Source organism: Spinacia oleracea, chromosome 4, assembly GCF_020520425.1.
Source record: "Spinacia oleracea cultivar Varoflay chromosome 4, BTI_SOV_V1, whole genome shotgun sequence".
NCBI classification, from domain to species: domain Eukaryota; kingdom Viridiplantae; phylum Streptophyta; class Magnoliopsida; order Caryophyllales; family Amaranthaceae; genus Spinacia; species Spinacia oleracea.
The window spans coordinates 169,219,483-169,363,220 of NC_079490.1; the positions used below are offsets into that span (position 1 = coordinate 169,219,483).

Genomic DNA, 143,738 nt, shown 5'->3' on the forward strand with positions numbered 1-143,738 from the left:
ACTATTTTCATGACTAACTTGTTGATATAATAATCAGTTTCCTTAATTAATTAAATCAAATTATTTCATTCGTTCTGTAAATTTCGCATCATTTTGTTTTGTACATTGTTCACACTATAACTTTGGTCACCTTTTGTGTTCATACATTATAAAATTGTAGCAATTTGGGGTCATATTAGATTCGTATCGATATATTTTCTAAATATAATTTTTTATAATTTTTACTTATACACAATTTAAGATATTAAGAGACAAAGTAATGTATTAGAGGAGTAAAAGTCAACCATGATGCGATATTTAAGGAACAAATGAAGTATTAAGTTAGGGAGAGTAGAATGAACTATTCTATAGGGGACACCAAAAGTTCTATTACTAAATTGACCTCATGAGATATTCCCCTTCCCCATGTACTTTATTTCTTTTTACATGTATTGTATTCTACTTTTTCATACAAATTCATCATTAGTGTATTATATTTCAATTTTTCACACACTATATTGCACTTTTCTTAAAATCCTTTTTTTTAGTCAAACAACTGTAATTTTGGGAAGGAGGGAATGTGATTTAAATTAACACAATAAGATACATAATTGATTGTTTTTTTTATTACAAAAACACCATTTGTCATTCCTAATTATGTATTTCTATTTTAGTAAAAGTTTGTCAATATATTTTGGAGATTAGATAGTAGTTTTGTTATAACTTATTGAGTACAATATATTATAGAAAGTATGGTCAAAATTACCACAAGATATGATATGTTTTATGATAGAAATTTATTTGTCATTATTTGTTTCTTCATATGAGTATATTGTTGTTTTGGCCTAAATCCCGTCAATAGAATTTTGATTTTGTGTTGAATCTGTATTTTAAACTAAAAATGGTACTACTTATAATGTTCACTGTATTCGTCAAAATATTGTTTCAAATTTAAGACAATTGTGTAAATTTTTCTGGTTAGTGTTTCTCATGGGTTGATGGTATGACTGGTCACATATAAAACTTGAGGGACATACATATAACAAAACAAAAAGAAATTTTACCATTCAAGTTATTTGTGGATCAATTGCCCACAAGATACAAGCACATTAACAAATAATTAAATAGTCTTGAGTGTATCATACACAAAGTACAATATGTTATTCAGTTATGCATAAACACCATTTGAGATAGGAGTTTGGTGTTTGTGGTCGTTGGTGGTGTAAGAGCTGTCAAAAATTGACCCGGCCCGAAATTCGACCTGAATTGACCGAATTCGTAACCGATCATGACCCGAAATTTTGGTAAAACAAGTAACCCGAAGCCCAATCTGTATTCGACCCGAAGAAACCGATAACCGGTTTTAACCCGACGTTGTTGACCTGAACCCGAACCCGACACCCGACCGAAACATAACCGATAATCGAACTGACCCGACTGAATAATGATCCGAACCCGATTCGATACCTGACAATAACCTTAACCCAATTTTTTTTCCACATAACCTGTTATGACTTGACCTGTGGAGTAAATATTTTACGCTTGAATATTTTAAGATGACTAAATCAGATATTGACTCGAACTTAACCCGTGTCCTAGAGTGAATCCGGCCTGAATTTTAATCGATCCAAAAATTATCCGATCTCAACTTGAGCCCAAACCCGAGATTAACTGCTACAAACCCGATTAAAATCCGACTATATAAGACCCAAACCTGAAATTGAACCCCACCTGAACATGACTCGACCCGAACCCGACTTGTACCTGAAATGGGAAAAACCCGACATGACCAGACCGAAACCAATTCGACCTGCACCCAAGTCATAAAGTGACCCGATACGACCCAAGACCCGAGATGACCGACCCAAACCCGACCCGATGACCTGTTTTGAATCTTTTGAAAGCTCTACTAGTTTCGACATTTCCATATTAAATTGACTACTTTGTACTTCTGGTAAATAAAACCGGGCGGAAAATAAATGAATAAAAAAAATAAAAAATAAAGAGAAAAAAGTCTCAAAGACTTGTAAATATCAAAATTGGCTTGTAGATATCAAACCATACCAAAAAAACCCGAATGGCAACTAAATTGTGCAGTTTGACACCAACACTTTGTTTCTCTACCACCACTTCCATCAACACCAGAACCACTTCATCATGTTTACCAAACACAAAATCAAAAACAACAATCAAAATCTACCCTTTTCAATTTCAACAAATAGGCAAAACTCCATTAATTCCTGCTGTTCGAGCTTCTTCTGGGCCCAATTCCTCTGAACCCGATTTTCAGGTAAATGCTCTTGATTTTTGTTAATTGTTTTCCAGAAATATGTGCAGTGGTAATTAAATTTAGGTACTAAATGAATGATGAGTGTATTGAGTCTTGATTTTGGTGTCATATGATATCTAACACACAATTTTAAGCAGATGAAGCTAATTGTTCAATTTTTTTTTTCTGGGATTTTTGGGAGCTGTGGCATTTTCTATCCCCTGCCAAAGAATTTAAGTGTTAGTTAGCTATTGGCATTCATATGACTATATGAGGAATGGAAGAAGAACAAATCTTAAATTCTTAATTATTGGCTTCTTGCATATGAGTTTGAACCTACTTACTCTACCATTCGTTTACGCATAAATGTCAAGATTATGCACATGAATTTGTAAGGTGTTACTAACACCGTGTTAGTTATTGTTATTTAGAACTGACAAATAATATGATCGATATTTTAAAGTGGCAAGTGTTTTTTTTTCTTTTCCCCCTTTTGTTGTGAATGAGCAATATTATAATTTACGAAAATGATAAAGGTGGCAACATGCGACCTTTAAGATGTGTCACAGTGATGACATGGCATGTTTACATGTCATGATTTAAATTGGAAACTGAAATATTTAACTTATATATAACCAATTATACATGTACAAAAAAGGTGGGAAAATCTTAATATTCTAATTTGTTTCCTTTTTTATATCGACTACCTTATTTACATATTTTCATAGTAAAAATATTGCATTGGTAGTAAAAATATTCGGATGACGCATAGCCTACGTGGCGCCTATATGTACCAATTAAACTGCGACACATAAGATTGCGACAACTAAATGTTGTCGCAACTTGCGACCTTTATCATCACCCTATAATTTATAAAGGAGGGTAGTATGATTCAAATCTGACATATATCGTACAAAATTTTTAACTACTCCCTCCGTCCCGGAATACTCGATCCGGTTTGATCGGCACAGAGTTTAAGGAACTTGAATTGACTTATTTAATTTAATAGGTAGTAGTTGATAGTGGTGTATTATTTTAATGTAGTTAGTGGGAGGTGGGTTAAGAGGTGGGGTTGGAGGAGAGTAGGGGGTTGAATTTTTAATTATTTTTTGTATGGAGTAGGGGTAGGGGGTAGGTAGGTCAATAGAGGTGGAGTGAGAAATAATATAATATTGTTAGAATATTTCCATTTTTAGAAACAGGTCAAGTATTAAGGGACGGCCCGATAAGGAAAACAAGTCAAGTATTCCGGGACGGAGGGAGTATTAGGCCAATACCTTGTTGGTGAAGGTGGCCGTGACCCTATTGTGTTTATAAACACGTAACGGTTAGCCGCATCTTCGTCCTCGAGTATAGAAGTCCCACGCATACTTTGTGATTAGTAATACCATACACTAAGGGCTTGTTTAGTTGACTTGAGAATTTAATTTCCATAGGAAGTTGTAATTCTACAAACTTTTATATAAAGCGGTCTTATTCAAAAGACCACATTTGTGTCGTATAAGTTAATTAATAGAACCTTAAGCAATAGAACAAATTAGTTAAGCACTTAAACCAAATAGTTAAGCAATTGAACTAATTGGTTAAGCATTATAACTAATTAGTTGAGCAATGAAACCAATTAGTTAAGCAATATAACAAATTAATTAATCAATCAAAGTGGTCTTTTCGGTAAGACTGCCTTACACGAAAGTTGTCGTTGTAATTCCAGGGAAATTAGTTCCCTTGTTAAATTCATGTGAATTTCTCTAAGTTGTTTGGTTGACAACATGAGAATTAGATATTCCCATGAAATTTGATTGACCAAGGGGAGACTAGTTAATTCACTTCACATGTTTTCGTAGGAATTCAAACTTCTCATTAATTCCAACTTCTTTTTTTTTTTTACTTTTTTTTGTCAATCAAACAACTAGCCAATTTATAAATTCCCATGAATTTTCACTCCAAACAACCCCTAAATAACCGTGCATTTTAATTTCTATGGTAGACTATATGTTGTTCCTTCCCCCTTTTACTGCTTGATTATAGGATTATCTTGCTTCTCAACACGATGTGTTTATCTATTGGGGTTGTTTATGGAGGAGTTAATAATATGTTGTTAACAATGCAGGAAGACTTGACCTACTTGTTGAAGATAACTGCTGGTTCTATTTTGGGTGCAGCCTTGATTAAGTACGGCAGTGCCATTATCCCCGATATCACCAGACCCAACATAACTCAGGCTCTGCTCATGATTTCATCTCCTGTAGTAATAGCTGTTTTGCTTTTATTCAACGGAAGTCGTAAAGAATGATCCCTCGTTGTGTTTAGTGTTAACATCATGTTGCATCAATAGACTTTTTAAATTTTTTATTTCTAGCAAAATTGTGTAATTTGATCAGCGCTCATTACAATGGTTTAAACGCAAACTGCAAATCTCAATTATAATTTCCGAAAACTAGAAGATTCTACTCCCTTCGTCTCTTATTATTCTTTACGTTTGGTATTTTTCATACGTTTTAAAGACTAATTAGTTTTTATGCTCGCAAGCCTTGCGGCCCACGACAGGCGCACAGCCCACGCTGCTGTGCTGCGCTCGCGCGCCCTTGGCTGGGCCTGGCCTTGCGCTGGGCCTGGTCCAGGCGTGCGTTGGTGCGTGCGGCTCGCTGGGCGATGGCCTGGCTTCGTGCTGGGCCTTCGTCTAGCGGGCCTCGTCCGATGCTAATTCGTACAATACGCTTCCGATTAAATTCCCGATTCCGGAATTCATTTCCGATACGAACAATATTTAATATTTCCGATTCCGGAATTAATTTCCGTTTCGAACAAATATTTAATATTTCCGTTTCGGGAATTATTTTCCGATTCCGATAATATTTTCGATTCTGACAATATTTCCGTTTCCGGCAATATTTCCGATTCCGGCAATATTTCCATTTCCGATAATATTTTCCGATACGTACCATGTTTCCGTTTCCGGCAACATCTATGACTTGGATAATATTTATATTTCCGATACGATCCATATTTCCGTTTCCGGCAATATCATCGGTTTCCGGAGTATTCATTTTTTGCTTGTGACGATCTCAGCTCCCATTGAAACCAAGATCCGTCGATTCCGAATATCCATAGATAGATTCTACTCCTCTTTTTGTTCTTTACGTTTGGTGTATTGTCACGCGTTTTAACGACTAACTAGTTTTTAGGCCCGGACGATGCCCCGAGTTACTGCTGTTGGAAATCCTAGTGAGAAAACAAAAGAAAATGAGTGGGAAAATGTGGGAATATGAAAAGTCCCACATGGGAAAAACACAAACCATATTCAATGTTTATATTTGGGGGTTTGAGGGAAACATTTGTTTAAGAAAGCATGTGAGTGGCATGGGTGGTCACAACGCGCGCGCCGGGCCGGGCTCGGGCGAGGGCCGTGGTACTTGGTACTTGGTACTTGGCGAATGCGGTTCGTGGGCCGGGTTATTCTTTTTGGTCAAGGGCGGTTTGATGAAGTCAGAAAACTTAATCAACCCACTAACTTTACTCCCGTAACTTCTCCACTAGCCGTTTTTTGCTGTTGCAGTTTCCCAAAGCCTCATTATAAATTCATCGTTTATTTACACAAAATATATAGAAACTTACAATCAATCTCTCTCTCAAATTCCTCTCTTTCTGGGCAAATATTCTCGTCTCCAATCGGGGATTGTGAGTGCACATAATTCTCGGTGTCGTGTAAACCCTGAAGGGCAACCGCAAGCGTTCTACTGCATCGAAGGTAGCGCGGAATTGTCTTTTAGAGCAGTGGTCCGGCCACGGCACGACAATCGTTTCAGTTCGTATTACGCAACATCCAGTTAAGTCGTTCCAATTACTTATTTAGCTAACAACTGCATTAATAACTTCAATTTAAGTTATATTTCTTTTTTGGCAATGATAACATGAAACATGTAATAGCTTATTTTTCTCAAAATTCTGATATTGTGAAAGTGAAAAAAATTAATGTCCCAAAGAAAAAGTGTGAGAGATTAACTTACCCTATTAATTTAATTGGTTAAAATAATAATTGGATACAAATTTTGATAGAATATTAAAATATTTATGTGATAATATAAAAGGAAATGTAGAGAACATTTTAGAACACCAAAAAAGAAAAACGTAAAGAACAAAAAGAGACGGAGGGAGTAATTTTTTGTCTCATTTTTCAAAAATAATATGACTAGAATATGTATAGCTAATATTAAGATCATTATACAACTTACTATGTGTATAACAATACAACTTCAGAAATCTCAAAATAGACAATGATGCCGAACATGCCTTTCTTTTAATGGTTCTAGGAAAAACTAGTCTCTTCATGTAATTTTTTTTTTGACTTTCAACAGAAGCGTACACACACCAATCTATCAGCCAATGTGTACTTCCCTGAATCATGTCATCTGTTTAAAAAGGTCTACAATTATTCTACATTTGCGCATTGCATTACAGATTTACAGTTTGGTAAAAAAAAGAAAAGGCACAATTAGGTATCTAGCCATTTACAAACTGGGCAAAAGAATCAAAAAATTGCCTCAAGTGCAGCCTTCTCTGGTCAAACCAATTCTGGTTTATTTTCTCAGCTGCTATCTTCAAATGCATTTCAAAATACATACTCAACAACAGAAGAATTCTAAATCGAAGCTGAGATCGCAACTATAAGTTATCCCTCAACCATTTTAGAGCACCGTTTGCCACAGACCTGCGACAACCATTCATCTACTTAGATGTGTGAATGATGCATAACAATCTATGTAATCTACAAACATATTAAAGTAGATTATTATTAATATGCAACGTATAATTTTATCTGAACATGACAGAGTGCTTATGAGAAACTGTCATTCAATCACACAAAACCTTTAAAATGAGCAGCTCTTAAAAAAATCTAGAGTGAATATGTAAGATATCCAAATGGGATCTACAAGGCATAGCAATATCAATATGCGCTCCTAGTTAAATTCAAATAAATTGGGTAGACAAGCCATGCCAAAAAATAATTCTCATCATTTTTGTCTAGCCCATCTAAACTAGAGCTATGTTGTAGGCTTGTAGCTTAAATTAAACTGATACTCCCTCTGTATTTTAAAAAGAGATACACTTTCCTTAAACGGCCGTATTTTAAAAAGAGATACACTTTACTTTTTTGACATGTTTTGATCCCCACTTCCAATTATATTAATATTTTTCTCTTTCTTGTGGTCCCTACACTTACTCACATTATCATTTTACTATAATAAATAATTCACCCACTACCCCACTTTCATCTTATTTTAATAAATTTAACTCACTTTCCTAAAACTATGTGCCGGTCAAAGTGTATCTCTTTCTAAAATACGGAGGGAGTACTTGTTTATAGCAATACGGAAGTGGTTCCTTTCAGTTCCGCATCCTAAATAGATAAGTGAAACTTGAGTTCTGAAAATAACAATAATAATAGCATATATTCGTAATTTTGATCTATGCTGATTGCTGGAAGTGTCCAGCTCATCAAGGCTACATTGTGCGGGATTCAAACCTATTGGTGTAAGGTATTCTTGATCCCTGATCCCTAAGAAAGTTTTGAAGCTTATACAAGCTGCTTGTAGAAATTTCTTATGCACAGGCTCTACCGGAGCTACCAAAAGGGGTTTGATAGCTTGGGAAACTGTTTGTTTGCGCAAGTCTGCTGGTGGCATGAACATTAGTGATATCTCCTTATGGAACCAAGCTGCAGTTTGCAAATTGTAGTGGAACGTACACCAGAAGGATAGCTTCTGGATCAAATGGCTCCTCCAAATCAGACTTATTGGGTGGTTAAAAAGGTTTCTGTTAGCTACTTAGTTATATAGCTAGTATCTCCCATGGTCAGGATTTTATTATGAATGATCACCTTTCTATAAGAAAGTATACCATGCTATGAGAAGTTATCATGAGCAGGTGGCCTGGAAGAAGTTGGTATGCAACAATTTAGGGTCCCCTAAATGTGTGTTTATTAGTTGGCTTGCGCTACATGGTAGGAAATTGCAAGCTCACTCTTCCATATCCTTCCTTTTCTTTCCATTTCTTCTCCCTCACTCCACTTCCTTCTTTCCCTTTCCTCCTTTCAGTTATCCTTCCGGTTACTTCGGTTTATTCAGGTGATGGGTCTGTTGGGTCATTTGGGTAGGGTATCTAGTCAAAATCAGGTCTATTGTAAACTTGTCTATTACTTCCTCCATTTCTTATTAGTTAGACACGTTTTGACTTTGACACTATTCACACAGTTACTTTGACTTCTTTTTGTCATTTATACTTTAGAAAAAACATAGTGATGTAGAGCCTTGTTAGATTCGTGGTTAATGATATTTTCTAAATATATTTTTATAATTTTTGCTTAATCATAATTGAAGATATTAATGTTTGAAATCATGCACTGGCAAAACATGCCTAAATAAATGTGTTAACTAATATGAAATGGAGGAAGTATGTAATATAGATCTATTTAGTCAGATAAATTTATTTTCTGGTAGAGTCAATTTCGGATAGGGTAAAAAAGTACTAGTGAGTCAGTGACATTCAGGTCGGGTCGGTTTCCCACTAATTTGTTGTGCATTTCTTTAGACCGATTGGTCCCAGTTCAACTGGAAAACATTCCAGAAAGCATTTAAATATCTTGAGAATATCTGCACAACACATCAGTCTTCTACTCTTCTTACATCAACGATATCCAATTAATTAAGCAAATTGTAGCCCTTCCTATCCCCTTTAGTTCATCTTTCGTCAATAATGAAATCTAACAGAAACTACCTACGAGGCTATGAGGAGCAGCCAAAGGTTTAAATTGCAATTTTTAAATGAGATCAACGGAAATACATATGTTATATTTATGTAGGTAAGAATGTAAGATGCATCATTAGACCAACTTTCAATAATGACATGACAAACATAAAAGATCACAATGATAAAAAGATGGAAGTCTGAAGGCACAAGTAGATTTACCCAGCAAAATCTTTTAATTTCTTCAAGGGATCATTCTGATCTTCTGATTCCTTGCTTTCCTCCGTATCTGTACTTGCCTGAGTCTCCGTCGCTTCAACTTAACAAAAGGACATATAATCATCTTCTCATGATAAAAAAAATGGCAACCAAAATACTCACCCCTGGGCCTTGGCAGAGGCCACTTAATATTCTGCAGCTCTTATAGAAAAAATACTCACCAGCTGGTCGAGGTTGCGGACGAGGACGTGAACGGCTACTTTTTGTGGTACTCAGCACAGCAAGGTCGTCAAGCAATTCACGTTCTCGAACACTGAAAAATGCAATGCATATAAGTAAAAGCCCCTTCCTACTTCTAAGACACAAAGGATTTAAGAAATTTGGATCACATGACCAGGTAGATAGGATAAGCCCAACATCAAAAATTAGCAAGTGGTATATCCCAACATCAAATCTTCTAGTAAACTACTACATAATAACAGAAGTGGAGACCCAAAATAAAGAGTTCTATTTTATATACACTATGGAACCATATCTAAGAGCAAAGAAAACGATATTCAACAGAGAGCGCTTTTCTTCCAAAAAAAAAACCCCGAAGCACGGAAGGAGTAAAAAGTTGATCACCAGCTAAAATAAATTGCTAAAATCACGGAAAAGTAATTTGAAAAATAAGAAAGGCAACTTTAGATTCACTAATTTAAAGTTATACATCAGTACATCTGCAATAAAAATCAAAATCTAACAAATATATATATATATATATATATATATATATATATATATATATATATATATATATATATATATATATATATATATATATATATATATATATATATATATATATATATATATATATATATATATATATAAAAAAAAAATGGATCTAGTTAAACGTTCCTTCAGCAAAACTACAATCACATTTTGGGTCTATTTTGTTCTCATGCGGCTTTCACCTTCAAATCATAAACTCAAAAAAAGTCTTCTTCATTACTATCCAACAGACAACCAAGTAGTCAACCATGACTCATCCTGCTTGCAAATATCAAAAATTGCAGGAAGCATTAAAATGAAACCAGGATGGTGTCTCCCATGCACAAAAGGAGTACTAAGGTTAAGAAAACTCAATCTGTCGTATAACAATTAAAATACATTTAACACTTGATTTTATAGGCCCAAAAAGGGTATGTGACCTCTTGATGAGAGCAAGCTCAAACCCCAAAATCTGCTAGTTTCTTTCTTTCAAAATGCACCACCAAAATAGATTCATCTTCCACACTTTAGCAACCCAACCTTTCCCCATCCTTCCTTTCCAAGCCACAAATACATCTTTTTCATAAAAAAGTTGCACACAAGTAAAAAGCCTGACAGATATATTTGGGTTCAGGTAAGAATTTCTATTCAATTAATTTTATTGGGGGTTAGATCCCGTACAGCCTCTCAATATAAAATTCAAACCTTGTGCAAAAAGTACTTCCCTAAGCAGACCAGATTTTTGCAGCTTGAGAAAGCTTTCACGGTTTCACCTCTGCTATGAGTAATGCAGCCTCATCCATAACCATTCCTAACAAATACAGGAATGAAACAGGAAGTAGGGTGGCCTTACTAAGAGTCTAAGACTTTAAATGGAAGACTTGTAAAGAAGGGATTTTAAGATAAATCAGGTAAGAACTAATGGACAATTATCTCATGTGGTCAGTAATGAGCTCTAAAGAAATTATAATCACTTCTGGTCTTAGTTAACTATCTTTAAGTGTAGATATCGTATGACTATTTATTAATGAATTAATTTTATCTTCAAAAGGGAAAAAACTATCTTAGAGTACACCATTTTTCCTCAGTTGAGGATTCAGTAATAAATCACAAAAAATTCCATTGGGGACTTCAACTTGTTAATAGCTACATCTATTCTTCACTTCACAAACATCCTAATAACAAATTTCAACTTGGAACATAAAATGATGCAAGAAGTTCTGAAGGAAAAGGAAAATTATTAAAACTAAACAGCATAGCTAGAAGGTATCTGACCCCCATTATAAATTTTAATCTCTAACATACAAAATAAAAAGACATCCAAAAATAATGCAAATTTTTTGCTCACCTAATGCGCTTTGGTATAGTAACTTTTACAGTAAATAAGTGATCGCCACGTATGGAGGGTTTGTTCAGTTTCGGTACACCCTTCTTTGCAAGAACGAGGATGTCTCCTGGTTGAGTACCTGGTGGAACCTCCAAATCAATGGTCCCTTCGACCGTCTTTACCTGCAAAAGAAAAGGAAAAGTCCACTAAAAATGTAGAACTCACATCTGGAAATGTTAATACCTCCTGTACACATCAATATGCGATTATGAGCAGGATATTTGTTTGTCTTATATGCTTGAAGCTGAAACCTATTATTCTAATTCATCAAAGACTGAAAGACTTAAGAAAAAACTGCTCAGAACGAGATTCAGATGAATATATCATCTGCAAACCACCTCGGTAATGCTTCAAAGTATCAATGTAAAACGATTTTTTTAAAATAGAAACAATTCACTTAAGATTTTATCCACGGGCTCGGTGGGCATAGTGGTTGACATTCTTAACAATGATTTCGGGAAAAGACAAGGGCATAAGGTGTCAAGTAAAAAGGGCTGGAGACCACCAGTTTACATTTCACAACTTCAAACAGTAGATAGTCTTTGTGCAAAGTGATGCTTTGAAAAGTAGGCTTAATCTCAAGGCTGCCATTAGCACTAATCACTGGTATGGGTAATAAATGAATCCCATCACTAAGACACACCAGAACCAAGAATATTGATAATATAATTGGCAGTGTAAGATTACAACTGTACATTATGTTTAATCTTGTCTTGAAGATTCTAAATGCCCGTCCTAGGATTTTCAATACACTACAAGAATAACTGTTTAGTCATTGCAGCATTTACATTTTGTCGTCGCCGATAAGCCCATAGCCAAAAGATTTAGTAACGACTTTTGTTGTTGCAAAAATCTTCATTTAGCAACAACAATTAAAGACACCAAAAAAAATCCGTTGTGTAACATCTTGTTTCTATATAAGATAGAACTCATATAAGGTTGTTTCGTTATGACATAGGTCATTACCGTTGAGCACTTCTTGCTTTGCGACAACATATGTTGTTGTGGTTGATTCATTTTTTTCAACGACCTTATCGTTGCTAATATTTTATGCTAGTGTTGCAATACAAATATTTTTCTTTCTTCTTTTTCATTTATTTCTCCAGGCTATTTGTGTTTACACTTACAAGATTTACAAAACATATATGTTTGTGAGCTATCCCAGTGGGATGCAAAAGGCTACCAAGATCACAGCACCACCAAGGCACCAACCAAATTGAAGAAAACTTAAGAAAAATAAACATGATGGAGAATTTGCAAGGAACAGACAAGGTACGTAGGACAGGAATTACAGGATACATCTATTGAGTGATTACACTAACTTTTTAAAGGAGGTTAGTAGAGAGCTCAAGTCCATAGTTACACAATTACCATCACCCAGAAATTTCAGAAAAAGATGCCCCGGCTATGTACTACATGGAGAATTATTATGTTTCAGTTGAATTTGACCTTTATCTAAGCACCATGACTCACACAGAAACCAAGAAGATAGGGTAATGGGTCAAAATAACATAATTATAGCACACACCCTTAGAAGGATACCAAGCAATTCTTCTTCGCAGCATAAACACACAAAACTACTTATGAATCAAGTTAGAATGTGATTCAATCAGCGTGGTTCCATATCTATTACGGCAAGGAAATGGAAACTTAGGTTTACCTTCACAACAGTCCCCAATATGGCATCTACGTAACTGATTGAAATTGTTGAACGAAGATTTATACCATCTCTTTGAATATCTGGTATCTCTTCAATATCAAGGTAAACAAAAAGATCTCCTGGAGGGCCTCTGACAGTCGAGTAAACTTGTTTCAACATAAAGGGGATAAAAATCAAAGTGAACAGTTACAGTACATGATAATATTGACATACCCCTTTGGCGCAGCATCACCCTCCCCAGCAACCCGAAGAACACTACCACTGCTGACCCCAGGAGGAACTTTGATTTTGATGTCCTTTTTAACGCGAACTCGTCCCTCACCAGCACATTTGCGACAATATTCAGCGATAACTTCACCATTGCCACCACACTTTGGACATACAGAGACCTAACAAAACCAAAGAATAAGGTCATATCGAACCCATTTTACAATGTCGTATCGTCAGATCAAATGTACACATACGCCCAAATTAGTGTCATAATGGCACCTTATTCCCTCTACAGTTCTAACAGGAAGAACAAACAAACGAAATAGCTAAAATATTTAGCAAAACATTAACAAACAACTCTGAGTCTATAACAGATCGGTGATGACAGACGAAACTGTTTTTTGAGAAAAATAAATTTGGAATCCATATACCAAAAGCTAAGCCATCAAAAGCTTGTCAATTCCTTCCCTTCTATGTGCATCGCCAAATTGTAATGAGGAGCGAGTTCCACACTTCAACAAATCATTTATCCTAGAACCACCTCTTTTGTGCCACCAGCACATCTTTAACATTGCTAATGTGAACCCAGCCCCATAACAGCTGAACTCAAAGCCAAGGAAACTGACTCATATATTCTCATAAAAGTGCAGGGAAGTAAAAAAAAAAGAGGGGGGGGGTGTACTCCGGGAAGGAATGTTATTAAAAACGAGATCCGTTTAACAAATAAAATTTAAGCAACTTTCAGCATTTCTTGGAGTTTCCAGTATAATTGGAAGACAAGGAGACAGCATTTTTAGCTAAAAGTAGAGTTGCCTCTGATATTTGGAAAATGGTACATTATGAACCTGATTCAAAACAAAAAACCTAAATCGAGTGAGATACGGTATCGTCTAACCTGTGAGAACAAACCAAAAGGTGTCTGCTCAGTTCGCATCACTTGACCCCTCCCTCCACAAGTTGAGCATATTCTCATCTTAGAGCCAGCTTTTGCTCCACTGCCAGCACAAGCCTCACATGTTTCCAAATGTGAAAGCTCAAACTCTTTCTCCACCCCAAATATAGCCTCAGAAAATCCTAAAGTCATGTCGTAGCTGAAACACTTTAAAACCATGAGTCAAATTCATCATTAATAAGAAAACCACAAAGGAATTTTATGCATCATATTAAAACTTAAGCAAGACAATTCACCAAATTGAACAAGCTTCGACATTAAGAGTTTGGAACATCAAGAACTAAGCTAAGCAAGAGAAAGGGACCGGAAAATCAATAAACAGAAAAATCAAAATGATTTTTATAATAGCTTTAAAACATGGTACTAGACTCACCGTATATCTTCACCTTTTGTGACGGTGGCCTGACGACGTGCTCCAAATGCAGAATCCATTCCAGGGAAGCCACCCATACTTGATCCAAAGAAAGTCTCAAAAAGATCAAACGGATTGGTCTTTTCGGGAGAGGAGGGTTAAGGGGGTAGAGTAGTAGACAGCACACATCAGAAATTAGTGGTAGTGCAGAAAGGAAAATATAAAGAGCAAAGTTAGAAATTTTCAATACCGTATAAGCACCAGCTCCTCCTCCCACTGCACTTTTCAGTCCATCTTCACCATACTGATCATACAAAGCCCTCTTTTTGTCATCTGATAACACCTGGCAGTATTGTACTTCAGCGTTCAAAAGGTAACATGAACGTTCTGGAAGTTCCACAGAAAAAAATAAAAAAAAGTAAAAGAGTCCACAATACTAAATCTTCACAAGCATGTCTAGCATTAGATCCCACAGGAGGACAACATCACCAAAAAAAAAAAAACATGATCTTTTTGAACAACTCAATTACTTTTAATCTTAAACATTGAACCACCAGCAGTAACAGGTTAACTAGATGTTGCTGGATAGACTTAACGCAAAATACAGGACCAGGTGACAACAGTTGCATTGTTATCAGTCTTGCCTTCTCTTCCTATTTTGTGCAAGTCCTGAGCAAGAATTTCTATTTTGTTTCATAAAATATGGTTCACAATAACCGACTCAAACTATTTGTTTCTTTGAGTCTATAAAAGTATCACCCTTTCTTACTCAATCATGGCTAATTATCACATAAAAGTTACTTTATATTGCTTATAATTTTAGTTTGCTGACAAATTGGAGCGTGCTTTCAATTAGGAAAAGAATTAGAGGCTTAAAGGAAAGAGAAAGGCTGTAAGCTACATGTAATACACACAAGATTTCTGATAAAAACTTAGAAAGTCAGAAACCATGCTTGAAAGGGGAGAGTCAACTAAAACCATGCATCTACGCTACGGCTGGTTGACTACTGAAACTCATCCGCTGTACCTGGAACGGACCTGAGAGGCTGAAACTACAGAGATTCTTCATAAACAATAATAGGAAAAATCAACAATGTTATAATGGTCTCATCAACATGCCACCTAAACAAATTGAAAGGGTTTATTTTGACACAAATAAAAATCAAAATGACAATCTCCAGTGCATTCATTTCACAATAAAAACAAACATTTTTTTTACAGGATGATACAAGCAACTGAAACAAATATTTCTTAAGGTCAAAGCAACGTCAAACAAAGAGGATTCCCCTTCAAAATACCAAGATACTATTATCCAGTCCTGAATCTTGAAGCAATGGCACATAGTATTTCCTTGCTATTGTCTGAAGCAAAGATATCATAGAAGGATTTGAACGTAATTTAAGAACATTAAGTGAATCAAGATACTATATGCTCAGTCTTTCCTTGCAAAACAATGACCCATCACTGCTTCTCTACTACATGCATTGCCCTTCTTTTTGGGTAGTTATTACATGCATTACCTTGACATTTATAAATGTTTGGAACTGAACCAAACATACCCAAGCCCCACCAAGTTCTAAGCTAGCCAAAAAATCATGTTCCTTTACCATATGCCAAACTCAATCACTTTCCAGGGAATCTTGATTGATCATAAATTTACTTTGGATGGCAATCCATAAATAAATGACCAATTTACCAAGCCTACAATACGTAAAGCTGTAAAAGAGCATAAAACTACAGTTTGTGTTTTAAGAATTGATAACATACAACAACAACTAGCCTAACTTTTGACATACCTCATAAGCAGAACTAATCTCCTTGAACTTATCTGTTGCTCCTGGTGCCTTGTTAACATCCGGATGATACTTAAATAGAAAGATAAACCCCAGATCAGGAGCTAACATATGATACGAATTAGAGAATGCATATGTACATAGAGAGAGATCGATTCTCCTCAAAGACTTAGAATAATTGAGTATAAAAACTCCTAACAAAATCATCAGAAGATATGAAACCTCCTTGTCAAGAATATTGTATATTAGCTCCAATCTGTTCTGTTGATGTAAAGATTTTCGAAAATAGTCAAATGCTTCCCCATTATCCAAAGCAAATAGATCAGATTTATGTCATTATTAAAGTTCATCTTCATCTCATAAATGATTGATCAGTCAAGTATTTACCAGACATAGGAAATAAAAAGAAAAAAGGTGCAAGTACACTTCAAGGTCATTAATCTGTGCTCAAAGTCTACATCTCTACGCACTCTTCCATTTTCAGCAATGAAAAGCGAATTCAAATACACAAAGATGTGTACTGTGTACATAATAACTATTGCTAGTCTACTCCACAGTCCTAGGAATTTAAGTTCTAGTAATTGCTAGAGATACAGATAAGTCCTCATGCTCGACATTTTCGTATCCAATCGAAAGTAATCAATGAATCAGCTACTGTCCGAAGTCCAAACATGCTATAATTCTATTAACTTAATAAGCAACAGTCATAAGTATCAATGGACTTAAAAGATAAGCAGTTCTTGACTTCTTTCATATGGATAATAAACACAGGCAGCGATAAAACCTGATCATCCACATAAACCTCAATTCAAATTATTCAATAATTCAACAAAATGCAATCACCATTAAAGCATTAACTTTCAAAATCAAACAGAAAACTACCTGCCGAGCTAATTTCCGATAAGCCGCTTTAATTTCCTTAATAGAAGCAGACCTAGAAACTCCGAGAGTCGCATAATAATCTGACGAAGCAGCTCTTACTATAAACCTCCGTTTCCTCTTACTAAATTGAGCATTATTCCGATAAGCCGGAGACGAAAGAGCGATAAAATTGCAATTCGACCGGAAACTGAGGCTACTGCTGCCACCACCACCGCCTCCGACACCTCCATTGATGAAAGAAGAGCAGCTAATCGACGGCGACTGAGAGCGGTCGGCGGAGGCAGTGATAGTGAGAGAAGGTGGGAGGAGATAGAAAAGTGTGGTCGCCATTTTTTTTTTCTTTTTCCTTTTTTTCTTTTTAATTTACTTTTTGGTTTTGGGATTGTTTTTTTTTTTTTTTGGGTTAAATTATTAAAGGAGAAGAGATTGTGTTGGTTTGTTCATGTCTTTGCTTTTTGAAGGATGTAAAATGAAGATGATGGAGGAGGAGTTGAGGAGGTACGGAAGTACCCAGAAAACTGAGCATGTGTGGGGAAAATTGAGCCGCTAATTTAAGAATGTGCCTTATTCAACCAAATCAGTTTGGTTGTGTTGTTTTGCAAAAAGTTATTAAAAAAAAAAAAAGAGAAAAAAAAAAGGGTTTGGTTGTCTTTTGGTTCTATTCAAATTGACATAGGATATGTTCGGCAAAATAGTTGTGACCTCGAGGAGAGTTGTTAGACGTTCTTATAGAGATTAGCTAAGCTAAGTTAAATAGCTAATTACAACTTCGTATATGAGTATTAGATAAGTAGCTATTGAGTTGCTAGATGTTTTAAAAAGTGAAAATTTAACGTCCCTCAAAAAAATAAAAAAAAATTAACTTATTTAAAAATTTATAAGAAATTTTCAAAGCTCATTATTGATGCGTTCTATTCCCTGATTTACTTGAGTACTCTTTATTCTCCTAAACTTAACTTATCTTCATTCCTGAATTTAACCAAACTAAAACGAACTTAGTTTTCTTGAAATAAGGTGGAAAAAAGCATATAGCCTAAAGCACAGATTAGTAACTACAACACTAATCCTACAATAACCACTACGCAAAACATCGAGTAATCTAATTACTTTGTTCAATTTATTACTACGTACGTTAAATAGATATTTGCGAAATATAAAACAAGTTTCAATTTTTTAGACCAGCAATAATAATATAAAACTTTTATAAGCAAGCTTTTTAAACATATTGTTCCTACGCGTGCATATTTCCTTTTAGGAAAATCCTTGCAATTGTATATTTTCTTCAGGAAAAATCATACAATACGTGCATACAAGATTAGTCGGTTATATGAAAAAACAAACATTAAACTAGTTTATGTGAATTAAAACCACTTAAAACTACTCCATTATTGTTGACTGGGCTAAATGGTATCAACAACTGGTATCCTTGAATACTGATTTCATTAGGTTACTCGATGATCTCTTTACTCGTATCCGCTATTACTTCTACTACTCCTCGAACGTTACGGCTCCGTTTGATAAGGTGTAAAACGTTTCCATGCAAAATATTTTCCACTTTTCAATCATTGTACATTGTTTGGTTTGACAAGGAATGAAAAACAATTTTCCATAACTCCCTCAAAGATGGAAAAAACTTTTCCACTTATAAGGGAAGGAAAACTATTTTCTACCTTTCTTCCCATTCCCTTCTTCCCCTCAATCTTCCTCATCTTCTCCCATTTTCTTTTAAGAAAACAAACAAAAGAAAACTAATTTGAAATTTTATTTTCCTTCGGAAAATATTTTCTATGCAAAAACATTTTGCACTGAAAACATCAAATCAAACGGAGTCTAACCATGCTCAAATAAATACGCAACACTACGACAAGAGATGGTACACACAAGTACACAACACACATCTTTTCATTCGGCCACAAAAAGATTGAACACACTCTATCAATATTTGTTTGATTCATAACATCATCTGTTGTAAGCTCCAAATAAATTGAAAAGCTTGACCACAGATTTTGAAGAATAATACCAAGTATAAAAGAGACATAACTTTGGCCTTTCAAATATCAGCTTGAGGCTTCTAAATTTCTAAACAAGGCCCTATATAGGTAAACTGACTGAGCATTTAAGCCTATTTCATGCTACAAATATTACATTTTTAACTAAAAAGCATCTCGATGAAAATGTCCGGGAATAGAACTGCTTTGTTGAGCTTGCTTGAGATGCATACTCAGTGTGTAATTAGTAATCTGTAAGCAAATGAAAAACACAGGTTGTTAGCACAGAAATTCTGGATAATGGTCTTAAAAAAACATTGACAAAATCTTATCGATTGAAAAAGAGAGATAGATCTTCCAACCTCGAGTCTCCTTAACTGCTCCTGATACTGAGGAAGTAGCTGCTTCAGTTGCTGCACTTCTTGGCTCTTGTCATCAAACTCCTTCTGACGCTCATGCTGAATCTGAATACCGCGTTTAAGGATACCGTTATCATGCATAAGCGCCTGCATTTGCTGCTTCAACATGATGTTTTCCTACAATAGAGGAACAGTCATATGTAAGGCCACAACACTTTTGTCAATATAAGAGAGCTTAAACAGCAGAATTCATACATCTAGACCTGATCAAATTGCAGGTCAGGCCGGGCCATGATTTAAAAATTCTTTCCGCTATGTCAGGCCAAACCAACTTTGGGACGAAAAGTTCTGCCCGAAACCCGCTATTTCGGGCCAAAATAGCGGTCTTTCTAGCCATTTTCTGGACGGGTCAAATTTATAACTAAAAATGCAATTTTGAGTTGTAAAAAAACCCATCCAAAAAATTAAAAATTTGAGCCGGGCTCATGATGATCAGGTCTGCATCTATCAAGTATATCAACAACTAAATATTACAGTAGGCTTTAAGGCATACAAGAAGCAGACTTGATATATCCAACAAATGAACAACTATATTACCTTCTGATAATTCTCTGTAGCCTCAGCAGTTGCATTTTCCCTTATTGATTTCTCTAAAACTTCCAACACCTTAGAAACACGGGCCCGTAATTCATCTACAGTCTTCGCACCCACCACCTCACCAACAAATAGTTCCACCCACTGAGCACCATCTGTTGGGAGCGTGTTCTGGGCAGAAGAATTTGCTGTAGGAACTGATTGTTGCTCGGCAGAATAACCACCTGCAAAAGAGAAGAAAAGTTATACATGCTCCCTCTGGCCAGATAACATAACTTCAGTGCCATACAAAAAGAATGGATAAAAACAAACCTTGTTCCACACGTGCTACTACGTGATTCACAGAAGCGGACTTTTCCTCCGATGAACCTAAGCATAACTCATGCAGCCTCTTAACTGCAGCATCTATGTCATCACCACATTCTTCCAGGGTTTTTTCTAGAAGCTGCTTACAGAATAAGGCAGACATAAGAGAATATCATTTGAATAAAATGGTAAGCAACAAAATTCACATTCTATGTAAAAATTATTAACTCTTGGGAAATAACCACAACTGTCCAAAAGGAGTGCTCTTTCACTAATATACTACTCCCTCTGTCCCAAAAATACAGCATTTTGCACAGCAAGTGAACACATAATACAAGTACGGTATATGGCCATCCTATGTAACCTATCCAAAAGGAGTGCTCTTCCACTAATATACTACTCCCTCTGTCCCAAAAGTATTGGATGTGTCTAACTTCTTCGAATGATTTGAACTTTCATGTATTACTCATAAAGACACCCTTACAAGAATTCCAAAGAAAGACCACTTCGGTTACACAAAGATGTAAAAATATTAAGAATGAAGGACCCCAAATCAAATGCGGCTTATAACAAAGTATTCAGCAGTGGAGGAAGTATATCTTTTGAATTTCATAAGAGGCACCAAACAGTGGAGCCTAAAAACATTAACGTCTAAGAACGGAACAATGATATTTTTGAATCAGAATTCTGAACAGTCTCACAATTTAAAACCAACCACAAATCACGACCTTTCTTGGACAGTAAAAAATAGACATCGCAATCACATCTTTTGTCCGAAAATCTTCCTACTTGATTGAATTAATACAAAGCGCTATTCAGATATGAATCAATTGTATCGGGAGAATCAACATTTATATCAATTGAACACCTCCGTTTTGTTCTAGCTATCAAATACCTAGACTTGTTTTCCATCGGTCATCCAAATTACCGCAAGATAGTAATCAATGCTATAAATTAATCTACACCTTCAAATAAAGAACCTCAATTACTATAAAGATGCCAAAAAGTCATCCGAATCCCAACTTCAAATGTCGATTAATCTCATTACTTCCAATATCAAATCATCAAAATTCAAATCCTGCTTATACAACTATAAAAACTCCTAAAAATCAAATTTTCGATTAATTGAAAGTATGAAATTGAGATTAAAGAATTATACAATTAATTACCTGGTGGTCCATAAGAGGGAAGGCTTCCCTGAGCTTATCAACAAGGGAGCTCCTCGGCGGCGGAGACGGTGGCGAATATGGCGAGAATCGAATCGGTGAAGAAGAAGAACAACGATGCTTCTTGGAAACAGGTGTGATGGAAGTTTGTTCTTCAAAATAAGATCTCTTTCCACACACAATTGCAGACATCTTAGAAACTTGTCGTTTCTTTCAAATCTCAGAGAATCCTCTGAGTCTCAAAATGATCCCAGAGTATAAATCAAATCCCCAACTTTTCCGATCAAGACGATGTCTAAATAAAGTAACTGGAAAATTCAACGAAATTTGACGAATCGAATTCGAACAAATTAAGAAATGTAAATTAGGGTTTTGGATTTGGGGTTTCTGAAATTGGGGATTTTGATTTTTTTATTTATTTCCCCTGGGATGTGAGGAGAGAGAAAGACAGGGAGGAATTTCTGGTTCCGTGTTTTGGAGGTGGTGTGAGGGCTTTATATAATGCGGTGAAAGCGTGGCTGGCTTGGCGAAGCGGCTAGTCCAAATTCCAAACGGGTACTTGTGCCTTAAGATTTTCTTTCTTTTCTTTACTTCTTTTTTATACTACTCCATATGAGAATTATTCTTTTTAATGTTATGGTTTCCATTCATGAAATTTGAATAATAAGATAATAATTTAATGGAACTGGGGCTGTTGTAGTTGTAGTACGAGGTTTGAGCGTATCTAATACTATATACTAAAAGAGATACCAGGAATGACACGTGTCAATTTCTGGTGTAATTTTTTCCTGCCAAAAATCATTTTCCTAAAAAAATATATCTACTTTATTCTATTTTTATTTTCTTTCCTTTTGTATAAATGTTTATAAATAGAAAAAATTATAGGATTATTAAATATGACATTATTAGACAATTTTGGTAATATTTAGTCAGATCGCCATATCAATAATAGAAAACATTCTTACTCAATATTTTGTTCATATTAAGCATATCAAATATTTAATTTGGTCAAATCATCATATTAAACATATAAAATATATAATACGTAATAGAAAGGAAATTGCATATTGTTATATAATAAAATGAGCACGTTCGAGATTTATTAGTTACGCAATAGATTTAAGGGATAAATATTTCAGTTAAAAAAGATGATTAATTAATAATTTTAAATAACCGTGCGTGCACGGGACCTAATCTAGTGTTACATTATTCTTCTTCTTTTTCATATAATTTGCTCACTTTGTATTTCATCCGAAATGATGATTTCAGGTAGTCCACCCGGGTTTTCTTTCCTAATTAAAAAAAATCTTTTTTAATATTTTCTAAATTGGATATTAGGATAACTCATAAATAAGAATATCAAATATGTATCAAACATTTTTAGAAGAAAATATTTTGGATTTTATTCTTGATACGATGACATTACTTCTGCAATGATAGTGAGTGTTATACAATGCTAATTAATTAATTACTCTAATTCCTTCAAAAAAAATTACTTAAGCCATTGAATATAATTTAAATATAGGTTAAGATTTTTGGAAATTTTAAGGAAAATATATGGATTATTTCGCGAAATTGAATTTTAATTGTGAAGTTCTTTAGGGGTGGAGCAAATTTGGAAAATGATTATGGATATTGGTCACCTTAAGACTCAGCGGAAAGTTTTATTTTAAATATGTAAATCATAATTTAAGGTCGTATTTTGTTGTTTCCAAAAATACTCCTAAATTCTTACAGCAGGAAGCCAATGTGAGTGTTAGTTTCACAAAGTAGAAATTAGTTTTGCGTTTTTGTAATTTTTGCGCGTCTTCCGATATCATACAATTGGTGTTATGATTAAATTAAAAAATCCCTAATAACCTCTGAGAGAGAACAAAAACGGGGAAAAATGTTGTAACACTTTTGTATGCATTTTTATAGTTCTATGCAAGTTACAAATTACAATATATTCCCTCTGTTTTGAAATAATGAGGACAATTTACCTTTTCACGTTTGTCAATGTAAATGTTTGAAAAATAATATTTCTAATTTTTATTCGTGAAAATTATAAAAAGTTGATATTCTGAAATAGTGAAAGTACATATCGAGACGAATCAAATAAATCATCACACCACTATATTTTTTCTTACTCATAAATCATAAATGATAGTCAACTTAAAATTTGTGAATAGTGTTAAAAGTCAAAGTGTACCTATTATTTCGAAACGGATGGAGTATTCTGCAATTCCCAAAAGTTTTAATCAATGGAGATATGAGTTATTTTTTTCCTGGGTCTTGTTATGGTGTAACGAGATAAAAACGATATTGGTGCAATATACACCTCATGCTTGAGTTCCTTAACCTAAGCATTTAACTTTTATATGGCTATGGTGGATATTGTTGCTCATTTGTTGAAAGTAGTGGCACAACCAAGGTGTAGAGAAGACATAAAGCCCATCCTTAGAAATGCAGCCCAATATGCAAGCAAACTGCATTTATTAGAATCAGTGACAAAGCAGTCACATGATCCCAGATTTGTTCTTTTATGTAGTACTATGTTGTTTGTCATTTTACTAGAAAATTTCTAGGTAGTTGCATTAATGATTAGATGTCATTTCTTAGTGCAAAATGGAGGCTCTGCAACCCTAAAAATATTCAAATTGATTATGAATAAGCAATGTACTACACCTCAAATATTCATTAAGAAATTAAGAGACATATATAGTTGAAAAGAATTGCGATTAACGGGTTGCTTTTATTCTTAAACTTTAATGGAAGCGTGTTAATCATCATCATTTGGTTAAGTACTTTGCATTATTCACTCGCTTTTACAAATGGAGGCTCCACTATATAAGCTATGTACTACACCTCAAATATTCATTCAGAAATTGAGAGGAATATATAGTTGAAAAGAATTGTGATTTACTGATTGTTTTTGTTCTTAAACTTGAATAAAGCGTGTTAATCATCATCATCATTTGGTTAAGTACTTTGCATTACTCCACTCATCCACATTTCAAAACTTGTGTTGTAGTTAATGAATTCGATAACAAAATTTAGGCAAAGACTATCCTATATTGTTGTCTATTTGTTTCTGCTCATTTTACTTATATTGCGAGGAACAAGTTTAAGTAAGTTAAGATAAGATCATGTAAGTTCAAATAAGATTTAATTGTAAAAAAAATAATTTAGTTGAAATAAGATGAACAAATACCTCACATAATTATCCTAAACGAGCTGCACTTGTGGGCAAAAAATTTTAAACGTCGAAGTTGATCAACTCAACCCGGTTATGACACTAATAAAAAAAATCCAAATTGACAATGTAACAGGAAAAACGTACCAACCCCAAATCAGACTTACTTCAAGTCTTCAACCCAAAATTCACTCACAAATAACTATTTCTTTTTTGGTAATACAAGAGCAAGCAAATTGGTTTAATCTTAATCTACTTGTTCTATTATGAAATGTTATGATTTTAACAAATAAGTAACAACTATGTTATCGTCACTAATCAACCAGTAAAAATACACACACATGATTGTAGAGCCGATAAACATGAGCTGACAATATCACATAGATTTTTTTTTGATTAGGATTAAGGCTGCGTTCTATTCACCTGATTTCCACTTATTTTTTATGAACTTATCTGAACTTATTAGAACTTATCAAAACTTATTTTAGTTATCAATTGTACTTGGCCAACCCTTATTTTTCCTGAACTTATCTTATCTGAACTTATCCAAACTTAACTGAACTTATTTTTCCTGAAATAAGGTGAACAAAACAGGGTCTAACTCGACTCCGATTTAAAAAATGACTTTGAACGTGTTTCAGCGCATGTTCGGAGAACGTAAACCAAGCCACCCCCTTAAATGGACCACTTTTATGAGCTAAAACTCTAAAACCTCGATCCGCCCCGACTTTGAAAACTTCCATCCGATATCTAGGACTGTCAAAAACTGACCCGATCCAATCGATTTCTGACAATCGAAGTGACCCGAAAAAAGTCACACATCCAATCCGCATATGCACAATGACTCCACACAACTACATTATTCGATTATAACCGAACTGATTACATCCAATCCGTATCCGACGATGATCCGATTTGACAACTACACGATATCCAACTAGCCTATTCAAATCCTATATCCGACCCCCATCGGACATAGATTAGGCCCAACCCATGAGAAAACCTCCCATTTGCCCCGAAGCACAGAAGTCGGTTTCTTCCTCATTCTACATTTGCCAATACATTTCTACCGCCTTCACTCTCCCTATATTTCATCACTCTCCTTCACTCACCTCTCCCTTCCTTCATTTCTCTCCCCCGAGAAAAAAGAAAAAAGAAAAAGAAAAAGAAAAAGGGAAAAAATTTCCTTCGCCATTTTCCCAATAAACCCTATCTCCATCAAAATCATTACCAAATATCACTTCTCTCTCTAATACTCTCCCAACCTCTCTCATTCTCCCTCGATTTCTCTCTCCTAGGGTTTCAAAATTTCGCATCAGCTGAGGGTTTAGGGTTTTTGCTTCCGCGATGTGGAACGGGAACAATCCCATGGCGCCACCGCCGGCGCCGGGGACTTCGATTCCTCCGCCGCCGGCTATGCAACCGTCTTACACTGTGCTGCAGCCGCCACCACAGCAGCCGCAGCAGGAGGAATCTCCGGCGGAAGCTGAGGCAAGGTTAGAGGAGAAAGCAAGGAAGTGGATGCAGCTTAATTCGAAGCGGTATGGTGATAAGAGGAAGTTTGGGTTTGTTGAGACGCAGAAGGAGGATATGCCTCCTGAGCATGTTCGGAAGATTATTCGGTGAGTGGTTGATTTAGTTTTTTCTTTTGTAATTCTAGTTAGTTCAATCATTTGTATGTTGCTTTGGTTTTTGTTAGGTTGATTTAGTGGAATTGCGCGTTATGTTTGGTTGTATGATTATATGGTTCTACTAAGGAAGGAAATGGTAGTTGTTGGATTCGGGGAGTGTTGAGATCTTGTGCCGCAACTGAGTCGAGTTGAGTTTAGCTGAGTTGTGAAGTGTTCATTTAAGCTATATGAGACGAGTTCAGCCAAGCTCTAAATTTCGTTGTTACAGTTCCAAGCTGATATCGGGCTTTAAACATTTGTTGAGTATGCTTTAATTGGAAGGTATTTTTGAAAAATAATGGCAAAATTGATATTGGGTATCAAACATGTACTGAACTTTCTAATGCAAAATCTGCGATCAAGCTATCCGTGAATATCATGTAGGTGGAACGCTGCATTTTAAGAGCTCAGTAACGACTGAGGTTGAAACGTCTTGTTTAAATTTCTCCATTTTTAAAAAACCAGTTTTGAGTTTTGACTCAGTGTCTAATAGTTTGTTCAGCAATATTGTCTCACCTGGGGAGGGACAAATTTACTAGGTGCAGGTAAAGAATGGGAAAATGGTTTTCAGCTTTGTGTGTTGTTTGTTGTCGTTTGAGATTTCATGCCGATGAATGTATGGAATTTTGGAGTTATGTTTAAACGTTATTGAATCTAGTTAAGCCAAGGGAAGATATATGTTAATTGGTCTTTATACAAATAAAGAAGTTAACCATTAAACTTCAAAGCATGCAGAGTCTGCATTGATATTGTGGTATGTCTGATTGATTTAGCAGAATATGCTAGCCATAGTCGCCAGAGGCTATAAAGTATCCAGGGACATTTTTGAAAATTAATTATTGACAATTGTTTATGTTTTCTGGGGGTTTTGTTGCTGAGGTATGTGTTATACACGAGGGAAACGGTAAATATTGAGATTGAAGGTATTACTATGCCTGCTGTTTAGTAAATGCCAGTAATGGTTATTTTTTCTTTATGTTAAAATGGAAGTTATGTGTGGAGATTGGGCTTTGAAGTTAATTTGTGGAGTATCATTATACTGATGCAAGATGTTCAAAATGGTTGGTTTTTTCAGGTTGTATGTATGTGATTTACCCTATATTTTTGTTTTTATTACGTGCTCAAATTGTGTTTTTTTCCCCTGTCACAGTGATCACGGTGACATGTCTTCTAAGAAATTCCGCCATGATAAACGTGTGTATCTCGGGGCTTTGAAGTTTGTTCCTCATGCTGTCTACAAGCTTCTTGAAAATATGCCAATGCCTTGGGAGCAGGTAATTTTTTAATAAAATTTACCAACCTTTTTGTAGCTTCTTCAAAATTTCATTACAGAGAAGTACGAACAATAGTTGGTCGATTAATGTTTAGAATTTATATAGCACTAGCTATTAGTTTGTGCGCATGAATATCAGGACGAGTGCCCAGAGATTGTATTTCATATGATTGGAGCTTCTCTCAATGTAAAAATATGTTTACTAATTTTTGGGGTCTGTTTGACATAGACTCTCTATTGGATGTTTTTAGGTTCGGGATGTCAAAGTTCTCTATCACATCACTGGAGCAATCACATTTGTTAATGAAATACCGTGGGTTGTTGAACCTATCTATTTGGCTCAATGGGGTACAATGTGGATTATGATGAGAAGAGAAAAGAGAGATCGTCGGCATTTTAAAAGAATGAGATTTCCCCCTTTTGACGATGAGGAGCCTCCATTGGATTATGCTGACAATGTTTTGGATGTGGATCCACTCGAACCAATTCAACTAGAATTGGATGAAGAAGAAGATTCTGCTGTGTGCACATGGTTCTATGATCACAAACCTCTCGTGAAAACAAAACTTATCAATGGGCCAAGTTATAGAAGATGGCATCTTTCCCTGCCAATTATGGCAACTCTCTATAGGTTTGCTGGGCAATTGCTCTCTGATATGGTCGACAGGAACTACTTCTATTTGTTTGACATGGAATCATTTTTCACAGCAAAAGCACTGAACATGTGCATACCTGGTATGTTAAAGTTTACCTTCTTTTTAGTTTTTTGTTTTCGTAGTTTCTTTGGTTTTAGAAGTTGTAGGTGTCTGTGATTTTTGGCTGTGTTGGACTTTTACATGATCCCATAAGGCAAAGTTATGGTGAATTGGTTCGATAAGGGTTCTAGTGGTTTTGATTTCAGTCTATTGAGGTTTATCATGTGCATTAACCAACGATATATCAAATGAGAATTAGTAAGGTTAGATGATGATTTGTTGTTTTGTTTATTTTAGGGGGGGTGGGGGGTGGTGGTGGTGGTCACTTGCCTAAACTGAAGTCCTTGTTTTTTGCGTTAAAGATCCATACGTAGACTTTGAAAAATCCATTTTTTCCCACCTCGACCACATACAACGTGTTTAATGTCTTACTTGGACTCATGTTGTAATGCTAGCATGTCCTTCATTTCATACAAAACTAGATATTTTCTCATTATGGCCACCATTTTCCTAGATTGGTGCCTGCTGAATTTCTGCTTTTACTTTTGACCCAGAAATGTTGATATTTGATGTTGTAATTGTGATGAGTTTGCGACACATATGCAGGAGGCCCAAAGTTTGAGCCTTTGTACCGTGACATGGAGAAAGGTGACGAGGACTGGAATGAGTTCAATGACATCAACAAGCTTATTATCCGTTCACCATTAAGAACTGAGTACAGAATTGCATTTCCACATCTGTACAATAACAGACCAAGGAAAGTGAGGCTGTGTGTATACCACACTCCGATGGTGATGTATATAAAAAGCGAAGATCCTGATCTTCCAGCGTTTTATTACGATCCATTGATTCATCCCATTACCTCGTCTCATAAAGACCGGCGTGATAAAAAAGCATATGAAGAGGATGATGATGATTTTGAGCTGCCTGAAGTCGTTGAGCCATTGCTCGGTGACACTCAGTTGTACACTGACACGACGGCAGCTGGAATCTCTCTGCTGTGTGCTCCACGACCGTTCAACATGAGGTCTGGTCGCACTCGACGTGCAGAAGATATACCACTGGTTTCAGAGTGGTACAAGGAGCATTGGTATGAGAACCTTCACATCTATTATTTTCGTTCTAGTTTTCCTGCAGAGTTTTGCTTTCCTATGTCCTTCCACTGTAATGAATGCTCATTCCTGCTCAATTTGTCTTCTGCAGCCCACCATCATATCCTGTTAAGGTTCGTGTCAGCTATCAGAAGTTGTTGAAATGTTTTGTGCTGAACGAGCTGCATCACAGGCCACCAAAAGCTCAGAAAAAGAAGCATCTTTTCAGATCCCTTGCGGCTACAAAGTTTTTCCAGAGTACTGAACTAGATTGGGTTGAAGTAGGCCTCCAGGTTTGCAGGCAAGGGTACAACATGCTTAACCTGCTTATCCATCGGAAAAATCTGAACTATTTGCATCTTGATTATAATTTCAACTTGAAGCCTGTAAAGACACTTACTACCAAGGAACGTAAGAAGTCGAGATTTGGTAACGCATTTCACTTGTGTCGAGAAATTCTCCGTTTGACAAAACTTGTGGTTGATGCCAATGTCCAGTTCCGTTTGGGTAATGTGGATGCCTTCCAACTTGCTGATGGCTTGCAGTATATCTTTTCACATGTTGGACAGTTAACGGGAATGTATCGTTATAAATATAGGCTCATGAGACAGATCAGAATGTGCAAGGATCTGAAGCACTTAATTTATTACCGCTTCAATACTGGGCCGGTTGGTAAGGGACCTGGATGTGGCTTCTGGGCACCAATGTGGAGAGTCTGGCTTTTCTTCCTTCGTGGTATAGTGCCATTGCTGGAGAGGTGGTTGGGTAACCTACTTGCTAGACAGTTCGAAGGTCGGCATTCTAAAGGAGTGGCAAAGACTGTAACCAAGCAGCGTGTTGAAAGTCACTTTGACTTGGAGCTTCGAGCTGCTGTAATGCATGATGTCCTTGATGCTATGCCAGAGGGTATTAAGCAAAATAAGGCGAGAACCATTTTGCAGCATCTCAGTGAAGCATGGCGCTGTTGGAAAGCAAATATCCCCTGGAAGGTTCCAGGTTTGCCTGTGCCTATTGAAAATATGATCCTTCGTTATGTGAAGGCGAAAGCTGATTGGTGGACAAATGTTGCTCATTATAACCGTGAACGTATCAGAAGAGGAGCCACCGTTGACAAGACAGTCTGTCGTAAGAATCTTGGGAGGTTGACTCGTTTGTGGTTAAAAGCAGAGCAAGAACGCCAGCACAATTATCTGAAGGATGGGCCGTATGTTACACCTGAAGAAGCTGTGGCTATTTACACTACCACTGTGCATTGGCTCGAGTCAAGGAAGTTCTCCCCCATACCATTCCCGCCCTTGTCATATAAGCATGACACCAAGCTTCTCATACTTGCCCTTGAGAGGTTGAAGGAATCATATAGTGTTGCTGTTAGATTAAATCAACAGCAGAGAGAAGAGTTGGGTTTGATTGAGCAGGCTTATGATAACCCACATGAGGCACTGTCCAGAATCAAACGTCACCTGCTCACTCAGCGTGCTTTCAAAGAAGTTGGCATTGAGTTTATGGATCTATATAGTTATCTCATACCTGTTTATGAGATTGAGCCACTTGAAAAGATTACAGATGCTTATCTTGATCAATATCTGTGGTATGAAGGGGACAAGAGGCACCTGTTCCCAAATTGGGTGAAGCCTGCAGATACTGAGCCACCTCCTCTCTTGGTGTACAAATGGTGCCAAGGGATTAATAACCTGCAAGGTATATGGGATACAAGTGACGGACAGTGTGTGGTGATGTTGCAGACCAAGTTTGAGAAGTTCTTTGAGAAGATTGATTTGACTATGCTCAATAGACTTTTGCGGTTGATTCTGGATCACAATATTGCTGATTATGTTACTGCCAAGAATAACGTGGTTTTGTCTTACAAGGATATGAGTCATACCAACTCTTATGGGCTGATACGGGGTCTTCAGTTTGCCTCATTTGTTGTACAGTATTACGGCCTTGTACTTGATCTTCTTATTCTGGGTTTGACCCGAGGAAGTGAAATTGCTGGTCAACCGCAAATGCCTAATGAGTTCATGACTTTTTGGGATACAAAGGTTGAAACTAAGCATCCTATTCGGCTGTATTCTCGTTATATTGATAGGGTGCATATATTATTCCGCTTCACTCATGAAGAGGCCCGAGATCTTATCCAACGGTACCTTACTGAGCATCCTGACCCCAATAACGAGAATATGGTTGGGTACAACAACAAAAAGTGTTGGCCCAGAGATGCTCGCATGAGGCTCATGAAGCATGATGTTAACTTGGGTAGAAGTGTTTTCTGGGACATGAAGAATCGACTTCCACGGAGTATCACTACCTTAGAGTGGGAGAACAGTTTTGTCTCTGTCTACAGCAAGGATAACCCCAATTTGCTATTCAGCATGTGTGGATTTGAGGTGCGTATAATGCCTAAGATAAGGATGACACAAGAAGCGTTTAGCAACACCAAAGATGGGGTGTGGAACTTGCAGAATGAGCAGACCAAAGAGCGAACAGCTGTTGCTTTCTTAAGGGTTGATGATGAACACATGAAAGTTTTCGAGAATCGGGTGAGGCAGATTCTTATGTCTTCTGGCTCAACAACCTTCACGAAGATTGTCAACAAATGGAACACTGCCCTCATTGGCCTCATGACTTACTTCCGAGAGGCGACAGTACATACTCAAGAGCTCTTAGACTTGCTGGTGAAGTGTGAGAACAAAATACAAACTCGTATCAAGATTGGATTGAACTCCAAAATGCCTAGCAGGTTTCCTCCTGTCATCTTCTACACACCAAAGGAAATTGGAGGGCTTGGAATGCTGTCAATGGGTCACATATTGATTCCACAGAGTGACCTCCGGTACAGCAGACAAACTGATGTTGGGGTGACCCACTTCAGGAGTGGTATGAGCCATGAAGAGGATCAGCTGATTCCAAATCTTTACCGTTATATACAGCCGTGGGAGAGTGAGTTCATTGATTCACAGCGTGTTTGGGCTGAGTATGCATTAAAGAGGCAGGAAGCGCAGTCACAGAATCGGCGTCTTACCCTGGAAGATCTGGAAGATTCTTGGGATCGTGGTATTCCTCGAATAAATACTTTGTTTCAGAAGGATCGTCATACTTTGGCATATGATAAAGGATGGAGAGTTCGAACTGATTTCAAGCAATATCAGGTTTTGAAGCAAAATCCTTTCTGGTGGACACATCAGAGGCATGATGGAAAACTCTGGAACTTGAACAATTACAGAACTGATGTCATTCAGGCGCTAGGAGGAGTGGAAGGAATTCTGGAGCATACTTTGTTCAAGGGCACATACTTCCCAACGTGGGAGGGTCTCTTCTGGGAGAAGGCATCCGGTTTTGAGGAGTCTATGAAATATAAGAAGCTGACAAATGCTCAACGATCTGGTTTGAATCAGATTCCTAATCGTAGGTTTACGCTCTGGTGGTCTCCAACGATAAATCGAGCCAATGTCTATGTGGGTTTCCAAGTGCAGCTTGATCTGACTGGTATTTTCATGCATGGGAAGATTCCAACTTTGAAGATATCTTTAATCCAGATATTCCGTGCACATTTATGGCAGAAGATCCATGAGAGTGTTGTCATGGATCTTTGTCAAGTCCTGGATCAGGAGTTGGATGCTTTAGAAATCGAGACGGTTCAAAAGGAGACGATCCATCCCAGGAAAAGTTACAAAATGAACAGTTCTTGTGCCGACATACTTCTGTTCGCTGCTCACAGGTGGCCGATGTCAAAACCCAGTTTGGTGGCCGAGACAAAAGACGTGTTTGATCAGAAGGCAAGTAATAAATATTGGGTAGATGTGCAACTTCGTTGGGGAGATTATGATTCACATGATATTGAGCGATACACCAGAGCAAAGTTCTTGGACTACACGACTGATAACATGTCCATATATCCATCACCCATGGGAGTCATGATAGCTCTTGATTTGGCTTACAACTTGCATTCGGCTTTTGGCAACTGGTTCCCTGGGTCCAAACCATTGCTTGCACAAGCTATGAACAAGATCATGAAGGTAGTTACATTGCACGTCCAATTTTTCGGATTATGTGTATAGTCATTTACTTGATGATGCTTGAACCTTTTGGAATATTTGAATCTTTTGATGATTTGTTTGTTTTTATTGTGCAGTCAAACCCCGCGCTTTATGTTCTGAGAGAACGTATAAGGAAAGGTCTGCAGTTGTATTCTTCAGAACCTACTGAGCCCTATTTGTCATCCCAGAACTATGGGGAGATCTTCAGCAATCAGATTATTTGGTTCGTTGATGATACAAATGTCTACCGTGTGACAATTCACAAGACATTTGAAGGAAATCTTACCACAAAACCCATCAATGGTGCTATATTCATATTTAATCCTCGGACTGGGCAGTTGTTTTTGAAGGTAAGACCCTATGATATTTATCTCATCCGGCTACATGTAAATTTGCCTGTTCTTGCATTTCAGATATTGACATTCTCTGTTGTTCTTTTTGCAGGTTATTCACACAAGTGTTTGGGCTGGACAGAAGCGTCTGGGTCAGCTGGCAAAGTGGAAAACAGCTGAAGAAGTAGCGGCCCTTGTTCGATCTCTACCTGTTGAAGAACAACCGAAGCAAATCATTGTGACCCGTAAAGGAATGTTGGATCCTTTAGAAGTCCATCTGCTTGATTTCCCGAACATAGTTATCAAAGGAAGTGAGCTGCAACTTCCTTTCCAGGCTTGCTTAAAGATTGAGAAATTTGGTGACCTGATCTTGAAGGCTACAGAGCCACAAATGGTTTTGTTCAATATTTATGATGATTGGTTGAAGAGTATTTCTTCATATACAGCATTCTCTCGGCTAATCCTCATACTCCGGGCACTTCATGTCAACAACGAGAAGGCAAAGATGTTGCTGAAGCCTGACAGGACTGTTGTAACTGAACCACATCATATATGGCCGTCCCTAAATGACGATCAATGGATGAAGGTACTCGCTATATGATCCGTTTGCTAACTGTTTTTCTTCCCGTACTCCCTTTTTCATTCTATCTGGTGTCTGTCGGTCAGTGTTATGTTTTTTTGGTTTAGCAACTAGAGAAAGAGCGTAAAAGCTCTTGTAGTTTACTATCTGATCAAAGAGAACCACAATATTCATGGATTCTGTGCAGTATCTCGGGATGACACTTCATTGTTTCTTTTGTTCTGTGGGTAACATGCAACTAAGACTAATCCTTCACTTTTATGTAGGTTGAGGTCGCTTTAAGAGATCTCATACTTTCTGATTATGCCAAGAAGAACAACGTGAACACCTCGGCCTTGACCCAGTCGGAAATTCGTGATATCATTCTGGGGGCAGAGATTACTCCCCCGTCTCAGCAAAGACAGCAAATCGCTGAGATTGAGAAGCAGGTGTGTTCAACTTCCAGTTTTGCTCTGTATAGTTACTATTAAAATCTACCTGACCCTCTCCCCTTATCATTTCTTCTTGGTGATTTTTCTTTAAAATTTCCTTAATGTGTCTCTTTCCTTATTCCTTCTGCAGGCAAAATCATCCAGTCAATTGACAGCAGTTACAACAAAGACTTCCAATGTGCATGGTGAGGAATTAATTGTCACCACCACAAGTCCTTATGAGCAGGCAGCTTTTAGCTCCAAGACTGATTGGCGTGTCAGAGCAATATCTGCAACAAATCTCTATTTACGTGTGAATCATATTTATGTTAACTCGGAGGACATAAAGGTTAGTGTCCCCTACCTTCTCTGATCCTTCGGCCAATAGATGGGCATATGCATCTTTCTTTCATCTTGTAGTTGGATTCTTTTGGGTGTGCTGCTCATGATTTGCTATTCCTGGACAAGATCTATGTTGTTGACCAACCTGATTTTTTTTTTTAAAAAAAACAGGAAACAGGATATACTTATATCATGCCAAAGAACATTCTGAAGAAGTTCATTTGCATAGCAGATTTGAGAACTCAGATTGCAGGGTACTTGTATGGCGTTAGCCCCCCAGACAATCCTCAGGTGAAAGAGATTCGATGTATTGCAATGCCACCACAATTTGGAACTCATCAGCAGATCAATCTTCCTACCCAGTTGCCTGAACATGATTTTTTGAATGATTTGGAACCCTTGGGGTGGATGCATACGCAGCCGAATGAACTTCCGCAGTTATCACCTCAGGTACATAGACTCTTGAGTTCATCTCACATGACGTTATTTTCAACACGTGCTTCCTCTTATACTGTTTTGTGTGGGGTATGCTGTCTCACATGACCAATTCTCAAATGTAGGATGTAACTAGTCATGCTCGTATTTTGGAGAGCAACAAGCAGTGGGATGGGGAGAAGTGCATCATTCTTACTTGTAGTTTTACTCCTGGTTCATGTTCACTGACCGCTTACAAGCTCACCCCATCAGGATATGAGTGGGGACGTGCGAATAAAGATAATGGCAGCAATCCCCATGGCTATCTACCTACTCATTACGAGAAGGTTCAGATGCTGCTAAGTGATCGGTTCCTCGGCTTCTATATGGTAAAATCTTGATTAAATTCATAAAAACCTGTTATTTACAAATCGATTTAATACATTCTTTGCTGGAATTGTATTCTTTTTGGTGCTTATTATTTGAATCAAATTTGTATTTACAGACTCCAGATAGTGGACCCTGGAACTACAACTTTATGGGGGTTAAGCACACCAGTAGCATGAGATACGGTGTCAAGCTTGGAACTCCCAAGGAGTATTATCACGAAGAGCATCGCCCTACTCACTATTTAGAGTTCAGCAACATGGAGGATGCTGATTTTGCAGAAGGAGATAGAGAAGACACCTTTACTTGATTCGTAGCATTTTATTTACCAGAAATTAGTTTGCCTTCTGTTTTGACACCTTTACAAGGAAGGAATAGTCTTCATCTTGTACCGTTCTGTTGAATACATGTATAATACAGCAAGCAAGCGTAGCATCCTTTGACTGGTTGCTACTGTAGTAGTTGTGTACATAAATGAACACGGAAAATTTTGAAATTCCCCCAAAAATGGTTTCTCTACTGGTTATTGTTTTCTGTTTTCTTTGATGTATGTTTATTGTCTGGTTTCATGCCTTGATTGTCGCGGTATGATTGGTTGTTAGAACTTGGAAGGAGGGCTTCACTGTCGCGGTGTGATTTTCATGCCTTGATTGTCGCGGTATGATTGGTTGTTAGAAGGAGGGCTTCACTGTCGCGGTGTGATTGGTTGTTGGAACTTGGAAGGAGGGCATTGGTTGTTAGAAGGAGGGCTTCACTGTCGCGGTGTGATTGGTTGTTGGAACTTGGAAGGAGGGCTTGATTGTTGCGGTATGATTGGTTGTTTCAGCAGAATGAATGTACTATTCCGTACATGACGACGAGCCGAGGTGGCTAGAATATGAGCAGGGGAAATCAACTGACGAGAGACCTTGCGAACTGAAAACCAATCCAAGTCATGAAGAATATCCCGCAGCTGCTGAACCATCCAGATCACCGAAACTGGGCTTGGATGAGACGTAGTCAACAGACCTACTAAGATCGAGGAATCAGAATAAAGTAAAATCCTCGAAAAACCTCTCCTAACCGCCATCTGGACACCCATTAAACAAGCATTCAACTCTGCCTAAAGCGCAGAATCCAGGATACACGCTTGAGCCCCGCCTCCTACCTGGGATAAAGAAACCGGATCTTGAAGAACCCAACCCAACCCTGCATTATTAGAAGTAGACATCCAAGCCCCATCTGATAGGAGACAAACATCCGCGTTCGAGCCAGTAGAAGCAGTATAACCAGGAGACAACTCAGGAATAGGAGCCACCCGAACTGAACTCGCTCTTCTTTCTTTCCTCGCGGGCAGGAAGCACTCCGCAGACGAATCTGAGACATAGAGACACAACGGTGAAGATTCCGAACCTCAGAGCACCGAACCCTCCAACCAGCCAGAATGCTTTGAAAAGCTCCCAGATCCCAAGCAATGTCACGAAAACGAGCCTGATTGCGCAAACTCCAAATGGTCCAAAGCATAGAAATGAACACATCCAAAAGACCCCGCGGAGCAGAGGACAGATTAGCAACAAACTGATTACACCAGGGAATAAACGAAACCAAAGAAAAAGACGGACTAAACGAGTAAAGGGGACCAGAAGACCAAAGATGGACAATCAAAGGACAATCCCGAAAGAGGTGGGTGATAGTTTCTGAATCCTGGTGGCATAAGGAACACAGTGGGTCAACTGGCATACCCCGTTGACAAAGCGAAGCAGCAATCGGTAAAGCATGGCGAAGCAACTTCCAAAGGAAGAGCTTGAAACGGGGGAGAATATCCAAACCCCAAAGATGCTTCCACCAGAGAGTAGAAGGAACAGAAGCCGTGGAGGCAGCATGATGAGAAGTTTGCAGAAGCATCGCATAAGACGAGCGGACTGAGAATGTTCCATCTGGGGCAAATTTCCAGTACATGAAATCATCCATCACACATGACGGTCGCTCTAGAGCCAGAATATGACACGAGATCTCATCAGGGAAAAGACGACGAATCATACCCACATTCCACGTGTAAGAACGCGGATCAAGTAAAGAAGAAACATGGGTTGGGCAAACCAACCCATTCACATAAGATTTAAAAGAAACCAGCTTATTAGAAACCCAAAAATCATCAAGGATGCTAATACAAGTACCCGAACCTGGCTTCCACGCAATACCCAAGCCAAGCACCTGAAACTCCTTCAAAAGACTCCGAAAACCCCAGGACGGACAAGACACCCTAGATGTAGAGGGATGGACAACCAACGAAGGATGTCTAACCTGGTACAAACGCGACAACAGTAACTGAGGATGGTGGACAATACGCCAAGCTGTTTTAGCCAACAGAGCCTGATTGAAGGTGCTGATGTTCCGAATACCCAATCCTCCCATTCCCTTAGGAAGGTGAATGACGGATGAGGGAACCATAGACATACCTCGTGACGCAGCAGAAGAACACCACCGAAATCGAAGACATAAACTGTCAATACGGTCACGTACATGGGAGTTGAGAGTTGAGACTGATGTGAAATTAAGATCTCATAGGGAGATCAAGTTATGAATAATTTCTGCACAAGGAAAAAATATCACCAAATTTAATTATTTGATCATGCTAAAACTTTACGTGAATACTTATAAAGAGTTATTTTTGTGTTTTGACCAGGTTAAACTGGGTTGGATGTGGATCGTGATTTTTGTGATCGAAATTTCCGGAGTAGAGTAGTATTATTTCATTATTTGATCATATTTTTGTGATTTATGTATAAACAAAACTAATCAGGATGTATGCATCTGTTTTGACTTATGAAACTCTAATTAGTACTCTCTTTGTCCCGGAATACTCGAAACGGTTTGACTTTTTGCACTATTCACATAATTCACTTTGACCCTATTTTATTTTAATTATATGAAAACAAATGTTAATATATAATATATTGTTGGCTAGCTTCATCTTAATATATATTTTCAAAATATTAATATTTTATAAGTTTTTATAATATGTTGTAACACCCCGTATTTTTAGGCCTATTTTATTATTGTTTAATTATGATTATTAACCTAAATACACCTGAAAATTTTCGAAATACTTTATATTGTGGTTTTATGGAAGGATTTTATTAAAGAAAGTTTATTTACAACTTTTACAAATGAATTTATATATATTTACGTATGAGTTTTTAAGAAATAATTTATACTCTTTAGGCCAAACTTTGATGATCAAAGTTCTGATTTTTCACCATAAGACCAGTAAATTACGCTTTTACCCTTATTGTACCAAAACAAAAGAAAGTCCATTCTTGCTTCTTTTTCCTCTCTTACGTGGAAAGCCATGAATTTGGCAGCCATTCCTTGTTGACAGATGTTCAAAAACCTCTACCTTTCTTTGACTTGCAAGCTTACTCATACAATAACATAATTTCTGATTTGTAATACCACCTGTAATTGGCCACAAGTTTTTCCCAATCAGCCATTGTATTGTAAAACCATGGTTTCTTCATTGAGCTCATTGCTTACGTCTCTTATCCCCTTCGAGCTTTATAAATGGTTGCTTTCTTTTTCATTTGATTCTCAACTTAAATTACAGTATCAATTTCATTATACCTATAAAATTTCATGGTTTCTTCCATTTTCTCTCTCCTCTTTCACGACCACCGCGGCACCACCTTCGGGACGCCGCCACCACCTTCAGGCACCTCCCAGGCGAAGTGTCTCTACTGTCGGCATTGCTCCCTTCCTCCACCTTGCCCTTGTTGTTGACAATTCTAGCCTATTGTTCTTTGGCTTCTTTCGACATTGCTGATGATATGTTGTTGTTGATGATATTCTTTCACAATTTTGCAAGGTGAAAAGCCCATTTCTTCCTTTTACACTTTAAACTTTGAAAGCCCAATATCAATTAGTTAAGACTTAAGAGTTATAGTGTGCTACTAACTATTGTTACACATTTTAATGAAAGAAGATTTTAAAGACTTAAGTTTTATTAATGTTGTTTTCCAATACTAAAAGTAATATTTCTAAAGATAAACGTTTTAATAAAAGAGTTTTATTTTTTTTTGAGGGAAAGCCTTAGAGGCTATTAGTTTGTATTGATAGATAAATCGTTCTCCAAATGTGGAACAATACACTGTGGGAAATTATCCACCCAAATTTTCCTACCAATTACCCACGGCAAGCAATGTGCTAGTTCGTGAGAAACCTTATTACCATCCCTACGAACAAACGACCAAGACACAAACTCAAATAAATTGCGCACGTAGGCCATGGACTTCGCAGGGTCGCACGCCTCTCCTTCGAACAGCCACCTATTCATAGCCACCCATATTTCCCAACATATTGTCATGAACAACCCATGCTTCTTCCTCGGCATGCTATCTAGGAAAACTATCGCCAAGTCCGCAAAGCTTCTAAACTCCCCTCTAACCTCCGACCCCAACCCACTCTCGTCCCATATCAATCGCGCAATCACACAATCCCGCAAGATATGCAACTCCGATTCCTCCACTACCTCACACAGGCTACATATGGGCCCCATCTCCGGCACCCTTTTGCTCAGCCCTCGTTTGGTCGGCAGCGCACCCCGACATGCTCTCCGGAAAAAGATTTTTTACTCGGGGGAGCGTATTAGCATGCCAAATACGTCCCCATATGTTCGAACCAATCGACGCTGAGGCCTCGCGCTCGCTATCAACATCACCAAATATTTCTCTATAGGCCGATCAAACCGAGTAATCACCATTCTTCTCCAAATCCCAGCACAATGAATCATCCGGGAGGCGACAACTAATTGGTATGCTCAAGATACGCTCCCTCTCAAAGGGGAGGAAGAGTTCATTGATTCGTTGAACATTCCAACTCGCCGAAATAAGGTGTATCAAGTCACATACCTTGAGGTCCTCCCTCGAGCTTCCTCTTGGTGAGATTATTTTGCGAGATTGGGTACCCGGCACCCATGGGCTAGACCGAACCGAAATGCCAAGACCATCTCCAACCCTCCATCGCATACCACGCTGCACAACCCACTTAGCTCCCCATATACCGCGCCATGTGTAGCTCGGGTTATTACCCCGGGCCGATCCCAAGTAGTCCCCTTGCGGATAGTATCGTGCCTTAAGCACCCTTGCAACCAGGCTGTCCGGGAACTTGATGAGTCTCCACGCCTGCTTCCCTAATAACGCGGCATTAAAATATTTCAAGTCCCTAAACCCCAAGCCGCCCACCGCCTTCGGTTTACATAACTGCTTCCATGCTATCCAGTGTATCTTACGCTCACCCTTCTTTTGTCTCCACCAGAAATTTGATACCAACGAACGCATCTCATCACAAAAGGCGGAAGGAAATTTAAACACACTCATCGCGTAGGTCGGAATAGATTGGGCCACTGCCTTAATCAGAACTTCCCGACCCGCCTTAGATAAATTCATCCCTTTCCACCCCTGTAATCGCTTCCATAACTTCTCCCGTACCCCCTTCGTAAGTACTTTTTTCGACCTCCCCACCACCGTAGGGAGACCCAAGTACTTGTCGTGGATACTAACCTCCTTCACCCCTAGCAAGGCCGCTACCTCGCCCCTCCTCTCCACCGGCACCCCCTTACTAAACGACACGGTCGTTTTATCAAAGTTTACCATCTGTCCCGACGCTTCTTCATACACCTTTAAAACCTTCTTTATCACCTCTTCCCCACTCGCGTCCGCTTTTGAAAATATGATGCTATCGTCTGCAAACAACAAATGAGAGATGGTGGGTGCCGAAGTTGCAACTTTGATCCCTCGGAGACTACCACTTTCGACCGCCTTAGTTAACAGACCCGACAGAGCCTCTGCACACAGAATGAACAAATACGGGGAAAGAGGATCACCTTGCCGAATACCCTCGAGGGGGTAAACTCCCCTGAAGGTGCCCTATTAATGAGGACAGAGAATGAAACCGATGACACACAATGCATAACACGATCAACCCACTGCTCGTCGAACCCCATTTTTCTCATCAGTGCCTCCAGAAAACTCCACTCAACCCTGTCATACGCCTTTGCCATATCCAACTTCAGAGCCATAGACCCCGACTCACTATTCGAATTCTTCATGTAATGAAACATTTCGAACGCTACTAATATATTATCTGTAATTAATCTCCCTGGAGTAAAAGCACTTTGGTTAATGGACGTAATTTCCGACAAAAAAGACTTTAACCGATTAGCTAACACTTTTGATATTAGCTTATACACTATATTGCACAGGCTAATTGGTCTAAAGTCTGACATCTTATCCGGCTCCTTTTTCTTCGGAATTAGAACAATAAAGGTCTTATTGATAGACTTTGGAATATCACCTCCCCTCAATACTGACAACACCAACACCGTAACCGCCGGACCTACAATATGCCAATACGTCTGAAAAAATAATGGACACATACCATCCGGCCCGGGGGCTTTCAAAGGGTGCATCTGTTTAAGCGCCACAAGAACCTCATCTGCAGAATATGGGGCTCGAAGGATAGAGTTCATGCTTTCTGTAACTCGGCCTTCGATCCCCCCAGAGCCGCCCCAAAGTTCGACGGGCAGGAAGACAAAAATAGCTTCTGAAAATACTCGTTCGCCACTCTACCAACCTTCTCATCCCCTACCTGCCTCACCCCATCGTCTGACACCAAACTCGCAATGCTATTCTTTTTCCGCCGTTGGGAGGCTTTTCGATGGAAAAAGCTAGAGTTGCGGTCGCCCGAAAAGAGCCAAGTAGCTCTTGATCTATGTCGCCAGTACACCTCTTCCTGGTGTAACAAGTCCGATATCTCACGGACTAACCTCTTGCGTTCACGAACCTGCTCATCCGACCTCCCCCCTTTGTTCAACGTTTTCAGCCGCTTCCTCTTCTTTCTAATTTCTTTAAATATTTGCCCGAACTCGGCATCACTCCACCCCTTCAATTCCGCCGCGCAAGCTGCCAGCTTGCCTTCCAACGACGGCCCCCCTATCATCCATACACCATCCACCACCCCTTCGCACCCCTCGTGTTCCGCCCAGAGTTGTTCGAACCTAAACAGCTTCTCACGAGGCCCATCCTCCTCCACCTCACCCCTGCACACCAACTTAATTGGCGCGTGATCGGACCATTCGCGGTCCAGATTATGCAGCTTCGAGGCCGGGAACAGATCAAACCAAGCTTACGATGCTAACGCCCTATCCAAACGGCATTGAACATTATCATGGCCGCTTTGCCCATTGTCGAACGTAAACTCATAACCCACAAACTCCACCTCTCGCAAGCAGCATACATCCACCGCCTCCTAAAACATCTCCATTTGCCACTGGGCTCTATCCCTCCCCCCTTTTTTCTCAAAATCCCGCAATATCTCGTTAAAATCTCCAATACACACCCAGGCAGCCTCTCCCTCATTTGCTAACACAGTCAGCAACTCCCACGATAGATGTCTGTTTGAGACTTCTGGCCACCCATAAAATCCGGTTAGACGCCATTCCTCCGAGCCTATTGTTATTGGTCGTTTTGTACGACGTGAGGTCGACGCTGGAACAAGTCATCGCAAGTCAGTCCGTCCTCGGATCCTATTAAGGAAGCAGTCAAGGTTGGTTCCTATATTCAAGGAGCCATCATCTCCACTATATGCTTGTTGAGAAAGGTCAAAGAGTCTAGCAAAGGTCAAGCAAGCAGTTAGAGGAGATCAAGGAGTCAGTTGAGTAATTCAAGGAGCGCCACCACCCTTATTCTCTCAACAGATGCCACACCTAAACTCCTATATAAATACATTTCAAGACCTACATAAAACCCAACCTGGGACTACCATTCTCTACGGGCTATTTCTCATCTCACCATACTATCATATCCCCTAATTCCAAGTCTCTCACGGAGCTCCAATAGTATAAAATACCCCCCTTTTTACCTTCCACAAAGATATCCCATTATACTCTCAAACTACTGTTGTTTATTCTTAGCCAAAGGACACTAAGACAAATACTTTCCCTAATAGTAAACCTGCTGCCCTAACACAAAGCTAATCCACAACAAGCCTTCCCGTACCGAGCGTACTCCACTTATGTACTTTCTTCGCACATCCCATTACCGTTTACTTACGTCTTATTATTAGCATTGTTTACATACCCGCGAATAAACAATGTACTTGTATTCAACGAGGCTTTTTATGCCAGTAACATAGTGGATTGGTGGACTCATTGCCACCCGCGGTTTTTATCCCTTTCGGGTTTTCCGCGTCACCATCTTTTGTCTCGTCTCTCTTTATTTTCTGTCATTTATTTCCTGTCATTTGCATAATTATTTTATCTAGTCGTCTATGTCCCAACCAAAGATCGTCCATACAAAATTTGGCATAAACAGTTTGGCGCCGTCTGTGGGGAGATGGCTAGATTTATCTTCAAACACATATCCACAAATATTCTCTCAAACACAATATCCGACCCACTTGTGTTCACCAATAAATTTGTCGTCAGGCTATGGATTGTTGTCATACTTTGTCGCCACCATGAGATGGAGCTACGTCAGGGCACATGTCATCAACATGACAGGTGTCGTCGACGGGTCAGGCGTCGTCGACGGGTCAGGCGTCGTCGACGGTCAGGTGTCGTCGACGGATCAGGTGTCGTCGACCGGTCAGGAGTCACCGACGGGTCAGGTGTCGTCGAAGGTTAGGTGTCGTCGACGGTCAGGTGTCGTCGACGGGTCAGGTGTCGTCGAAGGTCAGGCGTCGTCGACGGGTCAGGTGTCGTCGACGGGTCAGGTGTCGTCGCCAGGCTCGTTAGTCGATGGAATATGGAATGACGTCAGGGTACATGTCGTCGCCAGATCAGGTGTCGACATCAGCAGGTGTCATCGCTAGAAGTGACGCGTCTGAGTGGTCGAATTCAACCTAGATGATGCATATCGTGACAACAACGACACCAACGCTTGATGACATCGAAAATAGGTACTAATATTTATAATATTCAACTCTAATCGTTTGGCCTCGTTTTTGAATACGTGACAGGTTTCGGTCTAGACGTCACGGACCATCATGCAGATGTCACCACAAACAAGATACAATATGAGTTGTCTCGTACCTTGATAAGATCTCGAGACGATTTGATCACTTGACGTCGCGAGAAGTATGGTATAAAACTCAACCCCTGGGATTTTAATTTAAACTAATATTGTTTCTAGTCCTTGTTGTCACTAAAACAGATGCGAACACGTGACGTCATCCACCAATGACATGACGTCAACATAGTTTCGTCCGACGTCACCTCCACATCAGTCGACGACGTCTCCAAAAACGAAGGCGACAAATGGAGATTCAGCAACAAATTGTCGGCAATACTAGATTTTGTGGCTAACTTCAGTCCAAGTATCAAATAGGAGAATTTGTAGTTGTCCTGAAGTCGCCACAGGGGAGCATATAGTATACTCTATCTCATTTAATTTTCATATAGTATACTTGATTTTCTTTTTATATAGTATACTTTGCTTGTTTTAATTTCCAAAAGCACTTTGAAATATATGCTATACGTTGTTATCCTACTTTTTGTACTAACATCGTCACCACTTGTCGTTTGATCATGTCGTGTCGCCAAGTATTGTCTTGTCTACAGGTATTGACGTGTCGCTTGGCTAGGTCATGAGTACATCAGGCGACCGGCGTTAGAATGCAGGTGACAAGGTACTGTCTTGTCTACAGGTACTGACGTGTCGCCATGCAAGGTCGTGAGTAAAGCAGGCGACCAACGTTAGAAGTGTTACACGAGGTCACGACACGACATGAGGTCACGACGATACAACATGACGCCACGACAGCAAGTCACGACAGCAGGACGCGACCATTCTGGTTACCCCTATGACGACAAGAAGTTTCTTGGCGTTAAACATGGTACGTAGAAGTAATTATCGAACATCTTTATTTTAACAATATATTTCTTCGTAAGTTCGCCAACAGATCGTTGATTGATACATGAATATCAATGGGGGCTAAAGGTACGAACATACTTTCGAAGTGAGTTATCTTTTATTTATAATATACACGTATTGTCGCTGCCACGTACATCGCAGATCGTGAGGGTCATCAACACAATCGAATGGTATGAGTGACTCAATTCATTTATTAGTGACGTCAAAATTTTATAAACTAACACCTCATATCCTATTGAAATTTTCTCATATATCATCCGTGATAACTATTTTTCATTTACTAACTACATGCCGCGACTATACGCGTTAGTATGTATATTAATGACAACAGATTACCTTGATCATGACGGTATGCCCCGACGCCACGAGATGGCAATGACCGATGACACGACGCCACCAGACTACCGATAAAGCTAAGGAAATCGGAATGTCGAATAATCATCATCAATGACCATGATGACACATGAGTAACTTCTAAACTATTTTTCACACACTTTCTCATTTCAATTCATTCATTGTTGTTCTCTTGTATTAATATGTCTCGTATTCAACGTTCATCAAGTTAACTAATAAATTTTTGCATCGCACCATGAATGTCTCAATTTCTCTAATGACTAAACCATTTTATCAAATCGTTTTGAGGTAATTTGACTTGACAGGACGTTTAGAGGTTGCATCATGCTGGCACGCATGTACGACGTCAAATATAAACGAACGTCATCCTATCTGTGGCCGACTTCAGTCATGATATCTTCCTAAAGCCGCCACAGGGGGGCAAGATAGTACATACTCCCGTTCAGTTTAATATACTTGTTACAACTTTGAAATTTAACTGACGATGTGATACAATTTATTTTCATGATGATCTTGTCGTAAGATTTGGTAACAGGTACGACGCTAAGACAAATGTACGGACACTGGGGCTCAACCACTATCACATGTCGAAATAGGCGGATAAAGAGAAGTCATTGGGTTTCCCAAAGACGACAAGTGATAAGACGTCAACCGATTAACAAGAAAGGTAATTTATAAAGAGTTCACATGTATTTGAATTTACGACATATTGTAATGTAAGTTTGTCAAATGATTTTACCAAAGACGTTAAGAAAAAGTCCACTTAAGACAGTATAAGGAATTCACATTAACCATATGCTCCTTCTTGTGCCACATTGCGAGGATCAACCAATAAGTCGACCAACGTTGGAATGGATAGTGTCAAGACCAGCGATGTGTCAATCTCATTCAACGTGACGGGACGACGCCAGATGTGACGACGATGATACAAGCGATGACAATGATCTCAGGAACGAAAACAAGATCGGCGACGAGAGGTGCCACGACATCAGGAGAATTTGATTGTAGAATCGTCATCAAGGGACAGTCAGCGACACGACGTAATTTCGTTACACGAGCCCATATTAAGTAATATCTAACACTTACTTCGTGCGTTAATTAATTTATTACATTTTTCACTACACTGCGATTAAAGTTCAATTTCAATTTTTGTCATCTGTCGCTTTGAATATCTCTTTCCAAACGCAATTATATTATATTTATGTTTCATCTTATTTGTTTGAAAACCAACACTAACATCGCATCAAGCAAACGTCCACCTCTACCTTTTGTATTTTCTACGGATCACTTCTTAACGATATCACCAACGACAACAGCAGCGAACGACGTCATCAGAAGACGACATCAACGAACGACGCCGTAAAATACAAGCGACGACGCCTCCAAGGTCACGACCCTTAAACTAACTGGATCCCAACGATGACATGTCGCTTCTAAGCGCGACTACTACACACAACCCAGGTACTATTTATGCGCACATAACTTCGTTCTTTGAGTACCTCACAGGTGACATCTATTTCACAGCGAACAGCAGAGACAGCGTAAAAGCTATCGACATGTATGCACCCCCAACGCTTGTCCAAACGCCTAACCAATCGCCAAATACAAAATAGAAAAACACATGTTTTTCCCCCTCAACACTGACGAAAAACAAAGCAAGCCCAAAATTCTCAAAACCTACTTAAATTGCTGTTCTAAAAATCCCATAGGCTAAAGTCTTATGCCATAGACTACACCATCAAAACATCTTATCCCTTGTCCTCATGTTATAGGAAACCTCACAACCCTTCGAATCTTCTTGACATTCGTCATAAGGTTGCTTCAAATCATTCACTTCATTCACCTGTAACTTCAACTTAGTCTCCTGCTACCTACCCTCACACGACATTACATCCGACTAAAATAATTCGACCTTATGCCCAATCGACGCAACTTCCTTCTCTAAATTCTTCGCATGACTACGAACAAACGAAAAGGCTTATATCGCCTGCATACGATAGATGTCACACAACAGTGACAATAGAGGCACGCCTGTAAACATCAGATGACCGACTGAGATACAACAGTTGGCCATGGCGCCTGTAAACATCAGACGACAGACTAAGATACAATCGTTGGCCATGACGCCTGTAAACATCAGACGACAGACTAAGATACAACAGTTGGCCATGACGCCTGTAAACATCAGAAGACAGACTAAGATACAACAGTTGGCCATGACGCCTGTAAACATCAAACGACGGACTAAGGTACAATAGTTGGCCGTGACGCCCGCAAATATCAAACGACAGACGAAGATACAAAAGTTGGCCATGACGCTAGATACCTAACTAACGTTGTGTCTTAACATATATGTTTTCGCACAGGTTTTTTGAGAATTACATTCTGTTGTCTCACGCTCGTTAAGAGGAACGATTCTTTCACAAGATGTCAGGTTTACGTCTAATTAAGCTAAGGACACCAACGCCAACATGAAGACGCCAATATACGCATGATGACATCAAGTGCTGTCAAAAATCATGGATGACACCAAGTTGCGACGCCACTGATCAAGATTAAGTATGGAAGACGACGGACAAGACGAAGACAATGACAGATTAGCATCGACATCAAATGAACGCGGTGACAGACTTTGAAGATTATTTTCCTAACTTTCGACTCCCTACAATTAGGAAAATGGGGGCTATTGTTATTGGTCGTTTTGTACGACGTGAGGTCGACGCTGGAACAAGTCATCGCAAGTCAGTCCGTCCTCGGATCCTATTAAGGAAGCAGTCAAGGTTGGTTCCTATATTCAAGGAGCCATCATCTCCACTATATGCTTGTTGAGAAAGGTCAAAGAGTCTAGCAAAGGTCAAGCAAGCAGTTAGAGGAGATCAAGGAGTCAGTTGAGTAATTCAAGGAGCGCCACCACCCTTATTCTCTCAACAGATGCCACACCTAAACTACTATATAAATACATTTCAAGACCTACATAAAACCCAACCTGGGACTACCATTCTCTACGGGCTATTTCTCATCTCACCATACTATCATATCCCCTAATTCCAAGTCTCTCACGGAGCTCCAATAGTATAAAATACCCCCCTTTTTACCTTCCACAAAGATATCCCATTATACTCTCAAACTACTGTTGTTTATTCTTAGCCAAAGGACACTAAGACAAATACTTTCCCTAATAGTAAACCTGCTGCCCTAACACAAAGCTAATCCACAACAAGCCTTCCCGTACCGAGCGTACTCCACTTATGTACTTTCTTCGCACATCCCATTACCGTTTACTTACGTCTTATTATTAGCATTGTTTACATACCCGCGAATAAACAATGTACTTGTATTCAACGAGGCTTTTTATGCCAGTAACATAGTGGATTGGTGGACTCATTGCCACCCGCGGTTTTTATCCCTTTCGGGTTTTCCGCATCACCATCTCTTGTCTCGTCTCTCTTTATTTTCTGTCATTTATTTCCTGTCATTTGCATAATTATTTTATCTAGTCGTCTATGTCCCAACCAAAGATCGTCCATACGAAATTTGGCATAAACACCTATCCCCCTCCTCACCCAAACATCAATGTGATGGATGGACATGGAACGAAGTTCGACTACCAGCTCCTTCAACCAAAGCAATGCCACCCCTCCTGATCTCCCGCAGCTATCCACGGCCAGACCGTCATACCCTACTAGCTTCTCGCGGACCTTCACCATCTCCCTACTACTGAGCTTTGTCTCCGATAAGAATATAAGAGACGGGGCCTCTCTCCGAACCAGATTCCGGAGGTTTTGAACTGCAGAGGTGTTGCCCAGCCCCCTACAGTTCAGACTTAGGATACTCATTGCGCTTGGCGGGACTGGGTTTCCCCAATCGCCGCCCTCAAGGTCTCTGTCGTGTGCCCCCCAAACTGCTTTTTCAATGGGAACTCAATAACATCAACCTCCATGTCGTTGTCTCTACCTCTTTTCCCAGGTCCTGCTAGTACATCATCACCTCCAACACCCGCCTTCATCCTCTCCTTCCCCACCAATCGAGACCATTTTTTACCCCCTCCAGACCCCTTGTGCCCCCAGTTCTGTGCTTCTCCTTTCCTCCCATGCCCACCACGAACTGAAGCGAGCTCGGAGTAGGGTCTGGTACCCTCGCCTCACTCCCCTTCTCAATCGAGGTCTCACCCCGTGGCTCTCCACTCTCCCCATCCTCAGCCGCCAACTCAATTCTCGGGGTCACGACGCCCTCCTCCTTCTCCTGCACCTCCTTGCTCCTCACTATCTCTTTCACAATTGCGGTTTCTACCGGTTTCGAACCACATTCCTGCACCTTCGAGGGCTTTGGTGCAAACGAGAGACCCTTCTGCCCCTTACACACCTCCCTAACCTCCTCTACCATGGCAGACCGCCCCCTCCGAGGCGACGCCTTCAAGCACATAGTCCACTCATTCTTCTTGCTCCCATCTGGATTAAGAGACACCTCCACCGCACAGTCACGCTCCGTATGTCCCAAAATACCGCATCGAAAGCAGAAGTGCGGTAACCTTTCGTACTTTAGATCGACCTCACATACCTCCCCTCTTCTATTTCTGAACTTCTGCTTCCTTTTGAGAGGGCGGCGAATGTACATGATCACGCGAGCACGCATGGACTTGTCCCACACAATTTCATCTTCTTCTACTTCCACCACTTCCCCGATTCTCCCTGTGATAGCCCTCGAATGTTCAACAATATGACAATCGAACGAAAGGTCCAGAATACGAACCCATATAGGGGTCATGTTTAGGGCAATGTCCGACGGACATAAACTACAATCTAACTCCTCCAACACCACCAGATTATAGTCGAAACACCATGGTCTCCCATTCAGCACTCGTTCCTTATCCTTCCAGTGGAAGAATTGAACCACAAACATACCATTTTCTATTTCCCTAGAAATTGCACGCTGGGAAATAGCCCATTCCTGATTTAGGGTATTTTTCTGTAACACCCCGACTTCAAAACACCATTAATTAGGTTAATTATCTTTAATTAGATGCGGAAAACCCTAGCTTAGTCGGAGCGTCACATGCCGTATCTCACTCGTGGGAAATACAAGGCGACATAACCTTTTTACATTTACTGACTACTGTTGAGTAACAGTAATTATACTTCACTTCGATTAATTCTTTAGAAATTACATTGAAGTCTAAGTAAACCTTAATAAATATTTCTAACATGTTTAAACATTAATTTGAAAATCTAACTCAAATCGTGAAATCAAACTTAGAGTTTAATTAATACATCCCTTTATTACTAATGACATAGTTATCTTTATTAAACATCGATCGTGACTTTGATGGTTGCATCCTCACTCTAAGGCATCCCATTATCTTCTTCGTACCTAAAACAAAAGCAACATCGTGAGCCGAGGCCCAGCAACATACTACCCTAACAGCGTAAACTCATTTCAATTCATTTTATTTACTTTGCAATCAGGGAGAATAGAACATAGTAAAACATTTTCATAAATGCAATGAAACACTATTTATAACTTGAAACTTTGATAGTTCCCATTATCTTTCATAAAACCTTCTTTTTACTTGGTAACTGACGAGTTAGCCTTGCGGGACGTCTCCCACCTTGCGATAGTCCTCAAGGAGCACTCTCCCTTGTTGGACATACGCCCGTACCTAAATAGTTTCTCTTTTAGCTTGCGGTAACCCTCAAGGAGCACTCTCCCTTGTTGGGTGTCCCGCGGTACGGCGGTACGTGCACGACCTAGAAATAGTAACCCCACTAACTGCCAGAACCGGTTACACTTTTATTTATCATGTTTCGTATCTTATTCGTAACTCATAAACATCAGTCTTATAAAATATCATAAACATATTTGAATATCATCATGCATAAAGCAAACTTTATAAATACATTTCATATCCCACAATCCAATAAAAACATATCATTATAAACACATTTCATAATCTCATAAAACACATTTCATAATCTCATAAAACACATTTCATAAAGGGATTGTGGGTGTTAGCAATAGATGTTACCTCAACCGTAGTTTATACTTCCTGTTCGATGGATCGTTCTTCCTGAACTCCGAGTCCAAATTCTTTCAAAATATTAAATAATTGAATTAGTTATTAATATGGTAATAATTTAACTTAGAAATTTCGAATTATTATAAATAACGAATTTTCTAAAAAAAATAAAGTTAGAAATATATAAATTCATAGTTTTAATGAAAATATAATTAAACACCAATTTTAGTGATAAATATATATTCTAAATCAATTACACAAGATTTATTTAATTTATGTCCTTGATAAATTTAGTACGGTAATTTATTTTTCTTAAGCTCGAAAATCAAATTTATTTATTTCCTGAAAATAATAATAATTCATTAGTAAATAATTATATCATAAAATTTATTAAAACATGAATATTAAGGAATTGATAATCTGAAATTCAGGTTTGTCTTACCCAAAGCCCAATTGATTGGCCCAACTTAAATAAGGAGGAATAAAAGAGGTTTCAATTTCAGAAACAAAGTTTCTGAAATTGAAGGGCACGAGCAGCAAGGGGAGCAGGGCACGAAGGAACAGGGGCACGAAGGAACAGGGGAGGAGGGGGAAAAAAGGGAGGCGGTGACCGAAGGTCTGGGCGGCGGAAGACGGCGATAACGCCAGTACGAAGGCGCGGTGGTTGCGCAATTAGGAGAGAGAACAGGGGGGGTGTCGAGTGAGGAGGGTGGCAGGGCGCGGAAGGTGAGGGAGGCAAGGGAGGTTGTGACCGGGGTAATGGGCGACGCAGCAGCGTGGTACCGCGCCGGAGAGGCGCTGGTGGTGGTGTGGTTCCGCGGCGGCGGAACAGTCAGGGAAGGGGGGTTATGGTGGTCGCACAAAACAGGGGAAAGACATGGGAGATTAGAGAGGTGTTTTCCGGTTGGTTCTGGGCGGAGGCGGAGGCGGTGATCGGTTTGGTGCGGGTGCGGGTGGCTGGGAACGATGGAGGCAGCAGGTGGTGGTGGTGGTAAACGGTGGTGGTTGATGGTGGTGGGAGATGGTTCGAATCAAATAAATAGAGACAATTGAAATTGAATTTTGTTTTTGTTTTTGGTTGGAATTTAGTTGAAATTGTGTCTGATTTGTAGAGTCAAGTAGAGTGAATGAGAAGGAAAATTTGCTTGGGGCTCAAGGTTGAATGTAGACTGAATTGAGGGGAAGAGAGGAAGGAAAGAATTGCTTCCTTCTTCCTGGTTCACGTGAAGAGCAAAGAAAGAGAACAAGATAAAATTTTGGTTCTTTTAAGGCATTTTGTTTTCTTTTGTTTGTCATTTCACTTTAGTTAGACCAAAAATTCAGAAAATTGACTTCCATTTTTAATTTAGGAAATTCATTTGAATAGAAATGTTTAATTAAAATTAAGTTTTTGAAATAATTCTTTATATCGTTTAACGAAAAATAAATTTAGTTTTCGAATAAAATAAGAACGTTTCGAAATTATCAGAAATCCGAAATTATGAAACAATTAAGATTTAAAAAAAAAAGTAACTTGAGCTCGTAAATCTGAAATTAAATTATAAAATCTAAAAAAAAAACATATATAAATCGCGTAACAATATTAAAATTTTAAGCGGAATTAAACTTTGTTAATTAAAAATTAAAGTTCGAAATTAGTATTTAAAACGATTTTAGTTAAATAAAAATAATTAAGCATAATTAATCAAGTTTTAAAAATTTGGGGTATTACATTTTCATTGCTACGAAATTGGACGGCCTGATAGAAAGCACCTTGCCCACCAGCGACAACGATGCCCTCTCCTCCACGCCGTCCACTGCCACTTCCCCTAGGTCAACAATATCGTTCTCGTCATCGGAAATATTAAGGCTTAAACACTGCTCGGCCAGGTCATCCGCCATGATGAATAATTCTCACAGTCGCGAGGGAGATCACGCAGAAGGCGAGATTTTCTCAAACCCTAGCAGAGTAAGGGAGAGACTCTATAATAAAAGAGTTTTATAGTATTTACTTTATCTAATTATTGGGAAAATGGCAACTAATTACAATTATAGGTTTATGTGAAGCAACGAGTTTGGAAAATAAAGGTTACTGGAGTTTGAGACTGTAGAGGCTATTTATTATGGGGTATAAAGGATACGACACTCTAAAGTGATGGTTAAGGAAAATCGTCCAAGGTAATTTTTATGTCCAATACTTAAGCTTATATGTCCGTATATGAAATGTGTGACTATTATGTGATTATATATTTATTATGTGTTTTATGTGATAAATGATATGATATATGTTTATGATTATGATCATGATGTTATGATGTTAAAGACGTTGTTCGGAAATAATTATAATATTTATAAAGTTATTTTAAAGAAAGACGATGTTGTTTTTGTCGGCATGGAAAAGTGAACTGAACTAGTAAATGGGCAAGTTACAGGTGGAGGCAAGTTAAAGTTAAAGTTTGGGAAACAGTTCCCCCCTGAATGATGTAAAAAAAGTCCCGCCAAAGCTTGTACTTGCCAATGAGCTGTAAAGGAAATGATTCCCTGCCGACACAGTTTTCAAGATAACAAGATTAAGATAGTTATTTCCGAACAATAAATGCTAATGATTGATATGTGCCAAATGATTTTCAAAATAAAACCGGTTTGACGGGCTGGAGTAATATTACTGAGTTTTCACTCATTTTTTGATTTTTCTGTGTTTTTCTTGTTTTCTATTTTTATGATGATGCACAGGTCCGATTAAGGAGCTCAAGTTTCTCAAGTGAGAGTTATTACAAGAGTTGGTTATTTATTATGGAGATATCGAGATGAGAAATTATTTATAATGGAAATCTTGTTACTGAGGTTGTTATAAGAATATTGATTTATATTTATTTTTGGAAAAATTGTATTATTTATGGAATGTTATTTGAGGATTATTTTATTTGTGGGCCCATACCCACAGGTCCCAGGATTAATTAAGCCTAATTCCGCTGCCAATGATCAGTTAAGTACGGTTTATTACCGCTAATTAAGGAGCCGAAAAGTCGGGGCGTTACATATGTAGTTAAAGATATTGGTGGTCAAAGTTGTACATTGGCAAGCGTGTCCAGTCAAAACGTTGCGAGTATTCCGGGACGGAGGGAATACAAGTTACAATACAAAGTACGAAGTATAAGACAATCAAGGTTGGCCTAGTGGTTGAACACCCTTTTTCCACCCCTGTGATAAGGGTACGAAACTCACCCCTTGTAAGAGGGATCCCCATATTTCCCCTTCCTTACAAGGGAAGCTTCATCTTACCTTAAAATACGAGTATAAGGGAAAATTAAGTGAAAAGTGTATTTAAGAAACCATTTCTCATCTTTTATTTATTTTACTAGCAAATTAAGGCGCTTTATTACTATTAGGGACTTTATGATTTATTCCTGTAAAGAGGTACAGTTGGAAAAAAAAACTTATTTGTCTTAGTTAAACTTATTTGTATGTGAAAATGTTTGTCTTAACTAAACTTATTTGTATCTGAACTTATTTAATCTGGAAAAAAACTTTGTTGTCTCAAATAAACTTTTTTGTATGTGAAAATGTTTGGAGAAAAAAAACTTATTTTTAATGAATTTATATTAAATGCACTTAAGGATGCTAATAAAAAAATACCCGTGATTAGAAAGAAAAAAATAAAAAAATTACCGGCTCCGTTTCAATTAAGGAGTACTCCGTACTAGATCAAATTAATCGTAACTTCTTTTGGATACAACCCCTGGAAAAAAAGGTATTCCCATGTTTTCGTGGGATAAAATTTACCCACCAAAAAATCAAGGGGGCTTAGGCTTGCGAAAAACGGAAGCAGTTAACTCCGCTTTCTTGTCTAACTTAGGTTGAAAGATAATTTCAGATCATGATAACTTATGGATCCAGATTACCCATGCCAACTATTTACGACGTAATACTTTTTTTCAATGGAAACCTCAAACAAAGGATTCTTGAATTTTATAAAAAAAATCCTCCAAATATCTCATTCTCAAAGGGCTTAGATGGAAAATAGGTTCATGATCTAATGTCCTTTTATGGCTAGATAATTGGTGTTTTTCTACCAATTTGATCACCTGTTTGAACTTGGATACTTCTGTTATCCAAAAATCTAGATGTTACGGTCGATCATTCATCACAGAAAACCGGACTTGGAATATTCCAGCCCTTTCTTCGATTGTCCCACCTTCTGTTGTGAAAACTATTAAAGGGATCCCTCTACAAGTAAATGAAGTAGTTGATGAACCATGTTGGGGTTTCCCTAGTAATGGAGATTTCACGGTTAAATCTGCTACGTGGCTAATCCATAATTTTTATTGGTAACTAGATATTGCTCCAAAATTAAAAGTTTTTATTTGGCAATTACTACATAATGGCCTCCCTACCCGAGATAATTTATTGTATCGTCACATTGATTGATATTGTTCCCCTTTTTGTGACACTCAAACCGAAACCCAAGATCATTTATTTTTGCACTGCCTTGTTGTTAGAGAATATTGGGATGCAGACATCTCAGTTCATAAGATCGGCACTCATCTTCGATCTTCTTCCATTCTTACTCTTTTCCGTCAACTCCGTAATAATGTTTCCCTTCCAGCAAAAAAGATTATAACTTCTACTTGGAGTATATAGAAAACACGTAATGCCATTTTTTGACAATCTCCTATCTCATCAATAGGAATTTACACTAGAGCTTTCAAAATTTATACATAATGGAATATGCGTACATGTCTAGATTCTTTAGATGTTAACATTGCTAAAAATAACACTCCGTCAAAGTCTCCTTGTACTATAAAAGTTGCATGGACCCCTCCTGCCCCTGGTATTTTGAAAATTAATTTTGATGGTTCAGTTCTTAACAACATTGACACGACTTACCTAGTGACTAATGTTGTTAGTCGAACTTACAATCTTAGTACTTCTTCTCCACTTCTCGTTGAAGCAGTGACTCTTCGTAATGGTCTTTTGTTAGCCATCGAAAATAATGTTCATCACGTTTACATCGAGGGTGATAACTTATTGATCATCAATATTTTGCAGGGTCAAGTTCAGTGTCCGTGGAAGATTCAAGTGCTGATAAAAGATGTCAAACAACTTTTGAATCATTTTGATAGTTTTTCTTCTCGCACATCTACCAAGAAGCCAATGGTCCAGCAGATTATGTTGCCACTTTAAGTCACATCCAGACCCATCAAAACATTGATACATTCATAGATGATAATTTTTATTTTTTATTTTTTTATTTAGATAAGTAAAGGTATAGTCTTGATAGAAAACTATCATAATCTATTACTATATACTAAAAGACACACCAGGAATGACACGTGTCAATTTCTGGTGCGATTTTTTCCCGCCAAAAATCACTTTCCCAAAAAAGTGTATCTGTTTTATTTTATTTTTATTCTCTACCTTTTTTTTTATAAACTACTCCTTATTTATGTATGGAAATAAATTTTTGTTTATAAATTATGGCAATAATAGATACGACATAATAATCTATTACTTTACTATATAATAAAAGAGACACACCAGGAATGACACGTGTCAATTCCTGGTGCGATTTTTTCCCGCCAAAAACCACTTTACCAAAAAAGTGTATCTGTTTTATTTTATTTTTATTCTCTGCCTTTTTTTAAAAGCTACTCCTTATTTATGTATGGAAACAAATTTTTGTTTATAAACTATGACAATAATAGATACGACGTAATAATAATTATTATAAGTTGGTAATATTTTAGTCAAATCGCTATATTAATAATGAAAAATATATCACTCAATATTTTGGTCAAACTTTCATATTAGCATTTTAAATATGCATATTAGATAAATAAATTTAAACGAGTATGTTAAAAATGTTGTAACTATGCAAAAAATATCAAAATCCGTGCGTGCACGGGATCTAATCTAGTACGAGTATTTACTACTGAGTATATCTTTCCATTAAAAAAAAAAAAAAAACTCAACCGCCTTTCCTATCTCTATACTCCGTACATCTCTCCCCTTCACAAATTTCCCACGAATTCCCTCTGTTTCTCCCACAGAAAAAAAAAAGCCCCTCTCCCCAAGTCATCCTTCCTTCTCTTTCTTAGGGCATGCTTGGATTGGGTGTAATGGATTATGGGGTAATAAAAGTCAAACCACCATAATAAAAGGACAATGAAGGTGAATTGAGGTGGTTGCAAGGAGGGTGGTGTGGTGGTATTGTGATGAGAAGTTGTGGTAGTGGTGGTGTTGTGAGGAGAAGGGAGCAAGTATTACCCCAAATGAGGGTAATAATCACCCTAGTGGGATGGTGGGTAACTATTAACCCCATGATGAGGGTATTTGTTCCCCCTTCCCTTTTATTTTCTTCTTGCCAACACTAGCTTGTTCCCTTTGCCACCACTTCATCCCCTCATCATCACCTTTAATTACCTTAGTTTGACTTTTATTACCCCTTTAATACATTACCCCCTTCAATCCAAGCATGCCCTTAGGCTTAGAGTTTAAGCAATTGCCAATTTTGCAGTGGTCTACCCACAACCATCAACAATGGAGGAAACTCCGGCGGATGCCAACGTGAAACTGGATGCTGACATGAAACTCGAAGAGAAAGCGAGGAAGTGGATGCATCTGAACTCGAAACGATACGGCGAAAAGCGGAAGTTCGGGTTTGTTGAAACTCAGAAGGAAGACATGCCGCCCGAGCACGTCCGCAAGATTTTCCGGTGAGTACTTGATTAATACTTTATTAAGAAGCGATTCATGATGATTTTGATCGTAATAATACATATTGATATGTGTATTTTTGTTATTTTGTTGCAGAGATCATGGTGATATGTCGACGAAGAAATTTCGTCATGATAAACGTGTATATCTTGGCGCCTTGAAGTTTCTTCCTCATGCTGTCTTTAAGCTTCTCGAGAATATGCCTATGCCTTGGGAACAGGTAGAATTTTAACTCTTTTTTAATTTTTTAGGTTTTATTTTTTGTTTTCTTGAAAGGGTAAATTAACATGAATAATCCAGAATATTCACCATGTTTGTATAGCAGTCTGATAATATTGTGACTGAAAGTTAATTTTTTAAGGGTTTTTTTTTTTAATTTCTTTAATTTATAGAAAAGAAAAATTAACATGAATAATCTGGAATATTCACCATGTTTGTATAGCAGCCTGATAATGTTGTAATTGAATGTGGCAAATTTGGGATTATTTCGAGTTAATCAAACGTACTTTTAAGGTTGATTAGTGCGGAGAATAAGAAATTTGTCCGAAAGTTAAGATGGTTTAACGATACTCTTATCAAGAAATATAACCAACAGGCTCATATGTGTACGGAAAATCAAAATTTATAGTGTATTAACACTTTAAATTTATAGTGCATTGGTTTATTGGATTGTTATTATACCCTCTAGAGTAATTCGGGTTGTTAAGGTTGTCTACATCCAAACCTCTACAAATCCAATTGTTTTGTTATAGGTAGTGCATTTGTATTTAGAATTGAAGAACTAGTGTAACAATTATGAGTTGTTCATGTATGTGATTGCAATAATTCAATGGGGTTCCTGTTGAACTAGTAATAATGTTTGCTTTTCGTTTTAGTAATAATTTTCATGGGAGCCCAGGTGACAATTAATTGTTCAGGTGTTTGATTGCAGGTTCGCAATGTCAAAGTTCTGTATCATATAACTGGAGCAATCACATTTGTAAATGAAATACCAAGGGTTGTTGAACCCATCTATCTGGCTCAATGGGCTACAATGTGGATAATGATGAGAAGGGAGAAGAGAGATCGTAGACACTTCAAACGAATGAGGTTTCCTCCTTTTGATGATGAGGAGCCTCCACTGGATTATGCTGATAATGTTCTGGATGTGGATCCCTTGGAACCAATCCAACTCGAGTTGGATGAAGAAGAAGATTCTGCTGTGTACAGATGGTTTTATGATCATAAACCTCTTGTCCAGACAAAGCTTATTAATGGTCCAAGCTACGAGAGATGGAATCTTTCGCTACCTATCATGGCAGCTCTCTATAGGTTTGCTGGGCAGTTGTTGTCAGATACAGTGGATAGGAATTACTTCTATCTGTTTGACATGGAATCGTTTTGCAATGCAAAAGCATTGAACATGTGCATACCTGGTATGTCAAATTTTTCCTTGCTGGTTACTTTTTGCATATGTTGTTTGTTTTTCTTCTGTATATGTAGCTGTCACCAAATGTAGATAGTTTCTGTCAGTTTTCCTGTTTCTAATGAATTTGCTAATTCATCTTTGCAGGGGGACCAAAGTTCGAGCCTCTGTATCGTGACATGGAGAAAGGAGATGAAGACTGGAACGAGTTCAATGACATGAATAAACTCATTATTCGGTCACCTCTCCGAACTGAGTACAGGATTGCATTTCCACATCTCTACAATAATAGACCCAGGAAAGTGAGGCTTGGTGTATACCACACAACAATGGTTATGTATATAAAAACCGAAGGTCCTGACTCCCTGCATTTTACTATGATCCCTTGATTCACCCTATAACTTCCTCTTATAAGGATCATCATGATAAAAAGGCCTGTGAAGAGGACGATGATGGTGATTTTGAACTTCCTGAAGCGGTAGGACCATTCCTTAGAGACACTCAGCTCTACACCGACACCACTGCAGCTGGAATATCACTGTTGTATGCTCCAAGACCATTTAATATGAGGTCTGGTCACACACGGCGTGCTGAAGATATACCTCTTGTTTCAGAGTGGTACAAGGAGCATTGGTAAGCAAACTTCTCTAATTAAGGCTTGTTCTTTTCAACTTTAAATCTATAGTATCAGTAAAATCAGTTTCAGCTCATGAAGCGCTGATTTTAATTTGTTTTATTTTCCTCTGCTTTTCTTCTGAATTTATGATATGTCCTTTTAATGAATACTGATTCCTGATATTAATTATTGTTTTGTAGCCCTGCTTCGTACCCTGTGAAGGTTCGAGTCAGCTATCAGAAATTGTTGAAATGTCTTGTGCTGAATGAGCATAGGCCTCCAAAGGCTCAGAAGAAGAAGCATCTTTTTAGATCTCTTGCAGGTACCAAGTTTTTCCAAAGTACTGAACTGGATTGGGTAGAAGCTGGCCTCCAGGTTTGCAGGCAAGGGCATAGCATGCTGAACCTGCTGATTCACAGGAAAAATCTGAATTACCTGCATCTTGATTATAACTTCAATCTGAAGCCTGTGAAGACACTTACTACCAAAGAACGCAAGAAGTCACGGTTTGGGAATGCATTTCATTTATGCCGTGAAATTCTTCGTTTGACAAAGCTTGTTGTTGATGCTCACATCCAGTTCCGTTTAGGTAATGTTGATGCTTTTCAACTAGCTGATGGTTTGCAATATATATTTTCACATGTTGGACAGTTGACTGGAATGTACCGTTATAAATATAGGCTCATGAGACAGATCAGAATGTGCAAGGATCTGAAACACCTAATTTACTACCGTTTTAATACTGGACCTGTTGGGAAGGGACCCGGATGTGGCTTTTGGGCACCAATGTGGAGGGTCTGGCTCTTTTTCCTTCGTGGTGTAGTGCCCTTGCTTGAAAGGTGGCTGGGAAATCTACTTGCAAGACAGTTTGAGGGGCGGTATTCCAAAGGTGTGGCAAAGACAGTAACCAAGCAGCGTGTTGAAAGTCACTTTGACTTGGAGCTTCGAGCTGCTGTCATGCATGATATTCATGATGCAATGCCAGAAGGTATCAAGCAAAACAAGTCAAGAAGTATCTTGCAGCATCTGAGTGAAGCTTGGCGCTGTTGGAAAGCTAATATTCCCTGGAAAGTTCCCGGTTTACCAGTTCCCATCGAAAATATGATCCTTCGTTATGTAAAATCGAAAGCAGATTGGTGGACAAATGTTGCTCATTATAACCGTGAACGTATCAGAAGAGGAGCCACAGTTGATAAAACAGTTTGTCGTAAGAATCTAGGGAGGTTGACTCGTTTGTGGTTAAAAACAGAACAAGAGCGCCAACACAGTTATCTGAAGGATGGACCGTATGTTACGCAAGAAGAAGCAGTGGCTATTTACACCACCACTGTGCATTGGCTGGAGTCAAGGAAGTTCTCTCCCATACCATTTCCTCCGCTTTCATATAAGCATGACACCAAGCTTCTTATCCTTGCCTTGGAAAGATTGAAGGAATCATATACTGCTGCTGTTAGACTAAATCAACAGCAGAGAGAAGAGTTGGGTCTTATCGAGCAGGCTTATGATAATCCACATGAGACATTGTCTAGAATCAAGCGTCACCTGCTCACACAGCGTTCTTTTAAAGAAGTTAACATTGAGTTTATGGATTTATATAGTTATCTAATACCTGTTTATGAGATTGAGCCCCTTGAAAAGATCACTGATGCTTATCTTGATCAGTATCTATGGTATGAAGGGGATAAAAGGCAATTGTTCCCGAGCTGGGTGAAGCCTGCAGATACTGAGCCACCTCCTCTCTTGGTGTACAAATGGTGTCAAGGATTGAATAACCTACAAGGTATATGGGACACAAGCGAAGGGCAGTGTGTAGTGATGCTACAGACCAAATTTGAGAAGTTTTATGAGAAGATTGACTTGACTATGCTCAACAGACTTTTGCGACTGATTCTTGATCACAATATTGCTGATTATGTTACGGCCAAGAACAATGTAGTCTTGTCTTACAAGGATATGAGTCATACCAATTCTTATGGGTTGATCCGTGGTCTTCAGTTTGCCTCATTTGTTATCCAATTTTATGGTCTTGTACTTGATCTTCTTCTCTTGGGTCTGACCCGAGCGAATGAAATTGCTGGTTCACCTCAAAGGCCAAATGAATTCCTGACTTTTTCGGAGAACAAGGTGGAAACTAAGCATCCTATCCGTTCATATTCTCGCTACATTGATAAGGTGCATATGTTGTTATGCTTCACTCATGAAGAGGCACGAGATCTTATCCAGCGCTACCTTACTGAGCATCCAGACCCCAATAATGAAAATATGGTTGGATACAACAACAGAAAGTGCTGGCCAAGAGATGCTCGTATGAGGCTCATGAAACATGATGTTAACTTGGGCAGAAGTGTTTTCTGGGACATGAAGAATCGTCTTCCACGGAGTATCACTACGTTAGAGTGGGAGAACAGTTTTGCATCTGTGTACAGCAAGGACAACCCCAATTTGCTATTCAGCATGTGTGGATTTGAGGTGCGTATAATGCCTAAGATAAGGATGACACAAGAAGCGTTTAGCAACACCAAAGATGGGGTGTGGAACTTACAGAATGAGCAGACCAAAGAGCGAACAGCTATTGCTTTCTTAAGGGTTGATGATGAACACATGAAAGTTTTTGAGAATCGGGTGAGGCAGATTCTTATGTCTTCTGGCTCAACAACCTTCACGAAGATTGTCAACAAATGGAACACTGCCCTCATTGGCCTCATGACTTACTTCCGAGAGGCGACAGTGCATACTCAAGAGCTCTTAGACTTGCTGGTGAAGTGTGAGAACAAAATACAAACTCGTATCAAGATTGGATTGAACTCCAAAATGCCTAGCAGGTTTCCTCCGGTCATCTTCTACACACCAAAGGAAATCGGAGGTCTTGGAATGCTGTCGATGGGTCACATTTTGATTCCACAGAGTGACCTGCGGTACAGCAGACAAACTGATGTTGGGGTGACCCACTTCAGGAGTGGTATGAGCCATGAAGAGGATCAGCTGATTCCAAATCTATACCGTTACATACAGCCGTGGGAGAGTGAGTTCATTGATTCACAGCGTGTTTGGGCCGAGTATGCATTGAAGAGGCAGGAAGCACAGTCACAGAATCGGCGTCTTACCCTGGAAGATCTGGAAGATTCTTGGGATCGTGGTATACCTCGAATAAATACTTTGTTTCAGAAGGATCGTCATAATTTGGCATATGATAAAGGATGGAGAGTTCGAACTGATTTCAAGCAATATCAGGTTTTGAAGCAAAATCCTTTCTGGTGGACACATCCGAGGCATGATGGAAAACTCTGGAACTTGAACAATTACAGAACTGATGTCATTCAGGCGTTAGGAGGAGTGGAAGGAATTCTGGAGCATACTTTGTTCAAGGGCACATACTTCCCAACGTGGGAGGGTCTCTTCTGGGAGAAGGCATCCGGTTTTGAGGAGTCTATGAAATATAAGAAGTTGACAAATGCTCAACGATCTGGTTTGAATCAGATTCCTAACCGTAGGTTTACGCTCTGGTGGTCTCCAACGATAAATCGAGCCAATGTCTATGTGGGTTTCCAAGTGCAGCTTGATCTGACTGGAATTTTCATGCATGGGAAAATTCCGACTTTGAAGATATCTCTAATTCAGATATTCCGTGCACATTTATGGCAGAAGATCCATGAAAGTGTTGTCATGGATCTTTGTCAAGTTCTGGATCAGGAGCTGGATGCTTTAGAAATTGAAACGGTCCAAAAGGAAACAATTCATCCTAGGAAAAGTTACAAAATGAACGGCTCTTGTGCAGACATACTTCTCTTTGCTTCCCATAAGTGGCTGATGTCCAAACCCAGTCAGGTGGCAGAGACAGAAAGTTTGTTTGATCAGAAGACGAGCAATAAATTCTGGATAGATGTACAGCTCCGTTGGGGAGATTATGATTCTCATGATATTGAGAGATACACCAGAGCAAAGTTCTTGGACTACACGACTGATAACATGTCCATCTACCCGTCAGCCACAGGAGTCATGATTGGGATCGATCTGGCTTACAACTTGCATTCGGCTTTTGGTAACTGGTTCCCTGGATCAAAACCTCTGCTTGCACAAGCCATGAATAAAATCATGAAGGTGAGTTTTCTTGCAAGTTCTAATGATTTCTTATTTCTTGTTTGGTAGATACGGACTTAAAGTTTGTCCTGTATGTAATTTTCTCATGATTTGTTTGTTTTTGTGCAGTCAAATCCTGCATTATATGTTCTGAGAGAACGGATAAGGAAAGGTCTGCAGTTGTACTCTTCTGAACCTACTGAGCCATATCTGTCATCTCAAAACTATGGGGAGATATTTAGTAATCAAATCATATGGTTTGTTGATGACACTAATGTCTATCGTGTTACAATCCACAAGACGTTTGAAGGAAATCTGACCACAAAACCAATCAACGGGGCTGTATTCATGTTTAATCCTCGGACTGGGCAGCTGTTTTTGAAGGTATGACAGTGTTACAGTCCTATATAATCAATTTTCTTTATGTCAGGTGGCTTTACACCAATTAGTTGTTTCTTGCAATTGAGATTTTGACATTACCTGTGCTGATCTTTTGACAGATTATTCACACAAGTGTGTGGGCTGGACAGAAACGTCTGGGTCAGCTGGCCAAGTGGAAAACAGCTGAAGAAGTTGCAGCCCTTGTTCGATCTTTACCGGTTGAAGAACAACCAAAACAGATCATTGTGACCCGTAAAGGAATGTTGGATCCTTTAGAAGTCCATCTGCTTGATTTCCCGAACATAGTTATCAAAGGAAGTGAGCTGCAACTTCCTTTCCAGGCTTGCTTAAAGATTGAGAAATTTGGCGACCTGATCTTGAAGGCTACAGAGCCACAAATGGTTTTGTTCAATATTTATGATGATTGGTTGAAGAGTATTTCTTCATATACAGCATTCTCTCGGCTAATCCTCATACTCCGGGCACTTCATGTCAACAACGAGAAGGCAAAGATGTTGCTGAAGCCTGACAGGACCATAGTCACTGAACCACATCATATATGGCCTTCCCTAACTGATGATCAATGGATGAAGGTAATGAGTCTTTTTCTCTATGATTTCTTTGTTAACCTCATTTAAAGTTCCTTGCCTCTTTCTCTTGGTTTTCGGTTTGCTTGGAACAAGGGTTTCACCTAGTGTATGCTAATATGCTTTGTAGTGTTTGTGATTAGAAGAGGATTTCAGCAGGTGTCATACTTCTCAATAGATTTTAATTAAGAGATTTTGAGTAGATTTTATGCATTTTTATTATTTTTTTTATACATTTGACAATGAGTCAAGACTAATTATCCTCTATGAATGCAGGTTGAGGTTGCTTTGAGAGATCTAATTCTTTCAGACTATGCAAAGAAGAACAATGTAAACACATCTGCCTTGACACAGTCTGAAATTCGTGATATCATTCTTGGGGCCGAGATCACTCCTCCATCTCAGCAGAGACAACAAATTGCTGAAATTGAGAAGCAGGTGAGTTTCCTACTGGTTTTGTTTAAGTGCAGTTTAAATAAAACTATAAAAGCAGGTGATTCTTCTTTCCTGTGTTATTTTTCTTTATGACTTCCCTTATTCATCCTCTACCCTCATTTTATCTGCAGGCAAAAGCTCCCCAGTTGATTGCAACTACATCCAGAAGTTTTAATGATTTTGGAAATGAGTTAATTGTCACCACTACAAGTCCCTACGAGCAGGCAGCATTTAGCTCCAAGACTGATTGGCGTGTAAGAGCAATTTCCGCAACAAACCTTCATCTCCGTGTAAATCATATTTATGTTAACTCGGAGGACATAAAGACAATAAAGGTTAGTGTTTTAGCCAATAGATAGACGTATGCTTCTCTTATTTGTGTTTCTTACTGTTGCATATATAAATCTTTTATTGCTGACCAACCTGAATCCTTTTCCTGTAACAGGAAACAGAGTATACCTATATCATGCCAAAGAACCTTCTGAAGAAATTCATATGTATAGCAGATTTGAGGACACAGATAGCAGGATACTTGTATGGCATAAGCCCTCCAGACAATCCTCGGGTCAAAGAGATTCGATGTATTGCAATGCCACCACAATTTGGAACTCATTCGCAGATCGTTCTTCCTTCCCAGTTGCCTGAGCATGATTTTTTGAATGATTTGGAACCCTTGGGGTGGATGCATACACAGCCAAATGAACTTCCTCAGTTATCGCCACAGGTACCCTCTTAGTACCCACATGAGAATGTTATGTTTGATGACGTTTCATCAATACTATATATTAAAAGGCGTCTATAAGAAAGTATACGCAACATGTGGCACTCTGCTTATGTTATCGCCACAGGTACCCTCTTAGTACCCACATGAGAATGTTATGTTTGATGACGTTTCATCAATACTATATATTAAAAGGCGTCTATAAGAAAGTATACGCAACATGTGGCACTCTGCTCCATGTAATCTTTATATACATAAAAATGTCAAACATGAGTTGCGGAAGGTTTGAACCCCTGACCTTGAGTTTAAACAATAAAACTTTTACCACTAAGATATTATATGTTCATGTTATCATTGCAAAAAAAAAAAAAGTTAACGTGAATGTTATTAATGTAGTAACCCGAGGCATCGCCCGGACCCAAAAACTAGTTTATTACTGTTTTGTGTTGCGTATATGTTGTCTGAGTTGTCCAATTTTGAAATGTAGGACATAACAACTCATGCTCGTATCTTGGAGAGCAACAAGCAGTGGGATGGGGAGAAGTGCATCATTCTAACCTGTAGTTTTACTCCTGGTTCATGTTCTCTGACTGCCTACAAGCTAACCCCATCAGGGTATGAGTGGGGACGTGCGAATAAAGATAATGGCAGCAATCTCCATGGCTATCTACCTACTCATTATGAGAAGGTTCAGATGCTGCTAAGTGATCGGTTCCTCGGCTTCTATATGGTAAAATCTTGATTAATTCATAAATATCTGTTATTAGCAAATCTATACTGTAGTATATTCTATTGATTTCAAGTAATATTTATATCTTCAATGTTTTCCTAGTGAAACACGAAATGAAATACATCTACGCTCTTTTATGATTGAAAAATTAAAACTCACTTTTAAAAACATAACAAAAGTCGTGCATGGCACGGGATCAACACGAGTTGATTTAATTGTGTTCTTGTTGGAATAGTATTTTTGGTGCTTATTCTTTGATTCAATTTTGTATCTACAGACTCCAGAATATGGACCCTGGAATTACAACTTTATGGGGGTTAGGCTCACCACCGGCATGAGATATGGTGTCAAGCTCGGGACTCCCAAGGAGTACTACCATGAAGAACATCGCCCTACTCACTATTTAGAGTTCAGCAATATGGAGGATGCTGATTTTGTAGAAGGGGACAGAGAGGACACCTTTACCTGATTCTTAGCATTTTAGTTGAATTGGTAAGCCATCTGTTTTGTTACCTTTACAATAATTCGTTTTCTTCTCGTACCTTACTATCGATTACATTTTAAAATACAGCAACGTTAGAATCAATCACCAGTTGCTGCTGTAGTTGTTGTGTACATATATTAACACGGTTTTTCTTTTCATTTCTCCAATGGCTCCTGCGTTGGTTCTTAATATCTTGGATGGATGCTGTCCTCTTATCTCTAAGGGAACCGCTGCATGATTATAGGTTAGTGTCTGAGTTGCAGCGTTACCCTTTTATTGAAGCATATCAGGAATTTGTCTTTGGTACGAAGTACTGGTATACGAAGTGTAAGACAACATACAAATCGATGTAATATTATTTCCGAAAGGCCATAACTCGAAAAATAGAAGGGAAAAAAACAAAAAAAAATCAAGGCTGACTGAAAATCCATGATGGTTGGTAAATTAGTTAACTTAAACCACCAAGTCAACATCTTGTTATTTGGAGATATACGGAGTATTCAAATACTACATGTTGGGCTCCTTTAAGCATCAATTGTTCGGTACTGGAATCTTGGGATGTTGTGGGGCTTTCGATTCTTGAGTGTGGAGATGTGTGTCTGAAAGGTGAACCCGAGCCCAGGAGAGGCTCTCCGGACTGGGGCCTCTGTAGCCCAAATTAGTATCCCGATATAATATAGATAAAGTAGAAAGAGCGTAAGAGTGGGGGATTTTCGTTTTTTTTTTTACGCATAGCACACCTGGTTCACCGGAGTTTAACTCTATCTACATTCAGATTTTCTAATCCCTTTTTAACTTATCCCCTAAAGATGTATTTTAGGTCATGAACTAATGTTATATTTCATGGATTTGGGCCTTGGGACTCTTAGTTGTGCTCAAGGGAGTATCCCCATGAACTACAAATTTGCACAATTTCTTCCTTGGACGGCAAAGAAGTGAGGGAAGGAAGATGAAAGCCAAAGGGGAAAAAACGATCAAGACTTGGCATGGGAAGAAAAAGTTGCAAGTAGATACTCACTTTGTCTCTATTTGGTTGGCTCATTTATCACTTTAGTCTATCCCCTACCCTAAATATTCATAGGATAACAACTTTACTCTCACATAAAAAAATTTGGCCCACCAATTTTGTGTCTTCTAAATTTTACTCACCTATTTTTTAATAAAGCATATTTAGTTCATGAGGCAAATAATAAAGGACAAACGGAGTTTAATAGTGGAGACGTGGGAAGAAAAGGTTGCAAGTAGTGTAGACGGTATAGTACTATGAATTACTACGTAGTATGTGTTTTATTTCACAACATAATAAAAAGTTATTTCCTCTGTTTTAAAATAGATATAACCATGTAACAATTTGAATTTTGCTCTTTTTTTTTCAATTTAATTAATTAATTGTAAAATAGATAACTAAAAATGTTGATGATCAAAGTTATGCAACACAATTCATGTAGAAGTATTAGGTAACCCTTGGGTCCTTGACTATGATTTCAATCACCTAGTCGGATTTCAATCACCTAGTCGTGTAGGGGCAGTCATCATCCTTGACTAAAGTGGTGCAATAAGCCAAATAGAGATTGACATTTGCCAGAGGCTCCATACAAATGTTCTGAAACAAATAAATGTATGGTCCAAACATGGAAAGAAATAAAAAGGTGCAAGAAGCCAAGATTTCTATTAGTGGATCGGAAATAGACTAGTGACTTTGAGATTTCTTTAAAAGGTGCAGGCACTAATAAAGAACATGAATCAAAAGATATTAAAATTTGAGAATTTCCTCTATCATACAAGAAATAAAAATAAATGTGTATGAAAATAATACTCCATGCCTTCCCTTTTGTTGCTACACAATCTACTTTGGGCGTTCCTTTAAGATTGTTTTATATTTTAAATGGTAAGTTTTCTCACTTGCATTATCTTTATCTCTCTCTTTATGAGCCCAATTTATCAATGCATGTGCACATATTACATTATGAGACAATTAAAAAAGGACGGAGGGAATAACACTTTACACTGTCTGTATGTTTTTAGGAGTTGTATTTACTATTTTCGACCGTGTTTTAGTAGGAATTAGAAACCCATCTTGGTAATTTCTCCAACAATATTCAAATTGTTTATTATTTCATACTTTACTATGGTCCAACTAAAATTATACTCCATAAACAATTTCATTTTGGAACTTTTTACTCTGCACTTGATTTTTTGTTCTTCTTTATTGTTAACTACCTTATTCGCTTCATTACTACTCCGTATATTATACATCACATTCAACTGTATTTCCTTCCTTAATATGTGTACCGTAACACTTAAAATATTCCGAGGGACAAAAAATAAGAAAATGAAACAAGAACAGAGGTCGAACATTGCAATTTATAAAAAGCATGAAACATTCACTTATACAGTTATATTTCGTGGCCCATAATACAAGTGGATATATGTGGATTATTTCGTACGTAAAATGTTTTCAAATTCTAAAATCATTGTTCGGTACTTCGGTTTAGCAGCATGACTCCCCTATTAGACGAATCCAAATAACTTAAATATTAAATTAAGCAGCAACATTAGCTAAAACATCTTGAATAAAACGACCTAACCACTTATAAGAAGATCCACCATCTTCCAAACTTCTCCTACCTTTATCACCCATCTCCTTTACTCTATTCTTCATTTCTTCATCCATACTCATCAACTTCTTCACCCCATTCTCAACGTCCTCCGCCGTCACCGTAAAATTCCCTTCTCTCGTCTTCCAATCACGCCGATAATCCATCCTAATCTCCACACTTAATCCTAACTCCTTCACTAACACAAACGCATTAAGCTGTTGCTCCGCATACATCGGCCACGTAGCCATAGGTACTCCGAACCACAAACTCTCCAACGTCGAGTTCCACCCACAATGAGACACGAACCCGCCCACCGCTTCATGGGCCAGGATCGAAACTTGCGGGGCCCACCCGATGATTCTCCCTATCTCGGCCGTACGATCGAGGAAGCCTTCCGGTAAGGCTTCGACAAACGTCTCGTTTTCACTAGGAAGAAGCTTGAGTGTTCCCTCCGGTGGCGGTTTCCGTAGGGACCACATAAACCGGTGACCGGACTTTTCAACCCCGTCGGCGATTTCTTTCACCTGGGAAGCATCAAAGCTTCCCATGCTCCCGAAACAGAGGAACACAACCGATGACGTAGGTTGGTTATCTAGCCATTGTATGATCATTGACTCCTCCTCATGAGTCTCCCTATGGGACCCACCACCTCGGCTTTTACTGTCGAGTTCTAAGATGGGCCCCACTGGGTAGATCGGAGGGATGGTATTCTTCCCTACTTGTTCTAACAAAGCTTGTACACCGTACGATTCAAGCTCTTCAAATGTGTTCATTATTATACCCTTTGATTTTCTAAAATTCCTAGCCATGTCGTGAATCATGGAAGAAGAAGGACCGTCTTTATCGAGAAACCCAGATGGAACGACCGAAACATTGACCCGGTTCATAAACCCGGGTACTTCTAACTCGGTATCCGGGTCTTTATACTCAGTACACGTGTCAACCCCTTGATCATCTTCCAACGATTGGAGATGGAACATGAGGTTCATGAGGTTAGCACCGGAAGTGAAGAAGACATAAGAAGGGACATTGAAGTAATCAGTGGCAACATCCATCATGGTGAGGCAAAACAAGTCGAGTACAAACCCGACGAGATCCGACGACCCGGCCCGAGCCCGGTCTTCGACTGCTTGCTTCACGAGAGGTTTTTGGAGGTTGATGAGGTCGAAGAAGAAGGAGGGGGAGGTGGGGTCAGGTGGGTTGGAGAGAGGTGGTAGTGTAACGAAGGTGAGGCGGGTTGGGTAAGGGTTGTCACGTGACTGAGATTCGATGTAGTCGTTCACCATGGAAGAAGTCATTGGCATGTTGGTGATGAGGATGAGGATGGAAAGGCGGTGGTCGCGGCGGATGATGAGTTTCGCGACCTCCACGGCGGAGAGAAGGTGGCCCATTCCTGGTGTTGGAATGAACACCAACTCTGCTTGGGTGATGCTCATTTTTATTTTATTTTGTATGGTGGTTGTTTTAGGAAGGGGGATAAATAAGATTTGAAGATTGTAATAGTTAAGTGTTACTCCTATACAGGGTGTGTATATATAGAAGTAGAGAACTGATTTTTCTTAACGTCTTTCGTCCATTTTTTCGTTATTGTGTGGACCCACTAACTGATTTCTCTTTATTTCCCTCCCATTCTCTGGTAGTGGGTAATTTAGTCTTGATTTGGGTTTCGAACACGTCTTATACAGCAGGGGGTGAGTACGGATCAGAGCGTACTAGCATAGGCTGTAGGTAATGGCGGGGAAGGAGCCGTTTAATTGGGATCAGATTTCGGATTGGATATCCGTATACTGCATAAGCAGTGGCGGTGGCGGAGGGAGGAGGTTTAAGTGGGGTCACGTGACCCCGATTGCCAAAAAATTACGGATTTTTCATGAAATACCTCTGAGGTTTGCTTTAATGCACCAAATATCCCTAAACTTTCCAGAATGCACCAAATACCCCCGAGGTTTTAAAAAATAACACAAAATCCCCTTAATGAGCATTTTCCGTCCATTCCGTTAAGTCTCCGTTAGCGTGAATTTACTTTTTTACCCTTCCTCAACAATTTTCTCTACTAATCCTAATATTAGCACCTAATTAAATCAATTAAATCCCTAAAAAATTAAGTAACTATTATCTAAAAAAATTAAGCCCCTAAAAATCTAATTAACTATTAAAAAAACAAAAAAAACAAAAACAAATTGACCCAAAAATATGAAGTTGCTTGCTTCTTCATTCGTCTTCACCACGCCACCATCATCTCCCAAAAAACTTCCTGCAAATTCAGATATTGCTTTGATGGTGGTGCTTGGTTCTGCAAATTCGTCTTCACCACGTCATTTTACCCCGCCCTTTTTCCTTCTCATTCTCGCCCAATTTCTCTCTCATGTTCTTCACCATCATTATCATCACAAAACCCAACCATTAAAACCAACCAAAATCAGTCTTTTTCTTCTTCCACCACCACCATCATCTCTACAATCTATTGCAAACCCAGATTATTTCAAACCCAAATTATTGCAAGAAAATCTAAATTGTTGCAAACCGCAAACAAATTGAAAATCCAGATAAATCACAAAGCATCAAAACCATCAAAATAAATCCAATTTGGAGAGAGAGAAAGACTATGGTGAGGAGACCCAAATGGCTCCCAGAACCACCACAAACGCCTAGAATCCGTGGACGAGATTGCTACGATTTTTTCGGGGTTTAGCTTTGAATTAGAGGGTTTTTTTGAGATCTTGTTGTGAATGTTTTTGGTGATATAATCGTTGATTTTTTGCTGATTTTTCTGGGATGTAAAGGTTGATTTTCTGGATTTAAGAAAGAAAAGGAGAAGAGAAGATGAAGGGTTCCTCGGTGGTTGTGGGTGGCGATGGAGTTCACAGATTTGGAAGGAGGAGAGAGAAAAGAGCAAAGATGATGGATTTGGAGGACTAGCAGAGGGAGAGAGAAAGGAGCAGAGATGATGAAGTTTGGAGGATTGGTTTGCAAACTCCCTGGGAAGAAGGAAGAAGGAAGAAGAAGGAGACAGAACAAAGAAACGGAAAGAGAAAGAAAAAAAAGGAAAACAAAAAAAATAAAAAATATGAACGGATACTTAACGGAATGGACGGAAAATGCTCATTAAGGGCATTTTGTGTTATTTTTTAAAACCTCGGGGGTATTTGGTGCATTCTGAAAAGTTTAGGGGTATTTGGTGCATTAAAGCAAACCTCGGGGGCATTTCATGAAAAATCCGAAAAAATTACCTAATTTTTGTGAATTTTCATTCATTTTTTAAAAAGTACTTAACTTCAGTTTATTTTCATTTTTCAGTAATAACCCCACTACCTATATTTTCTAGATTTGTCACTGAACATAGGTTAATAAAGGAAAAGGGGAGCAAAATGCAATGCACAAATTGGACAATCAAAGACACATTTACACCAGTATTGGGGAAAAGTGAAAAAAAAAAAAAACAAGAATTAACAATTCTTATAGGAAAAATATTAACAAACCTCATATACAATTACACTCCAATCTTCTACCTCAGTCCAAAGGACAAACACACGGGATAAATGTCGAAAACTCTCAGCACGCGTAAGAAAAGAAAAGAGAAAACCCCGTAGAGGATGTTGGAAAATGCATCAGGCTAACAAAGCATTAAACCAGACCAAAGATCTATGGCACGAACACACCTAATTACCTAGAGCCACATAAATTAACCCAAACTTGCAACCAGAAGTTGTGCCATAATTAACATTTTAGACTGTTAAACACAAATTAATTAAATTATGGGGACAAAGATGTCATGTATACTCACTTTGAAGGATACTTCATCGCTCCTGTGCACCTTCAAACCCGGAATCAGAAACTTTGTATTCCGGTTTAGGAGTTCCGTCTTTCTCCTCTGATATAGTAGTCTCTGCAACTTTAAATTCTGGTTTTGGAGTATCATCTTTCTCTTTAGATACAGTTTCTGCAACTTTAGATTCCGGTTTAGGAGTATCATATTTCCTCTCTAATATAGAGTCTGCATTATCTTCTCTAATCTCATTCTTGTGATCATCAGCAGAATGCCAACTCTTAAACAACTTGTTTTCTAAATTGGTTAATTTGTCTTTGGCTTCTCCCTTCAAAAGCTCCACCACCTCCACCATTGTCGGTCTTCTCTCTGGCTTTTTCTGAGCACAAACAAGAGCAACGATGATTAATCTTTTCAGCTCGTCTTTCACGAAATTCCCTTTCAGTTTCGGGTCTGCTAGTTCTCTGAAATTCTCCTCGCGGGCCAATGGAAGGGCCCAGTCAGTGATGGACCTGTTTGATGTCAGGTTCAGCTTCTGAAGAGCTCTTCTTCCAGTGGCAATTTCTAGCAGCAAAATTCCATAGCTGTACACATCGCAGCTCTCTGATGCCTTCCCTAACATGGCGTATTCAGGGGCTAAGTATCCGAGTGTGCCCTTCACCTTTGTGGTTACATGCGTTGCACCATCGGGGACAAATTTGGCAAACCCGAAATCAGCAACCCTGGCTTGGAAATCAGAGTCTAGTAATACATTGCTGGCTTTGATGTCTCTGTGAATTATATGTGGGGTTGCATGATTGTGTAGATATCTGCATTACGTAAAAGCATGAGGTTTCTCAAAAAGAGGAAAATGGGGGGAAGTAAAGATGGACGTGGGCCGGGCCGGCACAATACCCGGCACGAAAAAAAAAGCCCAGACCGGTACGAGCACGAAGTCATGGGCTGGGCTTGGGCCATATTTTTCCCTGGAAAAAGCATGACAAAGCACGGCACGAGGAAGCACGCTAAATTTAGTAAAATTAGGCTTAGGCACGACGGCCCGACACGACAATCCGTAGGCCTGGGTCGGACCTGGGACCTGTTTTGAACGTTCAGCCCGGCCCATTTTCGTACAGAGCTCGGTCTGAAGCCCACGGCCATCTTTAGGGGTAAGGGGGTGGAAAAGGAAAGACAGGAATTAGTTCGGATAAATGAATAAGAGTGACATACACAATTGCTTCTGCAGATCCAATAGAAATGTTCATCCTTCTTTTCCAGTCAAGAAGACATTCTGCTGAATGCTGTCCGTGCAAATGGGATAATAAGCTAGAATTGGGCATATAATCATACACAATAAGTCGTTCTTGTCCTTCAGCGGAATAGCCACGCAGAGTTAGCAAATTTTTATGGCGTATTCGTGCTAAAACCTCGATTTCAACAACAAATTCCAACTCCGCTTTATCACTCCAAACTTTCAACCTTTTTACTGCAATCTGCAAACAACAATCCTCACTTAGTTATATTGTAGTTTACACTTTACAGGGTAGCAGAAAGGGCAAAAAAACAGACAGAAAAACCAGCAACTAAATACAAGATTACAAACCACCAAATACATTTGAATACTCTCTCCATCCTGAAGATATTGTTCATGTGGAGTGTAATTAATGAATTGAAACTAATCAATAGTGTAGTAAAAAAAAAAAGTGAAAGGGTAAAGATGTATGAACTATAAAGTACTAACACTCCATGCACAGAGGAGGTACAAAAAACAAGTATAAACAAAAAACTACAAATATGCCTGCAATCTGGCAAGATATACTAATACAGATGTAATCTTAAAATTGAAAATCCAAAAATATTTAAAAGATTGCCTATACTAGGTTGCAGTGAATCAAAGATAATTGAAGCAACTCGACAATCTTCTGCTTATGTTAGCCAACATGAGCAAGTAATATCAGAAGTTCTGTTTTTAGCATGATCTCATTTCTGTAGAATTCATAACAAGCTTCAATTACTCAGCGAAGACGGTTTTATATTTTTTATAAGTGGATGCAGAGCCAAGTTCTGTCTTCAGTCAAATACCTACACTATCTTCAGATTGGAATGCAACATCGGGCCATAAAATCAACTGAACATCCATCAAACAACAAAGTAGGTCCTCAATCTTGCATGATTGCTAAACAATATTGTTTTCAGAAAATAATTCAGGAAGGAACGAGAAAGCTACACTGCATATCGCTTTCCATACAGGAGAATTTTGCATTCCAATTCTAGAGTAATATGACTGACAAGTGAACAACAGTTCATGGAACAGTACAAGTCGCCAAGAAAAGTTACCATTCATAAAACTTAATAATAAAAACTCCTGCATTCAGCTTAATAGTCCACAATCTCACTGAAGTCTGACCATTGAATAATATTGTGCTCATGATCGACGTAACTACTGGGATATTCCTTAAACAAACTCATAACAAGATGAATTTGCACCCATTCTCATCCATACTGGGTCACTATGATGGAAAGTCCATGTCAACTGTCAGCTTAAGTTGAATCGCATGCATGCCATGTCCCTTAACCATGACGCACAAGAATGCACTTTCTCTCATTCGAATACTGAATACCTGATATGAAAAGTCATGACAAGTTGACAACTATGGCTATGTTTGGTTTGATGTAAAAGTTTTCCTTGTAAAATGATTTCCATGTAAAACATTTTCCAAGGGAAACCACAATTCCAAACTAGTTTTTCTTTGTTTGGTTCCTTAAAGAAAATAAGAGAAGATAGTGAAGATTGAGGAGAACAAAGGGGAGCGAGCTAAGGAGGAAATGAGGAAAATTGGTTTCCCTCCCTTTCAAATGGAAAAGGTTTTTCCACCTTTGAGGGAGTTATGAAAAATTGTTTGAACATGGGAAAATCGTATTCCATGATAACGTTTTACACCCTACCAAACGGAGCCTACAAGTGCAAGTGCCCGCCATTTTTCTTTACCATGATTTACCTACACTGACTCGCTGCTATGCCTGCTACCGTATTAGTTTTGGCCTCAAAACAAGCTTACTTTTATGTAGGTAACACTGTTTGAATTATTTCCAAACTATACAATCAGAAGACCAGGGGACTTGTACCACATAGAAAGAGTAGGATGATTTTGTCTACTTCATTAAGAGGCACACTAGAATGGCTAGCAAATTTGATACTAAGGCTTAATCCCAACAACGAAAGGGAACTAAGTTTTGCTAAAACCATATTTGTATTCATAATCAGTTCTCACATCTTCCAGCTAATTTAAGTTTCTCATGAAAGTTTTTTTTGCATTCAATCAACGTATGCAGAGTGAATCAGTCCCAAAACATAAGCAACAACTCATTAGCCGTGTGCATTAGTAATATCCCAAAAATCCTCATGGCTAACGTTCTAACAAGGTAGTACTCTGTTCTTCTGTTTGACAGCGCAGAAAATTATACCAGCATTCACAATTTGAATCTAGTCCACTTACAAGAAATCTATCTTTAAAAGCTTCCTTTCTCAATTATGATCATCACCAAAGATGTGAACCATATTTTGCACTACCCTTGAACTCAAAAATCTATCAGAGAATCAGGAAGCTTTGAATAGGCAAGCAAAATGCTTACATATGAATTATTTAGTCTGAACATCAACTGATCAAAGAGTGGAAAAAATAAACTTAAAAAACAAGGTGGCAAGTGGAGAACTTACTCTTGGATGGATTCAAGAAAATCGAAAATTATCCAGATTTGTGGAAAAATATATGCCAGGAAAAAGCGACAAAGATTCTTGTGTTTTCTGGCTATCAACGTTATCACACTTATCAATCTGCAGCATTCTAGTCGAAACACACTAGGTAGCATATCATTCCATTTTTCCCAATAAATTTTCACCAAAGCTGAAGTGTTGCACATAATTACTTTTATGGCCCTTCCTTCCTCAACTTCCCAAACTCCTACTAACCCACTGCCTAGTTCCTACAACTAAAATCCAGCCACAATTTATGACATTTAAAATTAGAACTCAACCTCAAGCTGGAAGATTATCCATCCTGTTTTTATTCATCCTGATTAAGACAAAGGGGAGATTACAGTGCTTCCTTAGACATTTTCTACTACCAAATAAAATTCACGTACATACAATATCAATCGAACTGCTAACATTAAAAGTATCTAATCAATCTCACAAGACATCTTTCTTAATCATCCCCTTCCAAAAACATGGAATAATTCCAATAAAATAAGCGCTATCTATAAACATTCTAGAGAACTAGAGACATAAAAGGAAAAACGAGTGACCATTATTCACTCCATAGCAACCAATGGCTCTGCTGATGACAGAAAAATGAGATCTTCTAGTATTCCGATCTCTAAAATTGGTGCGTGCAGAAGAATGTAGCTAAACACTTAGCACGTCAGGAAAGTAAGAGAATAAGGTGAACATTTAGTTACCAGAATTACTAAAATTCAGCCCACATCTATAGTGTCAGTCCTTACTTTTTTTAAAAAAAATGGTACACTCACTAACAGCGTTGCAGCAGTGAAGGAGTCGGGTAGATAGAACATGGCTCTTGTCTCTTACGTTTAGAATTTAGAAATAAACTCACAAGAGAGACAGTTTAATTGAGATAACAGAGCCAAGTGACATTATCGATTAGGCTTCAGTTGTACCCAAGGTTGTCAGGATCGGGATCCTACTTTGGATCGATGAAGGGGGTAGGATCGGATATACCAAATAGTAAAAATAATGGTTATATTATTGAAATGAAATGTACAATCATGTATTCATGTAATCTTATACTTAAATATCATTTTTTGCTCACATAAGATTAATACTTGTGTAGATTCAAGATCAATTAATAAGATACGCGCAAAGTTGTTGAAATTATATGAATTTTTGTACTTTTAAGTGAATAAGATACTTTTTTTATAACTAATTTATTGATAGACTAGTATGATATTTCTAATGATATGTGATTATGAACTTTTTTTTTTTTTTTTTGACGGGATTATGAACTATTTATTAATAGAAGAATTGTTATCTTAAAATATTGTATGTTGGATCGGATCGTAGAATCGTAGGATCGTATTAAGATCCCACCACTCAAAATTTTTATCGAGATAGGATCGTAAGATCCTACACACATTAAGATCCTACCTAAGATCCGGATCGGTGGCGTGTTTTTGGATCGTAGAATCGTAGGATCGTAAGATCCGAATCGGGAGTTTAACAACCATGGTTGTACCCAATAAGAAATAGTAGCTAGACCATAACAAATTCGAGTTAGATTTCATCTGTTAAAATCCTACTACGTACAAGTTTATGAATCTGCATAAGGAGTAAGGACTAGTCAACTACACCCTGAGATTTCAACACATAATCCTATTTGTATTCTCTGCAATAAATCATAAGAGCAAAGTCCTTCATTACCTGTGAACCATCCCATAGCTGACCCCAGTACACGCTTCCAAATCCACCCTCTCCGAGTTTGTTATCATAATTAAAATTGTTTGTAGCTGCATGCAATTCTTTCAAAGAAAATATCCTCCATGCTGTCTTACTTTCTTCTTTCTTTTTCCTGCAAAAGTTTCACACTAAAATTTAAGATTCAAAATCCATTACAAGCAGAAAAGAAGCACAATTTCTTGGGAAATACACTTTCGAAGGGATAGAGGAAGAATACTTTTCAATTCTTAGGCTCCATTTGGTTGGGTGTAGAACATTTTCAGTGTAAAATGATTTTCATGGAAAACAATTTACAATGGAAAATACAATTCCAAAATTAGTTTTCCGTTGGTTGGTTCCATGTAAGAAAAATGAAGAAGCAAAAGGAAAATGAAAGGGAAAGTAAGCAAGTAGTGGGAAGAGTGTACAAGAGAGATGAGCCAAAAGGAAGGAAAACAGTTTTCCCTTCAAAAGTTTTCATCATTGGGAGAACAATTTTTATCCTAGGGAAAATGGTTTTACACTCCTTCGCAAACCAAACAATGTAAAATTGAAAATAGAGGGAAATTATTTCCCGAAAAATGTTTTACACCCTATCAAACGGAGCCTTAGTGAAAAAAGCTAGAGAAGAAGTTACCATTCACCAGATATTGAATAAATACACACTGAATGGGGAGAATCTTCAACAGAACATCTTAAGCTAAAATATCATCCTACACTAAATTTTCATGTTTCACTCCATACGCATACATCACATTTTCAATAAAGACCATTTGTCAAGAGAAATGCTGGATTCATCCACCCACCAATTTCCCCCAAACTTCCCACAAATCCACAACCCAACCCCCAACCCCCCCCCCCCCCCCCGGTCTCGGTCCCGAATTCCCTGTAATGAACGATAATTCTCGCTCTTAATGTCTATGAACTAGGCATCCCATGTTTATCTGTATCATCATCTTCACACTAGATTACATATATTTAATCCAAAGTCAGACAAACATCCAAGAAACACTACACTATTCAACAAAATGGAGCAACAAGAACAAAGCTTTTTAATCAATTAGACCAACAACACAACAGTTCAACAAGTTTTTTTCAGTAACTAAAATTATACCGGGTTAAATTCCCACATCATTTGTAATTTTTTCTTCAGCATTTTAACAATTTGAACCCGAAACAATAGAAGAATCCATCTTCTAAGTACAAACAATAATTAGTAACAATAATTACTTGCAAATTGAGCATAAATTAAAGCATTGAGTCAATGACTTGATGAGAGTATGAGACCATCATTAGGAACAGTTTATGGTGAAATCTATCTAGCTGCATTTACTACTTGTTTAAATGATTTCTACAGCACATACCCATTAATTCATTTCATGTAATTGCAATTCTTAATAATTCTTAATAATTAAAACACCAAATTGTACCATAAAAAATTCAAACTAAGAAAATACAACCTTGAAAATAGCTCAGTTTGAATTATTTATAACCAAATTCCGAAATTAAAAATAACAGAAACATTTTATAAAATTTTATTAAAAAAAAACATACCGATCGAAACCCTTGCCGCAGCAAAGTATTGACCCAAACGCCATACTTCTTGTTACTCTTTCTTTATCCTCCAGAAAAAATCAACTTTTTTAATTGAATCGTCAAAATTACAGAAACCCAGAAAATAGAATGAAGCCCATTTCACACTACACGCAAATACGGGGAAATATACCCAGAAAATAATAAATTTTGTATGTTAAATTATCAGCTTTTATCTGGGTGTTCTGCTTTTTTCTGAAAAAAGACAAAAACTTCTCTTAGAAGCAACTCTGACCCTCTTTCTCTCTCACACGAATTGCAGGCAGCAGAGCTGGAAGTGGAGAAGAAAGAGGAATTTTAATTTAAGAAGAAAAAGTATTTTTGGATTCGATTTGAATTGAATTGTTTACTCTTTTGTTTGTTTTCTCTTCCTTTCCTTTGGTGATGTTTTGGTGACTTGGTGTTGCTGACTTTATATTACTAATGCTGCCAAGAGTGCCAACTTTTAGTTTGAACTTGTATTGCTTTTCTTCATGATTTTATTTGGATTTTTTTGTTAAAAAAAATAGGCTCTGTAGAGAAAATTGTAGGGAGGGGCCGAAATCGACCAGTTATACACAGATCATCAACCTTAAATATTGGATCATCATAGGCTACATAGAAAAAAAATCTAAACTCATACTCCCTATTAAGAAGAATAATTAAATGAAATAAAATAATAAAGCAATTGGGTTGAATAGATATTTTAATAAGTAAACAATTGGATGTCATTTTGATGGGGTGGGTTTATGAAATTATTTGTTTAATAGGATGGTGGGTCATAGGGTAAATTAGATGTATTATTTAATTAGATGGTGGGATCGATAAGTTACTAAAAATGGCAAGTGTATCTCTTAAATAAATGCGGCCAGAAAAGGCAAGTGTATCCCTTAAATAAATACGGAGGGAGTAATGATTTGTGTCTATTTTCGAAAGATGTACACCGGTACTTGTACGTAGTTGGATTGGTACCAACTAAGCACTCCGAAAATTCTTATTTAAGAGGGGTGTATAATAAATAAGGTTATGATAAAGGTCGTAAGTTTTTTTTTTTTGACAACTTAAAGGTCGTAAGTTGCGACAACATTTAGTTGTCACAATCCTACTTGTCGGATTCTAAATGGTATATATATGTGTCACGTAAGCAATGCGTCATCAAAATATTTTTACCATCAATGCAATAATTTTACTATGAATGTTTGTAAGGTAGTCGATACAAATAATGAAACAAGTATTTATTATATTTATAATAGATTAGAATATTAAGATTTTTCTACCTTTTTGTAACATGTATAATACTAGGTTATATAGGTTAAATATTTTAGTTTACGATTACGTTCATGACACATAAGTATGTCATGTCATCATTGAGACACGACTTAGAAGTCGTAAGTTGCGACCTTTATCATTTTCGCAATAAATATTGTATATCGTGGTAAAAGTTAACTCAAATGCTTAAAGTTAATTCGGTATATGTAAAAGTTATATACGGGGTACTTTTAGGTGATTTTTTTTTTTGTTTTAATGAAAATTATTCCTTTAATCACTAATGATGTATAAAGGTAGTTACTTAACACTTTAAAATGTTTATCCATCAAATATTTTTCTGATTATATAAAGTTAATCAAAACACGTTAAAAGTTACAAAAACCTGTAATTGTTACAAAAAAAACTGGATAAAAGTTACGGGGTATCTCAATGTACAATAAATTTATTGTATACCTTATGCGTGCAAGACCTTTTGCTAAACTCTAATGCGGTGGAGTATAGATATATATGAGTACTACCGATGTAAGTTACTTGTGTTCAAAATAGACGCAAGCTATCATTGACTTAGACAACCCTATCAGAGTTATCAGTATGAGCTTCTGCCTATGTTTAAGGAGTTAAGTTAAAGGTTAGGGTCTAACCTTTTATATTTTCACCTTTTAGGACTTATATCTTTTTTTTACACCCTTTAGGACCTCATACTAACTTTCCGGTGAGTTAACCATATGTAAATTCACCGTTAACCATGCCAACTATTTTTTTTTTTTTTTTAAATTACAAATTTACAGTAGATCCAAACAGAAAAATTAATAAAAAGAAACCTCAAACAAAAATCACAAAATCTCTATATGCATGTACTTATGTTCCCTTAAATTAAACTCAAGTTTCTTGACCCCAATTTTAGAATTAATTCGGCGTAAATACCCCAAATTCAATTACCAAAACTCGCAAATTAAAAAAGCCTTCTACTCTGCAAAAAAATTACACCTGCCAATTAAACCAATCAAATCAAATTAACAGCAAATTACATTAGAAATTAACCCAAAATTAAAGCATACAATAAGAACAATTACTTTTCAAAGAAGATATGAGATATGATGATTTATTCTTCCCAAACTTTCTCTCCCCCCAAATAATTCAGTTCACTTATGTTTAAGATTTGTCTCACATGAACCCACCCGCGTAAACGCATACCAGATCAAAATGATTGTCGGGTTGATCTGTTTGAGGGAAGCTCTTACTCGTCTATTTGAGAGCCGAGTTTGGTTTGGAATCTGATCATGGGTCAAGGGAAGATTTTACGCCATTAATTGTTGAGTAACGTTGAGTAACTAGGAGTATCCATTGTATTTTTTTTTGTTCTTTTAAGTTTTTAAGTTATTTGAGAAGCTGGAAGGAACTCACTGTTATTTGAAGAGGGGAGACTCTAATTTTTGTACTAATCTCATTGTAGAAGACTCTAATTTTGTGGTCTTAATTAGGTTCGACTGACAGTAGCACTGCCACTTTGAATGTTGAGGATGTACCTCTTGTAACTCGTGAAACTTGGCACAAATTCTTCATTGTCTTCCCCTCTCTAATTAATTCAGTTCTTTCTCTTCAAACATAAATAAATAAAAAGTTTGCATCATAAACAACACAGACGAATTAAATCGTGCCACGTGGAACTTAACCCAAGGGGCTGAACTTTTAACTCAAAGGGACTAAACTTTTATTTAATTTGGTTAATTTTGGCCGGAAAGTGAATAGTAGGTCCTAAACGGTGAAAAAAAAGAGTTATAGGTCCTAAACGGTGAAAAATTTAAAAGGTTATACCCCATGTTTATGCTTATCTCTACGTTTATGTATTCCTTACCTATATTTTTTTAAACTGGTATTAATTTATGAATTCATGTAAAAGAATAGGTAACAAATTAACACAAGTTGGTAAAAAAAAACTCGTCCTTAAAGTGAGCTAAAATGAACAGAGTTTAGTACAACTAAAGTTCAAAAGAACAAGACCTTAGTTATGAAAAGTTGGACGATGCTACAATCGTAGGCTTTGTTCTGTTCACCTTATTTTCACTTATTTCAAGAAATATAAGTTCAGATAAGATAAGTTCATATTAGTTCAGATAAGATAAGTTCAAGAAAAATAAGGGTTGACCAAGTACAACTTATAACTAAAATAAGTTCAGATAAGTTCAGTTAAGTGATAATTTTAGATAAAATAAGTTCAAAAAAAATAAGTGAAAATCAAATGAATACAACGCACCCTTAGACACCGAGAACAAAACATAATGGTTAATTTTTTTTAAAAATTGACATCATTTTCAAAGGTAAAACTACTCCTTGTTGAGGGTTGACACTTTATATATAGTTGATTCAACGGGCAAGTTTAGGTATGAAAATGGTCCACATTCCACACAACTCGCATCATTTGTACACGGTTTTTGGAGTCAGGAAATCAACGGCAAATCCATTTTAATTTTTAAACCAACAACTAAAATTGTATTCGGGGTAGCAAAAAAAAATCACACTGTACGGAGTAGAAGTAACCTAGCAGATCATCCATGTCACAGCAGACCATCGGACATCAGATAAGACAGATCAAGCAAAGCAACCGCAGGAAGTACCTATTGAAAGTACCACAAGTCCTCAAGAACCGCACAGACCCTCAGGTCTGCGGGGAAACGACCTGCTAGACGACAACATAGATACGTCGTTAAGCAAAAGGACAAACAACAAGTACATCACTAGCGTACACGCGGCAACATCTGAATAGGCCAAAGTACTGAATAGTACGCCTGTAAATACTGACGTCCCCATTCATTTGCGGACACGTTCAATACAAGTACAATTCTTAACCCTCTCTACTTTCTCTCTCTAGAACATTATCTCATTCGCTGACTTAGGCATCGGAGGGGGTTTCCTCGGTTAAACCCCCGAGGTTAGCTTACGTTCGTTCTGTCTGACAGGGCAGCATCACCAAGCAGGGCTCCTCCAGTTCCACACCCGGAACAAGTGGCGCTAGAAGGAGGGGTTTCCCAGACCTTGCTTCTAAAAGACCTACCCTCTCACGCAATGACTGAGTCAAGCGAACCGATAATCCAGCAGATAGAACCACCCACCTCAAAAAACAACCAGAGAACCACAAATGTACCCTTGTTCGGCATGCCTCAGAGTCTTGGTCCGCCAAGAGAGACACCACAACCCAGAGCTATGGCAACCCCTAGCCAGGGCCAGGGTATCCCAATTCCAACCAGTGCTTCACTAGCACGATTGGGGGCACAGTTCTCACCCGACCAGATGCGCACAGCAATAGAAGTCCTGACATTCCTTACTCAAACAACCCCACAAGCCCAGGTCATGAGAACAGCCCCAGAGGTTGAGGTTGAGCCGAGGAGAAAACGTCCCAGACCCCAGCATAGTCCGAATGTTTGGAGGAGGAATCTGCAGCAGGACATGGAAGGGGCTGATAATCAAGAGTATGAAGCAGAGAGTATCACACCAAGCAGAGCTCAACCCCGGGCAAGGACTGAACAAGCACCCAGTCAAAGACACCACTCCATGTCAGGTATGCCCAATCCCATCCGAGCAGTAGTTAAACCTGATAATTCTCCCTTCTGCGATGAAATACTCTCTGAAAGAATGGAAAAGATAAAAATGCCCACCTGCAAATACTCCGGAAAGACAGACCCAACGAATCACCTCTCTGCCTTTGGGGGACACATGATGCTATATACCAACACAGACTCTATGTGGTGTAAGGTCTTTCCTTCCACTCTAGAGGGGATGGCACAGAGCTGGTTTGGTAAAATACCCAAAGGCACCATAACATCTTTCCGGCAGCTAGCTATCTTGTTTCGCACCCAATACGTGGCAAACATTGCCAGAGAAAGGATGACAGGGGAGCTGATGTCAGTCATCCAGGAGCCTCAGGAATCTCTGAGGGAATACATATCCAGATTCAATATGGAGGCGTCGAATATACCCAAGTTGCAGCAAGAGGTAGCAGTCCTGGCCATGATGACTGGTCTACGGGATGGAGAGTTCAAGAGTTATCTGGGCAGAAAATCATTCACAACCCTGGCAGAGGTACTGGGAAAGGCAAATGAATTTATAAAGAGTGAAGAAATTGGCAGAGCAACCTCACGTCGATATGTGGCAAGTGAGAACAATTACGGTAGTCAGAGCAAAAAAGAGCCATACAAAAAAGAGTACTCAGACAGAAGAGAAAACCCACAGCCAAGAAGAGACTGGCAGGGACCAGGCAGAGGCAAAGGTAACGAGTTTAAAACTGAGAAAAGGGGGAAGTTTAATGAGTATACCCCCTTAGTGGCATCCAGAACTCAAATTTTTGCCATCAGCAAAGAAGACGAGAAGTGGCAGAGACCTCCCAAAATGTACAACAAGTACAGGGACCCAAAAAAGTATTGTGACTTTCACAGAGACCATGGCCACCTCACAGAAGAGTGCACTCATTTGAAGGATAATATCGAAGATCTGATCCGGAGGGGATACTTGACTCAATTCAAAGCAAAAAGCTCGTATAGCAGGACCTATGAGAACAGAGATAATGATAATAGGTCCGACAATAAGAAGGCGGAACCCAAGCAGAGCTACCCAACAGACCAAAAGAGAGTGGGCGACATTTTGGTCATAACAGGAGGGCCAGTTTACGCGGGAACCACTGTTAGCGGGGCCAAGGCCAGTGTGAGCGAATTCAAACACCAGGTTAATTACCATAATTCTGGCAGGTGGCCCGCCCCTCCAAAAATCCCGCAGTGCACTTTCACAGAGGAGGACTGTAAAGGCATAATATACCCCCATGACGACCCCATGGTACTAGCCCTGAATGTAGCAAACAGAAAAATCCACCGTATTCTGATAGACGGAGGTAGCTCTGCGAACATCTTATTCTGGCCTGCTTTCCAAGAGTTGCAAATTGATGAGAAATATGTAAAACCAGTCAATTACCCAGTAATCGGATTCACAGGAGCCACAGTGATACCAGAGGGGATAGTCAGTTTGCCGGTGCAGATTGGCCAAGGGAAGGATATCAAGGATATCATGGTAGACTTCATGATTGTGAAAGTCCCCGCAGCCTACAACGTCATTCTTGGCAGACCATTCATCCATGACGCAGGGGCTGTAGTCTCCACTTATCACCTTACCATGATGTATACGACAAATGATGGCCGCTCAGCCAAGGTAAAAGGCAGTCAGGAGCAGGCCAAGAAGTGCTATCACACTGCGCTAAAACAACCACCCAGACCCCCACCACTGGCAGAAGAAGAACTTCCCCAATCTCGAAAAAGAAAGAGAGCAGAGCGCAAAAAAGACAAGTTGTTAAGCATGGAAAACTTCGAGCATCGGGAGGAAGGTCTGTTGGAACCCACGCCAACTGACGAAACTGAGGAGATAGAATTAGAGGAAGGGTTGACAGACCGGACAGTTCGAATTGGCACAGACGTAGACCTATCCCTCAGAGTGAACCTCATCGGTCTGCTGAGAGAGCACGCAGACATATTTGCTTTCTCAGCGGACGAAATGCCAGGGATTGACCCCAGTGTCATGGTCCATAGACTGAATGTCAGCAGAGAAGTTAGGCCAGTGAAACAGAAGAAAAGAAATTTTTCGACAGAGAAGAATGTGGCCATCCAAGAAGAAATCAACAAATTGCTAGCAGCCAAGTTCATAGAAGAGTGCGATTACCCAGAATGGCTGGCTAACGTTGTGATGGTAAAGAAAGCAAACGGTCAATGGAGGATGTGTGTAGACTTCACGGACCTAAACAAGGCCTGTCCGAAGGACTGTTACCCATTGCCCAGAATAGACCAGCTGGTTGATTCCACCAGTGGACACGCTCTCTTGAGTTTCATGGATGCATTTTCCGGCTACCATCAGATCAGTTTACTCGAATCAGATCGTAAGAAAGCTGCTTTCATCACAGACGCTGGAGTTTATAACTACAAAGCTATGCCATTCGGCCTGAAAAATGCGGGTGCAACCTACCAAAAGCTTGTAGATAAGATATTCGCACAGCAAAAGGGCCGGAATGTGGAAGTATATGTGGATGATTCCATAGTCAAGAGCAAAAAAGAGGCCAATCACATCGCAGACCTGCGAGAAACATTTGCTACGTTGAGACAGTACGGCATGAAACTAAACCCAAAGAAATGTGTGTTCGGTGTTAAGTCAGGAAAGTTCCTGGGATTTCTGGTCAGTGAAAGGGGAATAGATGCCAACCCAGAGAAGGTGGAGGCCATACTCAACTTGCCAGAGCCAAAGAACATACGAGATGTGCAGAGATTAACGGGAAAGATGGCAGCACTCACTCGTTTTATCAGTAAATCCGCAGATAGATCCCTCCCATTTTTTCAGGTACTGAAAGGCAACAAAACATTCAAGTGGGAAGCAGAGCAAAAAAAGGCATTCGCAGAGGTAAAGAATCACCTAAAGAGCCTCCCAACAATAGCCAGACCAGAAGTAGGAGATGTTTTGCAGTTGTACATCTCGGCCTCCAAAAAGACTGTAGCAGCAGCCTTAATAGTGGAAAAGGACAAAGCCCAACAACCAGTATATTTCGTCAGTCACATTCTCAACCCCGCAGAGCAGAGGTACCCACTGATCGAAAAAATGGCCTTCGCAATTATGATAGCTGCCAGGAAGCTGAAACCATACTTCGACGCTCACAAGGTACAAGTATTAACAAATCAGCCTTTGGAGAAATCATTGCGAAGGCTGGATACCTCAGGCAGATTGCTGAAATGGGCGGTAGAACTCTCAGAGTACGATATTGAATACAGGCTAAGAACGGCCATAAAGGCACAGGCATTAGCAGACTTCATAGCTGAGGCATCGTACGAAGAAGAAGAAGAACCTCTGGGGACCTGGCAGATATATGTAGATGGCTCAGCCGCAGTAACAGGGTTAGGAGCAGGCATTATAATGACTTCACCAGAAGGTAATGTCTTTGAATATGCCATAAAGTTCAAATTCAAAGCCTCAAATAATGAAGCAGAGTACGAAGCAGCGATCGCAGGCATTCAAATGTGCAAGGCAGCGGATGCTAAGAAAATCGTGTTGAAAACAGATTCCCAGTTAGTGGCCAGTCAGTATAAAGGCGAGTATGAAGCTCGAGAACCGTCCATGCAGAGGTATCTGGCACTGATGAAAGAAGCAGTAGCCCAGTTGGAAAGCTTCGAGATCCAATTGGTCCCCAGGGCAGAGAATAGCCAAGCAGATGCTCTCTCAAAATTAGCAAGCTCTTCGCTGCAAGACCTGGAAAGAACAGTGATGGTGGAAGTACAGGAAGAGAAGAGTATCGATAAGAGGCCCATGGTAAATGCCATCAGCACAGAGCCTCAGTGGTACGACAGTATAGTATCATACAAGCTTGGCAGGGGTCTCCCTACAGCAGAGCCAGAACAGAAGAAGATAAAGCGAAATGAACACTGGTTTGTGATCTACCAGGGCAGATTGTACAAAAAATCCTTCTCCCTACCCCTGCTGAGATGCGTCTCAACGGAGGAATCACAGAGAATCATTGAAGAAATTCATGAGGGCATATGCGGTAATCATATTGGGGGTAGAACACTAGCTTTGAAAGCCCTCAGGGCAGGGTACTATTGGCCAACTATGGTGAGTGACTCGCAATCATACGTGAAGAAATGCGACAAATGCCAAAAGTTTGCTCCAGTAATCAATCAGCCCTCAAATGATCTGCAACCAATCGTCAATCCCATACCATTCGCTCAGTGGGGAATGGACATCCTGGGTCCGTTTACAGCCGCGAGTGGAGGAAGAAGATACCTGATCGTGGCAGTGGATTATTTCACCAAATGGATAGAAGCAGAGCCCACAAAAAGCATAACAGCGAAACGAATGAAAGACTTCATCTGGAGAAACATCATCACAAGATTTGGCATCCCAGAAAGTTTGGTCTTTGATCACGGGACACAATTCGATTGCACACCGGTAAAAGATTATTGCGCAGAGCTAAGAATCAAATTTGCTTACGCATCAGTATGCCACCCACAGAGCAATAGACAGGCCGAGGCGGCGAACAAACAGATCCTTGGAGCTCTGCGAAAGAAAATAGAGGATTTTAAGGGTGCATGGGCAGACCTCATACCAGAAATTTTGTGGTCCAATAGAACAACTGAGAAGGAGGCGACAGGAGAAAGTCCCTACAAGTTAGCCTTTGGAGCAGAAGCAGTATTACCGGTGGAGGTTGGCCTGCCCAGTTTCAGAGTGCAGTACTATGATGAAAGCACCAATGAACAACTCATGAGGGAATCATTAGACCTTCTGCCAGAGGTAAGGTTGCTAGCAGAGCTGAGGCTCACAGCAAACAAAGAGAGAATGAGCAGAGCTTACAACAAAAGAGTCAAGCACAGGCCTATGCATGTGGGAGACCTGGTACTTAGACGAACAGCAGCTACAGGAAAGGGCAAGGCAGAGGGGAAATTCACTGCAAATTGGGAAGGACCATACCAGATCACAAGGGAGATAGCCCCTGGCTCATATCATCTTATGACAATGGATGGAAAAGAGCTAAAGAATAGTTGGAACGCCAACATGCTCAAAAAATACTATGTTTAGTACAGATGACCTATACAATGATAAGGCAGGATAAGCCAAAATTATCCCTCTTTGTACTCCTTCTTACAGAATACATATAATAAAATGAGCTTGGCGGTTCCAAGAAAAGATAAAGTGATAAGCAAAGCACGACGTAACTTAGAAATACGTCATGACACACACATCCAACAGATGACTTGACTTGATCACTCAAGTCAGCTGAAGAACAGTGTCATGATGAATTTCTAAGTTAGAATATCGCAGAGCAATTTCTGAGTTTTGCCTTGGCTAAAACCAAGACAATTCAAAATTGGAAACAGCCCAAAAGGCTAGTTAGAATATCGCAGAGCAATTTCTGAGTTTTGCCTTGGCTAAAACCAAGACAATTCAAAATTGGAAACATCCCAAAAGGCTAGTTAGAATATCGCAGAGCAATTTCTGAGTTTTGCCTTGGCTAAAACCAAGGCAATTCAAAATTGGAAGCAGCCCAAGAAAGCCTATTTAAAATACGCAAAACAATTTCCGAGTTTTGGCCTTGACCAAAGCCAAAGCAATTCAAGGTTGAAGGTAGCTCAAAAGGCTAGCTAGAATACCGCACAAATGTCACAGAGCAGTCCCTAAGTTTGCCTTGGCAAAAGCCAAGACAATCCAGAAGGGGAGGTAGTAATAAAACATGCTATAAAGCTTGACTCTGATCAAGGCTAGAACTTCCAAAAGACAAACAAGATATCAAAAATTGGCTAAGTACCTAGCAAAAATACGCATATCAAATGCCGGCGGCTATACCTTCATTAAAAACCAAGGAAATAAACAAAGTACAGCCCTACAAAATGGCTCTGGGCAGTAAATACACCAGCCCAGCTCAAGAATATCTGAGAAGAAAGGCAGAAATAAACTAACTGTAAATTGTTCCAAAAACAGGATGGCACAAACGCCACCACCCAACAGGGCAAACCCTAAATAATATTGTTTAAAAACTAAACTATTACATAACAGGCCCAGTCACACAAGAAGAACAGGGGGATAGCCGCCACACCCATTATTCGTCATTGCCTGCAACATCATCTTCATCTGAGAAAGGCAAATCTCCAGGGTGAGTGTTCTCGACGCAGAAGTCGGGCACATCACTAGGCTCTACGGCATGACCCTCAGCAGCTTCAGCCTCCCGCAGTTCCTTAAGAATGGTAAGGTGCAGGCCAGCAAGCCAGTCCTCTTCGATCAAGCTCCAATCAAACTGCGGATATTTGTGCTTGATTATGAGAGAGGCCGCTTTCCACCCGCCATCATACCTCTGCGTTAGAAGGGCATACTGAGCGTCAGAGCGACAAAATTCTCGCACAGCAGCAGCCACCTCCTTCTGCACAGAAAGGCGAAGTTCTGCCAGCTCATCAGCATGCCTCTGCTCAACAAAGCTTAGCTGCTCCGCCAAATCCTCAGTACGTTTCCTCTCCGCCTCCACCTCCGCCTGAGCTTTAGCTAAATTCTCCCCAGTTAGGCGCAGAGCTACAACCTCACTAGCCAAGTTGTCTCTTTCGACGGATATCGTTTGAACATTGGCATTGGCAATAGTGAGGGAGGAGGATGCTCTTTCGTTTTCCAGGGTCAGGTCTCGGATCTGCCTGTCCTTTTCTTCAAGAAGAGCAAGATGTTCATCATGCTTCCTCTGATAGAAGAAAAAGAAGTCACAGAGCTCCTTCACAGCAACCCCAGCCTGCAAATAATTAAAAAAAAAAAAAAAATGGCTAAGTACAAAAACATGCAAAAATGGCTAAGTATAAAAACAGTATAGATTCAAAAGCTTCTTACCTCTAACACCTTTTGGCAGGCGTTAGCCCCAGGGGTGTAAACACGCTCAAGAGGACGGTCAGCTGGCAGTGTTAACCCCTTCAACATCCGGTATGCCAACGTTCCGCCTTTCTCTGGGAAGCTGGCATACAAAGACTCGTTAGCTCTAACATCCCAGTGAGGAACGAAGATGTCATCGCTAATCGGCGCAGGGGAGAAACAGGCAGCCAACTCAGGGTTCACCGCAGGGCGAACATCAATGGCCTCCTTCTCCAGAAATTCCCCGTTCCTAATATTCACAAAAGCAGGAACAGAAGACTCAGGCAACCTCAGTTGCTCCTCCAAATAAGCAGCAAGAGCAGCAGATGAAGTAGGAAGAGAAGCGGTGCTTTGGTTAGCAGGGGCAGAAGCTTGGGCCTGCTCCTGCGAGCGAGAACCCTCCCCAGTGCAAATGCGCTTACCTGGGCGCTGCACAAAAGGGACGTCCTGCTCCTCGGTCACGATCTCCACCTGCTCGGAGATAGAGGAATTCACGACTTGGTCAGGATGAGCAGATTGCAATTGGTCTGCAGCAGTTCGCGTAACGTCAACAGAAACGCTTTCCGTCTCAGGGCGAGGCCGACGTTGGCCCGCAATATTACCCCCTCCCCGTGTGGTCTGACCACGCCGAGCAGAGGCAGATATAGAAGGGGTAGCCCGAGAAACAGGGGAAGAACGTGGCGTTGAGGTGCTCGCCCCAGCGGTTACTCCTGCAGAGCCTCCCCCTCTTCTAGTGCGGCTAGCCACAGAACCCCCACCTCTAGCAGTACGACTAGCAGCAGAACTCCCCCCTCGAACAGTTCGTCGAGAGCTTGCTCTGCGTCCGCCAACAACATCAGCTATGGTACGGTAAGCATTGGCGGGGTCTTCAGCTGGCTCGTTAGTCTGGGGGGTTCCATCAGCATATAAACCCAGGGAGCTCATATCAAGGTGTTGACGACCTAGCAGGACAAGGAAACATAAGAAAATGTTATTTAAACCCAGGGAGCTCATATCAAGGGGTTCTATAAAAAAAAGCTAAGTACAAAAAAAAAAAAAAAAAAAAAAAAAAAAAAGGTACCATGAGGATGAGTGTTGCACAAGTGCATAGCGGAAAGAACATCATTCCGCAGAATATACATCGACTGAGGCAGCCAATTCTTAGGGGCACGGCCGACGTCCTTTCCGTTCGCGTCGCGCTTAACTACTGAGTCAAACCACTCATAAGCAGCATCCTCCAAGTTATGACCAACCAAAACCTCCACACCCTCCATCTTGCCATTTGGAGAAACAAAGCTACGAGGCAAAGGAAAGTCAGCGGGAACTCGAAGCCAGAAGAATCGACCCTTCCAATCCCTCTGCCCAGTGGGGTTGCCCAAGCAGGTCATTTTGCCTCGAGCAGTGTAAGTGGTAAACCAACCAATGCTCCCTTCCTTGTTATCACTGCTTCGAATACAGTGCAGTCGTTTGCACAAAGAGAGAGTCTCAGGGAAGCCTTTGAAACGCACCACCCACAAGTAGCAGACCAAAGTCCGTATAGCAAACGGATGAAGCTGCGCCAGGCAGACATTAAAAGCCTTCAAGAATTTGGCCAAGGTTGGATCCAAGGGAAAGCGCAGCCCAAAGTCCAGATGATATGAATACAACCCAATATGACCTGGGGGAGGAGCAGTAATACGAGCATCATCTGCGGGGACAACCAGCTCGTATCCAGGGGGAAAAGCATAAAGCTCCCTTCCAACACCAGGATAATCATGTTGACGAGCTGCTTTGAGCCAATCCGCATCCGGCGCAGCGTTTAAGGGACCATATGAAACTTCAGGAGTTAAATAACTCTTAGTCGAGCCAACGGGCAGATCTTCCTCAACATACAACGGAAACGGTCGGAGAAGCCCCACCTCCTCGAGAATGGGATTCTCAGGATGATGCTCTGCGTCGCCGAAACCACTGCTAGGACCACTTGCCATCGGAGAACGTCTGCGGTAAACATGCAACGACCCATCAGTACTCCCAATAAAAGGCCCGTCTAGTTGATCAAAACTGTCCAACCAAGCTACTTCGGCCAGGGGTTGGATGTCTAACCCGATAGGGGCATTAGGGGGAGGGTTCAATCGAACCGCACTGGCCAAATGTTCATGGCGCAGTTCTCTAAGACGTTGACGAAAGGCAGGAGTAGGCCCTGACACAACAGGCGTAGCCCTGCCAGCGACGGGAGACACACCCCCAGAGGAAGACCCACTGGAGATAGATATCACCGCAGGCTCAGAACGAGAGATAACATCATGCATAGACTTAGTTCTATTCTCTGCTACTGTCCTAGCCTCTTCATCAGAGGGTAAAGAGACAGAGGAAGGGGAAGAAGGAGAATATGGCTCGGAGGAATCGCTCATATACCCAGGGCTACTAGGGTTGGCACTATCAGAGGTATCAGACATGTTGACTGAAAGAAAAAAGAAGAAAGAAAGAAGAATAAACAAAGGGTAGAAGGAGAAAAGTCAAGGCAAAACGACAGAGAAAAAAGAGCAAAACGACACAAAAATATACATGTAATGTAAAAATAAAAAAAAAAAGAAGAGAAAAGGAAGAAGAAGACGAAAAACTCCAAGAAACGCAGAAATGGCGAAGCCAAAAAACACAAACACTCCCACATTTCATTCAAAAAACACATACCACAAAAAACTCACAAAAACTACTAAAACAGTTGAATGTACATGCAAAACCAAAGAATGCAGCAAAGAAAAAGCAAAAGAATTACCTGGAAAAGAGAAGGGCGAAGAAAGAAGTTCAACAATGGCGGACTAGAAACCCTCGAAGAAAAACACGAACCCAAAAAACCTCGACAATTTCAGAAGAAAACACCACCACCAGCGAATGCGCAATCACCGGAATAATACGAAAACACAAGAAAGCAAAGAACTTGGAGTTAGAGTACTCGGGAAATGGCGAAATTAAGTTCGAAGCAAAGTGAAGTTAGAGGAGAGTAAGAAAATGAAGAAGGTAAGAAAGAGGAGAGAGAAGAAGAAAGTAACTGAAACCCGTATTTAAAAGGAAAAATAAACGGCCAAGATTTGAAGACCCTTCGAGTCACCTACCTGGATGAAGGACACGTGGGGCGCAATAAACCATGACGGTTTATTCTCCTTTCGAACGCTAACTACAGTAAAACCACGACGGTTTAAAAAAAAAAAAAAAAAAAAAAAAAAAAAAAAAAAAAAACGTACAGACAATCGCGCAAGTTATGACCGGAAAGAGCAGGTCTAACTCCAAGTAGTCAGCCCTACTCTTGGGGACTAGTTGTACAGGATGCAGCCAAAGAACACTGAAAGAGCAGGTCTAACTCCAAGTAGTCAGCCCTACTCTTGGGGACTAGTTGTACGGAGTAGAAGTAACCTAGCAGATCATCCATGTCACAGCAGACCATCGGACATCAGATAAGACAGATCAAGCAAAGCAACCGCAGGAAGTACCTATTGAAAGTACCACAAGTCCTCAAGAACCGCACAGACCCTCAGGTCTGCGGGGAAACGACCTGCTAGACGACAACATAGATACGTCGTTAAGCAAAAGGACAAACAACAAGTACATCACTAGCGTACACGCGGCAACATCTGAATAGGCCAAAGTACTGAATAGTACGCCTATAAATACTGCCGTCCCCATTCATTTGCGGACACGTTCAATACAAGTACAATTCTTAACCCTCTCTACTTTCTCTCTCTAGAACATTATCTCATTCGCTGACTTAGGCATCGGAGGGGGTTTCCTCGGTTAAACCCCCGAGGTTAGCTTACGTTCGTTCTGTCTGACAGGGCAGCATCACCAAGCAGGGCTCCTCCAGTTCCACACCCGGAACACACACCCCAAAATAAAACCAGATCAACTTATATCGAAAATAAATCACCTTTAATTATCTTCGTTTACTGCTCCATGCTTGACCGATATATTCTCTTCTCTCCCTTTAATTTATTTTCTTTTACATATACAAAACTTCCGTAATATTATTTTTTAAACATGATCATCTTCTAAACATGTTGATGACATGCACTAATAGTTTAGTAATATTGACAATATCGATTTTTTATAATTTTTAGCGAGAGTAAAATTAAAGATATTAATGATTAATAAATATAATAGGCTGATAGCTTCCGTGTAAATAACAAGAATAAGTACATATCTAATTAAGCAACGAAGCTAGCTATAATAATAATAAGTAAATAATAAAATTGAGCACTCAACAAGTTCAAACCCATATACTTAATTACTTCATTGTCAGCGCCACCGCTGTGAATTGGTCAAATGTGACCACGCCATATAATGCACTTGTAAAGCGCCACCTATACCCCTATTTTAAACGTCACCTTTGTTATTTTTTCTACTAGTGATATCACAATTTTTATTCCATTACCTGATTTACTTCATAACGTTAATTAATTGAATTAAATTTATTGAGATATATATCCAGAACGAAATGAGTTGGATTCTTGAAACATACTAAGTATACTATTTCGTATGAAATACACATTCTTTTAAGGGTATGTAAGAGGAATTCCTATATGCACGGGCCGATTTGATTCAGATTAATGGCTAAGGCACTTTATTAGTGGAGGAAATGGTGAGAAAATCTCCACCCAAAGTGTTTTTAAAAGGAACTTGATCCTACAACTATAACGTAATAAGATTCAAACCAATTGCTTGTTGGTTTAGTGGTGATTGGAGCTGAACTTGGTAGGGAGAACCCGTGTTCGATCCCCCGCAACAAAAATTGGGAAGGGACTGGAACCTAACCACCCAGAACTCGCCCCGAATCCGGATTCGCCCTAAGAGTGAACCGGGTACTAACACCAAAAAAAATAACGTAATAAGATTCAAATTTTTCAACTAAATTAGACCTTATCAAATGGCGGGCCGGATGGGTTCGGGGCAGGCCGAGGCATGAAAATCGGGCCGTTGTGTCGAGTCGGGTCGGGTAAAAAGTTTGTGCCCAAACCCACTATTTCGGGCCTGTGATACTTGACTTTAGGGTCGGCCAAATTTATAACTAAAAGAGTGCAATTTTATGTTTCACAAACCCGCCTAAAAATTTCAAAATTTCAAGTCGGACCCGAAAACCATCCCGGAAAATTCTACCCAAACCCGCAACATTTCGGGCCAGGCCATGTGGCGGGCTTATCTTGATCAAGTCTACACTAAATCAAGCTTTCCTAGGGTGTTTTTTTTTATCAAATATTTATTATTTGATTATCCAACTCTAACTCTATAAATTATATGGCAAAATAATTATGAGGACAGATATATAATAAGCAATTAATTGGCCAATAATTAAAATAATGGATGCACATCAGCACATGGCATTGCCTTCATAATGTTTTACGAGTGTCCTTCGATTCTGAGGCATGTGAGCTCCTTTCTTATTATAGGAATTCTCGTACTTTTAAACGTGTAATAAACAATTTTTTTTTTTTTAAAAGTCATGCTTTCAGAAAGTATAGAAAGAATTAAGAACCATAATCTATGTAGATTGCTTATATTTTTATTTGTATGTACTTGTATATCCCAAACCCAAAAAACAGGATAATCTCTCATCAATTCATCGCATAAGAAAATTTTATTATTAGACCGTCTTATCAATTACTTATGATTAAATTAGACCTGAGTAAAAGGCATGTATGTCGGGTTAGGGTCGGGCCAAGGTCAAAAAAGTTTGCCCGTAATGTTGGACAGGGCTTGTTAGTCGGTACGGGTCAAAATCAGGGCTAATTTTCTTCCCAATACGGCTTTTGGGATCATTTTAGGTAGGCCCAATTTTATAATTAAAATAAAATTTTGAGTTGTTCGAAATTCACCAAAATTTTGTTAAAACTAGACAGAGTTTGAGAAACGGACTTAAAAATCTGCCCAAAACGCGCTATTTTTCGGGTTAGGTAGAACCAGCAGAACGGGATCAAGATTATCAGATCTAGGTCAAAATTAATTCATACGTAGTAATAGACTTTGTTTTCTCTCTTTTTCAGCCATTTTCTTGTATCTATTCAGCATACGAATTATTTGGTCTTGCAGGTTTGGAGATCATTGTATTCGAGGATGTTTAAGTTGGCTCATTTTACATTCGTATGTTGAATTTATGATTAGTTGGATCTCTTACACTTATACTTGACACTCTAGACTCAATTTGGGTTTAAGCCCGTTTGACATAGTAGTTGTTCAATTTGTCTTTTAACGAATTGGTTAGTCAGTCTTTTTACCTTTAACTGAAGCACACGGGCTATAAAATTAGTCAAAAAGTATTTAAGTGTGGTATTTTAAAGGGGGTTTTTATTCGACGTCCTATTTCGCTAAAAACGCCCTCGTTTTAATGACAAAAGTACGTTATTACCCTTACAAAAATGAACCCCCCCTCCTTCCTCTCTCACCCCATACACTATTCACACCCACCACTCCATTCATCCCCCACCACCCCATTCAGCCCCCACCACCTCCAACCACCCCCACCATTCCCGCCCAACACCTCCACCAATCACGTTCACCACCAAAAAAATTAAAATTCTTCATTTTTCATTAAGACATTAATATAAATTATAAAGGCATTATATAAAAAATTATAAAATAAATTCACATTATTTTTTAATCTACATTAATAAATAAACAAATAAATTTTAAACAAATAATTATAACAATTTCATTTTTTTTAATTAGCCTACAATTCCGAAAAGAATAATAAAAAAAATTCAGATTATTTGAGCCGCCCAGAGATGGCGGCCCAAACCATGTACGGGCCGCCCAGAGATGGCGACCGGAACCATGTCGCGGCCGCCATCTCTGGGCGGCCCGTACATGGTTTGGGCCGCCATCTCTGGGCGGCCGAAAAATTCAAAAAAAAAAAAAATTCATACCTTCGGCGACGATGCGTCCATCATGGACGATGACTACGACGTTGAAGGAGCGAAGTCGTCCATGAGGTGGTCAGCTCAAGCCGGTGGTAGGTGGCGGTGGATTGGTGGAGGGTGGCGGTGGTCAAGATGGTGGTTGGAGCTAAGTTGTGGTCAGCCCGCAAAGTAGAATTGGGGATGCCGGAAAGTTTGAGTGGGGCTGCCGGAAAATTGAACCGGGGTGGGAGGGGCAGCCAGAAAGTTGAGAGTGAAAAGTTGAGGTGAAAAGTGAAGAATTGAGGTTCTCTTTTATAAGGGTAACATCGTACTTTCACGTTAATTTTTGCGGGCGATTTTAGCATATGCGGATGTCGAATAGCGATACACATTTTAAAAGTCCGTTATAAATAAATAAAATAAATAATTCAGAAGACTTGGTCGTCTAGACTTCAAAGTGCTCAAGATTGGACGTATAAAGGAAATATCATAAAAAACTTTTGACAAACGTGAGTTGTCAACTAAATTATGCAAACAATGCTTTATGAAAGAGAAATATTGTTTCCTTTGTACTAATATACAGAGCAATATACACTATAATTGGATACCAAAATTCTAAACCACGTACTTCTATGACCACATAACAAAAATAAGACACAACAAATGAAACAACCAATAGTTGTGAACTAACACTGATGAATTATTGACTATTGGCATAATATTATCCACATTATTGTTGTTCTTATTTGTAAGTGTATGTTCCACTGGTCGGGCCATGTCGGGTCTATGTACGCTGCAATAACCAATTCCCCATTCCATCAACAAATCCGAATCACCGGCAACATCGCCGTCGTTTGCATATTTGAAGCATAACCCTGAATTGTTGTACAACCTAAGTTTCTTTCCCATTTTCCATAACATATCTTTGTCTAGAGGAAGTATACCACTTAATTGGTTATCATTTATTCTTAACTCACTAAGGGATTTAAAGGCCCGAAAACTATCCGGTATTGACCCGTTAAACCCGTTTCTGTCTACGTGGATGACTCGGATTTTCGGTAGCCGGGCCAATGAGCTAGGGATTGGGCCTTGCAACTTCATGTTGGAAAGTATCAATGTGACTAAATTTTGCATGCCTTCTAGAGCATTATTTGGAAGTGTTGTGGCTATCATAGAGTTGCCTTTTAAGATTAGAGCTTGTAGGGAATCAAGGTTTTTGAAGGAATTTGGGAATGGGCCTGTAAGCCTATTGAAGCTAAGGTCCATGAGGATAAGGTCTTTAAGGCCCAATATTGATTCTGGTATTGGGCCAGATAGCCTATTGCGACTGAGATCCATTTTGGTTAGAGACTGGCTAAGCCCAATACTTGAAGGGATTGGGCCGGTTAGTAGATTTTGGTTAAGGTCTAAGACATTCAAAGAAGGAAAGGCAAAGTTGGGTATTGGACCCATTAATCTATTCCCATTCAAACTCAATGACCTAAGCCCATTAATACGGCCCAAAGACCTCGGTATTGACCCGTTGAGATTATTCCGGCTCAAATCAAGGATCTTTAGCTTAGTCAAGTTTCCCAACTCACTCGGAATAGGGCCAAAAAGCCCGTTTTCTCTTAACACCAACGTTTGAAGAGATGGGCCCAAATGGCCCAAAAAAGCCGGAATGGGCTGAGGAGTGTTGCTCAAACAACGGTAAAAAAACAAGGTCCTAAGGTAAGGCAACTTGGTGATGGACTTGGATATATATGATTGGGTCGGATCACATGTAGGAAAAGCGGTATCATCCGATAACGCCCCGAATGAGAGTGAAACAATATGGTAGACATTATTTTTATCGGGCATACATTCGATACCGTGCCACCGGCCCCGACAAACGTCGGGTATTTCAGTCGCCCACGGGTTCCCGGTCGCTATCATAATATCATAAACCGCCTTTTGTTCCCGGGTATCCGTCCGGGCGCCGGCCTTATTATTAAAACCCATTTGAGGAGCATCAACTAAGGTTGACGGGGTAGTGGGATCCGACATTATAACGGTAAACGGTAAAATGGGTAGGGGTAAATTTAGGAGACATAAAATGAGTAACGTGGTGTGTAATAAAATAAAATTGGCCATTTTTGTAAGAGATGGGAAAATTGGGAGTATTTTAAGGTGAGTTTGGGGTTGAGAATTTAGTGGGTGTGTATATATATGGGTGATTGTGGAGTTAATAAGGTGGTTGCATGCATAGTTGTGAAGTACTGATTACGTAATAATGAGAGTTCACGAGAATGAGATGAAAATGAAATGGAATTGATTTGGGGAATTTTGCATTTAATTCTTTCACGAGATATGGCTTTGGGTTCTTTAACTTTGCTTAGTTCCAAGTGGCTAATGGGGCCTACAAAGTACGAAAATTATAGACCGATAGTTGTTTGTTAATAAAAAAAAGTACGGACTAAGAGCATGTTCAGCCCTGTCTTGTCTTAAGACTTACTTTAAATGTCACATCAGTTTTCTACTAATTTTTAATAAGTTTTTATGTGCTAAGACTTGCTAAAACTCAACTAAATTTATCTCCTCACCCCTAAGACTCAATTAAGATTTCTCAATACATGTACATGACATCACCCACTTTTAGGATGACATCACCCATGTGAGTGTCCAAGTCTTAAATTGAGTCTTGAAAAACCAAGACTTCACTTAAGACTTTGTTAAGACAAAGGGAGATAAATGGGTGAAATTATAGAAGTCTTGTCTTAAGATAATATTGATGATGTCATCCCAAATTATTTGAAAAATGACATTTGATTTTTGAAAAATGGCATATGTTTTTGTAAAATGGCATTTGTTCTTATGTTCTTTGAAAAATGGCATCTGTTTTAATGTTTGTCTTATCCCTATTTCGTCGTTTTGTGAGGGTGAGATGTATTTGCTAAGTATTCTCAATTGAATTTTGGATGGAATCTCAATTGATTTATGTTATTGGGCTTTGTTTTCTCTTAGGTTCCCCGTTATAACATTTTTAGTCTAAACCCCAAAAGCTATAAAAATGATCAACGAGCAACTTTTCTACCGCTTCTAGCAAACAAATTGACGGCTTGGCGAAAAAACCTAATGACTTTGTACTCTAAGGGTCTCGAGTTTGGCTTATGTGAAAAGAAAAAAAAAGGTTTCGAGTTTGTTCAATTTGGGTATGACATGCCACTACGCAATATTATAAGGTTGAAAAAAACAATATGATAGAAAATGCATGTAAACGGAAGTGTAGAAACTTGAAATGAGTTTAAAGTAGTTAAGTAGGTGGTAATATGCACCATTACTCCATAAGGAACAACATGCAAGTGACAAATCGTGGAACACAAACGTTACAAGTGGACTTGGAGCCATCCGAATTTCAAAAAGACCAAGGAGATATAATTTTACCGTATAACCAGACTACCAATAGTACAACAAATGCTTGTTTAGACACATATGTTCATAAGATGCAAAAATATGGGAAGAAATATGATATTGATTGTGGTTGTTTCATACTCATAGTATAACCGATTGTACATAGAAAATTACTTTCAAGGCTAACTAAAACCAAAGTGCTCCTCTGTTATACTTTTCGTTAAATGATTATACATACCTCTTGTCTTGTTTTCATTCATGTCCTTTATATTTTGATATCTCCATATCAGCTTGTCCAATCAACGAAGATAAAAAGAAATGGTATATATTTTCATCTATAAGGGTGACCTTGGGTGACCTAAGTACCTAACTCTAAGTGCATCCTCTTATGCCCCCCCCCCCCCCCCAACATGTGTAGAACACGTGAGAGGGAAATGTGAAAGGGTCCAACGAAAGCTATAAAAACAAAAATTGGTGCACCTACACCCAAGAATTCGTACCTTGTTCACCCCTTTATAAGTAAATTGTAGACTGGATTATATGCAGTCGTAGAATTGTTGGACCCGTTTTTCACGCCTTGTCCCAACCTTATTTTTTTTATTTTTTGGCCGCCAAAATTGTGTTTCTAGTTACAAAATTGCACCGACTATTCATAAACATGCTATATTGGCCCAAAAAGCGAGTTATGGGCACCATAATTTGGCCCTATTCGACCTAACGCGATGGGATGAACTTTTTGGCATTCCCCAACCAGAACCCAACCATAAACCTAAATTCAAACCCAAGCCTAGGCCTAACTCAATTACTTAAGAAGAATGCAATTAAATATTCATTTTCTTCCTATGTGCGACAAATTCCCAGATAACTTTACCATTAAAGACCTTCAATAATCAATCATCAAATTTTCATATTTAACTTAGTCCGACTCGTTTGAATTTAGACCGGTTAAGACTCTAGCCATATTGACCTATAGGACAATTTCTCTCCGTGCAAATATTTCGTTTCCACGCAAACCGCTCAATAAAGCTAGTATTGAGGCCGTGTTGGTAAAAAAAAATTAAGAAAAAAACATGCGTACTCACTGAGTCGGAGTTAAGAGGTTTTCGAAGTCAAAGTCGAGCCAATTTAAGATCCAAATATTAAACGGGGCGTATTCAGACTTGATATGGTCCGGACCCCAGTACGATCCATTGCCCATTTGCCATTCCTAGTACTCCGGAGTCCGTACTCACAAAGTCGGAATCCAATTTCCAATTTTTAACGTTCTCAAATTATTTTGCACATTCACAGCTTCCCGCCCATTTCATTCCCCCCATTTCCACCTTCTCTCTCCTTCCATCTTCTTCCCCTCTTCTGTTCTTCTCAATTCTTCACTTTCCGCTACATACTAATCTCACAAATTTCAACTGCAAACGAATCCCTATCTATCTGCTCAAAAATTCATTTGCAAATTCAATTATTATCTCCAAAATTGACGAACTGACCAAATTCAGTCGTCGAACTAACGTTTTTTATTCAATAAGTACAGCAGTTGCAGCAGACAGCTCATTTATATGAATTCGCGACACTGCAAAAACAAGTAAGTATAATTATCCTTTTTTTTTTAATCCTCAACAGTTAATTTACCGATTATGAAACTAGGGTTTTGAAAATGACGATATCCCCAATTTTCTGAATTTCTGCGTTTGTTGAATTACTAGCCGTTTATGGTAGATTATGGATGGATATGTTAATTCATGACGAAAGTGAAGCTTATAAATTATGAGGTAATTTTTTTCTTTGTGGGCTTTGTGCTATTTAGCAAAAAATGGAGGGAAAATGGTGTTTATTTAGATGTTTTGTGATGCAGTGGGATGAGTGTTTTTGCTGGACAAGAATGCAATAAGAAGGCTCCTAAAGTTAATTGGGATGAACATGTGAAATCACATAATAACTTTGCTACGCAAAATGAGTTCCTGAGCTCGAGTTTTCTTTTTTCGCTACCTACACAAAAGCCGCGTCCTGAAGGGAGGTAAATATCTGTATCCATCGTTTTATTGACATATTTTGGATTCTCTTGTATCATGAGGGTTTCTTTGGTTGAGTGTGCTGTACTTTGGAATTTCGGATGTACGAAGTATGAGTTTTGGGTAGTTTGGAAAGAGGGACTTTTATAAGTTTGCAGAACTTGGTTAGTTCTAGGGTAAGATGGGCATATGTTGAGCCGGGTGACTATGTACAGGATATGGGACTGCTTTTATGAGTTACTTTTATGTGTATGGGTGAGTTTCGAAGGGATATTAGGTGACTCTATATGGCTTTTACCGTCTTATTGCATACACTCTTTTAGTTTCAGAATTTGTGCTAGAAAAACTAGAAAATATGATAATTGATACTAAGTACATGTATTTTCAAATAATTAAAAGCCTGCAGATGCAATAGTCTGCTTGTTCTCATTTTCATCAACTTTTGTGCTATTGTTTTGTGGTTGTGAAAATACAATGATATACTCATGAAATGCTCCATGTTACTGAAGTTTCACGATCACATGATGATGCCCTTAGATTGGCTTGTAACTACTGTTATCTTGACTTGCTATAGCCCCTGCCTATCCAATTTATAAATGATTAGGATCAGCTATCTTTTCGTGTTCTTACATTATGTATTTGGGTACAAATTAATTGTATTTTACGTGTAATAAAGCTATATGCTCGTAATACTCACGCCTTTCATGTTCCATTATAGGATGATGACTTGCCAAGTTCAGAGTATTGGTAGATCACAGGTGGAACAGGTAAAATTTTGCCTGCGTAAAACTATGAGCCGCATTGCTGGGTTTTGTTTATTTATTGTCAAAGTCCTTACCTTGTAGAATTTTCTCCGCTTCTATTTGATAGTTAAGTTGTCCTTTAATACACTGTAGTTCTTTTCGATATTCTCCGCCCTTCCAATTTTTGGGAACAACTTATCGTCTGTTCTTCTATCATCTCATAGAAGTTTGGTTCATTACCTTGATTGGTCTTCATGGGAGGCGAATGTAATCATTTTTGCTCCCGGATTTCAATTTAGCTTTTGAAATTGGAAAGATATCTTAGAAATTTGGTTACCATCCTAACTTCTTGTGTAATGTTTTTGGCAGGCCTGGAAGTCCCTCTCGAGCCTTCAGCTCGGTCGCAGGAACTATGTCAGGCCAGGGAAAACTGTTCAGCCAGTGAAAAATGTAAATGCTGTTCAGTTTCCTGGAAAACATGGGGTGCCAGAGAAGTCATATGGTAACAACATGAAAAATTCTGTAAATCAGGAATGGCATCACAAAGTTACTGAAAGCAAAGATAAAGCTGGTAATCCCACAAGGTATTATTCTGCCTCAACTCCGATGCATCAGACAGTTGAAGCTGGAATGGGTGAGGCAAAATTGTTGCACAGTTCTCATTTACCAATTCGTGAAGGTTCACTTCATCATAATGTCAAGTCAACAAGTGATAGCAAAGGGCCAGATGAGGCAGTTATTGATGTGATAAATGATGATGATATTCTTGGGGTAAGCTGACGTACAATTTTATATTGTTTTATTTATAGGAGACGCTTTGGACCTTTTGGTTCAGCCTTCTGTTTTTTATTCGATGAATCATATAATTTTTTAATTTGATGAGTCATTTTTTACGTGGTTTGTAGCTTGAATAATGGTAAAACTACATATGGTGGCCATGAACTGATAGTCTGTCAGCGCATCTTAAATGGTTGCATCATAAATCAGTTATACTTGTTAAACATGGTACTTTGACTTTTGGAAACCTCAGATTTCACTGCTGAAGATAAAAAAAGAATTTTGAGTAAAATTAAGATTCACGGTGACTAATCAAATGGCTAAGCCTAATCTCTGCTACGATATGAAACTATATGCTCTCGTTCATTTTTTGTTCCAGGCTCTGAATGATACTGCATACTGATTACTTTTACAATGAATTTGCCTGGTCAGAACATTGACGTTGACCAAATTGTCATGGAGCACTACCAATCAAGTTGTACTCCTCAGCCTGCTGGTTCTAAGTCTCTACAAGCAACTCCAATGGCAGATAAATATGTTATTGCAAGACATGACGAAACCTCATTGCCTCCAGAATTGTGCTGTAATTGCAGTCACGGATACAAGGTGTGGTTTTTCTGTCTTCCTCTTGTTATTATTATTTTCCAGGATAGGAAAGTAGTGGTGAGAAGGTAGACGTTGGTGTGAGCTTCTCTATGTCAATAGAGATAATGTATTCTTAACTAAAACTGTTCATATGTCATCAATGTTAATGCCTAATTCTTCATTTTCCAGCTAGGATTATGTCCAGAAGGGACAATTCATCTGCAAGAGATGAAAGACATGTTAATTGTCATATCAAATGAATTGCTTGACAATTTGGATTTAACTCCTGAGAGGATGGAGAAGCTTCGACAGGACAGGTTAGCCAAAAACACTCCTTTTAACCCCTGGGTCTTTTATGTACTCCGTAAAATGCTAATAGCGGGTTTGGTTTTGCTTTATGGACAACTGTTCTCAACACCTTAAAACTAAAGTCTGTTTCAGAAAATTTGCCTGTACACTGAAAGATTCACCTGTTTAGGTTGCAGCTAAATAAGCAAATTCAGTTGATGGAGACTCATGTTCGCAATATGACTATTGATGTGGAGATGCAGAATTCACAGTTTTCTGCAACAACAGAAAATGTAAGGGGTTATAATCATGATACATCTCAGGCTACCTTTAGGTCGAATGCATATGATACACCTCAGGCTACCTTTAGGTCGAATGCATATGATACACCTCAGGCAACCTTTCCGTCGAATGGATATGATGCACCTCAGGCATCTGGCTTCATGACAGATCCAATGAGATTAGATAACCGATTTAACAATTTTGATGAGTCAAGTGGTTATAATCGGAGCGATTTGTCATCAGTTTCATTCTCTTCTATGGAGAGGTTTGATTTTTCATCAGCACCTGTGGACAGAGAGTCATATAAACCGAGGGTTGTTGATGTAAATTACATAGAAGGTTCAAATGACAGGAAATGGAGTAGCTGGGACTTTCCATGGACCAAGAATTTGGAGGTGAATACTTGCATTCTTTTGAGAATTTCACTTGCGTCATGGTTTTTTCTGATTTTTACATTCGGACATGTATATTCTCTTTCAGACTAACAATAAAAAGGTGTTTGGTAACCATTCTTTTCGACCCAATCAAAGGGAAATAATCAACGCAACCATGAGTGGTCATGATGTTTTTGTTTTAATGCCTACTGGAGGAGGAAAAAGTTTGACTTATCAGGTACATATCCTCCATCCAAAATTTACATGAAATTTTCTTTGTTATTTTATGTCGGCATAATATATCATCAATATAGCTTTTGTAGACTTGTTGGGACTTGGGACTTACTGACATGTAATTCCCCCAATGAGGATGTAATGCATTTAATTATGCTTTGTCTTTGTGTGGAGATTGCGTCTCGTTTGTGCTACGTCATGTGCAAGTCTTTGACATGGGAGTTTTTTTCCTGGCAGCTTCCTGCTCTCGTTTGTCCAGGAGTAACTTTAGTTGTATCACCACTGGTTTCTCTCATCCAAGATCAGATTATGCATCTTTTGCAGGTGATTTTCTTACCCTCCTTCCTCTAATAAATATGGACACTGAGATAGAGACGGATCATATGACATAGTTATAGTAAATCTGCAGATGGCCTTATGATTGGCAAAAGAGACTATAGTTTGACTAGCTGCGTTGTCAGCTACTTGAACTTCAGACAAGATTCCATTTAAGTTTTGTTATTGTCTTAGTCAATTTTTCTTACCACCTTCATAAAATTAATGATAAATAAATAAAATATCGACCATGGTAAGTAAAGCTACGTGATGAATCGAATCAAGAATCATAACCGATCACCAAAGGAAGGGAAAAATAATTCCTCACTGTGCAGGGAAATATTGCCCAAACTTATTCCTCTTCTCTGTCAACAAACCAAGAGCGAGTTTGGTGAATGTATTTGCCTTTTCGTTTCGAAAATCTACTATTCCGTGCGTCATGAAAAAGATCTACCTCTAAAGATCTTAGAGTGTACTTGGTGACACTTTGCTCTATCTGGCCTGTAGTTTGCCTTGTACATTTCAGTTGCATGCTGCATTGTTCCCTCAGTTCTGGTTAGAGGTATAAGTGAGTGATCTCAGTTGACACTTGTTGAGCTCATGCTTAATTAGATTCTCTTGCTGTTACCATAGTTAGTAAACTCTTGTCTCTTGGACCTCCAATTCCTCCAGTTATCCATGTTTAAGGTCTTCCTAGTTTCTTTTTTTCGTTTCTTGTTGAGAAGGTTGGAGTAGAGAGGTCAGTTGTTTCAATTGTTTTCCAACTACAGGGGAATTCAGATACAAAGGGAAAACACCCTTGAATAATAGGAATAAGACCCCTAACTATGAGGGGCAACTTCTTTTGTTCTCATATACTCCGTAGTTGAGAAGGAAGAGACTTTCTCATGGAAGCTGAATAGGCGTACACAGTGGAGGGCTTAGAGATTTGGAGTGCTCTAAGCGCAAACTATGGAAAGAAAGGAACTTGTCAAGCATGATATAAGTATTTTATTGTTAAGACTCGAAGATTATAACATTTATTTATTTCTACTGCCACATGAATTATGGGTATGGAACTCTTGGGATTGTGAGAATAATTTATATATGAAAGAAACTTGAGACCCATCCGATTGTATTTCACTATTTTGGAAGTTGAATATAAGGGAATGCCCTTAAGATTTTATTTATTTTGTTTTGAATTTATCAGTGTTTATGAAAGACAGTGGTGAACTGGAGTATGCATAAATGTCCTTTCTAGTTCTTAGATTCTGCATGAGCATCTTGGTGTGCTTTCCAATGTCTGGCAGTGACCGTAGTGTACTGCGATTTAGGGTGTTTTGGCCCTTGTGGGTCCAACCTACAAAACTTGATAGATTGGTTTAGATTCCCAAATTGATTTTTTTCAAGAATTCAAGATAAGATTCCTCAAACAAAACAAAAAAAAAAATTAGATAAGAAAACGCAAAATAACGGTGCCTAAGAAATCCTTTTTCTTGGTTTGAGGAGCAGTTGAAATGTGCTCATCATACAAACGAGCTCTAGTGAGCTTGGCATCTCATATAATATACAGTCTATTATTAGAAACACAAAATATGTAAATATCTTAAGCTATTTGTCTCCAGTCTCCAATTTTCAAAAAATTCTCGAGTGACCTTGAACTTTTGGAAATTCTGAATCTTTATCGCCTTGATTTTCCTTTGTATCTTTCTGGAGTTTCATAAGTTCAACCTTGCCGATCTATTGTATCTTGACATTATTTGTTATTAGGCAAATATACCAGCTGCTTACTTGAGTGCCAACATGGAATGGAGTGAACAGCAAGAGATACTTAGAGAACTTTGTTCAGACAATTGCAGATATAAGCTCTTGTATGTCACGCCTGAAAAAATTGCAAAGTGAGTATCAGCAGTCTATGTATGAGTGTCACATGTATGTTAACTGGTGCTGAATAAAGCTTTCATATATCTAATCAATTCTGGCTCTTTTGTTGCTCATGCTCACAGAATTGTTGTTTTATTCAATGCTGCAAGCATGAGCAAGATTGGTTATGTCATCATGTTTTTTGTTTGAGGTTTGGTATGGAACTATGGACCTTGTTGACATTGTCAACTCTGCATACTAGAACTCTTTGACAATTTCATAACCCAGATCATAATCACAAGGAAAACATCATATACTCTTTTCCTGGAATTTGATTATGTCAAGACCTCGATAGTAATGCAATGAAATTCACAAATGAGGCTGTAGTATTGCTGTTTTTTGAAATAGTATTACAAAAAAGACCCTTTTTTATACAATAAAGGAAACTACATTTTGCAGCTGAAGCCAGAAGGTGCATTTTTCTTTCCTGTTGTATTACAAATTACATAATTACATTACTATGAAGTATTATTTTTCCTTAAAAATGATTGGCGGTGGTAGTGGTGTTTACTTCTGCCCTTGCAAGTGCCTGAAAGATAAAGTTCATCTGTGTGCAGAAGCGATGTTTTCCTGCGAAATCTAGAGAAGCTGTATTCTCTTGATTTACTTGCCAGGATTGTTATTGATGAAGCCCATTGTGTCAGTCAGTGGGGACATGATTTTAGGCCTGATTATCAGGTACTTTCTCTAGCTCAGAATGGATGTTTCTGCTTCTAGTCTTTCCTTTATCGCAGTGTTAACGTTTACAATTTTATTTGGTTATGTCCAGAGTCTTGGTATCTTGAAACAGAAGTTCCCAGCCACGCCAGTGTTGGCGTTAACTGCTACTGCAACAGCGGTTGTTAAGGAAGATGTTGTGCAAGCTCTTGGTCTTGCTAACTGCATTGTTTTTCGGCAAAGTTTCAACCGTCCAAATTTGTCGTAAGTCTTGTTCTACCTACGTCTGACTTCTTGGCAATGTTTCAAGTTTTCAACTAATGAAATTTTCTATTTTTATTTGATTTCTAGTGATGATAGCTTTTGTAATATTTTTCAGGTATTCAGTTATGCCTAAAACAAAAAAGTGCTTGGAGGAATTTGACAAGTTCATTAGAGCAAACTACTTTGATGAATGTGGTATTATTTATTGCCTATCAAGAATGGATTGCGAAAAGGTTGCTGAACAGTTACAGGTTTGCCTCTTTTTGTGGTTTTCAAATGCATTTTATTGGTCACACTGACCGTCATATGCTTCTAAGTTCTGCTTCATTCTATTCTATAAATCAGTGAGAAATTGGTTTATTGTAATATGTGATTTTCTTTCAAGCTATTTAAAGCAAATGGCTGTCTGCTATTTTAGTTACTACAAATTTGTAATACGATTAATCATTTCATGAATTTTGATGTTCAGGGTTATGGACATAAAGCAGCTTTTTACCATGGCACTATGGATGCTGCTCAACGTGCCTTTGTTCAGAAACAATGGAGCAAAGATGAAATCAATATAATATGTGCAACTGTGGCCTTTGGAATGGGTAACTTTTTTTTTGTTTTCCTGTTATTGATGCCATTTAGCCTAGCTCCTGGTAGCTGTCAATTTGTCATCTGACATTGATATTACAATTATTAGGTATCAATAAACCAGATGTTCGATTCGTGATTCATCACTCCATCCCAAAATCTGTTGAAGGATACCATCAGGTGTTACTATATTTATTGTACTTTGTTCCTTTTTTGTCATTTATGCTATAGAATAATAGCGAGTATACGAAATGTTTACTTCAGTGAGCTCATAGTTTTTTCACCCAAAAAGTTAGGACGGCTTTTCTAGTTACTTTCAGACTGAAATAGATCATCTTATGTCGTCATTCATAAATTACTGAGTTTGTTTCTATGACAATGCTGAATGTTCTTAGTCTATTTTTTAAAAAGATCATGAATGCTGAAAATTTCTTATGCTCGTCATTGTGTATGCACACACAGTCGGGTTAGTGAAAAGTAGTGAATTGTGAAGCACTTAAACTCCAGGCAGATATGTATGATGTTTAAATATAAGCTGCTTCTGTTACTTACCAAACTAATATAAAGATGATTGGGCAAAGGTGTCTAAATAAGAACCCCTCCAGAAAAGGTGTCTAAGTAGGAGCCGTGCTGTATGTGAGTTGACTATGATACAAGATCCTCTAAATTGTGACTTATAAAGATTTTCATGATGAAGGAATGTGGTCGTGCTGGTAGAGATGGCCTACGCTCATCTTGTGTGTTGTTCTACAGTTACAGCGATTATGTAAGTTCTTCACTTCTACACCCTAATTCCTTAAATTAACCTATTAATGTATCACTGACAGTTATTTGTCCTACATGTAACTGTATTCTTTTACATTTGGCTTTAAAATAATACCGAAATAGATATATGTGACTAATGCGAATGTGTGTGCCTGCGCGTGCTTTCTCCACTTGTGTTCCTATCAATATTTGAATGTTTACTTTGTCCAGATTCGTGTCAAGCATATGCTCAGTCAAGGAGCCATTGAGCAAAATGCATTCGCATCTACACATAATCGTTTGAATTCATCAAATCCTGGGAGGATAATGGAAACAAACATGGAGAACCTTCAACGCATGGTATATGAATTTTTGATGCAACTTTTGGCTTACACTGTCTTTTTACCCTCTTGTTTTCCTTTTTTCTTATCGCAAAAGTTTGATGTATTGGCCTTATTTTACCAGGTTAGCTATTGTGAAAATGAAGTTGACTGTCGACGCCTTCTACAGCTTGCTCACTTTGGAGAAAATTTTGATCCTGCACATTGTAAAAAAACATGTGACAATTGCTCTAAGGTTAAAAGTTCTATTGAGAAGGACGTGACACAAGTTGCAATACAATTGGTGTGGGAAACTACTTGAATTTTTTGTATATTCGATCACTAAGATAAATTTACCTAGTGAGGTAATTGATGTTGTGTAGGTGGAGCTAGTGAAGTCAACGGGGCAGCAATTCTCATCAGCACACATATTAGAAGTCTTCCGGGGTTCTTTAAGCCAATATGTAACAATTTTATGCATTTCAAATACTTGATCCTGTTCCGTTTTCCTTGGGTATGTGATGTCAGTCACATTTAATTCTTTGTGTGGAAAATCCAGGTCAAGAAACACAAACATAATACTCAGAAACTTCATGGAGCTGGGAAAGGTTTGGCGAAGGGTGAAGCATCTCGAGTGCTTCGTCACCTTGTTGTTGAGAACATTCTTGTTGAGGAGGTCAAAAAAAGTGATATCTATGGATCTGTATCATCAGTTTTGAAGGTATGTATTGGGAATCTAGTTGGTTTAGGAAGTTCAATCAGTTTAGGAAGAAAATTGTTTAAAGGCGTGATTGGCAATGTTCAATTAACTTATTCTAGCTGCATCCTTCACTTGTTTTCAGGTCAATGAATGCAAATGTAGAAATCTCTTTTTTGGCGGTCAAAAGATAATTTTAAGGTATGACCTCTAAAACCGATTTTTCACTTCTCTACAGACACTTACGCAGTAACAAATGTGATGAATTAACCTTTTGGCATTTTATAGTCAAAGTGTGTGCTCCGAATCGTGTTTCAATCCTGTAAATTTAATATTGTCTAAGTTGGATTGGCTTTTTTGTTAACCTTTTTCTAGCTGAAGTTTTTTATAATGTGTTAGTCAATCGAGTTCAATTGTTTGGCAGTAAACTGAAATTAGAGAATTGTAACACCAACCAGCATTCTGAAAGTCTGTAGTTTGTATTTTCGTTTTGTAATGAGCACCTGTAATTTGGACTGGTATATGCGGGTTTCATCTGAGATGTGTAACTTGCAGATTTCCATCAATCGCCCAATCAACATTGAAATTTACCAAAGCTGATGCAACGCCAGCAAAGTCGTCGCCCATTTTTGGGAAAACAAGTCCTCTGCAAAGCCATAATTCTAAGCCAGAATCAGAAGCTGACTTGGTATGACTCAAATTCTCCCTATTTATTGTGAATGTTTTGCTTCCGTGTCTCAGCGTTGAAAATGAGTTTCTTCTGGCAATTGATTGCCATTAATTTTTTTCCAGGATATTTCTGCCAAATTGTTTCCAGCTCTTAGGTTGCTAAGAACAGCCCTCATGAAAGAAGGCGGTGACAGGGTCATGGCACATCACATATTCTCGTAAGCATATCCTTTTCAATGCAGCATGTGCTCTTATTGTTTTATTATTATGATTTCGTGTGTTCTATCTACTGTTAGATTCCATCATGCGTAACTGTTGCCTGGTTCACTAGTATGAGATTGGGTACTGGCTCGCATTTCGCTACATAATTTGCTAAAATAGACCAAAATTATACCATTTTTATTTTGTAGTTCGCTTTTTCGGTTCGTGGTTCGTGGGGTGATTGGAGGATTAGGTAACACTGTGCTAGTATTCGTACTCTGAAACGAAGGAAATAACTACAGCATTGATTTCTCTGAAAAACATGCATAAACACAATTAACTTGATTGCTATAATGATTTAAGGAAACCCCATTTCCCCTTGTTTTTGTTATGTATTTTTCCATTTTATTTGATCTCCTCAACCTCCAAAAGAAAAAAGGGGAACAAAGTTTCCTTTGTAAATCATAATAATTATTTTTGCTGTGGTTGAACCAGGAATACGACATTGCAATTGATCAGCAGAAAGGTACCTAGAACCAAAGAAGAATTGCTAGAGGTTAATGGCATCGGAAAGTAAGTTCTAAATTATGTTTTAAAGTGTTTTAATCTTTTTTCGTGAGAAAAACAACTTTTTCTTTTAGTTTTGCGTTGTGATCCTTTAACTATAGTTATATCAGCCAGAAATACCCACATTATTGTCAACTAGCTTAGTTGATAAAGTCTTAAGAGATTGATACCAAAGACTTGGTAAGTTGGTATTGAATCCCGTATTCATCAGTGCCCATTGTTGCTCACTAAGAGCATCTTCAATGGCAAGCTAATTTGACAATTAGCTTGTTATGCCACATAAGATTTCAAGCTATTCATTTTCTAGGTAATTGGTGCTCCAATGGCTAGCAACTAGCTTGTTATTTAAATTGGTTCCACTTGTCAATTAATTATTTAGCAACTTTTGTGAGCTAGTTGTCAAGTAAATTAGCTTAAACAAGCTAATTTATTATTTTCACTCTAATGATCTAGCTATTAGCTTGAAACTTTTATAAATTTTAAGCAAGTCTTTAACTACAATCACTGGGCACCAAATCTATAAACTTTTGTTAGCTTTAATCCCTACAATTTCTCACCTGCATAGGCTCTTTAATCTTCCATTTTCATTCTGTAGTGTGAAATTGAAAAAGTATGGTGATCGTCTGCTAGAAACCATAGAAGCTACCATTAAACAACACAACAACATAAATAAGAACAGCAGTAGCAGCAATGATAGTGCAGATTCAATAAAAAGGAGAAGAGAAGCTGCCAAGGTTTCTTCAAATGGAACATCTAATGGTGATGAAGACATGATGGGAAGCACAGGGAGATCGAAGAAGAGAGTTGTCGCAGCAGGGAAGACTTCTGAAATCAAACCGATGGAGGTTGACGTGTTTAGTGACTGCTTAGATGCTGATCTTGATTATGATGATCAAGTTTTTGAGATGCAGGCTAATAATGGGTTAATAAATCCAATGGGTGAAACAAATGTTAATGGAAGAAAGCTGCCTGTTTGGCCAGGACAAAGAAAGATTTAACTCAGCTTGTGTAAGTTTCCTTCAAATTATGCCCTTAAATGTGTTGTGTACATAATTTTTGATTTAGCTTAGGTGATGCCAATATATACTAATCTAGGCAGAATGTGATTAGGCAAAATGTGTTGTGGAAATTAGGTTCCGCTGTTGTATGTAGCCAAAGAAGATGATAAATGTAAGTTTTTGTAATCCTTCAGCTTGGAAATTTTGGTAATCTTAATTATGAATCACCCTAATCCACAATTTGATAAGCAATTCTAGTGGTTACCAACTTAAATAGAAATCTAAACAATACGGAGTACTATGAGAGATTTTTCCATATGGATTATGGATCCTATAGGATATAGCTCTATGCTAGTTTCTTGAACTTTGTTACGGGATTTTACAATGCAGGGATCCAAAATCCCAAATTCACAGGAAAGACTGGTTTACTCAATTGCTACTTCAGCGAACTAAGCATAACTTGCTTAGGAATGTTAATGACGCGTTTGACAAGTGAACTAATTTCTTGCGGGAGTTTACATGGTTACCTCGATGGGTAACATCCCTCCCACTTGAGATTTTTTTTTCATACCTAAGGCTCGAACCCGAGAACTTGGTTAAGGAGCAATAGGCCCTTAACCACTCACGACAACCTCAATTAGTTGAGCATGTAATCTGCAGGCTGTGCACATCATGTTTCGAGTGTGTGTTGTGCCCACTCTGACCTGGCCGCAAGATGTACAATATAATTAAAATGTGTGGCAACTAACTTTCCTGGAATTAAAAATGGTTGTGCGCCGGACTTTAAACTGACCCCATGAACTATGATCTGAATGGGCTTGGCCCCACGTCAAGCTTACTTTTGGAAATTCTCTCTTTGATTCCACTTCACCCTATCCTCTTTGATTCAATTGCAAGGCGAGGTCGAGGTTTAAGTTTTCCGCTAGTCTTGCTAGCTCCGCCGTTTCACGTCTAACTATAAGCAAGTTCGAACTATATTTCCTCCAAAAGGTGTGACCATTGTGGGATGAGAGGCCTAGAGCAACAACGTGTGGCCAAAATTTTAAAAAAATGGGACCTAGGCTCTGTGGCAGGTCAAGTCGGGCTATCGTGTCTAAATCTAATTTTTTTAAATTTATCATGCTTTGTTAGGTTGGTCATGTCGTGCTGGTATATGAGACTTAACAAGAATTGACACATCATTCAATTAATTACTCTCTTCAAGTATTTAATTAATATGCGAAATGCCAATAATATAAAAAGTCAAATACTCCCTCCGTCCCGGAATACTTGACCTGTTTTCCTTATCGGATCGTCCCTTAATACTTGACCTGTTTCTAAAAATGGAAATATTCTAACAATATTATTATTTCTCATTCCACCCATAATAACCCACCTACCCCCTACTCCATACAAAAAATAATTAAAAATTCAACCCCTACTCTCCCCAACCCCACCTCTTAACCCACCTCCCACTAACTACATTAAAATAATACCCCACTATCAACTACTACCTATTAAATTAAATAAGTCAATTCAAGTCCCTTAAACTCTGTGCCGGTCAAACCGGGTCGAGTATTCCGGGACGAAGGGAGTAATAATTTTTGTGTAAGACTGTCTTACCGGAAAGATCACTTTAATTGCTTAACTAATTAGTTTCAATGTTTAACTAATATGACACCAATATGGCCTTTTAATATAAAAGTTCGTAAAAATTAAAATGGTGCATATATTTTGAAACGGCGTTAGTAGCAAATTAACCCCAAGACTTAACACTCATGTGCAAATTAGCCCCTCTACTTTTAATTAAAGCAAATTAAACCCATGTCTTTTGTAATATGTGCAATTAACATCCAAATGAAATTTACCGCCACGTATAACCTAAGTTTTTTAGTTTAATCGGAATACCGCCATAATTTTTCAATATCATCGGAAAAAACTACTTTATACATACTTAATTACGTACATAAAATAAATCTACATTTTTTTATAAAAAAAAAAAACAGAAGCAGAGGAGCATAAATGTCTATGTTGACGAAGTATATTCACAGCATTCTCTTTTTGGCATGTAAGACGCTCATCCCCAAATTCCCACCCTCCCCAAATTCCAAATTGATGTTAGCATGTTTATGGTGGAGGTGTGGAACTCCCACTTGTAGTTAGGAGAGATGAGAGAAGCAACCATAAAAATGGAGGAGAGAGTTAGAAGCTTAGCCACGTTGTATACGTGTATTATTTATGGAAATTCCGTATATATTGTTTTCCGGTGAAATTTCGTGTATTCAGACTAAAAATATCGGAAAACACAACTTTGGAGTTAAATTACACAATTTTCAAAGTTATGGGTTTAATTTGCTATAATTCGTAAAGGGGCTAATTTGCACATGAGAGTTAAATGGTGGGGCTTATTTGTCATATAATTTTGAAACTGAGAAAGTAATTCAACAATTCTACCATAAATTTAACCAGAAACTTTGTCTACGGCGTATTATATTATAAAATAAAACAAAATGATTTACATTCTAATCTCAATTATATTATCAGAAGTTCATGATAAAAATCTCCAAAATTTAAAAGTTAGAATATGGAAAATTGTCATGTCACCATAATATTGCACAACACAAGCCACGTCCTAGATAAATATCCCATGCACAATCTACAATAGACACGTCCTTGACCTCATCCAAAACATTTTATACTCCCAAGTTAATTTTTTTTTGATGAATCAATATCCATATATACTTATAAATTATAAATACATAATTCTTCCTTCCCTAAAGAAAATAGATCAAAAAATAACCAAAAAAGTACAAGAAACTTAAGAAGAAAATAGAGGGGAAAAAATGCAAATAATAACACCACAACAAGGGGAAACTATGAGAGAATCAAGATCCCAAACGATGAGAAGTATAGGTGAACAAAAAGTGAGGGAATTAGTGGTGGAGAAGAGGAGACTAGTGGAGGTGCCTTACACCGCCACTTTGGCTGACACCATGAACACCCTGGTTGCCAACCGTGTGATGGCGGTACCGGTGGCGGCACCACCAGGGCACTGGATAGGGGCAGGTGGGTCAATGATAATGGAGACAGATAAACATACAGGGGCAGTAAGAAAGCATTACATAGGAATGGTAACAATGTTGGATATATTGGCTCATCTTGCTGAGGATGATAATGATGTTGTTAATGGTGGAGATTCTACTAATAATAATGATGTTGATAAAAAGTTGGGTGTTACTGTTTCCACTATTATTGGTCATTGTCTTGAGGGGTTAAGCTTGTGGACTCTCAATCCTAATACTAGGTAATTATTTAATTAAGCTTATTCATTTTGTGTTTTGACAAGTTAAGTATTTTGTGCTTAGTTTATTGCTGTGCTTTGATGACTATAGCTTAGACATAGACATATGTTCATTGTGAGGCAAAAGAACATATCACTCTAAGAATTTGTATTTTAATGACAATCTAATACGGGTTAAAAATTTTATCGCAAAAATCTTTTGCGACGGGGCTAATAACTAAATAAAGGCGGGAACAATCGTCATAAATGTCTTTTACGACGGGTTAACAACAAGACTTCTCGTTAATGACGGCCCATTTCCTGATGATTTCGCGACAAAAAATCCCGTCGTTAATCAATGATCATTGGCTTTTAGCGATGAGATTTCCCGTCGTTAATACTATATATAATATGGTAGTGTATTGGAGTCTAAGAAAATATGACTTTTTCTTAAAAAGAATACGGGATATGTTTTTGTTATTTTAACTATTTAAAGTATAAAAGAGCGTATGCCATGTTCTTTAAATGTTACTCCGTATTTTAACTATTTAAAGTATAAAAGAGCATATGCCATGTTCTTTAAATGTTATTTTGTTGTACAATCAGTATGATGCACGTATGTTAATGAATCATGATCTAATTTGCAAACTAATTGTGCCTTAGTTACATTGTGATAAATATTTGGCTTGCTAATGTAATTTAAACAAGTTTAACATTTTTAAGACCGACATGAATAATTTATACAATTACTGAATAGCAAGATCAATCCCAATGGTCGGGACTCGGGAGAAGCTAATTAGGGACTTGCTTGTAAGCATTAAAAATGACGGTAGTTAGACCATTGTCGCACATTATCTAAATTAGCAAACTAGTCTGAAAAACATTACTTCCTCCGTTCCGGAATACTCGTAACGTTTTGACTTTTTTCACTATTCATCTAATTCACTCTGACCCTATTTTATTTATAGTATATGAAAATACTCCGTAAGTGTTAGCATATAATATATTGTTGGTTTCATCTTAATATATATTTTTAAAATATTAAATTTTATATGTTTTTATAATATATAATTGAAGATATTGATAGTCAAAGTTGTGTATTGGCAAATGTGTCCAGTTAAACCGTTGCGAGTATTTTTGGACGGAGGGAGTACAATACATAGAATACGTAACTTGAAATACGGAGTAGAAGTTAAAGATAATACGGAGTAATCAACAAGTAGCCAACGGAAGTAGTTGGAGATTGTGTAGCTCATACAGCCGAGGTGGCATCTTAAGCAGTAAGTGTTAAAAATGTTTAAGCTAATAGCTAAACCAATGTTGCACCTTAACTTAACTTCGTAGAGCTAATTAGTTTGAAAAATATCACAATATACCAGAAATCATATACAGGGGGCCAAAACTTAACTTATAATTTTATAACGATGAGAAACAAAAATAAATACAAAAAACAAGTAAAAAAAATGAGGGTGTTAAGATTTGAATCTTGTACCTCCAACAACCTCTTAACCTCTAAATATGAAGGTAAAATAACCACTTGATCTATATTTGACATGTGCTTTAGTATTACATATTTAATTGTTAAACATATCATGGGGGACATGGCTCCCGCCAGCCCCCCTAATTCCGCCCCTGAATATAAGGAAAATGTTAAGTAAAAGTTCAGTAATGTAGATAAGGCCTTGTATAGTTATATATAGTTAGTTGGTTGCAAGAAAATAGGTAATTCGCGTAGCAATCGATAAGCAAGAGAGGGAAGAATGAAAATACTTGTGGTTTAGCTAGTTATTTGAATACTTTTCACGAACAAATAAGGACTACATATAATATCTCTAAAACCATTACACCTACAATAATATGTATGCAGTCTCCTAGATTGCATGGAAGTCTTCAGCAAGGGAATCCACCGAGCAATGGTGCCATTAGACAGCAACATGGATAACATTTCAGGTGTTGAACTTGTAGAATCATCATCATGTTACCGTATGTTAACCCAAATGGATGTCATCAAATACCTGAAATCCCATGCCCAACAAGAATTGCGCGATGTGATGGCGCGCACTGTGAGGAGCACCGGGGCGGTCACTGACACTATACTTGCCGTGACTCACCGGACTAGAGCTATCGACGCCATTAAGTGTTTGAGAAGTGCTTCTCTTCAAGCTGTTCCTATTGTTGATGCTTCAGATGTTCCCACAGAAGGTGATAACCAACTGATTAATGTAAGTGAAATCATGAAAACCATTTAGATTCTGTTTTGTGTTATGTTTTATGATCTTTTATTTGTGCTTATGTACACTTAATAATGAATAGTAAAACACTAAGGTATTGACCTAGCAGTTAACACTGAGGGTCTGTGTGTGATAGGACTCACGTTCGAATTTCCCCTCCAGCATTTGTAATTTGTATTGAATTTCCCCTCCAACATTTGTAATTTGTATTGTCTTGTATGATCATTTGACAATCAATGGTTTGCAATTGCAGGGGTACGGCATGAAGATCGTGGGAACCTTTTCTGCGACTGATATAAGAGGTTGCCCAGTGGATTTGATGCAGTCATGGCTACCATTAAATGTACGGGAATTCATGGCAAAAGTGTATCGGAATCCTTCCCACGGGGCACCGGACTTAGTGAACTCTCCCAAGTTGCTAGTGAGTTGTTATGCTGATTCTTCCTTGCTGGAAGTGATCGACAAAGTCACGACTAAACACGTGCACCGGGTTTGGGTTCTCGATGAATACAATTACGGTACTATCCTCGGGGTCATCTCTTTAACAGACATAATACGAGCCGTTAGAGCTGCTCTTATTTCAGCATCTTAAGTTGCAGAATGGTTCTGAAGAGTTGTTAAATGAGATTATGTTCGTTTTTCAAGGTTTTCAGACTTGAGAAGGTCTTTTGTTATTTGTGTTGCGCTGTAAATCTGTAATGTTCAATGGTTAGTTTGTTGCTAACTGGGAGTTTGCTCTTCTAAGGTCTTCAGACTTGAGCAAAGGTTTTTAGTTCTTGTGTGTAACGTTTACTGGTTTATCTTAGTTTGTTAGTACTTTTTGGAAAAAATAGTCTAAGTTGTTCTTGTGTGTAATGTTTACTGGTTTTTTTAGTTCTTATGTGTAATGTTTACTGGTTTATCTTAGTTGTTTACTGATGTATAACAAGTAACGAAAAGGAGCATAGATGATGAAGACTGAGATTAGCAAGGATGAATGTCTTAACATTTATGTTTGACATGCAAAACACTTCAAAATCCTACGCAACTAGTAGAGTTAGTATGAGAATAGGAATAACAAGAATAATCCATACAAGAATACGGATTTATTCAGTATCACTGTCAGTTTTCAGTTTTTGATTTTTTAGTTTCATACTATATAATTTGAATCATGAACTTAAAATCATCATAGGTATAGTATTCATGTTAATTTTGAAAACTGACAACAAAAAACTGAAAACTACTTTTTATGGTTTTTATATTTTGGTTTTCAGTTTCGGAAAAATCAGAGAACTGAAAACAAGAAACGACACCGAATGTGCCCTTTGAGTAAAGGCACTATATCACTCATAAGTTGCACTTGTAGTGTAAAGTCATCAACCATAAAAAATCCAAACATGTTTTGTAACATTTTTTTAGATGAGTAGCTTCAAGATCTAAATATATTCTGCCTTCGTTTTCCTCACCTTGTTGTCCATGCCTCGGTCGTCTACATGAGGGCTCAAACTTCCCACTTTATAGCGAGGAGTGAGCCGTAAAAGGCATATCTAATCAACATAAAGGATTACCACGAGAAAAGCAAGAACGGCTTCTACAATTTTGTTGACACCCGAAAATCCTAAACTAAATGTAAGGGTTTTTAAAGCTTAGTATAAAACCTTGCCATTGTTGCAGGCGTTGGCGAATTGAAGTGGTTGCTCAGTGTCTCTTGGATTTTACTTCGGTTTTAGATTGCACCATAGTTGAAAGCTTATTGACCTCGTACAACAATCCAACAGAGAACAAGAAGCTGCAACAAAATTTCACTTGTTAAGTTCAAGCAATAACACTAAAAGGGATGGTGTTGGCTGAAATGCACTAACTAATTTCCCTTCAAAATTATGAGCAAGATCTCCACTCGTTAAATGACAAGGTGGAAGGTTTTTGAAAAAATTCACAAACCCTAATGATACATAATTACCAAAGCATAATTACCAATCTACCATGGAACAGAATATTATTGGTTCATACATTGATATCATGACAAAGCTAGAGTGACTGACCAATGAGTGAAATTGAAAACAAACTACAGAATTGAATGTTGCTCACTTGCTTGTATTGGTAGATTCAGAATAATCATGAAGAGAACAGTTTTTTGCATAATGCGATTGCAGAAAAGTTCTATTCAGGGAACATACACACAAAGAAAAGCCCGAAAGCCTATTCATCATATGGAAACTGTAACGCAAACATCTCTCAGTTAACAAATGTAGATAAATAGATGTATGACTAATATGAGCAAATAGCTGTATGTTATAATCTTGATTCTAACTGGCACAAGAAAGTTCGAGCAACTTACCACAAGGCAATTGACGGTATGGGTAATCTAGTTGCCGGGTATTCATTTTATGCAAAACTTGTAAACAAAGTTTGCCATTAAAGATTCATATGAGCCACACTGTCTCAAGTGCTTTGAGTTCTGAACTCTTAATAGTTTGGACCTAGACATTGCATTTAACTAGTTGCTACAACCTCTAAAAGGTCTAGAGGTGTAAATAAGTCGATCCATGTATTACCCTATTCATGCCTAAGAAGTCAAGCTCATTTTGCGTGCCACGTGGCACATGCTTGGCTTGTTTAGTTAGAGAGCCCAGCTTATAAAGGAGATTAATTGTTCTATATCTCTCTTTATTAAAACTAGAAAACTTTACTATGAGAATCTATTTTAGATAAATCAAAAGAAGTATTACAAGTGTGAAAGCACATAAAATGAAAATAAACAAATGGAATGGAATGGAATGGAAGACTATAACCCTAGCAATTTACTCTCTATTTAACAAGTTCAAGTAATTTTTCACATTTTAAATGAACACAAAGTGAAATTTGAAAATATTATATAAACGAGCATAAATAACAATTTGTTCAAGAACACGAAAAAACAAATTGTTCGTGAACATTAAAGGATGAACATTCTTTTCTTCATGTCCATTTATCTATCAATTTTTTATATGTGTATTGGTCATTTATTAAATCAACTAACAAAGAGAAGCGTAAAGTTTAAGAACTTGGATAAACAAACATTTTATTGGATGCCTTTAAGTCCATATATTGAACATACACACAACACATGTACAATCAATTTTATTGGTAAAAAAACAACATACCAATCAAATACTTAGAAAACTAGAAATCTTTTACATACCATGTTGTGATACACACTCGGTGGACAGTACCGGCAACAACAAGAGCAACTACTTCAGCAAATATAACTGCAAGACAAAAATAACAAGCATTACAAAAGACTAAATGACACTGGCTAACAAGTAGCAACGGAATATGAAAAATAAGACATAGACCTCCACGAGTTATATGCATCCACCACAATCCAGGGTGGTTGACAAATTACTTTTCAGAAAAAGGTGGTCAACGAAAGAAAATGTGTGAACTGTAAGTCTGTAAATATGAGATATAATTCAGAAGTTCACAACTATCTCAGCCTTTGCAGTTGTTATCCCAAATTTCAATGCTATAAGGAATCTCCGCCATCTTTGTAGGTTCTCACCAACAACTAGTATACTGCAGTAAAGGTTCTCAAACTGGCACTTGTGGAATATGTTTGATTGTTCTCTCTTATCAAATCGGACAGGTTCATTATTCAATTCATACCTTAAACCTAGGCACCTAGCTACTGGAAAAAAAGAACTTGGCATAGTACCTCAAAATGCATGAGAGGAAAATATAAAACTTCTTAAACAAAGATCACTCTTGACAGAAGGTATGACATCACCCAGAAAGTATGAAGTACAAAACACCCTTCAAAGATCATAGTCTAAATGAAAATCTAGCCATATAAAACATGTCGTTTGTTACAAACTTACAATCCAAAGGAGTTACATCTTTCTTGTAGTGCAAGCTGCAAACACAATTACAGTTGCTTGAAATCTCGTTCTAGTTTTTTAAGATATTAACATCGCTGAACTGGAATTAAGAAAGAAAAGCGTTTGAGATGAATAAAGATGGCAGTGGAAAGACTTCTCAACTAGTGAATAACTTAGGGACTAGTTTTCTTGTTCTAATCTTTTTCTTCACTAGACTGCTAGTTGCATGTTGTTTCATTACAGTTCTAAAGGGAAAAGACTAAAGAACTACTAAACCCCTCCCTTAGACCGTACAAGGGGAAAATCCAAAGATCTCCTTATACAAGATTAGTTGGAAACACAAGGGATACATCTGCTAAAAATCAGTACTGAATAGGCGCAATCAGTGTTTAAAAAAGCGCGCTTAAAGCACGCTTAAGCCCTGAAGCTCGAAGCTCTAGGGCAAAACGCTTAATTAGGTCTGAGCGAAGCTCTTGTGATTAAGCCCGCCGAAGCGCGCTTAAGCGCATGAAGCCCGCGAAGTGCAAAAGGCACGCTTTTGACGCTTCATTGAAATTCTTTTTTATTATTATTATTTTACGTTGAAAGCTTTTTTATATGTTGTTATTGTGTTTTGGACCACTCCCTATTAATCCTTAACAATAGAAAGCATACCAACAGTCCAAAAAAGAAGAAAAGAGAAGACAACAGTCACAACAGCCGACCCTAGCTTCTAGCTTCTGGATAAACACTATGTTATATGCTTTATTTTTGTTCAAGCAAGGAGTAATATGTTTTTGTTAAAGCAAGGAGTAATATATTTTTGGAAGCAAATCTGATGTTTATATATTTTTGTGGTTATTTTAGTAAGTAAGATATATATTCATAATAGTAAAAATCTTTAATTCTTAAAAAGTGCGCTTCACTTCGATGAAGCCTGCGCCTTGCGCTTAAGCTCTAGGACTCATATCGCTTTAGTGCGCTTTGCGCTTTTTTATACACTGGGCGCAATATTTACTTTCAAAACATTATCCAACTATTCAGTTATGTCGAATGCCTCACAACAAAAAGTAATCAAATACCATAGCCACGGGATAAAGGAAATGAGTCGCACAAACCACCGTCATCCACCCAATAAACGGGAAAGATAGCTCCAGACAACAAATATGGTAGACACATGTCACACATCTAACAATAATACACTAGTTACTACCAGTTAATTCCTTGTATGTCTTCCTGACTACGAATACTTAGTTAATGTTTTTCTATATGTCGGAAGCAGCTTCACTGGCATAACTTTATTCTCCGTAAAAATACGAAGTATTATGCAGCTGAAGTTAGCAGGACACAACAAAAGAGAATTAGAATTTACCAGCTCCCCATCCAGTTTTGGTGCCAGAGGACTCCTGGAAATTAGCAATGAACTGAAATAGAAAAGAAACAGGCAGAAACACAGATTACTAATCAAGCTATATATATGTCACATACAAAACAAATTATCTAATAGTGTTACAATTCGAGCTCAAACGAGTGAAACAGAAGTTGCTAAACTCACAATGAAGAAGAAAAGGAACAGTAAGGAACTAATGAACCCTCCAAGAATAGTGAATAACTCCGACGATGCTAGCTTCCCTCGATATATTACTTCAAGTGAGAGTACCACAGTGAACATAAGAAAGGAGAGCAGCATAGAATTTCCAGTGCTCGCCATTGCCCTTCATTTCAGGATGGGAAAGTGTCAATCTTAGAAACATGTGATTCAGGAAAATGAGACAACAACACTATAGCACATATTCAATCGAAAAGCAATGTCTTCAATCATTATATCTACCTATTATTGGACCAAGATATCAGATATTGCTATCAATTTTCGTTCCGATTGATCCATTACAGTCATGCTGTAGCACTCAATTGATTGTAATGTCACTTAGAATGTCCATATAAAGTTCCCGAGTGCGCAAAATCAAGGCTCCATCAACAATGCTAAGTGCTAATGTCTAGGTCTACTTGAATTCAGATCAATTCTAGAATAATGACATCAATTCATCAGAATTTCAACTACTCTCAACAGATTTGTCATCCAAAACCTAGGTATAAGTATAATCAATGGTATTTGTTATTGTTTCAGCTAATTATCGACGAATTAGTAAAATATGCATCAAAATTAACGAAATTAACACGATAAGCATGCAAGTTAGGTGAGAAATCTGGAAAAAAAATGCGAGAAATTAAAGCAACAAACTAATTGATTAGGATCAATCAAACAAAAATGCAATACGTGATCTCTGGTGGCTTAGGCAATTACATCAAGCGGATAAAAAAATTGGAAAGAAAGCAGTGCAAATTCTGTAGAGAGGGATAGTAAACGTACCAATCAAATCGGTAGCGTAGAGACAAGAGAGAGTGTGTATGGAGATATTGGAGGAGAAACAAACAGAAACTAAAACCCCAGATATGATTTTCTGGGTAGCCAAGAACTCAAGATGTTCACGAGGGTAATATAGTAAATGAAGTAATGTACAGGTGCTACAGTATTATTTTACTAGTCTTATATGCACGCGATGCGTGCGAATTTTTTAAAAAACCTTAAATTGGGTTGTTACAACTAATCACGTCAAATATTAAGCGCTTCAAAATAATTCACATAGTTCATATTTAAAAACAATGAGGTCATACAAATATGTCAATCTAAATAGTGAATCGGTTAATCTAAATATTAGTACTAATGTAAAGTAATTCAACATACTACATATAAAATAGTGTGTTTCACATTTTTTTTCTTTTCGCAATGTACTTGCTTAATCACATGCACTCCTTTGCACTTATTTCCGAACGTTGGGAATACTGTTTCCATGTCTCGATTGCGTCCATTAAACTGCATGAACATTAAAAAAATATCTTTTAGTGTTAAAACACAATAGAAGCTAATTAATTCAGAAAATTACTTAGTCAGGGTAGCTTGAACTTGTTGAAGTAATAATTTTATTTTATTTTAGTAGCTAATCACCTTTACCAAATTTTTCTTTTTTAAAATTTTATTTTCTAAATAAGTAAAGAACTCATAAGTTGAAAAAATAAATGATTATTATCGGGGTATAAAACATACGAAGCAGTCACTCATACTCTAGAAAATATATGAGCTAATTAATACGGACTACGGAGTAAATGATTATTATCGAAGTATTTAGGTAGGAATTCAGTTTTTTTTTTTGGGACTTCTAGAAACTCATCATACGGAGTATCCGAGGAACAATTGCTCCTTCTCTAACCTATTTGTTTCTCTCTCCTCAAATTTGAGCAAAAATGGCGATTACTATATCTCCTCCTCTCTCTCACCTATTTTCTTAACTCACCTCTTTAAGTCTCTCTCCTTAATGATGAGATGCCTGGCGGATTCACCGCCGATAAGGTATGGTTCACCGTCTCCTCTCTGGATCTACTCCTGGTTCACCGTTCACCATCTTTAGATCTCTTCTCTGGTTCGTTCAACTCTCTCCTCCTATTTTATCTTCTATTTTTTCCTTATTTCTTTGTTATCTCTCTCGTTTCTCTTGAGTCCTGGTCGCGTTTTGTTTAAGTGATTTTATTATCATTTTTTGCTTTTTATTTCTTGTGAATTCTATTGATTTTTTTTGCTTTTTTTCTTTCTAAATTTCAAGATCTTGTTGTTTTGGCTTTGATTTATCGTCTTTATGTTGTTTTTGTTTAAGCACTAATTATTTCTGGTGTTTTTTGGTTTGCATGTCGTGAAATTCTATGGATTGGAGAGGAAGATGTAGAGGCGATGGGCGAAGCGCTGAGCGAGGAGATGGGCAAGGCGATGGGCGAGGCACCGGACCCAGGTATGAATTAAATTTACCTTTATTTTAATTTTGTGGGTTAAGCATGTCCGATGAGCTTATTCAGCATTTGATTTTGTTTTTTATAATCAAGGGTTTGAGCTATTTCCATGAGATTAGATTTGTTTGGTTTTGTTAATGCTATTCTGTACTTTGCAATGGAGTTTGTGATTTTCTAGTGATAATTTGTCGATTAATTTGGGAATTTGGATGTAGTTGTTGTGAATTTGGGTGTTTAAAGAATTGTCGGAAATTAGGGTTTTTGTCCCAGTGTAATGTTCTCGCTTTTTTCAAAATGTGGTTGTTTATTGGAGCTTATTCTGCATTTGATATGAAGGATTGACTTGATACGTTAATTAAATCTGATAAAATTAGGGTTTTAAATTTGGTGAGTTTAAGCATGTTCGGTGTTTTTTTCCAGAACTTTTTGTTCCATCCAGATTTACTTGTTATTTAAAATTTGGGAGTTTAAGCATTTTTTATTTTCTAATTATTTCTGGTGTTTTTTTAAAAAATTTGGTGAGTTTAAGCATGTTCGATTTTTTTCCAGACCTTTATTTTAACCATATCTGACAAAATTGCTGGTATATGCTAGATTGCTAGCTATATAACTTGGCTTTAGATTAGTTCAATTGTTCTGATTAGTTAAGTTAATCTGAAAAGTTTAATTGTTTTCTGTTGTTTTGATTAGTTTAATTGTTATGATTATTTCAGTTAATCTGATTAGTTTAGTTTATTCTTTTGTTTTCATTAGTTCATTTGTTCTGATAGTTCAGTTTAAGCATTGTTCTCTAGGTAGTTTGGTTCAATTCGTAATAGTGTGTTTGTTTTAGTATGATAGGTTGTATATAACATTTGCCTTTTAGGTTTCTTTACAATAATGGTGACAACAGTGTATTATGCAGGTACAACAAAACGAAACTATTAGTTTCTCTTCCTCTCTGCAAAAAGGTCCGTATTTTGCGTGTTATTTTTTCTGGATTGTGTTTTTTAGTGTATTGCATTCCTAGAACCTAATAAAATATGAAATTAGAGATTAAAATCAAATAAGTGATTATTTAATTAAAACATGAACTAAAAATCTGTATTAATTAATTAAAATAAATAGAAGCATACATATTACTATTTATTTTTTTAAGATATTGATGGGGCACATACCTTATGTCATGGGTTATTGTATGACTTGACGAACTTAACAACCAACTTAAAATCGAACTTAGAACAGAAATAAAAACCTGCAAAAATAATTATTTATTTCAAATTTTCATGATTTTAGATTATTTGTTTCGTAGATTATTTCAGATTTATTTTAATTAAAAACATGAATTAAAATCTGAAATAATTAACTAAAATCAATAAAAGTATACATATTACTTAAAATTGTTTCTGCTTAAGAGATTGATGGGGAACATACCTTAACTCTTTGGTTATTGTATCTTGTTATGAACTTAAAACGCAAATTAAAAGCTTCATAAAAACCGATGCAATTCATAATTCCAATAACACAAATTTATGTTATGTCATATATTTTGAAATCTGCAATTAGATATTAAAATCAAGTAAAATATTAAAATATGAAATAATTAATTAAAATCAATAAAAGCATACCTAATATTTTGAAATCTGCATAAAAAATAAACATGAATTAGAATATGAAATAAGCATGAATTAAAATATGAAATAATTAATTAAAATCAATAAAAGCATGCATATTATATTACATACCTTATATTTTGAAATCTGCAAAAACGCAAGTATTTTAGTTAGACAGATTCAATCTACATAGCAACAATCATAAAAAAGAACATTTGTTTATACATAGAAATTTACAAATGTGCATAAGAATCATAAAAAAGAACATTTGTTTATGCAAAGAAATTATGCATAAAAACTTGTTTAGTTTCTGTTTTTATTTTCTTGCAAGGATTCGGGAGAAGATGTTACTTACCTGTATCGGGACGACTTGAAGAAGAACGGTGATGGAGTTCTTCTGGAGTTTTTTATTGGAGTTTTTCTGATTTGATTTGTAACAATTTGTAATAAGATTTATGCTTGATTTCTTGGTTGGTTTATGCACATATTCTTTTTCTAGTTTATGCGTGATTTTCCTTAGGTTATGCGTGATTTTCCTTGCTGGGGGTTTATATGCATATTTCTTGGCTGGATTTACGGATGATATTTCCTTATTTGCTTTGTATTTTGACTTTTTTTTGACAGATTTTTCTGTTTTGTGAAAGATTTCAAAATAACAGGATTCTTTCCATTTCAAAATAATTGTAATATTTTCTTTTCCTTTTCCTTATTTTCATTTATTTCCTGATTTAATCAATCAATCAACACCAACTTTGGTAATTGAGTTAACAGGATTGATTTTGGGCGTTACTTTAAGGTTTGTCGTGCAATTAAACTGTAGAACTGTGTAGGGGTATTTTAGTCTTTTAACTGGGGGACACGAAAAGCATAATTACTAAAATGACCTCAGCTGTTCCTTTATAGAATAGAGATTTTTATTCTATTTTTTACAGCCAACTAGCTTTTGAACCCGTTCAAAGAATGGGCAGTTGTATAGTGGTTATTTAGTCAATCTTTTTAAGTTGTAATTTTATTGAGCTTGCGATTTTAGAGAGAATATATGATTTAAATAGAGGTAAAATTTGAAAGTCGAAACAATACATAAATTAAATCGTGTATTGATGTTGAGTGTTAATCAGGAATATGGAGTGGAAGATGTTGAATGAATGGATTGGTGAATTGATGTTGTATGAGGAAGATGAAGTGGGAGAGGCGGTTGGAGTTTATAATATATCAAACAACAAAGAAAACAGAAAATAAAATAATAAAATTTACGGATTTTTCACCAAATGCCCCTGAGGTTTACTTTAATGCACCAAATACCCCTAAACTTTCCAAAATGCACCAAACACCCCTGACGTATGCAATAATATCATTAAATGCCCTTTTGTCTGACGGACGTTAACCCTCCGTTAGGCAGTTAGTTCGTTAAAACATAATGCACCGAATACCCCTGAGGTTTGGTAAAAAGCACCAAATACCCCTGAGGTTTGGTAATTTTTTTTCCAAAAACTAGCCGTTGAATTTGAATAATATAGCCGTTGCAGTCACCCATACACTAATTTCCCTTATATATACCATACCCAACAACAACACCACACTGCCCTAAACCCCAATCCCCCCCAACTGCACAAACAGTCCACCCCAAACCCCCACCTGCACAACCAGAACACTGCAACAGGAGCACCAACAACAAGCAGAACCCTGCAACACCAGCAGCAGCAACAGCAAGAACAAACAACAACAGCAGCAGCAGCAACAACAAGAATAACAAGACAGCAGAGCAACAAGAACAAACACCAATAGCAGCAGCAGCAAGGACTTCAACACAGCACAACACCAGCAGCAAGAACAACACAGCAACAACAAGAATAGACAACACCAGCAGCAAGAACAACACAACACAACAACAACAATAACAAACAACAGAAGCAGCAACAACAGAAGCATCAACAACAGAAGCAGCAACAACAGAGCAGCAAGAACAACAACACAGCATGAGTTCTTGTTCCAATACATCATCATCCAATCTGTTTTCATACATACTTGTTCCAAACAAATGTTGTCCTATTTGTTCCAAAAAATGTGCAATAAAAAGCTCCGAGACATCCAAAAATCCACAGAGGCTATATTACAAGTGTGATCCTTGTAACCATTTTATGTGGTGCAAAGGAAGTGTTCTACACCAAAATCAACAACACCAACAGCAACAGAGCAATATAGAGTACGAGGAAACATCGGAAGACAACGACAATATAAGTGACGAACTGAAGAAACTGAAGAAAAGAGTGAAAGAGCTCAAAAAATTCCAAGCTGCAGCAATTAAAATAGGAATTGTAATGTTTTTGTGTCTAATGTTTGTAGTAAAGAAGTAATCAAGACAAACAATGATGGTTGTAATGGCACGAGCACATGAATTTCATTTATCAATAATATGCAAGTCTTTGAACTCGTAACTGAAATAGTTTGTTTCCAAAATAAACCGAACATCAAGTTGTGGGTAGCTTTACAAAAAAATGCCAAAATGTGCCACAACCTAAGTTGTTTTTCAAAATAAACCTAAGCTTTAAAACAGAAATACTAAACTGAATCCTAAGCTTACTTCTAGTTATGCAGCTTTGGACTTCTTGCTGCTCGATGCATTAGATGTTGGAGCCTTCCTCTTCCTAGCACCAGATGTTGATGCACCAGCAGAACCAGCAGCAGCTGCAGCAGATTCTTTCCTCTGTTTTGCAGTGGAACCTCCTTTACAGGTTCTTGAGTTATGCCCAATTTGCTTGCATTTCCCACACTTGACAGTGGTGTTTCTTTTCCCCCTCTTCTTCTCATGAGCACCTCTTCTTCTCTGCTTGGCTGGTCTGCCAGCTGCCCTTCTCATTAGTGGGGGAAGAATCCTAGGTAGCTCAAATGTAGGCCACTGTGTTGAGTCAGGCATGGGGTGAATATGCTCTGAGTATGTGAGCTTATAGGCTGCCCCTTTGAAGTAAGGAGAAACAAAATCTGTAGGATTGAGTCTTTGATGGTATATTACCCTAATAGCATGCTTGCAAGGTATACCACACCCTTGCCATTTCCCACAACCACAAACTCTAGCAGCAAGCCTAATAGGGAACTTCACATGACCATCTAAAACCTCAAATTCACCCCCCCAGCATTAGTTGCATAACAGAACCTCGAGTCAGCACTCCTCTCTTCAAGCTCCTTAGTAGCATATGGCGTCAATTGATCGGGTCCAATGTCAACAGCTTTATCAAATCTGGCCCCGATCTTCGTCATGCACCAAGACCTTATTTCTAACATAACAGAATACAATAATTGGCATCACACATTTTAATGCAAAATAAATACCCGACTCGGAAACTTGAACACATACCCGACTCGGACACTTGAACACAAACCCGACTCGGACACTTGAATACAAACCTAATAAATAAGTTCCAATGACACAAAAATAGGATAAAATGTAAAGGATTACCTTCAAGAAGTGACAAAACAGGAAGATCCCTAAAGGGTTTGGTACACGCGTTGAAGGATTCCACAAAGTTGGTGGTGTTGTGATCACAAGTGACCCCAACATCAAACTTGTGTCTGGACCACTGTTCAGGCACTTTGTCAAGATATCCCACTGCTTCTGGGATGAGTTTGCCAATCTTTTCCATGGCTTTGTTGAAGACATATGGATTGTATGCATCAGCAACAACCCAGAACAAGTCATGGAAGGCTGTGCCACTGTATCCAGCTTGTCTGCAGTTGGTATACAGATGCTGAGCACAGACCCTCCTGACTGCTTTGGGGAAAACATCATACAAAGCAGATTCTACTCCCTGCATAACACAATTCCAAGTTTCAATAACTAGGGAAGTGAACCAGAAAACTGAAAAAAATATAAACAATACTACAAATAATAAAAACCAAGAAAGGGAGGAGTAATTACCCTCATTCTGTCACTAATAAAAGTCCAGTCATCCCTATGGCACCCATGTTGAACAAACAAAGCCTTCAAACTTCTGAAAAAATAGGACCATGTGTCCATACTCTCCGTACTCACAATGCTATAGGCTAATGGAAAAATCTCATTATTCCCATCGATAGCAACTGCAGTGAGGAGAATTCCCTTATAGTATCCACTCAAATGTGCACCATCAATGCCTATGATAGGCCTACAACCTCTTAAGAAACCCCTAACTTGTGCAGCAAAGGAGAAAAAGCAAGCCTTGAAACGGGGTGTCACGTTACCAGAATCTGCAGTCCAAGTGACCAAGGCATAACTCCCAGGATTGGTAGATTTGATCATTTCAGCATAGGATGGTAAAAGGGCATATGACTCATCAAAACCTCCATAAATTTGCTGCCTCCCGAGGCTTCTCACCTTGTACATCAACCTCTGTTTCACTTGTACCCTATAAATCCCCAATGCCTTTCTTTGAAGTGTCTTAATTGGGATTTCTGGATTTGCTTCAATGTCAGGAAGTAGTTTGGTGCATAGCCACTGAGATGTCACCATGGGATTCTCCTCAAGTCTTCCACAAGACTTGTGCTCACTGACAAGAGTTTTAATGGCCCAACTGACCCCATCCAACAACACACAGGCATGGATCCTCCAATTGCATGACTCAACCAGACACATTGCAGTGAATCTGGTTGTATCAGCCTTTTCAACACTCACAGCAAATCCCTCTTGAATACAGAAGTCTCTGAAGACCTCCATGAAGTGTGTCTTGCTTTGGAATATCATCCATGGTTGCAACTTGATAGTCCCCCATGGCATGCTTCCCACAACTTTCCCATTTGCATACAAATTATCCAGCTTATTACTCCCATCTAAATGATCCTCAAAACTTCTCTCAGAAATTACCTCCTTAAGAACATCTTGTTCTTCATCTTCTTCAATTTCTTCGTCAATGAAATCGTCGGAGTTGAAACCAGTTTCACTATCACTCTCACTCTCCTCAAAATTTTCATCATCACTCTCATCATCCCATTGCTCCTCTTCCTCCACATTGTATGCAGTGGGTTTCCTCACCCTTGAACCAGCAGGCCTTCCCCCCCTCTTCTTAGGAACAAACTCACCCGTCTTCTTAGCATGACTTCTGGAAATTCTGAAACCCCTCCCTTTGTTTAACTCAGCCCTGTTAGGAGGGGGTGTCTGATCTGGCTGGTGTTCTGTTTGATGTTGTTGCTGCTGTTCTGTGGGTTGGTGTTGCTGTTGTTCTGTTTGTTGTTGTTGTTGATGTTCTGTTTGTTGTTGTTGCTGATGTTCTGTCTGTTGTTGTTGTTGCTGTGGTTGTGTCTGTGGTGAGGTTGGTGGTGGTGAGGGACTTCTTGGTGGTGGTGATGGATTATTTGGTGGTGGTGAGGGACTTCTTAGTGGTGGTGATGGATTATTTGGTGGTGGTGAGGGCTCTCTTGGTGGTGATGGAACATTTGGTGGTGGTGAGGGCTCTCTTGGTGGTGGTGAAGGCTCTTTTTGTGTATTTGGTGGTTGGGAACCTCCCGGGGAAAGGCAGTCAGCATGTTGTGAGCTGTAAACACGTACGTACTCTACGCTTAAATCCTCAACATCATACACAGGCACCTCAACTGCCACTGTGTTTGCCAATTGCTCCTCCAAATCCCTTTGAATCTCGGCCTCCCTTTCTAACCTTCTCCTTTCCTCTTCCCTCTCCCTCTCAAACTCCTCAGCTTTCCTTCTAAGTTCTGCAGCCTTCCTTTCCTTCCTATCCTTCCTTTTCTTAACTGCAGTCCTAAATTGGATTGAAGTTTCCTTCTCATTTGCCTTCTCTATCCATATTTCCACAGTATCTGTGCGCTTAAATAAACCCCACATGCCCATCAAACCAACATCATTCAACAATTCTACTCTTTTATTCGTACTAGGATTAACATAAAACAATCTAAATAAATCGGGAATCAGAACATCTTGCTTAATAGAATCATCAAACAAGTCATCAACCAAATCCATGTAGTTCGTTTCATCAGTATCTTGTACCCTCACATCAAAATTCCGATCATTATAATGACATAACAACCAAATTGCGACCATCCTATACAAACAATAAACACAACACAAAAATTCAAATTAATGAACTAAATCATTAGGCAAAACAACAAAGCACAACCAGACACTATGTTTTACCATTAACACCCCAAAATTCAAGTTAACCCATCTCATGGAAAAATCACGATTTTAGCAAAACCCTAACCCTAATCAAAGCAAAATTCGCAAAAAATAGCACCAAGAACAAGAAACGAATTGAGTGAACTAACCTTGACACAATTTTGATGAAGTTGAAGCCACAAATTCCAGTCCTTTTCTCTCCTTGCACCCACTTTTGTAGGACTCGCGAAAACTGCAGATTTTTGGACCAAATTGTCGATCTTTTCGTGGGGATTTACTTCGACTAACTATTGCGAGTTGTTTTACACAAATCCCAGCGAATTTCGATCTTTCTCTCTCTTTGGTTTGGTACTCAAGTGCTCTCTAATGGTGTAAGAGAACAGAGAGAAATGTCGAGGAAGAAGTTGGGAAGTTAGGTTTTGAATTTTTTCTTTTTTTTTTCTTTTTTGATATGGCGCCAGAAAGGACAAGTAAGGGCAACAAGGTAAAAACATGGTAACGGAGGGTTAACGTCCGTCAGACAAAAGGGCATTTAATGATATTATTGCATACGTCAGGGGTGATTGGTGCATTTTGGAAAGTTTAGGGGTATTTGGTGCATTAAAGTAAACCTCAGGGGCATTTGGTGAAAAATCCGTAAAATTTACGAAGGAAATAATGGATGACATGTGTCATCTAATCAAAGTAGTGACACGTATCATCTATCAAATGTGATTTCGCTTTTTAAATACTAGGTATAGAAGTGTCATGTTTCCTTTTAACTTATTTTGTATGAATTTATAAGACTATTTAAATTTATTTAAACGAGTTAGAAAAAAAAATACAAGTAGTAACTTATGCACTCCTTGGCGTCAAATTATGCACTACGGAAATATGTCATGACTCATTAACTAATTCATGTCATGTCTCATACAGTCATACAGTATAAGTCATATTAGGAGGCCCTAATATATTACAACTAGCTTTTGAACCCATTCAATGAACGGAAAATTATAAAGTGGTTGATAAACAATATTTTAAAGTGCTAATTTAATTTGTTGAGAGGTTGTGATTTTAGTGGGAATATATGATTTATTTAGCAAAAACTTTTGTGTGCCCCCGATCTACGGTATTTTACGTACATCCAAATATAAAAGTAAACCAGATAAAAGGTATAAGTGACCTTATTCGAGGACTAAAGTTACCTTACTCTAGGATAAATGTGACCCTAACCATTGAAAAACGCGACCCTAACAATAAACAATGAAGTGACCCTAATCAAAATTGATATTCTTGTACAAGTTATAACTATGACCAATACAACACCACAAATGAAAATATACATCAATACACAAATGTAATATAGGTAGTAGGCTACGTGGAGCTTCACCCTACACCATGTACAATATTGTGCATTGCTCTAGCATTTGAGTTAATAGCCTTGCAAATAAGGTAACTTATAACTACAATAAAACAAAACTTATAACATCAATAAAGGTAACTAAAAGAACATAACATTTGCGGATAACCTTCCTCTTTTAGGCCGCCACACAATATATTATCGTAGATCGGTTTTTCTGAAAAGTTTGTGTTTATTTAGGGCTGGAATTTAAAGTTGAAAAAACAAATAAATTAAATGGTGAATTGACGAGGAAGATGAAGTGGAAGAGGTGTTGAAACTGTGAAATACTCCGTATAACAAATAACAAAAGGTAAAAAAGGTAAAAAAAAAAAAAAAAAAAAAGGACAAATTAATGGATGAAATATGGGGATGATACATGTCATCTAATAATTCATGGTCTTCCTAGGTATAGACTATGTATAGATTCGATGTGGAATGTTAATCATAACAATTAGAAATATCGAATGATTCTTTTCCAAATATTAATTTATCAAATGAGAAAGAAAAGAATTATGTAAAATGTTGAATAAGGTATACTTGGATTAAGACCATCTATACTATTATTAAATCTCAATGGCATTTCATGTCATCTCGTCACATGTAGTCATTATGACCTTACGTTCATAAGTTAGAACTTTAACCACTAATTCAATAATACAACTTATGATATTTAAGCAATCGAAAACATATAAATTATGTTTATTAATGCCCCGTATTAAAACTTTAATGTCTATCATAATTATACATTTTAATAATTTTCTTATGAAACTAAACTATACTTAATTTATTTATTTTCATTTACATTTTCATTTAGGTTCATTTATAATTAGATTTTTTTAGTAGGCCAGTTCATGTAAGTTTACCTAGAGCAATAAAAAAGAGTATTACACATAACAAAACACTACTCCATTTTAAATTTAAATTTAGTTTACTAAGATGTTTAACCAAATTTTATATTAATAAATTATGCACAAATATTTACTATGTTATATGTAAGTATTTAATATCAAACTATTGTAATTAACTTTATTTAACTCAAATTTTATCAAGATTAGTTCTCATACATATAGTAATCAGGGCATCGCCTGAGACAATAACTAGTTGTTAATCATGTGCAAAAAAATCACCATCCCTCTCTATCTACGCACTTTCTCACTCATCATTTTTCATTTTTCTCATTAGTAAAAAAAATCCCTCATCCTTCTCTTATCCATGAGCAAAAGAAAAACTCCTCACTCCTCTTTCTCTACCACTACTTCTATCTATAATAACAACAATAATAATAAAAAAATAAAAAATGAGTACTTAAGTTTTTGGTACATATAGTTGTAAATAAGCAAATTAGAGAGAGAAATGGAAAAAAAATGTATTAAATTATACTCCCTCCGTATTTATTTAAGAGATACACTTGGTTGGGCACGCGTATTAAGAAAAAGAATTGAATGAAATAAAGTAATAAAACAAGTGGGGTTTAGTAGATATTTTAATAAGAAAAACAAGTGGGGACCATGTCATTTTAGAGAGTGGGGGTGAGGTTGGGGTGTACATATATTATTTAATTAGATTGTGGGGTTGATAAGTTACTAAAAATGGCAAGTGTATCTCTTAAATAAATACGGCTGAAAAAGGCAAGTATATCCCTTAAATAAATATGGAGGGAGTATTAAAATGGATTTCTATTTGTAGATCTTGAATTTTTATGAATGATGGTAAATTTATTATATTTTTTTATGAAACAGAAATATAAATAATTCCCGTTGAAAAATAATCGTTACATAATTTTTTATGTCATGTCACATGACGGATTTAGATTTGGTGAATTTCCCCAATCCAAATCGAAAAAATCCCCATGCCAATGGGGTTTTTGGTTTTGCATTCCCCAAGTTCAAAATTTTCCCACCCATTAACACCCAAAATTTAGCTTTTCCCCTCATTTCTCCCCAAGTGCAAAAAAATACACACCATTAACAATGCTCTAAGAATAATGCATTAAAGAGTAATGAGAGTTAACCTTCCAAAAATGTATGAATGCAAATGAGGATGTTACGGAGTAATATAAAAGAACTAATTAGTACCCCGGACGATTGACAGGCTAAAGTCGTATCACCTAATCAAAAATAACCTAAGGTCCACTAGCTAGGTAGCAAGGGAAGTCAGGATCGAATCCACAGGGAAACAGGCGTTCTTTCTACTATCAATTAATTAATCTAGACTATTGTGAACAAAAGTTGGTTGATGGTTTGTATGCTAAGACTACGAACGAATATTAAACAAGAATGAATCAATATATTAAGGGATCTAGGGTATAGGTTCGCCAACAAATAATAATCCAGGACATTGAACAATCACGATAATCAACAAAGTAATTAATTAGATTAGCATGCTCTCTCAAGTCGATACTAATTAATCATAGACTTAGAATTAACGGGCTCTCGCTACGTATTAACTCTAATTCTACCTATTGACACAAGCCTAAACATCAAATTGCATCTCTCGAATCTTAATTTGATATTGCATAACTACCACAATTAAACCTGCGCAAATCTAATTGTATAGTGAAATAAACCAATCAATAGGAATCAATTACAATGCCAGCATTCATAATCATTCAATCATCCCTTCATATTATTCATGGATCCGCAACCCTAGAAATTAAACTACTCAAGCATGTTGACAATAAACAAAGCAATAATAATAATTGAAAGCATTATTAAAGCAAGACCATGAATTGAAATAAGAAATAATACCTATTTGAAGAACAAAGGAAAGTGAAAGCTTGAATTTTTATTGAGAATTAAACTAAGTGTTTTTGCATAAACTAGAGAGAAAATTAGGCTAAGGGAAATAATACTAAGCTTCAATACTAGAAAATAAAGTGTTCTCTAAAAACAATTAAGGCTTGCTTATATAGTTTGCCCAAAATAAAGCCTAAAAAACGGAAAGAAAACTCGCGCATAAGTGCTGGGGGTTGGCGTCGCCCGATCGGGCGTCCTCGATAGTCGGCCCGTCGGGCTAAAATCCGCCCGATCGGGCGGTTTGTGAACTCTCCACATAGCCTCCAGATTGACCGCCCGATCCGGATCGGGCGAGCTGCGCCCGATCGGACGCGCGTTGATGAATCCAGATTGCTTATAATTCCGCCCGATGGTTGCATTTCGCCCTCAGCTTCCAGGGCGATTTGCAATCTTCAATGTAGCTCGCCCATATCACTGAGTCTAACTCCCGGGGCTCAACCATAAGCATCCAAGGCTCCCGAAAGTCGACGATGGAGGTCCCAAACTTCTCGGACTCATATAGTGGCCTAGATCAACAATGAAACGGGTCTAAAACGACCAATTTCTCATAATCAAACCTGAAACTCAAGGCACACTCAATAACACACATTAGTACTAGAAACGGCTCATAAGAGCACGTTTGACACATAAAAGTACTAAGGGACGGGGGTAAAAATAATATATAAAACATGCATATCAAACATCCCCAAGCTAGATCCTTGCTTGTCCCTAAGCAAGGGAATCATCGATGAACACAAAACCAACTTCACCCCCGACATAATTCAAAATGAAAAACATAATTCGAGGCAAAATCCAACAAGCATGCATCAATGTTAACCAATCAAATTCATTCAATCGCCAATCCACCTTAACAATCGTCACGCAAAGCGAACCACAAGTGTACAATGGAATTCAAGACTAGTGCTCACACACTCGTCACTCATTTATGTGGCGGATAAAAAATGTACCCGTTCGCTCCCCTCCCAACATATATGTGTACAATACCCTCCCAAACTCACAACACTCGTGTGTCTAGAAAAACATGCACTCAACCTAGTAGTCGACTCGGAATGTGTCATGTCATAACTTGCATTGATAAACAACTACTTTCATATTAATACAACTCTATGCACAAAGGTCGGAAGGTCTTTCAAGCTTGTAATGATAGGCTTAGGTAAGGGTGCGGTAAATTTGGATAAAATGTGAGCTTAAAGCCTCGGCTTTGGGGAGCATAAATCCTAGCAAACCCACGATCAATCACAAATGATGACCACAATTCTCCCACTCAACACATGAAAAAAAACAACAAACAACCACACTATACTTTCTTGCCTTGATTTCACAATTATAACCAATCACTCATGAAGATAAGAAATTATAATACCGGAGTGACAAAAGCTTGAATTATCTTGAGAATAACGATTTTTCTTCTTCTTTTTTTTTTCCTTGCTCAATCTCATTTTTTTTTCTTTTGGAACCTTCACACAATTTTTTTTTATTCTCCTCATCTCATTCATTTTTCATCTCATTTTTTCAACAACAATCATGATAAGAAGAACTTCCCTTTTCAATACTCAATATGCTCAAAATGTACCACACTACAACTCTCTCACCTCACTACTATTAGCTCCCCCAAGCTAGGCTTGGGACTAGTAACCAATGGGGAATTTACGGGCTTGTAATGTGGTTAGTCACCGAATAAATGGCACAAGCACAACATGGGTAGAAAAAGAGGGAACAAACGTATCTAATTTCATCTGAAGGCTACCTAAATAGAAAAATGCCTTCGTCCTCCACAATGTGCATGTATATGAGTCATAAAACATTACTAATAGTTGCAAACCAATACTCAAAATCAATGGCACACCAGGAAGCTATCA

General features: G+C 38.1%; 12 protein-coding genes and 1 pseudogene across 13 annotated transcripts; 6 read left to right on the top strand and 7 right to left on the bottom strand.

The window, feature by feature from the left end:
- The first annotated feature begins 2,007 nt into the window (after positions 1 to 2,007).
- LOC110784228 (uncharacterized) lies at positions 2,008 to 4,702 on the top strand. The gene is made up of 2 exons (XM_021988656.2): positions 2,008 to 2,269; positions 4,359 to 4,702. The coding sequence occupies exons 1-2, from the start codon at positions 2,057 to 2,059 to the stop codon at positions 4,539 to 4,541; spliced, it is 396 nt and encodes a 131-aa protein (XP_021844348.2). The 5' UTR covers positions 2,008 to 2,056; the 3' UTR covers positions 4,542 to 4,702.
- A 1,694-nt stretch (positions 4,703 to 6,396) lies between these two features.
- Positions 6,397 to 17,759, bottom strand: LOC110784274 (uncharacterized). Of its 2 annotated transcripts, none has more exons than XM_021988719.2 (11): positions 17,201 to 17,759; positions 16,322 to 16,390; positions 14,776 to 14,868; positions 14,547 to 14,665; positions 14,117 to 14,312; positions 13,225 to 13,400; positions 13,012 to 13,141; positions 11,313 to 11,473; positions 9,433 to 9,524; positions 9,215 to 9,305; positions 6,397 to 6,956 (listed from the first exon to the last, which is right to left on the bottom strand). In XM_021988719.2, exons 1-11 carry the CDS (start codon positions 17,528 to 17,530, stop codon positions 6,911 to 6,913), a joined length of 1,503 nt encoding a protein of 500 aa, XP_021844411.1. In that variant the 5' UTR covers positions 17,531 to 17,759; the 3' UTR covers positions 6,397 to 6,910. The 2 variants fall into 2 exon arrangements, with proteins under 2 accessions (XP_021844411.1, XP_021844410.1); XM_021988718.2 differs by having other exon boundaries at positions 9,215 to 9,311; positions 17,201 to 17,757.
- A 1,325-nt stretch (positions 17,760 to 19,084) lies between these two features.
- Positions 19,085 to 22,140, bottom strand: LOC110784276 (uncharacterized). The gene is made up of 5 exons (XM_021988721.2): positions 21,617 to 22,140; positions 20,454 to 20,586; positions 20,145 to 20,365; positions 19,551 to 19,724; positions 19,085 to 19,440 (listed from the first exon to the last, which is right to left on the bottom strand). Exons 1-5 carry the CDS (start codon positions 21,803 to 21,805, stop codon positions 19,354 to 19,356), a joined length of 804 nt encoding a protein of 267 aa, XP_021844413.2. The 5' UTR covers positions 21,806 to 22,140; the 3' UTR covers positions 19,085 to 19,353.
- Positions 22,141 to 25,867: 3,727 nt separating this feature from the next.
- LOC110784277 (pre-mRNA-processing-splicing factor 8A) lies at positions 25,868 to 36,538 on the top strand. The gene is made up of 12 exons (XM_021988722.2): positions 25,868 to 26,410; positions 27,609 to 27,732; positions 27,983 to 28,466; positions 29,033 to 29,516; positions 29,630 to 33,533; positions 33,650 to 33,904; positions 33,999 to 34,472; positions 34,733 to 34,894; positions 35,028 to 35,225; positions 35,390 to 35,668; positions 35,779 to 36,021; positions 36,138 to 36,538. Exons 1-12 carry the CDS (start codon positions 26,136 to 26,138, stop codon positions 36,327 to 36,329), a joined length of 7,074 nt encoding a protein of 2,357 aa, XP_021844414.1. The 5' UTR covers positions 25,868 to 26,135; the 3' UTR covers positions 36,330 to 36,538.
- A 20,463-nt stretch (positions 36,539 to 57,001) lies between these two features.
- Positions 57,002 to 57,457, top strand: LOC130472152 (uncharacterized). Its single transcript, XM_056842619.1, has one exon. The coding sequence runs from the start codon at positions 57,002 to 57,004 to the stop codon at positions 57,455 to 57,457; it is 456 nt and encodes a 151-aa protein (XP_056698597.1).
- Positions 57,458 to 58,215: 758 nt separating this feature from the next.
- LOC110784280 (pre-mRNA-processing-splicing factor 8A-like) lies at positions 58,216 to 68,916 on the top strand (annotated as a pseudogene).
- Positions 68,917 to 70,759: 1,843 nt separating this feature from the next.
- On the bottom strand, positions 70,760 to 72,613 carry LOC110784281 (anthocyanidin 3-O-glucosyltransferase 2). The gene has a single exon (XM_021988725.2). The coding sequence runs from the start codon at positions 72,460 to 72,462 to the stop codon at positions 70,969 to 70,971; it is 1,494 nt and encodes a 497-aa protein (XP_021844417.2). The 5' UTR covers positions 72,463 to 72,613; the 3' UTR covers positions 70,760 to 70,968.
- Positions 72,614 to 74,439: 1,826 nt separating this feature from the next.
- Positions 74,440 to 82,237, bottom strand: LOC110784282 (PTI1-like tyrosine-protein kinase At3g15890). Its single transcript, XM_021988726.2, has 4 exons — positions 81,778 to 82,237; positions 80,209 to 80,356; positions 76,002 to 76,264; positions 74,440 to 75,601 (listed from the first exon to the last, which is right to left on the bottom strand). The coding sequence occupies exons 1-4, from the start codon at positions 81,819 to 81,821 to the stop codon at positions 74,824 to 74,826; spliced, it is 1,233 nt and encodes a 410-aa protein (XP_021844418.1). The 5' UTR covers positions 81,822 to 82,237; the 3' UTR covers positions 74,440 to 74,823.
- An 18,602-nt stretch (positions 82,238 to 100,839) lies between these two features.
- Positions 100,840 to 102,460, bottom strand: LOC110784231 (protein TOO MANY MOUTHS). Its single transcript, XM_021988658.2, has one exon. The coding sequence runs from the start codon at positions 102,408 to 102,410 to the stop codon at positions 100,929 to 100,931; it is 1,482 nt and encodes a 493-aa protein (XP_021844350.1). The 5' UTR covers positions 102,411 to 102,460; the 3' UTR covers positions 100,840 to 100,928.
- A 2,458-nt stretch (positions 102,461 to 104,918) lies between these two features.
- LOC110784283 (ATP-dependent DNA helicase Q-like 4A) lies at positions 104,919 to 117,086 on the top strand. The gene is made up of 26 exons (XM_021988727.2): positions 104,919 to 105,246; positions 105,368 to 105,433; positions 105,517 to 105,678; positions 106,392 to 106,440; positions 106,786 to 107,187; positions 107,626 to 107,799; positions 107,968 to 108,095; positions 108,257 to 108,743; positions 108,829 to 108,960; positions 109,194 to 109,280; positions 111,021 to 111,148; positions 111,731 to 111,851; positions 111,943 to 112,094; positions 112,210 to 112,345; positions 112,564 to 112,687; positions 112,783 to 112,853; positions 113,371 to 113,439; positions 113,649 to 113,777; positions 113,883 to 114,041; positions 114,121 to 114,201; positions 114,297 to 114,458; positions 114,580 to 114,635; positions 114,990 to 115,122; positions 115,227 to 115,321; positions 115,800 to 115,877; positions 116,467 to 117,086. The coding sequence occupies exons 2-26, from the start codon at positions 105,429 to 105,431 to the stop codon at positions 116,867 to 116,869; spliced, it is 3,723 nt and encodes a 1,240-aa protein (XP_021844419.2). The 5' UTR covers positions 104,919 to 105,246; positions 105,368 to 105,428; the 3' UTR covers positions 116,870 to 117,086.
- Positions 117,087 to 119,581: 2,495 nt separating this feature from the next.
- On the top strand, positions 119,582 to 123,260 carry LOC110784284 (SNF1-related protein kinase regulatory subunit gamma-like PV42a). The gene is made up of 3 exons (XM_021988728.2): positions 119,582 to 120,152; positions 121,996 to 122,350; positions 122,613 to 123,260. The coding sequence occupies exons 1-3, from the start codon at positions 119,692 to 119,694 to the stop codon at positions 122,949 to 122,951; spliced, it is 1,155 nt and encodes a 384-aa protein (XP_021844420.1). The 5' UTR covers positions 119,582 to 119,691; the 3' UTR covers positions 122,952 to 123,260.
- Positions 123,261 to 123,646: 386 nt separating this feature from the next.
- LOC110784285 (uncharacterized) lies at positions 123,647 to 128,702 on the bottom strand. The gene is made up of 5 exons (XM_021988729.2): positions 128,546 to 128,702; positions 127,730 to 127,889; positions 127,547 to 127,598; positions 125,520 to 125,586; positions 123,647 to 124,127 (listed from the first exon to the last, which is right to left on the bottom strand). The coding sequence occupies exons 2-5, from the start codon at positions 127,883 to 127,885 to the stop codon at positions 124,037 to 124,039; spliced, it is 366 nt and encodes a 121-aa protein (XP_021844421.1). The 5' UTR covers positions 127,886 to 127,889; positions 128,546 to 128,702; the 3' UTR covers positions 123,647 to 124,036.
- Positions 128,703 to 134,711: 6,009 nt separating this feature from the next.
- Positions 134,712 to 135,546, bottom strand: LOC110784221 (uncharacterized). The gene is made up of 2 exons (XM_021988648.2): positions 135,061 to 135,546; positions 134,712 to 134,878 (listed from the first exon to the last, which is right to left on the bottom strand). The coding sequence occupies exons 1-2, from the start codon at positions 135,413 to 135,415 to the stop codon at positions 134,712 to 134,714; spliced, it is 522 nt and encodes a 173-aa protein (XP_021844340.2). The 5' UTR covers positions 135,416 to 135,546.
- Between the last annotated feature and the right edge of the window lie 8,192 nt (positions 135,547 to 143,738).

Excerpts from the sequence above, each read along its gene's own strand:
- LOC110784228 (XM_021988656.2), top strand. The coding sequence starts at position 2,057 with ATGGCAACTAAATTGTGCAGTTTGACACCAACACTTTGTTTCTCTACC. Across the intron at positions 2,270-4,358 it reads CCTCTGAACCCGATTTTCAG|GAAGACTTGACCTACTTGTT; the intron begins GTAAATGCTCTT and ends TTAACAATGCAG.
- LOC110784274 (XM_021988718.2), bottom strand. The coding sequence starts at position 17,530 with ATGGCGACCACACTTTTCTATCTCCTCCCACCTTCTCTCACTATCACT. Across the intron at positions 14,869-16,321 it reads AGATTAGTTCTGCTTATGAG|GTGTTATCAGATGACAAAAA; the intron begins GTATGTCAAAAG and ends CAATACTGCCAG. Across the intron at positions 6,957-9,214 it reads AAATTAAAAGATTTTGCTGG|GTCTGTGGCAAACGGTGCTC; the intron begins GTAAATCTACTT and ends TGGTTGTCGCAG.
- LOC110784276 (XM_021988721.2), bottom strand. The coding sequence starts at position 21,805 with ATGTCTGCAATTGTGTGTGGAAAGAGATCTTATTTTGAAGAACAAACT. Across the intron at positions 19,725-20,144 it reads CTACAGAGAATTATCAGAAG|GAAAACATCATGTTGAAGCA; the intron begins GTAATATAGTTG and ends CCTCTATTGTAG. Across the intron at positions 19,441-19,550 it reads AGCAGTTAAGGAGACTCGAG|ATTACTAATTACACACTGAG; the intron begins GTTGGAAGATCT and ends ATTTGCTTACAG.
- LOC110784277 (XM_021988722.2), top strand. The coding sequence starts at position 26,136 with ATGTGGAACGGGAACAATCCCATGGCGCCACCGCCGGCGCCGGGGACT. Across the intron at positions 28,467-29,032 it reads ACTGAACATGTGCATACCTG|GAGGCCCAAAGTTTGAGCCT; the intron begins GTATGTTAAAGT and ends ACACATATGCAG. Across the intron at positions 36,022-36,137 it reads GGTTCCTCGGCTTCTATATG|ACTCCAGATAGTGGACCCTG; the intron begins GTAAAATCTTGA and ends TTGTATTTACAG.
- LOC130472152 (XM_056842619.1), top strand. The coding sequence starts at position 57,002 with ATGCGTACATGTCTAGATTCTTTAGATGTTAACATTGCTAAAAATAAC.
- LOC110784281 (XM_021988725.2), bottom strand. The coding sequence starts at position 72,462 with ATGAGCATCACCCAAGCAGAGTTGGTGTTCATTCCAACACCAGGAATG.
- LOC110784282 (XM_021988726.2), bottom strand. The coding sequence starts at position 81,821 with ATGGCGTTTGGGTCAATACTTTGCTGCGGCAAGGGTTTCGATCG. Across the intron at positions 76,265-80,208 it reads AGCTATGGGATGGTTCACAG|ATTGCAGTAAAAAGGTTGAA; the intron begins GTAATGAAGGAC and ends TGTTGTTTGCAG. Across the intron at positions 75,602-76,001 it reads GGATCTGCAGAAGCAATTGT|ATATCTACACAATCATGCAA; the intron begins GTATGTCACTCT and ends TACGTAATGCAG.
- LOC110784231 (XM_021988658.2), bottom strand. The coding sequence starts at position 102,410 with ATGGCCAATTTTATTTTATTACACACCACGTTACTCATTTTATGTCTC.
- LOC110784283 (XM_021988727.2), top strand. Across the intron at positions 114,042-114,120 it reads CACAAGTTGCAATACAATTG|GTGGAGCTAGTGAAGTCAAC; the intron begins GTGTGGGAAACT and ends GATGTTGTGTAG. Across the intron at positions 115,878-116,466 it reads GAGGTTAATGGCATCGGAAA|TGTGAAATTGAAAAAGTATG; the intron begins GTAAGTTCTAAA and ends TTCATTCTGTAG.
- LOC110784284 (XM_021988728.2), top strand. The coding sequence starts at position 119,692 with ATGCAAATAATAACACCACAACAAGGGGAAACTATGAGAGAATCAAGA. Across the intron at positions 120,153-121,995 it reads ACTCTCAATCCTAATACTAG|TCTCCTAGATTGCATGGAAG; the intron begins GTAATTATTTAA and ends ATATGTATGCAG. Across the intron at positions 122,351-122,612 it reads GTGATAACCAACTGATTAAT|GGGTACGGCATGAAGATCGT; the intron begins GTAAGTGAAATC and ends TTGCAATTGCAG.
- LOC110784285 (XM_021988729.2), bottom strand. The coding sequence starts at position 127,885 with ATGGCGAGCACTGGAAATTCTATGCTGCTCTCCTTTCTTATGTTCACT. Across the intron at positions 127,599-127,729 it reads TGTTCCTTTTCTTCTTCATT|TTCATTGCTAATTTCCAGGA; the intron begins GTGAGTTTAGCA and ends TTTCTATTTCAG. Across the intron at positions 125,587-127,546 it reads CAAAACTGGATGGGGAGCTG|TTATATTTGCTGAAGTAGTT; the intron begins GTAAATTCTAAT and ends TTTGTCTTGCAG.
- LOC110784221 (XM_021988648.2), bottom strand. The coding sequence starts at position 135,415 with ATGCAGGGAGTAGAATCTGCTTTGTATGATGTTTTCCCCAAAGCAGTC. Across the intron at positions 134,879-135,060 it reads TGTTTTGTCACTTCTTGAAG|AAATAAGGTCTTGGTGCATG; the intron begins GTAATCCTTTAC and ends CTGTTATGTTAG.